We start from the raw sequence: 144179 nt of genomic DNA, 5'->3' as shown, positions 1-144179 counted from the left end.
ATGTGGAACACAACAAATTATAGTTAACCTTGTGAAGAAAGAGAATTCCAGAACACTTAGTTGTGCTCATGAAGAATATGCTTGGTATTAAACAAGCTCAAAGAACTGAAAAGAAAATTCAACCCTCAAATTGTAATATTGAAGGATTCTACAGGGAAAATATTAAACAACACAGGAAGCATCAAAAGAAGATGGAAGGAATACACACAGTTACTGTATCAAAAATAATTGACTGACTGACATTCAACAGTTTCAGGAGGTAGCATATGATCAAGAACCGATGAGACTGAGAGAAGTCCAAACTTCACCGAGGGCACTGGTGAAAAGCAAAGCTCCAGGAATTGACGGAATACCAATTAAGGTGTGGCAACAAAAGGATGTAGCACTGGAAGTGCTCACTTGTCTATGCCAAGAAATTTGGAAGACAACTGCCAGGTCAACTGATTGGGAGAGATTCATATTTATGCCTATTCTCAAGAAAGGTGATCCAACCAAATATGGAAATTATCAAACAATATCATTAATATCACAGGCAAGTAAAATTTTGCTGAAGATCATTCAAAAGTAGTTGCAGCATTTCATCAACAGGGAACTGCCAGAAATTTAAGCCAGGTACAGAAGAAGATGTGGAACAAGGGATACCATAGCTTATGTCAGATGGATCCTAGATGAAAGCAGACAATATCAGAACCATGTTTACCTGTGTTTTATTGACCATGAAAAGGCATTTGACTGTGTAGATCATAACAAATTATGAATAGCATTTTGAAGAATGAGAATTTCAGAACCCTTAATTGTGCTTATGTGAACATGTACATAGACCAAAAGGCAGTCATTTGAATGGAACAGGGGGATACCGTGTGTTTCAAAATCAAGCAAGTTGTGTGGAGAGGCACAGCCAAGATGCAGGAATAGTCAGATGCTTCCTGTGATCCCTCTTACAACAAAGATCCCCCCCTAAAAAACTAGTAAATAGATTATATATGATAATCTAGGAGCCCTGAACATCAAAGACAAAGTTGCGTTGGACTGAGTGGCAGGGGGAGGAAAAGACAGTTCAGAAGCATCAAGGAAGTGCCAGACCCAATGTGGCCAGCACCTGCAGGCTGGATCATTTGGCACACGTGGGCTGAGGAAAGAAGTAGCACTCGGGACCCATATTTCATGTCAGGAGAAACTGAGCAGTGGAGTCTGCATAAGCCTCTGGAGCCAGGAGGAAGCAGCTCTGGAACTGCAAAAGTTAAGCTCAAGAGTCTAACCTTGGTTCAAAATAGCCCTTTTTCCTAAGGGAAGTGCCTCTCTTCCCCTCACTCTCTCCCTCCTTGCTCTGCTCTAGCCCTGGCCCAGCTGCATTCAGCTCTTGCTAAGTCCCCTAAGCTGGAAGTGGAATCCATCACACACCCAAGCCACTCTCTCAGCTTTGGGGAAGGAACAAATGAACAAATGAACAAACAAAAAGAAACTTCCAGCTCCCCCAAGCCAGGAATTCAGGCAGACATTGCCCCTTTGCCTAGGCACAAGCACAACGGATCCACAGACTTCAGATGCCTCTTACCCTTACTTAGACCTATATGGGCACATTCAATAGCATAGACCCTCTTTAGCAAAGTACAACAAGGTACTATTTTCAGCTGCACCTGAAGCCTATTTTCAACTGCAACTGCTAAGGGAGAGTAGCAGATACATGATATTTGAAACCACCCAGGTGTCAAATATCCCATTAAGCAGGGTCCTCACCTATCCACATCAGAGGCCTGAGGGCTGGTGTCTTCACCCACTACACCTAGCCACCCATAACAGGGGTCTGAGAATAATTAGTGCATCCCAGTCCTTAAAGTCAACAGAATTGGGTGCCCAAAGTCCAGTAGCAAAACCTACCCACCAACATGTTGTAGGGGACAGGGACATGCTTTCCCACTAGGCATTCATGGGAAGCCATCAGCCCCCTACCTTGCTCAGCACATAATACCCTACTGGAACCAGATACCTGTGCCTGTTCCAATCACCCCTACCGTAGCCCTGGCTGTCTGGGACTGTAGGTGAGAGCCTGCTCCACACACTCAGTGACCGACAACCTGGACACTTCAGCATAATCCACACAAGAAAAGCAAACAGGCCCTTGGGCTCACGTAAGTACTAGCTGATCTAAACACCTGGTGACAGGACATGAGAGCTTCAAAAATGCCAGTAATGAAAGTAGCTCACATACCCAGACTATCTGGGCATATCAAAAAAACAAGAAGCTAGGGCACAGTAAGCAAACATAAAATAAGTATAATAAATCGTTGATGGCTCAGAGACAACAGTCAATATTGAATCACATAAAAAAGCAGACAATGATGGCTCCAGCAAGCAACCAAAACAAAGAATCAGAATCCCAGAGGAAGAGAAAGTCTTGGAATAACCAGAGGTAGCATTCAAAAGATTAATATACAGAACTCTACAAGAGATCAGGAAAGGAGATAAGGCAAAACTCACACCAAGCCAAGAAATACACAGACAAAGCAATAGCTGAATTTAGAAGAGCTATACAAGAGTAAAATGACAAATTTTACAGGCTGCTAGAATCCAAAGAGAGACAGCAAATAGAAATCCAAAAAGTTAACAATAAAATTTCAGAACTAGACAATTGAATAGAAAGTCATAAGAACAGAATTGAGGCAATGGAAGTCAAAATTAGTGAGATTGAAGATAAAGCACTTGACACCAATTTATTCTAGGAAAAAAATCATATAAAATAATTAAAAAAAATGAAGAGACAATAAGAATTACGTGGGACTCTATCAAGAGGAATAACCTACAAGTGATTGGAGTACCAGCATTGGGGTGGGGGGCGATGATAATAGAAAATACAGAGAGAATTGTTGAAGATTTGTTGACAGAGAACTTCCCTGATTTCATGAAAGATAAGAAGATATCTATCCAAGAAGTTCATTGAGCCCCACACGGGGTAGATCCCAAAAGAAAGACACCAATACATATTATAGTCAAACTTTCCAAAACCAAAGATAAAGAGGGGATTTCAAGAGTTGTTAGGGTTAAACAAAAAGTCACCTACAAAGGAGAGTCAGTAAGACTAAACTCTGACTACTCAGCAGAAACCACGCAGGCAAGAAGGCAGTGGGATAACATATATAAAGGCTTGAAGGAAGAAAAAAAAATGCTAGCCAAGAATTATTTATCGAGCAAAACTGTTTCTCAAATATGAAGGTGATATTAGGACATTTCCAGATAAAGACAAGTTAGGGGAATTTGTAAAAAAACACACACACAAAAAAAATACAAGTAATACTAAAGGGAGCCCTTTGGGTGAAGAATCAATAATATTAGATCACAAGCCAAGACTAGAACACTGGACAGAACAACTAGATCAACCCAGATAGCGAAGTCACAAAAATAAGTCAAACCCAAAACACTGAACATAAGAAAACAGAGACATCAGTATGTAAAAAAAAAAAAAGGGGGGGGGGGCTAAATAGTGTAGTTATAGAAATTTCTTATGGAGAGAAAGTTAGTGTGATATCAAGAAATAAAAGATTGGTTTAAACATAGAAAAATTGTTATAAGTTTTAAGGTAACCACAAATGAAACTAACAAATTTACATATCAAAATTAAAATGGATAAAAACATAGACTCAGCAAACATAAAATCAACAACAATGAAAAAGATGAAAAGAGAATACATTAAAGAAAAAATCACTCAGTACAGAACATTAAGTGAAACAAGGAAACTGTCAACACCACAAAAAAAAGTGCCTCAAAATGACAACACTAAACTCATACCTATCAATAACTACACTGAATGTAAATGGACTAAATGCACCAATAAAGAGACAGAGAGTGGCAGAATGGATTAAAAAACAAAAAACAATTCATCTATGTGCTTCCTAAAAGAGACACACCTTAGACTCAAGGATACAAACTAAAACTCAAAGGATGGAAAAAAAAATGTCAAGCAAACAACAATAAAAAAGATAAAGAGTGACAATATTAAGCTCTGAAAAAAATAGACTCTAAATCAAAACCCATCACAAAGGATAAGGAAGGGCACTATATAATGATTGAAGGGTCAACACACCAGGAGGACATAACCATAATGAACCAAACATAACACAACAACAGGGCTCCAAAATATGTAAAACAAGCTCTAATAAAACAAGCACTAAAAAGAGAAATCGTTCCACAACAATAGTAGAAGACTTCAACACATCACCTTTGATTAAGCACAGAAAATCTGCAAAGAAGTTCAGTAAAGACACAGAAGATCTAAATGCCACAATCAACCAACTTGATCTCATAGACATATACAGATCACTACCCAACGACAGCCAAATATATTTTCTTTTCCGAAGCACATGGAACATTCTCCAGAATAGACCACATATTAGGCCACAAAGCAAACCTTAACAGAATCCAAAACATTGAGATTATACAAAGCATCTTTCCTGACCATATGGCCATAAAAGTAGAAATCAATAACAGAAAAAGCAAGGAAAAAAAGTCAAATACGTGGAAAATGAACAACACCTTGCTCGAGAACTACTGGGTTATAGAAGAAATCAAGGACAGAATAAAGAAATTAAAAGAATAAAATAAGAATGAAAACACATCCCACAAAAACCTTTGGGAAGCAGCAAAAGCTATGCTCAGATGCCAATTTATAGCAATAAATGCACACATCCAAAAAGAACATGACAAAATCAAAACATTAACCCTACAACATGAAAAAATAAAAAGCAAAAACAAACAAAAAAAACTCTTCGGGCACAAGAAGAAAGGGAATAATAAAGACTAGAGCAAAAATTCCTTTTGACAATGAATACAATGCCATTCCTCTTCAAGTTGCCATTTCCGGCATAGTAGGCCATATAATTGTCCCATTCAAAATGACCAATACCAGTCCATTTCAGCTCACTAATGCCTAGGCTATCAATGTTTATGTGTTCCATTTTGTTTTTGATGATTTCCAATTATGTTGTTAGTGATAGGATAATATTCATATGCCTACAAGGAAGACCAGTTAATATGACCATTATTCAAATTTATGCACCCACTACTAAGGCCAAAGATGAAGAAATTAAAGATATTTACCAGCTTCTGCAGTCTGATATTTTTCCAACATACAAGGATGCATTGATAATAACTGGCTATTGGAATGAGATAGTTAGAAATAAAGATGGATTTTTAGTTGGAAAATATGTCTTGGTGATAGAAATAATGCCAGAGATCACATGATAGAATTTTGCAAGACCAATGACTTCTTCATTGCAAATACCTTTTTTCAACAACATAAACGGCAGCTATTTTTTTTATACACATTTTTTTTTATACACATAGACCTCACCAGATGGATACATAGGAATCAAATCTACTACATCTGTGGAAAGAGATGATGGAAAAACTCAGTATCTTCAGTCACAACAAGGCCAGTGTCCACCTGTGGAACAGACCATCAATTTCTCATATGCAAGCTCTAGATGGAACTGAAGAAAATTAGAACGAGTCCACAAGGGACAAAACACAGCTTTGAGCATATTCCACCTGAATCTAGAGACCATCTCAAGAATAGATTTGACGCATTGAATACTAATGATTGAAGATCAGACAAGTTGTGGAATGACGTCAAGGACATCATACATGAAGAAAGCAAGAGGTCATTAAAAAGACAGGAAAGAAAGAAAAGACTAAAATGGATGTTAGAAGAGACATTGAAACTTGCTCTTGAATGTCAAATAGCTAAAGCAAAAGGAAGAAATAATGAAGTAAAAGAACTGAACTGAATATTTCAAAGGGCCTCTCGAGAAGACAAAGTATTATAATGACATGTGCAAAGAGCTGGAGTTAGAAAACCAAAAGGGAAGAACAACAGGGCATTTCTCAAGCTGAAAGAACTGAAGAAAAAATCGAAGCCTTGAGTTGCAGTAGTAAAGGATTCTACAGGGAAAATACTAAAGGACGCAGTAAGCATCAAAAGAAGATGGAAGTAATACACAGAGTCATTATAACAAAAAGAATTGGTCAACCTTCAAGGAAGGAATATCAGTTGAGATGTTTCAACAAATGAATGCAGCACTGGAAGTGCTCACTCATCTATGCCAAGAAATTTGGAAGACAGCTACCTGGTCAACCACTCAGAAGAGATCCATATTTATACCTATTCCCAAGAAAGGTGATCCAACTGAATGTGGAGATTATCAAAAAATGTCATTAATATCACATGCAAGTAAAATTTTGCTGAAGATCATTCAAAAACGGCTGCAGCAGTGTATCGACAGGGAACTGCCAGAAATTCAGGATGGTTTCAGTAAAAGAGCTGAATAGAAGATTTCAAAGGGTGGCTGGAGAAGACTAAGTAAAGTATGATAATGAAATGTGCAAAGACCTGGAGGCAAAAAATCAAAAGGGAAGAACAACTCAGCATTTTTCAAGCACAAAAAAGTGAAGAAAAAAATCAAACCTCGAGTAGCAATATTGAAGGATTCTATGGGGAAAATATTGAGCAATGCAGGAAACATCAAAAGAAAATGGAAGGAATAAACCCCAAAAGAATTGGTTGACATTCATGCATTTCAGGAGGTAGCAACTGATCAATAATCAATGGTACTGAGAGAAGAATTCCAAGCTGCAACTGAAAAGAATGACTAAAAATAAGGCTCCAGGAATTGATGGAATACCAATTGAGATGTTGCAGCAAACACAGATAGTACTGTAGATGCACACATGTCTACATCTAGAAATTTGGAGGACAGCTTCCTGGCCAACTGACCTGAAAAGCTCTCTATCTGTGCCTATTTCAAAGAAAGGCAATTCAACAGAATGTGCAAATTATTGAGCAATATGATTAAGATCACACACAAGTAAAATTTTGCTTAAGGTCATTCTAAAGTGGTTGGGGCAGAACATCGACATGTAACTGCCAGAAGTTCAAGCCAGATTCTGAAGAGGACACAGAAACAAGGATATCATTGCTGATGTCAGATGGATCTTCTCCTAAGCAGGCAATACCAGAAGGATGTTACCCAGCGTTTTATTGAATATGAAACGGCATTTGACAGTGTGAATTGTAACAATTTACAATCATTGGGAAGAATGGGATTTCCTGAACACTTAATTGTGCTCATGTGGAATCTGTATATAGACCAAGAGGTAGTAGTTTAAACAAAACAAGGGGATACTCGGTGTTTTAAAGTTAGGAAAGGTGTTCATCGGGGTTGTATCCTATCATCATAATTATTCAAACTGTATGCTGAGTAAATAACCCGAGGAACTGGACTGTATGAAGAAGGATGAGACATCAGCTTTGGAGGAAGACTCATTAACAATCTGCAATATGCAGATGACACAATCTTGTTTGCTGAAAGTGAAGAGGACTTAAAGTACTTCCTTATGAAGATCAAAGACCACAGCCTTCAGTATGGATTACATCTCAACTTAAAGAAAACAAAAATCCTCATAACTGGACCAATAAACAACATGATGAAAAATGGAGACAAGTTTGAAGTTGTCAAGGATTTTATTTTACTTGGATATACAATCAACTCCCATGGATGCAGCAGTCAAGAAATCAAAGCATGTATTACACTGGGCAAATTTACAGCGAAAGTCCCCTTTAAAGGGTTAAAAATAAAAAATGTTACCTTGAGGACTAAGGTGTGCCTGACTCAAGTCATGGTGTTTTCAATTGCCTCATATGCATGTAAAAGTTAGACGATGAAAAAGGAAGACCAAAGAAGAATTGATGCTTTTATATTATGGTGTTGGCACAGAATATTGAATATACCATGGACTGTCAGAATAGCTAACAAATCTGTCTTGTAAGACATATAGCCAGAACGTTCCTCTAAAGCTAGAATAGTGAGACTTAGTCTCAAGCACTTTGGACAAGTTATTAGAAGGGGCCAGTCCCTGGAGAAGGACATCATATTTGCTAAAGGAGAGGGTCATCAAAAGAGAGGAAGACCCTCAATGAGATGGATTGACATAATGGCTGCAACAAGGGGGTCAAGCATAGCAAGGATTGTGCATATGACACAGGACTGGGCAGCATTTTGTTCTGTTGTACTTAGGGCAGCCGTTACCAACAACAAATGATGCTAATGATGACAGATATCAATAAAATATATGATTTAAAAAAAAAAAAAAAACACCAAAGAAGATTTAAGATACAGGGAAGAGAAACGCTCCTAAATAAAGATGAGAACCTTTCAATAGTTTTTTTTTTTTTTTTAAAGAATTGTAACATTATTGAAGAGAACAGTAAGAAAAAAGTGGTCCTGAGATTATCGATCACATAGAAATTTAAAATGTGATAATTTTTGAAATAAATATTTTTTTTGTCTAAAGTAAAAAATCTTTACAAGGCTTCCCTCACAGGAGCCCTAAGTATATCTGTGGACAATAATACATCGGTTAATAGTATAAGCTGCATTTATTTCTTTCTACTCTGGAGGATATGTTCCATTCTGTCTTTATCTAATGATCATACTGTGACTACTTCCAATCTCCTCTCAAATAATGTACTTTTTCTTTGTATCTTTCACTATTTTATCACCATACTTATTTTCTAGGCTTTAATGACGTGCTATTAACTCCAGCTGAGGCAATCTGTGACTCTATCTCTTCCTCATTTCCACATCCTATTTACTTTATGTATGGCTCCTGATTTGTTTGCAAATCACGATTTCAAAAAAGACAAAGCAAAATTATTCTTAAAAAAAAAAAAAAGGATCGTCTGTCCCATCAGCAGTGTTGAGCTGTGAAAACAGCCTGCAAACATGTATTTCTTTGTGTTTCATATTAGGTAGTTCTTGTAGCTTCACAATTATTGACAAGCTGCTTGTCTGCTCTCTAATTATACTATTTAATGTTTTATTACTATGTCACCACACTTTTGCCTGAAACTCTAGGATTCTCTACTTGGATATCAGTTGTAAAAAGACAGAACAAAGTGTAGGCAGATTTATACAAGTGAAATAACTCTATGTTAATATAATTTTCTGAAAACAGAAGAACATGCCATATCAATATATGAAAGCCACGAAAAAGTTTTTCTACTAAGGGACATGCAAAGCTATTTGCATTCCTGATCATTATTTTAATTTTTTTCCAAATTGCACAAAAAAATGGTCTAAATATTAAATAAATATGAAAACGTTGTCCCCCTAAGATCACTTAATCAGTTTTCCCCAATGTAGCATGACGGTAACAACGGTAGCCATATCATACAGTTGAAATAAGAATCAAGTAGAATAATGGGTGTAAATCGCTTAGAATGCCATTCAGTACACTGTAAAACTTAATAATTTTTAATTAATGTTTTCTAGGAGTTGTGATGATTGAGGTTGTGTGCCAGCTTGGCTGGGCCAAGGTCCATGCTAGACAATAGGTCAGCAGTTCTAATCCACAAGCTGCTTCTTGGAGACTCTTTGGGGCATTTCTATTTCTACTCTGTCCTACAGGGTTGCTATGCGTCAGATTCTACCTGACGGCAATAGGTTTTTATTTTTTTAATTCACTGCACTGGTTTTGCTTCTCTAGAGAACCCAGCATAAGATAGGAGTTTTATCATTGATAACTGGAGCTGAAGTCTTTTTTGTATAGGAAATAATTTTTGAATATTCAGTATGTCTTAGAGAGAATATTAATGTAAAATAAGAATTGCTTCTTGTAGGCAGAGCCCACTGAAAGCTGGAATTCCATATCCATTGCTATAGAGTTGATTCCGACTCATAGCTATCCTATAGGAGAGAGTGGAACTGAACTGCGTCATAAGGTTTCCCAGAAGCAGATGGTGGATTCCAACTGCAGACCTTTTGGTTAGCAGCTATATCTCTTAACCACTGTGACACCAGGGCTCGAAAGGAATTATATGTAGAGATATATAAAGATGCACACACACAATTGCATTTAATTGACTATATTAAAATATATTTTAATAATTTAAATATATTAAAATATAAATTTAAACTTAAAAAGGAATCCATATTGCAACGGATGCTGTAGTATTCTTCCCAAATCCCACAAGACTGAGGGCCAGGCCTTGTTTTTCCTGTTTCTGGAAGGTTGGTGGCTGATAATTTTAATCTAAGTCCCTCTCTAGGAACTATCTTCAGATGAAGCCAGCTGCCTTGCCCATGGTAACATCCCCTCATTGGGGGCTGCCAGCATCCCATAACTGATTAAACCCAATATTTTGCTTTTATACAAATAATAAAACATAATTTATCTCCTCCCATCTACATTTGACTAATTTTAAAACTGGTAATAGTGAAGGACAAAATAAGTCTTAAGATGGTAAACATGTTTCTGTTGTTGTTAGTTGTCCTCCACTGGGCTCCAACTCACGATGACCTATTACATAACAGAAGGAAGTAGTACCCTGTCCTGTGCCATCTTCATGATCACTGCTATATTTCAGTCCATTGTTTTGGCTATTGTGTCAATCCATCTCATTGTTTCTCTATTTTTTTGGCTGTTTGCATTACCAAGCAAGATCTCCTTTTTCTAGCAATTTATCTTTCCTGATAACTTGTCCAAAGTAAGCACGTTAAAGTTTCAACATTCTTGCTTCTAAAAAACACTGCAATGGTATTTCTTTTAAAACTGATTGTTCCTTCGTTTCGCAGTCCATTATGTATTCAATATTCTTCACCAATGCCACAGGTCAAATGCATCAATTCTTCTTCTATATCTTCCCTTTTCACTGTCCAGGTTTCACATGCACATGAAGCAATTGAGAAGACCATGCTTACGTAAGAAGAACCTTAGTCATCAAAGTCATCCTTTTTTTTTTTTTTAACTTTAAAGATATACTTTGCAGCAGGTTTGCTCAGTGTAATGCATTGTTTGATTTCCTGAGTGATGCTTCCGTGGACTTTGATTGTTTATCCAAATAGAATAAAATAATTGACAACTTAAATTCTTTCTCCATTCATCCTGATGTTGTTTAACAGTCCAGTTGTGAAGGTCTTAATGTTTTTCACATTAAAGTGTAATCCGTACTGAAGGCTGCAGTCTTTCACCCACATCAGTAAATGCTTCAAGCCGTGTTCATTGTCAGCACGCTGGGTTATGTCATTTGCGTGTACTATATGTATAAAACAGAATATTGAAAACCCTATGGTAGAGCTAGAAATATATATAAAATATACAAGGCAAAACTTGGATTCAGTTATACCACTGGGAAAACCTAAAAATAACCATTCTAAAAAATGGCACGTATGAAAATGCCTGGGTGGCACAAATGGATGGCTACTCAGCTACTAACCAAAAAGTTGGAGGTTAAAATCTACCCAAAGGTGCCTTGGAAGGAAGTCCTGATGATCTGCTTCCAAAATATCACAGCCTTTCAAAACCAAATGGAGTGCACGTCTATTCTGAAGCTTAAGGGTTGCTGTGAGCTGGAATAGTCGTATCCACTGGTCTTCCTTATAGGCCTATGGATTTTCAATCGCATCACATGCATGTGAAAGCTGGACAGTGAATAAGGAAGACCGAAGAAGAACTGATGCCTTCAAATTGTGGTGTTGGCGAAGAATATTCAATATACCATGGACTGCCAGAAGCAAGGATGGCGAGACTGTGTCTTACATACTTTGGACATGTTCTCAGGAGGGATCAGTCTCTGGAGAAGAACATCATGTTTGGCAAAGCGCAGGGTCAGCGGAAAAGAGGAAGACCCTCGACGAGGTGGATTGACAGTGGCTGCAACAATGGACTCAAGCATAACAACGATTGTGAGCATGGCGCAGAACAGGGCAATGTTTTGTTCTGTGGCACACGGGGTCTCTATAAGTCGAAATCGACTCCAAGACACCTAAAAACAGCATGAGTTGGAATTGACTCAACAACAACTGGTTTGGCTTTATATGTAAGAACAGATGTTTTGATAATAGTTTTGAAAAGACTTTATGTTTGTAGTGCACAAAAGTATTGACTGCCACAACGTGAAAAGAAAGTATGAAATAGTTCCTAATGCTTAAATAATAAATACAGAAATATTTACAGTCCCTTAACCCTAGACTTTGTATGCTGCTTGCTCCCTGCTTTAATGGACATGAAGATCTCAAATCTGAAACCTCCTGCCAGCAAATCCTTCAACCCCATAACAGATTATGAAAACCTAAAAAGCTTAATTACAGGACAGTTTCTATGCAAATTGTGAATTAATGAACAATTCAATATGTATTTATCACCTTTAATAAAGTCTGTTTTGATATATTGAAAATACAAAGAAAGAACTTTAGTGACATGTTATAAATCACATCACTTACAGAATCTCTCTCATAATTAGTTGCCAATAGCATTACTTTTCCAGGGAGAATTAAGAATTAAATGTGTGTTATTAAGGTCAAGTTGCAATCTTTTCTGTAATTTTGTACAGGGAAAGAGAGAATCTCACAGGACTTTAAATGATTTTAATCTGTTATTCTTTATGGCGTGAAGCCACTGGTTTTTTTTTTTTTTTTTTTGATTTTTCCCTGTTCTCACATAGCTCAATTATTTAACAGTATTTAACAGCTTTATCTTACCAATTTCTCAAATACAAGTTCACATATCAGCCTTGGGAAATTAATATGAAACTAAATTTAAACTAAATTTGTTAAGGAGATAAGTGATCTGCCTCAGGGGTAAATATTAGCTTGATTGAAGTGAATACTTCTGTAAGGCTTCAGAGTTGCCTGTACTCTTAATGAAGCATAATAAAACTGCGTCAGTGAACTATTGTTGCATAAAACCAACCTGCATCCTGTGGCTTGTAACAATATTTGTTTATTATTTATAATGTGTCTGCTTATCACTAGTGGCTAGCAGTCATAGGCTGGTCTTGGCTGCGGCAGCTAAGCTCCGGAGGTTCTGCTGGCCATGTCTCTCCTTCTCCTCCTGGGACAATAATCTATCCTTGGCAATATCAGACGTGCAAGAAAGCTAACGGAAACACTTGAGACCTTTCAGGCCTAGGCTTGAGATTGGTGTACTGGCAACTGAAATGCTCGTATATGCCAATGTCCTTAGCAAGTCATGGTGGGGCAGTAGTAAAAGTTAAGAGTTTGGCTGCTAACCAAAAGGTCAGCAGTTGGACTCTACCAGCTGCTCCTTGGAAACCCTACAGGGCAGTTCTACTTTGTCCTATAGGGTCGCTGTGAGTTGGATTCGACTCAATGGCAATGGATTTGTCTGTTTGTTTTTATTTTTTCAGCAAGTCATGAGGTCAAGCCCAATGCCAAGTGACAGTGTCCATGTTGAGGCTACGGCAAAGGTAAAGTTGCTGGGAGAAGTGAAAAATCAAAGTCAAGAACTAACCAACCACCAAAACCAAAAAAACTAAACCAGCTGCTGTTGAGTTGATTCCAACTCATGGTGGCCACACACAAAAACAGTAACAGCTATTCTTACCTCACTTATTTTTATGCTATGGAGAATACAGGTAGCTTTCATTGCACGGTGGTTAGTTACACCTTTTAGAATTATAAAAGTGCAGGGCTCTTTATAAACTAATTTAGTCCCTTCTTCTCCTTAAGAATTTGAATTGGATAAATTCAAGATAATACGAATTTATCTTAGTTTTGAGGATCAAGGCAGATTTCTCCAATTATTTTATTGTAAAAAATTATACTGGAGTTCATTCTTTGTTCATTCAAAACACAGTTATTGGAACCCTTTATGTAATCAGCATTCAATGAAATATGTTAATGCAACAGTACACATAGTAGATATTGTTGCCTTCATGCATGGAATAGTCCAGGGAGCTTCATATGACATAAGTGGTGTGGGGAGTATAGGCACAGGGAAGAAGGACAAGTATGTGATACTTTAAGAATAAAATAGGTTTAAGAAAGTTTTATCTGCAGGAAATTCAATCTGAATTGCAATCAGAAAGATAAGCAAAATATTTATCTTATTTAGGTTTTAGGAAATATTTTAAAATATTCTAATATCACTAATATTTTGATGCAAACCTAAAGGAAGACTGACAATACCAGGTTATTAGAGTAATCAAGGTGAGAATTCATAATGGCATGATCCATAGGAGTAGGACTGGAGTCCCTGGGTGTTATAACTGGTTAAGCACTCAACTTCTAGGTAAAAGGTTGGAGGTTTAACCCTACCCAGAGACACCTCGGAAGACAGCCCTGACGATCTACTTTCAAAAGGTCACAGCCTTGAAAACCCAAAGGAGCAGTTGTACTCTACACACTTGGGGTCACCGTGAGTCAGCATCAACTCAATGGCAACTAACAACAACAACAGGAGTGGAATTGAGGAGACAAATGGACAGATTTGGGTCATATAAGAGACGGGATAAACGTGAGTTTGTTACAGGTGAGCTAAGAGGCATGGAGGTCTGGAAGTCAAAGATGATGCTCTGGTTTAAACTCAGATTTAAAATTTACTTGCTGGAAAATCAATTAGAACTTTTTTTTTTTCTAATTTACCTTTTGAATATTTCTAACTTCCATAAGCTTCCATTGTTTGATAGATAATTATTAGGATATAAATCCCAATTTTGGAGATATATCAGAATATCATTTTTTCAGTCTTAAAATTATGAACTATTGCTACATATACTCTGCTAGCCCATAGCATGGGATTTGGAGCGGGTAGTGATTTTCATTGCCTTTGGGCATTAACACCCCACATTTTGCTCAGGACAAATCCAAAGCTTTGAAAGACAATTTATTTCCACAGAAAATTAGAAGGTTATTACTGTAAAGGACACATGTCTGGAAGTCCCCCATATGTCAGTTTCCCTTACTGTTGTTAGGTGCAGTCAAGTCTGTTCCAACTCATAATGACCTCATGTATAACAGAAGGAAATGTTTCTCAGTCCTCTGCAATCCTTACAATAGTAGGTTTATTTGAGTCCGCTGTTGCAGCCACTGTGTCAGTCCGTCTCATTGAGGGTATTCCTCTTTTTTGCTGACCCCCTACTTTACCAATCATGATATCTTTCTCCAGAGACTGATCCCTCCTGATAAGATGTCCAAAATACATGAAATGAAGTCTTGCCATCCTCTCTTCTAAGAAGCATTCTGCCTGTACTTCTTCCAAGACAGATTTGTTTGTTCCTCTGGCAGTCCGTGGATATTCTTCTCCAACACCATAATTCAAAGGCATCAATTCTCCTTTAGTTTTCCTTATTCACTGTCCAGCTTTCACACGCATATGAGGCGATTGAAAATACCAACACTTGGGTTGGGTGCACCGTGGTTCTCAAAGTGACATCTTTGCTTTTTAACACTTGAAAGAAATCTTTTGCAGTGAATTTGCCCAGTGCAATACATTGTATAATTTCTTGACTGCAGCTTCTCTGGGCATTGATTCTGGATTCAAGTAGAAGGAAATCCTTGACGACATCAATATTTTCTCCTTTTATCGTGATGTTGCTTATTGGTCCAGTTGTAAGGATTTTTTTTCTAAGTTCTGTTTACTCTTTCAGTTATATTTAAGGTGCTGTTCTGATTCTGGCTACACATTCTATTTCACTCTGATAAATGATGAGATTTGTTCCAAGCTTTTGCGTCTACATCATTCTTGGCATGTTGTGTACTGATATCATTTCATCTGAGAATATGTCTGGCTACTCGCCAAACCCCAAAACTAAGGCTGGAACTGTGTCTATTGCCAGATCCTTCATTACGAGAGAAAAATTGTGTTAAAATATCTACTAGATCAATTTAGCCACTCAGAATTAAATTAGCTTTGGTTTTGCAAAAAGATAATAAAATAACAATAATATTTTAAAATGATATACAATTTTTCAGGGTATAAAGATTGTCTGAGGCATGCCTGGCAAATTTTGATTATTGATGGCCACATCTGCCTATCTTTTCTTTACTGCCCCAGTTCACCCATGGTTTTCACTGCCACTAGTCTCAAAGACAGATCTGGGAAAATTGGTTAAAAATCAGTATTTTTCATCCCCACTTGAAGTTGCCATATATTTGCACTACCAGATCCCAGAGCTCTGCCCTGGTCTTGGCTATTCTGTGGTCCCCTTACTCCACCACACTGAATACCCCCAAACAAACAAAACAGGAACCTGCTTATTTAAATGTCTCAAATAACAGCATTTTTATACTTCATTTCTCTTTGCTGTATTTCTTCTACCTACCTTGCTGGAATTTGACTTTTTCATTTTATATTCTATAATTTTTCTCTTCTGTCTTAGTCATCTATTCCTGCTATAACAGAAATACCACAAGTGGATGGCTTTACCAAAGAGAAATTTATTTTCTCACTGCCTAGTAGGTTAGAAATCCAAATTCAGGGCGTCAGCTGCAGGGGAAGGCTTTCTCTCTCAGTTGGCTCTGGAGGAAGGTCCTTGTCTTTAGTCTTCCCTTGGTCTGGAAGCACCTCAGTGCAGGAACCTCAGGTCCAAAGCACGCACTCTGCTCCCGGCACTGCTTTTTTGGTGGTATGAGGTTCCCATGTCTCTCTGTTCTCTTCTGTCTTTTATATATCAAAAAAACTACCAAATCTTGTAGATCTCATCAATATAATTGACGTTAATCTGTCTTATGACATCATAGTGATAGGATTTACAAACATATAAGAAAATCACATAACATGGTGGACAATCACACAATGCTGAGAATCTTGGCCCAGCTAAGTTGACAGATATTTTTTTTGGGGGGGGGCAAAATTCAATCCATGACACCTTCCTTAACTAGTATACTTGCATCAAGTTGGTATTTGAAGAGTTCTTTCAAATATTCCAACATCCATCCCAATGGAAGTAATTGTATCTGGTTTTCCGTTCACAGACATAACATAAATAAAAATTACCTGCTGTCTTGCAAATTTCAACCACTGCCTGAATTTTTCTAACAATAAGGGATATTTAAACAAATGCTTTCTATTTCCAGACACTGTTCGTATTATTTTGTATACACTAACCAATTATATTCACACAATAACTATATGTTTGGCACTGTCTTTCTTCCATCTTTACAGAAGAAATCCCAAGGCACAGAAAAATTGGGTCACTTAAAAGACAATGAAGTTAATAGCAGAGCCAGAACTTGAAACACATTTCACCATCTTAAGTATCATATAATGTTGCCTTTTAAAAAATTTTGGTGTCAATTATATCAAGATATGGAAAAAATTACACCTATCAGAGTGTAAGCCAGGACCTCCTCTCTATCACTGTAAATTGGGCCACTAACCCGTAGCCAAAACTGTTTCTAACGAGTTGATTCTGACTCATAGCAACCCTATAGGACAGAGAAGAACTGCCTTATAGAGTTTCCAACGAGTGCCTGGTGGGTTCAAACCACTGGCCTCTTGGTTAACAGCCATAGCACTTAATCACTACACCACCAGGGTTTCCAACTGGGCCACTACTCAGTTTTAATTAATGCAACTTATATCTCCTCTAGATATATATATTTTTTAATTTTTAGCAAATAATTGAGATATATATTTGATATTTTCCAATTTGTTGAGCTAAGTTCACTTTAGCAAATCTTTCAAATGCAGGTCATAACTTGGATCAATTCAGAATTTATACACCACATACACATACAGCATTCAATTACGCAAATGTTAAAAGAAGGTTCACATTGTATTCCTGATTTAATACCAACTCAATATCATAGGAAACCTAAAAAAAAAAAAAAAAATGATCTTGGTTCCCAAAGAACCATATAGCACTATTGTAGTACCTCTTCAGGATGGAGATGAATAGGTAAAATGTCAGAACATTTACTTTTCCCTTGCTAGCAAATATTTTGCTCAGTTTATCAAATACACTCTCAGCACTTATCCTACTTACCTGACTGTCACTGTGCTTCAGTGAGGAACCACAGAAGTGACAGCATAATAAGGTGATGATCAAGGTGGCGGTATGTTTTGTTCCTGTGTGAAAAGCCAATTTATTACACATTATGTTTACCAAATACTTTTCCGAACACAGCTTTGAAAACATCTTCTGCCTGAGAAGAAGGTCACAAGGTTTCCCAATGACATTTTGCAATTATTTCTCCTAATTATATATAACCCATTATTATCTTTCAATGTTTCAAGAGCAATGTGATTCATTTTGTGAACCAAACAGCAGTACAAATAAAAAATTAGGCAATTATATGAGCATGAAGAAGGCCATAAACCAGTTATTTAGCCTGGAGTGCAAAAGGGTAGGGAGAGGAGAATAGGGTAGAAAGAGAGAAGTGAAAATAAAGAGGAAACAAAGCAGAAATATTCGAACTCTATTAAGATAACATTGTCATGCTTATTATGATCCCATTCTTTTAAAATTTGAAGAAAAAGTAACACAATTCAAATTTATTCAAAATTATAAGCACACAGCTAATGGCTACATTTTCAAAGTAAATTCTAGAGAAATGTAAGGATAACATTTTCGTAAAAATAAAAAGAAAATTAAAAAAAATGGAATGATAAAATGTATAAATGCAAAGTATGCCATAGACTCTGCAGTCAACATATATTTATAAGATACTAATTTTTATAATCTGACCTCTAGTACCTTTTGTTCTTATTAGAAATTTATATACACTTTTTAAGATCTTAAAAAAGTCATCTCATGAGAATACAGGAGCTGGTTGAATGGACATGGGGAATATGGGGTGGAGAGGAGGAGTGTGCTGTCTCATTGGGGGAGAGAAAATAGGAGTACATAGCAAGGTGTGTATAAGCTTTTGTATGAGAGACTGACTTGATTTGTGAACTTTCACTTAAAGCACAATAAAAAAAAAGAAATCATCTCATTCAGATAAGTTAGCTCCTAGAAAATTAGTATAAGTGTGTCTCACATCTACTGGATAAGTAAATGGAGTGGTCAGTGTTGTTGTTTTTAGGTGCCGTTGAGTCAATTCTGAGTCATAGAGGCCCTGTGTACTACAGAACGAAACACTGTCTGGTCCTGTGCCAACCTCACAGTCATTGTTATGTTTGAGCCCATTGTTGCAGCCACTGTGTCAATCCACCTCATTAATGGTCTTCCTATTTTCCACTGACCCTGTACTTTACCAAGCATGATGCCCTTCTCCAGGGACTGATCCCTCCTGAGAACATGTCCAAAGTATGTAAGATTCAGTCTGACTATCCTTGCTTCTAAGGAGCATTTTGGTGGTACTTCTTCCAAGACAGATTTGTTCCTTCTCTTGGCAGTCCATAGTATATTCAATATTCTTGGCCAATACCACAATTCAAAGGTGTCGATTCCTCTTCAGTCTTCCTTACTCATTGACCAGCTTTTTGCATGCATGTGATGTGACTGAAATATACCTTGGCTTGAGTCAGGTGCACCTTACTCCTTAAAATGACATCTTTGTTTTTCAACACACTAAAGAGGTCCTTTAAAATAGATTTGCTCAATGCAATGGGTCTCTTGATTTCTTGACTGCTGCTTCCATTGGTGTTGAATTATCGATCAATGTAAAATGAAATCCTTGGCAACTTCAATCTTTCCTCTGTTTGTCATGATGTGGCTTATTGGTCCAGTTGTGAGGATTTTAGTTTTCTTTATATCGAGGTATAATCCATACTGAAGTCTGTGATCTTTGATCTTCATCAGTAAGAGCTTCAAGTCCTCTTCACTTTCAGCAAGCAAGGTTGTGTCATCTGCATAACACAGGTTGTTAAAGATTCTTCCTGCAATCCTGATGCCCTGTTCTTCATATAGTTCAGCTTCTCAGATTATTTGCTCTGAATACAGATTGAATAGGTTTGGTGAAATGATACAACCCTGATGCACACCCTTCCTGACTTTAAGCCATGCAATATCCCCTTGTTCTATCCAAACGACTGCCTCTTGATCTACGTATAGATTCCTCATGGGCACAATTAAGCGTCCTGGAATTCCCATTCTTCCCAAAGCTATCCATAGTTTGTTATGATCCACACAGTCAAATGCCTTTGCATGGTCAATATAACACAGGTAAACATCCTTCTGGTATTCTCTGCTTTCAGCCAGGACCCATCTGACATTAGCAATGATATCCCTGGTTCTATGTCCTCTTCTGAATCCAGCCTGAATTTCTGGCAGTTCCCTGTCCATATACTGCTGCAGCTGCTTTTGAATGATCTTCAGCAACATTTTACTTGCATGTGATATTAATGATATTTTCGATAATTCCTGCATTCAGTTGGATCACCTTTCTTGGGAATAGGTATAAATATGGATCTCTTCCAGTCAGTTAGTTGGCCAGGTAGCTGTATTTCAAATTTCTTGGCATAGACAAGCCATCACTTCCAGTGCTGCATCCATTTATTGAAACATCTCAATAGATATGCCGCCAATTCCTGCAGCCTTGTTTTTCACCTAGGCCTTAAGAGCATCTTGGACTTCTTCCTTCAGTACCATCCTTTCCTGATCATATGTTACCTCTTGAAATAGTTGAATGTTGTCCAATTCTTTTTGGTATAATGACTGTGTGTTTTTCTTCCATCTTCTTTTGATTCTTCCTGCATTGTTTAATATTTTCCCCATAGAATCCTTCACTATGGTAACTCTAGGCTTCAATTTTTTCTTAAGTTATTTCAGCTTGAGAAATGCCCAGCGTGTTCTTGTGTTTTGGGGAAGCTCTTTGCACATGTCACTATAATGCTTTGTCTTCTCAAGCCGCCCTTTGCAATCTTCTGTTTAGCTCTTTTACTTCATCTTTTCTTCTTTTTGCTTAGCTGCTCAACATTTAAGAGAAAGCTTCACAGTCTCTTCTAAAATCCATTTTGGTCTTTTCTTTCTTTCCAGTCTTTTTTATGACCTTTTGCTTTCTTCATGTATGATGTCCTTGATGTCATTCCACAACTCATTTGCTCTTCTGTCATTAGTGTTCAGTGAGCCAAATCTATTCTTGAGATGGTCTCTAAATTCATGTAGGATATACTCAAGATCATACTTTGGTTCTCCCGGACTTCTGATTTTCTTACAGTTTCAACTTGAACTTATATATGATCAATTGATGGTCTGCTCCACAATCAGCCCTTGGCCTTGTTCTGACTGATGATATTGAGCTTTTCCATCATCTTTTTCCACAGATGTAGGGGATTTGATTCCTGTGTATTCTATCTGATGAGGTCCATGAGTATAGTCACCTTTTATGTTGATGAAAAAGATATTTGCAATGAAGAAGTCCTTGGACTTGCAATATTTTATCATGAGATCTCCAGCATCATTTCTATCATATGGCATCATTTCTATCATTTGGCCATATTTTCCAACTACCAATCCTTCTTCTTTGTTCCCAGCTTTCCCATTCCAATAACCACTAATTATCAATACATCCTGATGTCATGTTTGATCAATTTCAGGCTGCAGAAATTGGTAAAAACCTTCAGTTTCTTCATTTTTGGCCTAAGTGGTTGGTGAGTAAGTTTGAATAGTAGTCACATTGTAGCCCTTGTAGATGTATGGATATTATAGTGGAAACCCTGGTGGCACAGTGGTTAAGTGCTATGGCTGCTAACCAAAGGGTTGGCAGTTCGAATCCCCCAAGTGCTCCTTGGAAACTTTGTGGGGCAGTTCTACTCTGTCCTATAGGGTTGCTATGAGTCGAAATCTACTCAACGGCACTGGGTTTTTTTTTTTTTTTTTTTGGTGTGACAATGTAGTACTTCAGGATAGAACATGACATGCTCTTTTTGACAATGAATGTGAAGCCATTCTTCTTCAAGTTGTCATTCCTGGCATAGCAGAGCATTTGTCCAATTCAAAATGGCCAATATCAGTCCATTTCAGCTCACTAATGCCTAGGATATTGATGTTTATGCATTCTATTTCATGTTTGACTATTTTCAGTTTTCCTAGATTCATACTTGGTAGATTCCAGGTTCTGATTATTAGTGGATTTTTGCAGCTGATTCTTCTCATTTTGGGTTGTGCCACACCAGCAAATGAAGGTTCTGAAAGTTTGACTCCATCTGTGTCATTAAGGTTGACTCCATTTTGAGGAGGCAACTCTTCTCTAGTTGTCTTTTGGGTGCCTTCCAACCTGGGGGAAGCTCATCCTCTGGCACTCAGATATAAATGTATGTAAATTGTTATTAAGATAATGGGATTATTCCTCTCTGCTAATCCACATTAAACAAAATAATACAATTAATTTTTTTTTCTGGAAATAAGACATTTGTCAGCTAATTTACAACTGTTTTTCTGGAGAAAAAATCACAAAGGCAAACACTGGATTAATGAAATTTGAATAATTAGCATTAAACTTTAAAAGGATAAGAGATTATTATTACTAATACATAAAAAAGTGGTGGCAAGCTATTTTTAGTTTTAGTTTTCTTACACATAAAAAAAAAAAAAAAAACACACACACATAAGATGCCTCCAAATACTACTTTCCTCGAATTCAAGTTTACCTAATATCTGTAGGAGTAAGTCTTTCAGTCTTAATTACTATCTCTGTATCACCAAGGAAACCCTGGTAGCATGGTGGTTAAGAGCTATGGCTGCTAATCAAAAGATGGGAAGTTTGAATCCACCAGGAGCTCCTTGGAAACCTTATGTGGCTGTTATACTCTGCCCAATAGATTCCTGTGAGTCAGAATCAACTTGTTGGCAGGGTTTTTTTTTTTTTTTTCATTTTTTTGATTCTATCGCCAAATCATACCTAGCCTATGATACAGTTTTGACTGCTTTACTATGCTTTATTGTGTTATAACTACAAGAAAATTTAGCAAAAAAAAAAAAAAGTGATAGCTTCACTTTATTATCAAGAGCAAATTTTACAAAGTATTTTATAATATCATCACTGCAACTATTCCAGGACTATATTTCCAGAACTCACCTACTTATTAGCATTTATAGTAAATCTAATATATATCCTTTTACTATGCAAGCTCATTTCAAATCATACTAATGTTTATATACTTAAAATTAAATACTTAAAAATGCATAAATATCATAGTGTATTTTGTACTAAGTCAATCATTTAAGAAAATGGAATCTCCTATTTAAAAATCAAAAGTTATTCCTTCAGTGACATTGCTTTTTTATCAATTCAATATTAATATAAACAATTTTTAATAAAAGGGACAATGGGAATTTTTTTTTTTATTTAAAAAACACTGGTAAGGTTTTATTACAAAAAGCATATAAGAAAGCCAAACTCATTCTCCACCAACATGGTTAATACAGGAGCCCTAGTAGTGCAGTTGTTAAGTGCTCAGCTGCTAACTAAAAGGTTCACAGTTTGAAACCACCAGCTGCTCTGTGGGAGAAAGATGTGGCAGTCTGCCTCCATAAAGATTACAGCCTTGGAAGCCCTGTGCATCTGAATTATGGTGTTGATAAAGAATATTAAATATACCATGGACTGCCAGAAGAATAAACAAATCTTTCTTGGAAGAAGTACAGCCAGAATGGTCCTCGGAAGTGAGGGTGCCAAGACTTTGTCACACATACTCTAAGCATGTTATCAGGTGGATTAGTCCCTGGAGAAGGTAATCATGGTTGGTAAAATAGAGGGTGAGGAAGACCCTCAGCAAGATGGATTGACACAGTGGCTGCAACAATGGGCTCAAACATACCAACAATTGTGAGGATGACACAGGACTGAGCAGTGTTTCATTCTGTTGTACATAGGGTTGTTATGAGTTGGAACCAACTGGATGGCACCTAACAACAACAACATTGGCACTTATTTTTCTGTTGCTAAATGTTATCCCAACCAGAGAATTAGATAGTAAAAAAAAAAAAAAAAAAAACTCGGGTGGATATTAAATAAATATCAAACAAATTTAGCACAAATTAGTAATTACCATAAATGCTTTCATTGGAGGAATAAGAAATAAATACACCATGAGGTTTGGAGATTAACTGGTTATCTGTTAATCTTATTTATTTCAGGCACCCAATTAGCTAAATAATAAAGAATTGTTTAAGCTAAATTATACACGTTTAAAAGTGAAAGTACTGTTGAGATCATTTAGTCCAAATCTCCACACTTGCAGTTGAAGAAAATGCAATTTAGAGAAGTTTCAAGTGGGTTATTCAAAACTACGTGACGGTTAGTCATCTCATAAAGATTCCTAATTCATAGTATAGAATTTCTCTCCCATTTAGTACTACACAGCTGGGAATTTTCTAGAATTAGGGGTAATAGCATTTATAGAATCATCTATCATTTTGGAGCTGTTCTTTGTTCTTCAGTTTGTGTCCTTTTAATCCATTTTGCCTTAAAATATATTTATCTGTAGTAGTAGCCCTCTTTAGGTAAAGGCTTTCCTGTCATGGAATGTCTGCATTGATTTATTTCCCACCTTTCTGTGGAGTTATGTTTTGTTTCTTAAAAAGACAAAGAGCTAGATTGTGTGGTCATGTTATTCCAATCTGGAAAAAACACTTTTTTTTTTTTTTCTAACTGCTACATTTAATTTATTCCTATTTATTGTGATAACAGATTATTTGAATTATTTTTATTACCTAATTTAAACGAAACCAGACCATTTGCTGTGGAGTGGAGTCTATTCCGACTCATGGCATCCCCATGTGTATCAGAGCAGAACTGCACTTCATAAGATTTTCTTGGCTTGGACCTTTTAAAAGCAGATCACTAGTCCTTTCTTCTGAGGTGTCTCTAAAAATAACAATAAAACAAACCTGTTGCTATCAAGTCAATTCCAACTCACAGTAACCCTATAGGACAGAGTAGACATACCCCACACAGTTTCCAAGGAGCAGCTAGTAGATTTGAACTGCCGACCTTTTAGTTAGCTGCCATAACTCATCAGAGCCCTTAACCACTGTGCCACCAGGGCTAGGTGGGGTCAAACCACCAAACGTTCCATTAGTAATCTAGTGTTTAATTGTTTGTACAACCCAATTTTGTGGTGTTTATTTTGTTTTGTTTTCCCATTCGTTAGATCACTTCCTTTTTCTTGATTCTGTCTTCTTTTACTGTACTAGTTTGGAATAATACATTCTAGTTCTATAATGTATGCTTTTGTTTTTGTCTTCATACCCTTTCAATTTACAAGTTATGGTAGACACTCAAATTAGAACTTTATAATTTCATTTTACTCTTCATAGTGGAAAATGACCTAACCCTGGAGGGGCAGTAGTTAAGAGCTGTGGTGAGATACAGCTGTTAACCAAAAGGTTGGCAGTTCAAATCCACCAACTTCTTCTTGGAAACCCTTTTCATCATTGTTGTTGGGTGCCATCGAGTTGGTTCCAACTCACAGAGACACTATGTACAACAGAACAAAACACTGCCTGGTCCTGAGCCATCCTCACAATCATTGTTATGCTTGAACCCATTGTTGCAGTCACTGTGTCAATCCACCTTGTTGAGGGTCTTCCTCTTTTTTGCTGGCCCTCTCCTTTACAAGTGTGATGTCCTTCTCCAGGGACTGATTCCTCCTGATAACACTTCCAAAGTATGTGAGACATAGTCTCGCCATCCTTGCTTCTAAGGAGCATTCTGCTTGTACTTCTTCCAAGACAGATTTGTTCCTTCTTTTGGCAGTCCATGGTATACTCGATATTCTTCACTAACACCACAATTCAATGGAATCAATTCTTCTTTGATCTTCCTTATTCGTCACTCAACTTTCAAACGTGTATGAAGCAATTGAAAACACCATGACTTGGGTCAGGCACACCTGGCCCCAATGGGGTGCTTCTGTTCTATCCTCTTGGGTCTCCATGAGTCAGAATCGACACAAAGACAACTGATTCACTAGAATATGCATTTTTGATTGACCCACATATATACCAGTTTACTATTTCACCATTGATTTTACTCTTTTTTGTGAACTTTAATTGCATCTTAATGAAGAATATCTTAAAGTTATCTTTTCAGGGGAAAAAATTTTTTTTGAACAGTAAGTTCTCTGGTATCATAAGTATGTTTTATTTATTTATTTTTGGCTGTTGTTTTAAGTCACTTGGTCTTTATTTTTTCTCCTCAGCATTCTTTCTGTAATGCTTATTAGGCATACAGTTAGGATTTTATGTCTAATCTTCTTGGTCTCTTCAACTGTCTTTCAGATATTCTTCATTTTCACCTATCTGTGCCACATCAGTGAAATTCTCAGTCATGGCAGACTGTGTTTTTGTAGCATTTACATGCGGTGAAGAAATTGAAGTGGTCAAGGATTCTACTTGGATCAACAATCAATGCCCAACTAAGCAGAATATTTTGGGCTCATATTTGGTAGGCTCAGTTTTCTGTGAATCTCCCTTCTAGTATGCAAATCTGGAGATTCACTGGACAGGAGTAAACTTTATATTAATATAATCAAGTTTGGGAAGGAAACATGGATATGAACCATGTAAATTCAAACCCAAACCCCATGAATCCCAGGGTTTTCAAATGATCAGGGAGTTCAGAGTCTAGGGAGAGAAAGATAATTGTCATATAGTAGAGAGAATGTTTTTGTTTTCATTTTGTTTTTATTAGTCTAGTGTGTCATTAGGTGGAGCCCTGGTGGTGCAGTAGTGCAGTGGTTAAGAGCTATGACTGCTAACCAAAATGTTGGCAGTTCGAATCCACCAGCTTGCTCCTTGGAAACCCTATGGGGCTGTTCTACTCTGTCCTATAGGGTCACTATGAGTTGGACTCAACTTCATGGCAATTGGTAGCACTAGAAGAATAGCTATTTGAGAGTGAACGTTTAGTGGTAATTCTCTACAATATAAGGACCCAAAAATTTCTCAGCTTTTACAGGTTTTTATTTTTTTTTTATTTTTTTTATGAATATGGTCTCTCAAATTCCCAGAATTGAAGATTAACCTGGTCAGTCTGTTAAATCAATATTAATATAACTTTAATGAAGTTAATAAAAGATTATTAGAAACCTCATCTTATCCTACATGTAGCTGTACTGATATAGAACTGTACTTTGAAATAAATTACTTTTTTTTAGAAGTTGAAAATATTATAAAGTTAATCTGTATAATTAATTCACAATAAAGTTTCTTTTTTGTCTGGAAGATTAAGCTATATTCTGATTTTTATTACTGCATAAGAATTTACTGTCTGTTTAAAATTTGTAAAATTTTATACTCATTGCTTTTGCAGCAATAACTTTTTCAAAAATGCTATGGATTTTATATCATAGAGAAATAAATTTTCTTGAATCAGCTTTAGGTTATAATGATTTCTGTGTGCATTATTGCCTTGTGTGAGTGTGTTAGAGAATTAATGAAACGTTAGAGTGGTCGTAGGTCCAATCCGAGTACTAATACTCACACAACTGACATATTGAGCAATTACTGTGTTGTCAGGGATTATGTACTGCATTGAAGACACTTATGCTAGTAATCCACACCCAGGCCCTGATCTCCTGGAATTAAAAAAAAAAGAAAAATGATATTATGAACAATGTTAATTCCCCCAAATCAAGGTGGGAATACTGCTATTTCTTAAATAATATGTGTAGCTTCATCAATGAGAACTTATTCTGCCTAATGACTCACAGAGAAACTGTGCCTAGAACTGATAAACATTCTCTTTGCGGTGAAATAAGAATGCTATTTGAAAGATCATGTTACTACTGGAATGCAAACAGAATTGGAATTTTACAAGTGTTCTTCTCGGACCTCTCTTTGCCAGACTGAAGAAAGGTATTGACATTGTATTCAATTAATTGCCTATATTTATTTTTGATGCCTGTGCCAGGAAGGAGCCCTGATGGCACAGTGAGTTAAGTACTTGGGTGCTAATCAAAAGGTCAGTGGTTCGAACCCACCACCAGCTTCATTGGAGAAAGATGGGATAGTCTGCTTTTGTAAAGATTTCAGCCTTGAAAACCATATGGGAAACTTCTACTATGTTCTATAAGGTCACTATGAATCAGAATCCACTTGACAGCAATGGGTTTTGGTTGCAATAAGGAAAGAATGAATGGATATACGAAAGAAAGTAGGTAGGAGGGAAGGGAGAAAAGAAGGAAGCGGAAAGGGGGTCAGTAACTTAGTGAACTGGATGCTCTACTCAAGATAGAGTAACTTAGTTGGTTAAATATAGTTAAAGAATAATGAGCCTAGGTGTCTGGAAAAACATGCTATTTAATACAGGCATAAACTATCTTGAAGTCTGTAGAAAGGAGTGAATCTTATTTACTATCTCCTTTAAATATATACAATTCTTTGTTTTACAGCTAGCAGTCCCAAAAGAAAAAAAAAATCTACTTAATTACTACGGCAGATTAATTTTCCAAAGTATCATTCCATCCATACATCATCATCTTGAAACATAAATGGAATGATTATAAGCACATTGATACCTGCCATTTTCCAACACTTTTGAAACAACTATATTCCACTGCTATATTTGTAACAAGCAGCAGAGGGCTCTAGTAGCATTGATGATAAAAGTGAGCATTATATTAATAGCTTGAGCAGGATACAGGAGGCATTATTAAATACAGTATTGGAAAATCAGGACAAATGAGAAAATAAAAGGCAGTTATCATGTGGATCTTTGACTTTGTGCAAATGCACTCATGCTATTTTTTTGCTTTTGTTTTTTGGTTTGTTTTTTAGAATTCTATTATGCCTGCTCGTGTTTGCTTCTTTACCAATATCACTATATGAGCATTACATATTTCTGGAAGTTAATAATGAGAAAGGCTGTTGATTCCTTCATAAATCATTTCATCAATAACACCATTAATAATATCTCTGCAATAGTAAAATTTTAAAATAAAAGGAAAAATAATAAGCAACATTTCTTTTAAATTGTAACTACAGTTCATAAATAAAGCATAATTATTAATAATTGATATGTATAAGGTACTGGACTAACTACTGAAGTGAGACAATTATGAGTAAAGCACAGTGTCTTCTCTCTTTGAGTATAAACAGTACTGAAAGAAAAATAATTATACGATACAGCATAAAGCAAGTATCATAAAAGAGGATAAAATTAAAGCAAAGTGCTAGAAGAGTTAAAGTGAGAACAGTCATGTATACTGGTTACATAGGTGGATAAATAGAGACAAGGAGGGCAGGAAGATTAAGGGGCAGAGCATAAAGTACAAGTACACACAACATCAGCGGTAATGGGGGAATGAATACTCAAGGAATTACACGCACTGAATTTGATACAGAAGATAGCTTTCTGAATTTCAGTGGATATATTTCATCAGGAACATGCAAATAAGCTGATGAACAGTTTTACTTAGGAAAGTTTCAATAAATCCTTACTAAAAGAATAAGGCTCCTATGGAAGAAGACTCATAATCCTACACATGTCAAATACCTTAAAATCATCAGGTGACCATGAATTCAAATATCCGCATACCTATTAAGTGATGCTGGAAGTTTTGCAACCAGTATTCAAATACCAGCATACAGGTGTCAGCTAAGCTTCTAGACTACGACAGACTAGGAAGAAGGACCTGAAAGTCTACTTCTGAAAAGAATTAGCCAGTGAAAACCTTATGAATAACATGGGAGCCTTGTCTAATATGTTGCTGGATGACAAACCCCTCAGGTTAGAAGGCACTAAAAAGACAACTGCGGAAGAGCTGGCTACTCAGAGTAGAGTCGACCTTAATGATGTGGGTGGAGTCAAGTTTTCGGGATCTTCATTTGCTGATGTGGCATGACTCAAAATCAGAAGAAACAGCTGAAAAAATCCATTAATAATCGGAAGCTGGAATGTATGAAGTAAGAATTGGAAATTGTCAAAAATTAAATGGAACCCATAAAAGTCGATATCCTAGGCATTAGTGAGCTGAAATGGACTGGTATTGGCCATTTTGAATCAAACAATTGTATGGTTTACTATGCTGGGAATGAAAACTTGAAGAGGAATGGCTTTGCTTTCACCACCCAAAAGAATATTTCAAGATCTGTCCTGAAGTACAAAGCTGTCAGAGACAGGATAAAATCCACATGCCTACAAGGAAGACCAGTAAATACAACTATTATTTAAATTTATGCACCAAGCACTAAGTCCAAAGATGAAGAAATTGAAGACTATTACCAACTTTTACAGTCTGAATTTGATCAAACATGCAATCAGGATGCATTGATAATTCCTGGTGATTGGAATGGAAAAGTTGGATAAAAAGAAGAATTGGTAGTGGGAAAATATGGCCTTGGAGATAGAAACAATACCTGAGATCGCACAATAGAATTTGGCAAGACCAATGACTTCTTCATTGCAAATACCTTTTTTCACGAACATAAATGGTGACTATACACTTGGACCTCACCAGATGGAGTACACAGGAATAAAATTGACTACATCTGTGGAAAGAGACAATGGAAAAGCTCAATATCATCAGTCAGAACAAGACCAGGGGCCAACTGCAGAAGACCATCAACTACTCATATTCAAGTTAAAATTGAAGAAAATTAGAACAAGCCCAAGAGAGTCAAAGTACAACCCTAAGTATATCCCACCTGAATTTGGAGACCATCTCAAGAATAGATTTGACACACTGAACACTAATGACCAAACACCAGACCAGTTGTGGAATGATATCAAGGACATCATACAGAAAAAAAGCAAGAGGTCATTAAGAAGACAGTAAAGAAAGAAAAGACCAAAATGGATGCTGGAAGAGACTCTGAAACTTGTTCTTGAAAATGGAGTAGCTAAAGCTAAAGGAAAAAAATGATGAAGTGAAAGAACTGAACAGAAGATTTCAAAGGGCAGCTCGAGAAGTCAAAGTATTATAATGACATGTGCAAAGACCTGGAGATAGAAAACCAAAAGGGAAGAACACGCTCAACATGCTCTTAATTCCAAGAAGGATGAGCCAAAAGAATGCGGAAATTATGAAAAATATCATTAATATCACAGGCCAGTAGATTTTCCTGAATATCATTCAAAATCAGCTGTAGCAGTATTTAAACAGGGAACTACCAGAAATTGAAGCCAGATTCAGAAGAGGACATGGCAGCAGGGATATCATTGCTGATGTTTGATGGATCCTGGCTGAAAGCAGAGAATACCAGAAAGATGTTTATCTGTGTTTTATTGACTCTGCAAAGCCATTCAACTGTAAGGATCATAACATATTACGGATAACATTGCAAATACTGGAAATTCCAGAATACTTAATCGTTCTCATGAGGAACCTGTCTGTAGATCAAGTGGCAGTCATTCAGATAGAACAATGTGATACTGCGTCATTTAAAGTCAGGAAAGGTGTGCATCAGGGTTGTATCCTATCACCATGTCTATTCAATCTGTATGCTAAGCAAATAATATGAGAAGATTCAATCATTTCTCCATTTATCTTGATATTGTTTTTTTGGTCCATTTGTGAGGATTTTTGTTTGCTTTATGTTGAAGTATAATCCATACTACAGGCTCTCGTCTTTGATCTTATTCAATAAGTGGTTCAAGTCCTCTTTACTTTCAGCAAGCAAGGTTGTGTAGGAATCTTCCTCCAATCCTGATGCCCCATTTTTCCTTATTCTGTTTTGCTCTATATAGGATCACTATGAGTTGAAACTGACTCAATAGCACCTAACAAAAACAACAAGTTTGAACAGAACAAAATGCTGCCTGGGCCTGTGCCATTCTCACAATTGTTGCTATACTTGAGTCCGTTGTTGCTGCCACTGTGTCAATCCATCTCCTTAAGTCACATTTTCACTAAAAAATTCCTTAAAAACTTTAATCCATTTAAATTTAATATAATTACCTATATATTTTATTTTAGATATATCATTTTTTTTTCCAGCAGCATATATAATGTTTCTTTCTTCACCTAGTCTAGACTACCTTGTTGTTGTTAGGTGCCATTGAGTTGGTTCTGTCTCATAGAGATCCTATGTATGACAGAACTAAACACTACCCTATCCAACACCATCCCCATGATTGACATTATGCTCAAGGTCATTGTTGCAGCAACTGTGTCAATCTATCTCCTTGATGGTCTTCCTCTTTTTCACTGAAAAATTTCTTAAAAACTTTAGTCCATTTAAATTTAATGTAATTACCTATATATTTTGTTTTAGATATATATTTTTTTTCTAGTAGTATATGTAATATGATATCCCTGGTTCCATGTCCTCTTCTGAAAATGGCCTGAATTTCTGAGAGTTCCCTGTCGATATACTGCTGCAGCCGTTTTTGAAAGATCTTCAGCAAAATTTTGCTTGCATGTGATATTAATGATATTGTTCTATAGTTTCCACATTCTGTTGGATCACCTTTTTTGGGAATAGGCATAAATATGGATCTCTTCCAGTCAGTTGGCCAGGAAGCTGTCTTCCATATTTCTTGGCATAGACGAGTGAGCACCTCCAGCGCTGCATATGTTTGTTGAAACATCTCAATTGATATTCCATCAATTCCTGGAGCCTTGTTTTTTGCCAATGCCTTCAGAGCAGCTTGGACTTCTTCCTTCAGTACTATCGGTTCCTGATCATATGCCACCTCTTGAAATGGTTGAATATCAACTAATTCTTTTTGGTATAATGACTCTGTGTATTCCTTCCATCTTCTTTTGATGCTTCCTGCATCGTTTAATATTTTTCCCATGGAATCCTTTACTATTGCAACTCAAGGCTTGAATTTTTTCTTCAGTTCTTTCACCTTGAGAAATGCCGGGTGTATTCTTCCCTTTTGGTTTTCCATCTCCAGCTCTTTGCACATGTCATTATGATACTTTACTTTGTCTTCTCGAGAGGCCCTTTGAAATCTTCTGTTCAGTTCTTTTACTTCATCAATTCTTCCTTTTGCTTTAGCTGCTCGATGCTCAAGAGCAAGTTTCAGAGTCTCCTCTGAAATCCACCTTGGTCTTTTCTTTCTTTCCTATCTTTTCAGTGATATCATTGCTGATATCAGACGGATCCTGGCTGAAAGCAGAGAATACCAGAAGAGCATTTACCTGTGTTTTATTGACTATGCAAAGGCATTTAACTGTTTGGATCATAACAAATTATGGATTACACTGCAAAGAATAGGAATTCCAGAACACTTAATTTTGCTCATGAGGAAACTTTACATAGATCAAGAGGCAGTAGTTCAGACAGAACAAGGGGATACTGATTGGTTTAAATTCAGGAAAGGTGTGTGCCAGGGTTGTATTCTTTCACCACACCTATTTAATCTGCATGCTGAACAAATAATACAAGAAGCTGGACTATATGAAGAAGAACCGGGAATCAGGATTGGAGGAAGGTTCATTAACAACCTGCATTATGCAGATGACACAACCTTGCTTACTGAAAGTGAAGAGGACTTGAAACACTTACTAATGAAGATCAAAGACCACAGCCTTCAGTATGGATTACACCTCAACATAAAGAAAAGAAAAATTCTCAGAACTGGACCAATGAGCAAAATCGTGATAAATGGAGAAAAGATTGAAGTTATCAAGGATTTCATTTTACTTGGATCCACAATCAACAGCCATGGAAGCAGCAGTCAAGAAATCAGAAGATGCATTGCATTGGGCAAATCTGCTGCAAAGGACCTCTTTAAAGTGTTGAAGAGCAAAGATGTCACCTTGAAGACTAAGGTGTGCCTGACCAAAGCCATGGTATTTTCAATCACATCATATGCATGTGAAAGCTGGACAATGAATAAGGAAGACCAAAGGAGAGTTTACGCCTTTGAATTGTAGTGCTGGCGAAGAATATTGAATATACCATGGACTGCCAAAGAATGAACAAATCTGTCTTGGAAGAAGTGCGGCCAGAATGCTCCTTAGAGGCAAGGATGGCGAGACTGCATCTTACATACTTTGGACATGTTGTCAGGAGGAATCAGTTCCTGGAGAAGGACATCATGCTTGGCAAAGTACAGGATCAGCAGAAAAGAGGGAGACCCTCAATGAGGTGGATTGACACAGTGGCTGCAACAATGAGCTCAAACATAACAGCGATTGTAAGGATGGTGCAGGACTGGGCAGTGTTTCGTTCTGTTGGGCATAGGTTTGCTATGTGTCGAAACTGGCTCGACAGCACCTAACAACAACAACATATATAATATTCCTTGATGTGTCACCTGGTCTAGACTGCCTGGGTGTTGTTAGGTGCCATCAAGTTAGTTCTGACTTATAAAGATCCTAAGAACAACAGAACAAAACACTACCCTATGCATCTGCACCCCCATAATCGATGTTATGCTCGAGGTCATTGTTGTAGCGATTTGTGTCAATTCATCTCCTTGAGGGTCTTTCTCTTTTTTGACTGACCCTTTATTTTACTAAGTGTCTTAAGTTAAGTTCTCTAGAGAACAAAACCAGTAATACGAATACATATATATAGAGAGAGAGATTTATATCAAGGAAATGGTTCACTTGGTTGTGGAGGCTGAAATGCCCCAAGTCTGTGGTCCAGAATAGAGGCTTCTCCTGGTTCACATAGCCAGAGTAGCTGGCAAACACAAGCTCAGCAGGACGGAGAGCAGGGCTCTTGCTCACAGGCTGCAAAGATTGATGAACCCCAAGATCGACAGGTAAGATTGCAGGTAAGCTGCCAGCTCAAGTCCCAAAAGCCAGAGGTCAGACCAACAGGAGCCAGCTGCAGGATCCAGCGTGAGCAAAAAGCTCACAAACCTTGCCAGCATGTGCACTTATATTCGATGCAGGCCTCATGCCCAAGGAAACACCCTTTCAACTGTTTGGCTACTCACAGTAGATTTCATCATGTAGGAGATCACATTATATCAAATCTCATCATGGAAGTGACCACAACATCATACAGCTGTCAAACCTCTGAGAATCATGGCCCAGCCAAGTTGAGACACGGCCTTAACCATCACAGCAAGCATGATGTTCTTCTTCAGGAACTGGCCCCTACTGATTGTTGTTGTTGTTGTTAGGTGCCCTAGAGTCAATTCGAACTCATAGCGACCTTATGCACAACAGAACTAAACACTGCCACTTCTGCACCATCCTCACCTGTTTCCTTGATATAAATCTCTCTAATATGTACTTATACACTTTACTGATTTTGCTTCTCTAGAGAACCCAGCCTAAGACACTAGTATTACCTGGAATGTGGGAAAAATCTGCTTCTCATTATATCCACACATCTGCTTTATCAACATGTTACTTAATTCACAGGAGCCCAATGTGCAAGTGCTCGTGTTTCAATAGCCTTTGCCCAGCCTTTGACCGAAGGGCAATATTTCTGTGTACTCGATCAAAAACCAAACTAGTAAACACATTCCCAATGTTTTAAGCACAGTTAGGGAATGCAATAACACCTTTTAAATCCAAATCTTTCAGGTGGAGTCTTTAGGCAGAGCATTTCAGTAAGCAGTGGTCCAGTTTCTCTTTTCTGGAAAAGAAGTTTAGAAAGCTTCTTCGGTATCAGTCATTTTTTTCAGTACTAAAACTGAGAAAATTAGCTAAGTTTATTATTCTGTTTCTCTGAGTAAATCTTGTGAGTCTTCTTATTTACCACAATCTACATTTGCTTCCATTTATTATCTCATTTACCCTATCCTAGTAGAGTAAATGCGTAGCCTGCTGGGGAGTGCTGTTTACCCATAGAATAGTTGATCACAGTAACATTGGCATGGTTTGTCCTTTGCCACCTCCTTTTGGAAGATTCCATAGGATTTGACAGGTAAAGAACTGCACAACTATCTTTCCATTTGCTAATGTAGCCACAGATAATTTTAACTACATGGGAAGGCATTATGATCCACCCCATTCCCTTAGGAATGTACAAGCCAAATTCACTGGTTTGAGTTCATGTCTTTTTTGGTGGTATCTTTTCCTGCTGGCACATGTAAGGGTAGCTTTGATCTTTAGACAACCAAATCAGTCAAATATATATATATATATACCTCAATTCTTGACAATTTTCCAGTATATTTCCCCTCATATTCAATCAAAGAACACATTTACACTATCACTGTATCCAGCCTTTCAAGAATTTTCTCCCCTTCTGAATTAAACACTTGTCCATTCAAACTTCCCATGAGAACGCTGTGTGGAAGGTAATAAGGAATAGACTATGTCCATATAATATAACATTTCTTTGCCCATTTCTGTACATTAGTAGTGTAAAGTTTGTAGCTTGATAATAGGAAATATACCCAGGTGGGCCAGACTAATAGATTATTCTCTACTCTCAACCTTTAAATGTTGTTTTCTCAGTTCATTGTCCTACAGGATAAGTGAAGCCTAGAGAAGAATAACTGTCCATTCCAATCATACTCATGTGCAACTCTTCTAAAACTACTGGTATGGGTTTATCATATTCCACTTCCCAGATATTCTCAGATTTATAATATTATAAAATATTTTAAGTTAAATAAAATTGCTAGATATATTGATTATAAGCTATCTACTTATTCTTAATAGAGTTCCTGGGTGGTGCTTATGGTTAAGCACCTCTTTATTAACCAAAAGTTTGGCGGTTCAAGCCCATGTATTTCTGGGGCAATAGATTGCCTTTCTAAGTACCCATAATTGGCGAAGTGTGAATATTATAAATTGTTATCTCATGATGTTAATCATCACATTTGTTATGTAATCCAAAAATTTATTTTATATCAAATTTTAAAATAATAATTCTTTTTTATTGAAACAAAACAGTGGTGGGACTGTTTGCAATACTTTATACAGGCTAAGCTCATTGGTTTCATATTACTCTATACATTTTACAAATTTGAAATCTAAGACACAGGTAGGCAACTTACTTACGGTAACTAAACTGAACATTTGTAAAGTCAATATCTGAACGTAGGTAGTTTGGCTAAATTACCTACTGGCATTACATAGTATGTTATTCTGGTTTAAGTGTGTAGAACTACTAAAAAATGATTTTCAGCCACATGTGGGATAATTTTCCTAATGCTTTATTACCAACTTTGTCACATGGGTCTCAAGTGTTTTTCTTCAAACATTTATTTAGTCCTCTTAACAGTGCTATAGACAAAGAAAATAATTACAGTATTGTAAATTATTTAATAGCATAATGTAACAGGATATTTTATAGTATACTTAAAAGAAAATATAAAACAAGAATGGCCTACTTCTAATCTGAGATTAGAAAGATAAAATATGAAGTTATTTTAAGGGGTCCTTAAGTTTCAAAATCAAAGTTGTGTTGATAAGTACATTATTACAATTTTAATTTGATTTAATTATAGTTTCTAAACTGAAATATTTGAGATAGGTAGAGAAAAGAAAGGGAAGTAAACAATGTGCTTGCCTTAGAATTTCTCAGGCTTGTTTGGCATTCCACTTTTAAAATGATTTAGAAAAAACTGTACAAGGACATGTGGTCTATAGACATGTTTCATCAACAGACGAGTAAGCATAGATTTTATAGTTGGAATGATGGCTACTTTAATAAGCTTTCTGAGTGATAGGCTTTTATAACCTTGAATGAAGTAAAACATTGTTCAGCAGTATGTTATGCAGCACAAGAAAACCTATAATAAGGTTATATCATTAGAGAAGGTGATACTGACTGAGAAAACATGGTAAGATCAATTTTGTGGTGATCGTGGAAATACACCACTTAGGTCTTCACATAATTGATTGACAGCCCCAGCTGTTGCATCTATGGATCCACTGCTTACCACAGGGATGCTCCCCAGGAAAATGCATACATCTTTATTTGCAAAGTCTTAGAATCAAGAAAGACAAATGGTAGTACAAATTTTACATGGTAGCAATAAAATTAGAAAAGTATTAACAAAAAGAGAAGGCAGAATTTTAAAACTCAATCAATTCCCTGTAAGCATATACTTTTTTGGGAATTAAAAAAAAATGAGAAAACATTTTTTATAAATGTTTTAAAATTTCTGTTGAATTGTTTTTGAGGAGTATAATTGAAAAAAAAATTAAACACAGTTAAGCTTAGGGGACATTGCATTCACATCAGTGTAGCAGAATGAATTGGAAAAGCCAGTGAGAATGAGTGCATGACTTGAACAATGTAATCAATGTCACTGAATTGGACTTGCAGAAATTTTTGAGTTTGCATATGTGTTTTGCCATGTATATTATCACTACATAAAAAAAAACAGTTAAGGTTCTGAATAAAATGGAAAAAAATGAAAGACATATTTTTGTCTTACATAAAAGTTTTTTAAAGTTTACTAATCAGTTGATGATAAGGTTGTCACAAATTTATTTTTTTGTTATAAGATAAAGTGAAAAATTTTCATCAACTTGCTTCATAAATCAAACACTTAGCATATCATTGTAGTGCACCTAAAAACAAGAGATGTTTTCTGTATTGATCACACATGTAATAGTTTCCTCATAAGCATAAATGACTGGAACACGGAGTTCTAGAATAATCCCAGGGAACATCAAATGTTTTACTTCCAATGTATACCTATATATACAGACCGGACCAGACAAAATAATGCACACTTTTTATTAAAATGACAGGGTTTGTCTTCAAATTCCTTCTAGTCCTCGTACCAGAGCAGTATATTACAGTAACCTCAGATAACTTTTCACCAGTCTCCCGTACAGCCTAGAGGGTCAGCTTAGTGCCCCACAGGTGTTTCTCCCAGGAGGCTTTTCTCAGCTCTGGGAAATAATATATCAATCTGAAGTGAAATTAGAATGGAATTTAAGTCAAAACTAGGAAAATACCAAACCCTTTACTCATTCCACATATTGCAGTGCTGGAATTCTGTCCATCTTTGGTCTTTTGATTCTGGAATCAATAAAATTCCCACGGAGAGATGAAGTAAGGAGTGAGACCTTGCTGTCTTCAAGATATTAGAGTCTGAAAAGTAGGATGTGTAATCTGTAATAACTATAGATTAATTTACTAATATTGGCCTCCTTATTTGGGACAAGAACAACAACAACAAAAAAGGTTCATCTTTGTATGTAAAACATTTTAATGCCATTAATGTTGTTGTTGTTGTTAGGTGCTGTCGAATCAGTTCTGCCTCATAGCAACCCTATACACAACATCATTACAATCATTGTTATGCTTGAGCCCATTTTTGCAGCCACTGTGTCAATCCACCTCGTTGAAGGTCTTCCTCTTTTCCACTGACCCTGTACTTTGCCAAGCATAATATCCTTCTCCAGAGACTGATCCCTCCTGAGAACATGTCCAAAGTATGTAAGATGCAGTCTCACCATTCTTGCTTCTAAGGAGCATTCTGGCTGTACTTCTTCCAAGACAGATTTGTTCATTCTTTTGGCAGTCTATGGTATATTCAATATTCTTCCCCAACACCACAATTCAAAGGCATCAAGTCTTCTTTGGTCTTCCTTATTCATTGTCCAGCTTTCGCATGCATACGATGTGACTGAAAATACCATGGCTTGGGTCAGGCACACCTTAGTCTTCAAGGTGACATCTTTGCTCTTCAACGCTTTAAAGAGGTCCTTTGCAGCAGATCTACCCGATGCAACGGGTCTTTTGATTTCTTGACTGCTGCTTCCATGGCTGTTGATTGTGGATCCAAGTAAAATGAAATCTTTGACAACTTCAATCTTTTCTCCGTTTATCATGATGTTGCTCATTGGTCCGGTTGTGAGGATTTTTGTTTTCTTTATGTTGGGGTGTAATCCATACTGAAGGCTGTGGTCTTTGATCTTCATCAGTAAGTGTTTTAAGTCCCATTCACTTTCAGTAAGCAAGGTTGTGTAATCTGCATAATGCACGTTGTTAATGAGTCTTCCTCCAATCCTAATGCCCTGTTCTTCTTCACATAGTCCAGCTTCTTGGATTATTTGCTAAGCATACAGATTGAATAAGTATGGTGAAAGAATACAACCCTGGCGCACACCTTTCCTGACTTTAAACCATGCAGTATCCCCTTGTTCTGTCTGAACAACTGCCTCTTGACCTATGCAAAGGTTCCTCTTGAGAACAATTAAGTGTTCTGGAATTTCCATTCTTCACAATGTTATACATAATTTGTTACGATCCACACTGTCAAACGCCTTTGCATAGTCAATAAAACACAGGTAAACATCCTCCTGGTATTCTCTGCTTTCAGCCAGGATCCATCTGACATTAGCAATGATATCCCTGGTTCTACGACCTCTTCTGAAACCAGCCTGAATTTCTGGCAGTTCCCTGTTGATATACTGCTGCAGCCATTTTTGAATGATCTTCAGCGAAATTTTGCTTGCATGTGACATTAATGATATTGTTCTGTAACTTCCACATTTGGTTGGATCAGGTTGGATCACCTTTCTTGGAAATAGGCATAAATATGGCTCTCTTCCAGTCAGTTGGCCAGGAAGCTGTCTTCTATATTTCTTGAAATAGACGAGTGAGCACCTTCAGTGCTGCATCTGTTTGTTGAAACATCTCAATTGAAATTCCATCAGTTCCTGGAGCCTTGTTTTTTGCTGATGCCTTCAGAGCAGCTGGGACTTCTTCCTTCAGTACCATCGGTTCCTGATCATATGTTACCTCTTGAAATGGTTGAACATTGACTAATTCTTTTTGGTAAAATGACTCTGTGTATTCATTCCCTATTCTTTTGATGCTTCCTGTGTCATTTAGTATTTTCCCCATGGAATCCTTCACTACTGCAACTTGAGGCTTGAATTTTTTCTTCAGTTCTTACAGCTTGAGAAACACTGAGCATGTTCTTCCCTTTTGGTTTTCCATCTCCAGCTCTTTGCACATGTCATTATAATAGTTTACTTTGTCTTCTCAAGAGGCCCTTTGAAATGATCTGTTCAGTTCTTTTACTTCATCAATTCTTCCTTTTACTTTAGCTGCTCAACGTTCAAGAACAAGTTTCAGAGTCTCCTCTGACATCCATCTTGTTCTTTTCTTTCTTTCCTGCCTTTTCAATGATCTCTTGCTTTCTTCATGGGTGATGTCCTTGATGTCATTCCACAACTTGTTCAGTCTTCGGTCACCAGTGCTCAATGCATCAAATCTATTCTTCAGATGGTCTCTAAATTCAGGTGGGATATACTCAAGGTCATATTTTGGCTCTTGTGGACTTGCTCTGATTTTCTTCAGTTTCAGATTGAATTTGCATTTGAGCAATTGATAATCTGTTCCACAGTCGGCCCCTGGCCTTGTTCTGACTGATGATATTGAGCTTTTCCATCATCTCTTTCCACAGATGTAGTCAATTTCATTTCTATGTGTTCTACCTGGCGAGGTCTGTGTGTATAATCGCCGTTTATGTTGGTGAAAGAAGGCATTTGCAGTGAGGAAGTCATTGGTCTTGCAAAAGTCTATGTTCAGTCTCCATCATTGTTTCTATTACCAAGGGCATAGTTTCCAACTACTGATCCTTCTTCTTTATTTTCAACTTTCACATTAAAATCACCAGTAATTATCAATGCATCTTGATTGCATGTTCAATAAATTTCAGACTGCAGCATCTCATAAAAATCTTCTATTTCTTCACCTTTGGCCCTAGTAGTTGGTGTGTAAATTTGAGTAATAGTCGTATTAACTGGTCTTCCTTGTAGGCATATGGATATTATCCTCTCATGGACAGCATTGTACTTCAGGATAGATCTTGAAATGTTCTTTTGACAATGAATGCAACACCATTCATCTTCAAGTTGTCATTCCCGGCATAGTAGACTATATGATTGTCTGATTCAAAATGGCCAATACTGGTCCATTTCAGGTCACTAATGCCTAGGATATTGATGTTTATGTGTTCCATTTCATTTCTGATGATTTCTAATTTTCCTAGATCCATACTTCATACATTCCAGGTTCTGATTATTAATGGATGCTTGCAGCTGTTTCTTCTCATTTTGAGTCATGCCACATCAGTGAATGAAGGTCCCGAAAGCTTTACTCCACCCATGTCATTAAGGTAGACTCTACTTTGAGGAGGCAGCTCTTCCCCAGTCATCTTTTGAGTGCCTTCCAACCTGGGAGGCTCATCTTCCAGCACTATATCAGACAATGTCCTGCTGCTGTTCATAAGGTTTTCACTGGCTAATGTTTTTCAGAAGTAGACTGCCGTGACCTTCTTCCTAGTCTGTCTTAGTCTGGAAGCTCAGCTGAAACCTTTCCTCCATGGGTGGCCCTGCTGGTATCTAAATACCAGTGGCATAGCTTCCAGCATCACAGCAACACACAAGCCCCCACAGTACAACAAACTAACAGACACATGGGGAAATGCCGTTAGTAGTTATGTTTAAGTTTATTTATTTATTCATTTATTTTTGGAAAAGGCAATTCATTAATATGTTTGAACACAAAATCATAATACAATGTTCACATTGAGAATTTTTTTTATTTACTCATTTTCCCATATACTCCATTGCCCTCCTCAACCACTTTTATTTAATAACCAACTTTCTTTAATCTATTAGCATTTTTTAATATGCAGATGTAATTAAAAGAGACAGAAATAAGATAGAAAGAGAAATATATTCTTTTTATTACAGCTGGAGTCCCTGTGTAGTGCAAATGGTTGAGCGCTCAACTCTGAACCAAAAGCAAATGCCAATCCCAAGGTACCTTGGAAGAAAAGCGTGGTGATCTGCTTCCAAAAGGTCATAGCTTTGAAAACTGTATACAGCAGTTCTATTCAACACACATGGGGTTGCCCTAAGTCAGAAGTGACTCAATGGGTGACTGTTTTTTTTTTTTTTTTTTATTTATTTACCTTTTTTTTTTTTGTTTTAATAGTACAAGCGATATAACAAATTAGATGGAATCCTAACTGGTTCTATCACTTAAGGACTATCAGGAATAGGCTATATTGCCACAGGGTGACAAAAGACTGTTTAATGGAAAGAGTGTTTTAAAGATTTTGACACTGGTAAGACAAGCCACAAGTTATGGAAAAATATCCAAAGTTAGCAACATTGATAAGCCATTACCACTGCTAGATCTGAAGGGCCAAAGGAAGGAAACAAGATCCAGAACCCAGAAAGAGCTATTGGTATAGGAACTACGGTCTTTGGTAGGAACCCAGCACTATAAAATGTGGGCCTTGAAGGGAGACCAGGAGAATAAATACCCTTACTTCCCTCTCTCATCCCACTCCCAGTATCCTGCTTGTACCTTAAATTAGTTAATCTCAGAGGTAAAACAGAGGGGATAGGATCAGAGTAGATGCAGTTCACATAAGAATTCACTCAGAAAGTTATGCCATTAACTTGTCTTTCATAGAATAAATTTTTGGTAGCTTCAGGGTATAGTAGTCTTGTTAAGAATATGTTTTGGAGACAGACAAATCTCAGTTTAAATTTGATCTTTGTCACTTAGAAACTGCAGATCTTGAGCAAGGTATTTAAGCTCCTTAATATATTTATATTGTATTGAAAATGAGTTAAATGAAATTAAAAAATTGAGAAAATCACAAATATTAGTTTGGATATGTAAGGTTGCAGTAAATATTTAACATTAATATATGTATGTTTGGACATTTAACATTAATATATATATTTCAGCACTTAATATTTAAATACACACACACACATACGGAAACCCTGGTGGCATAATAGTTAAGAGCTATGGCTGCTAATCAAAAAGGTCAGCAGTGAAAATCCGTCAGGCGCTCTTTGGAAACTCTACGTAGCAGTTATACTCTGTCCTGTAAGGTCACTATGAGTCAGGATCAACTCAGCTGCAATGGATTTGGTTTTGGATACACATATACACACATACATACATATTGGAACAAAACAAGAAATTAGAGGGTATAATTTGCTGACATTGGTTTAGTAGTTTAACCTCAATGTTTATTTAATATCTCTTAGATCTGTGATTCTTTTTCTCTCATGGTCCTATCATGGCTGATACAATTATAACTACGGTGTGCACACCCCATGCACAAAGAAAATGACTGGGAAAATGCATGACTATAGTAGATTCTACTTTTACTTCATTCTGCATAACTGTATTGTAGGAACAACTCTACTATCCAAAGAAACTTGGGTGAGTAATTATTCCAGGTTCTTCAGGGTCTATAACTGAAACAGAGGTGGGAGTAGAGGGTCAGGAATGAATATCAGGTGAGCCAAACTACAGTGTATGTTAAAACACAAAATCCATTACCTCAGTATTTTAATACAAAGCTAAGCATCAATATATACCATCAAATATTATTATAATTATAGCTTTTACAAATAGTCCACAATTAATTTATCAGCCCCAGTAGTGCCATGGTTATGTGCTTGGCTGCTAACCAAAAGGCTGGTGGTTCAAACCCATTAGCCGCTTGGTGGGAGAAAGATGTGACAGTCTGCTTCCGTGAAGATTACAGCCTTGAGGTTGTGGAGAGACTGGAACACTTATACACTGCTGGTGGGTCTGTAAAATGGTACAACGACTTTGGAAATCTATTTGGCTCTTCCTTAAAAAACTAGAAATAGAACTACTATATGATCCTGCAATCCCAATCCTTGGAGTATATCCTAAAGAAATTAGAGGCTTTACATGAACAGATATATGCATACCCAGGTTCACTGCAGCACCGTTTACAAAAGCAAAAAGATGGAAGCAACCAAGGTGCCCATCAACGGATGAATGGATAAATAAATTACGGTATATTCACACAATGGAATATTACGCATTGATAAAGAACAATGATAAATCGATGAAACATTTCATAACATGGAGGAATCTGGAAGGCATCATGCTGAGTGAAATTAGTCAGCTGCAAAATGACAAATATTGTATAAGACCACTATTATAAGAACTCGAGAAATAGTTTAAACAGAGAAAAGAATATTATTTGATGGTTACTGGAGCGGGGAGGGAGGGAGAGAGGTTTTCACTAATTAGATAGTAGATAAGAACTATTTTAGGTGAAGGGAAAGACAACACACAATACAGGTGAGGTCAGCACAACTGGACTAAACCAAAAGCAAAGAAGTTTCCTGAATAAACTGAATGCTTCAAAGGCCAGCATAGCAGGGATGGTGGTATGGGGACCATGGTTTCAGGGGACATCTAAGTTAATTTGGATAATAAAATCTATTAAGAAAACATCCTGTATTCCACTTTGGAGAGTGGCATCTGGGGTCTAAAATGCTAGCAAGGGGCCATCTGAGATGTATCAGTTGGTCTCAACCCACCTGAAGCAAAGGAAAATGAAGAACACCAAAGACACAACGTAATTATGAGCCCAAGAAGCAGAAAGGACCACATAAGCCAGAGACTATATCATCCTGAGACCAGAAGAACTAGATCGTGCCCAGCTACAACCGATGACTGTCCTCACAGGAAACACAACAGAGAACCCCTGAAGGAGCAGGAGAGCAATGGGATGCAGACCCCAAATTCTCATAAAAAGACCAGACTTAATGGTCTAACTGAGACTAGAAGGATCCTGGAGGTCATGGTCCCCAGACCTCCTGTTAACCCAAAACAGGAACCATTCCCAAAGCCAACTCTTCAGACAGGGATTGGACTGTACTATGGGATAACAATGATACTGGTGAAGAATGATCTTCCTGGATCAAGTAGACTCATAAGGCTATGTTCTTATCTCCTGTTTGAAGGGGAGATGAGAGGGTAGAGGAGGTCAGAGGCTGGCTGAATGGACACAAAAAGGGAGAGTGGAGATAAGGAGTGTGTTGTCTCATTAGGGGGAGAGCAATTAGGAGTATATAGCAAAACCTGTTACCCGTTGCCGTTGAGTCAATTCATTGTTTATAAATTTTTGTATGAAAGTCCAACTTGATTTATAAACTTTCACTTAAAGCACAATAAAAATTTTTTAAAAAATTGTATATATTAAAAAAAAAAAAAACAAGATTACAGCCTTGGAAACCCTATGGGACAGTTTTACTCTATCCTATACAGTCACTGTGAGTCTGAATTGACTTGCCAGCAGTTGGTTTAGTTTTTGGTTATTTTTTTCACATTTAGTTTTTTAACTATAAAAATATCCTAGGAATAAATATTTATTACTGATTACGTTTAAGTCATTGGAATAAATTACAATATGAAATAATTTAGGTAGATTTACTTCTTATTGTTACCTTGAAGGCAAAGGTGCACCTGACTCAAACCACCTAATATGCACACAAAAGCTGGACAATGAATAAGGAAGACTGAAGAAGAACTGAAGTATTTGAATTATGGTGTTGGTGAAGTATATTGAATATATCATGGTCTACCAGAAGAAAGAGCAAATGTTTCTTAGAAGAAGTACAGCCAGAATGCTCCTTAAAAGAGAGGGTGTTGAGCCTTCATCTCATATACTCCAGCTCCAGGAGAAGGCTTTCTGTCTCTGTCAGTTCTGAGGAAAAGTCAATGTTATCAATCTTCCCCAGGTCTAGTAATTTCTCAGCACAGGGACTGAGTCCAAAGGAAGTACTCCACCCCTGGCTCTTCTTTCTTGGTGGTAGGAGGTTCCTTTCATCCCTGTTCACTTTGCTCTTTTCCATCTCAAAAGCGATTGACTGAAGATATAATCTAATCCTGTAGATCCTGTCCTGCTTCATTAGCATAACTACCTCTAATCCTGCCTCCTTAACATCATAGAGGTTAGGATTTACAACACATAGGATAATTACATCAGATCATGAAATGAAGGACAGTCACACAGTACTGAGAATCATCACCTAGCCAAGTTGACACACATTTTGAGAGAGACATAATTCAATCCATAACACTTGGTAAAGTAGCGGGTCAGTGAAAAAGAGGAAGATCCTCAACAAGGGGCTTGACAGTTGCTGCAACAATGGGTTCAAACAGAACAAGGATTGTGAGGAGGGCACAGGACCAGGCAATATTTTGCTCAGTTGTACTCAGGGTCACTATGAGTCAGAACTGACTCAATAGCACCTAACAACTTTTAATTTTTTTGTTGTTGTTGTTCCCAGTTATACCAAATTCTCATATTTTCATTATATACAAGTCTGCCTACTCTATTCGTTGCCTTGAACGAATACATGTAATTGATGTAAGATTAAGGCGTTTTAACCAGACTTCTATTAACCTAAACCTGTAGTAATACTTCCTCACCCTACCCTTATTCCAAGGATAGGAATACATAAACAGATTCATCTGGTGTTATAAGAAGATTCTAATACATCAACTTGATTGTATTAATGTGCAACAACTGATGCCTATATCATCCCTAAAAAACCCAAGAGAATTCAATTAATTAATTATATATGAGGAAAGTATCAGTTAGAATCAAGATTCTTTATTATGTAACTTAAATTCCTTTTGAGAAATTTCTCATTTTTAGGTGAGAGGAAGTTTGTATTCATGTTTAATACCTCAGCATTGGCTAAAGAAACTTCTATTTTTAGAAACCCAATTTTTTGGTCAGAGATTGGTGTCTGAGTTGTAGGTTACTACTTCCCTATGATCTTTACACTCTGAAATATGTAGAAATTTTAATACATTTATTGGAAGAAATTTAGAAGCATCTTTATGAGGTATGGAAACCCTGGCCTCATAGTGGTTAACTGCCATGGCTGCTAACCAAAATGTGGCAGTTCGAATCCATCAGGCGCTCCTTGGAAACTCTATGGGGCAGCTCTATTCTGTCCTATAGGGTTGCTATGTGTTGGAATCGACTTGATGGCAATGTTTTTTTTTTTTTTTTAATTTTTTATGAGGTTTGTAAAACAACCTTTTGAACTACATATTAGAACAAAATAAAATATTAATGTAGATACTAAATATTGAATACAGATATAAATTAAAATAAATCATTAAATTAACAAAAAGAGTGTGCTTTGATAACACACATTTATCAAATATGGTTTTGACCATGGATTTTAAAAAATCTCTTCAAATTTTGGATATAGACACAACTATCAACAAAAATTTTACATAAGTAGGTAAAAAACTGAAAATTCGCCTTTTCTCATCCTTAATATTATTTGTAGTTTTAATTCCTTTCTTTTCCTTTTACAAACAATTGTAATATTTAACTTTATTTGCAAATTTAAATGATTTTCAAATCCATTTCAACTTCTTCATAATGAGAATTTCAAAATAATTTGGAAATATAATTTGTAGCACATGCATATCTTGGTGGAACAATAACACTGGAGATGTGTTTGGATAATATTAAAAGGGACATATGCTGCAAAAAGACAAGGCTGCTGCCTAGGACTGAACCAACTAGGAGACCACATCAGTGGCCCCCATTTCTTGCATGGTGTGTCACTCTGCATGGCTCCTGGAATGTGAACCCATTCATTAATTTTTGTGTTCTTTTGTCCAGGAGGTAGGGAGTTCCTTGGCTGAATTCAACATGTAGTGGCAAAGCCCTGAGTGCCAAATCTAAATCATATGCTTTCTAATTTCTGGTCTCACAGGGCACTTCGTCAGACCACATTCTGATGGAACAACAGATTGAGTATCTCCATAATGCTGCTTGTGCCTGGAAGCAACATACTACGTACATCGTGAATTGTTGGTGGGGACCAGTACCTGCTCAGCTCGCCTGAGATAACACAGATTTGTAGTCTTTGTAACAGACTGCCATACAAATAAAAAGGAAGGATAATTTATTATTGAAAAGTTGTTGATTTTTTGAAGAGACAATATACATATTTTTTAAAAACTCTCACTACTTGCCTGGAATGACAACATGTATTTTTTATGCAGAAACTCATCCAATCTCACATATATCTGTAAGTTAGGTATTCTTAGCAATTCCATTTTACAAAGGGGACAATCAAGCCCTAGAGAATCTAAGGAATTTATCCAAAGCAACTGAGCTAGAAAACTACTTCAGTCAAGCTGGTGCCAGACTCTATGTTCCATTTCCTAAAATCTATTGCCTCGTAATTCTTATTAGAACCAAATAGCAAAGGGAGACAATTTGCCTAACCTGGAGGAATCTGGGTGCTCCACAAAGACAGGCAGAATAGGAGACATACTCAACACCTTCTGATAATTATCACAGCCCAATCTCGACCGAAGGTTTATAAGAAGTGTATATAGCAATAAATATTCACATTTTATAATATTTTGCTTAGAAATACTTTGAACCATTCTCCCATCTTGCCTTTCCATCAGTCCATCTTTCTCAAACTTTAGTCTTGGCTCAGCTAGGTTGCTTCTCTCCCCAAGGTCAACTAATAGTCCAATTAAAGTGTATTTTATCTACTCATGTCCGTAATTGTGAATCGACCTGTTGGATAGTTAAACTACGTATCCTCTGCAAAGAAGTATATTGAAGAGAAGTTAAGTGAATCACTGACAGAGAATCTCTTGTCTCTCTCATTCACTGCATAACAAATATGTATAGGAGTAAAGCATATCACATGTAGTTATGTGTCAATAATTTGCTAGATGATCCATTTGCACTTTCTTTTCATTCTCCGTTATTACTGGTAGTTTAGTGATTTAGCTCAAAAAGTTTTAGAGTTGACAAGTTAAGTGAATGATATATTAAATGAAACTTCCTTATAGCTCGAATGATCTGCTAAATGTGCAAACACACAGTGTTTCCTAGACTAGGAAGTGATCCTACTTAATCTATCAAAATTACATATTTTGCACTCTGTTCTGATTAACTGTCTCTTTTCTAACAAGGAGATTAAAGATCGTTCTGATGCTTTCTGTTGAATAATGTCATGGTTATAAATGAGAAGAACGCCCCTGCCTTCTGGATTCTTATTTCAATTGCAAGATAACATCAGAAAGATGAAAATATATTGATTATATTAGAAACTACTTTCAAAAAGTAAATAAATTACATGAGTGAATGTGACTATTTCTTATTTTTAATCTCAAATTTAAAAATAAATAACTCTCCATTAACAAAATGTTTAAATCACAGCATCAGAAAAGAAACATAAAAATAAATTTAAATTTCATATATAGTAAAGCTAATGTGATTACTAGAAATTAACAAATATCTCATCCAGTTAGTTATCTTATACATACACATAAAACAAAACAAAGCAAAAAAAAAAAAGAAAAGAAAACCCACTGCTGTCAAGTAGATTCCAACTTATCACGACCTTATATTCCAGGAAGTGCCTGGTAGATTTGAACTGCTGACCTTCTGGTTAGCACCCATAGCTCTTAACCACTACTCCACCAGGGTTTCCAATACACATACATGCATGTAAATATCATAAATACCCATTTCTGAATACATTATAAATAGAAAACATTTAAAAATCTTAATATTATTGAGAAACAAATACCCATCTTTATTAATAATAAGAAAATAGTAAGGAGTCCTGGTTAAGTGCTTGACAGCTAACGAAAAGGTCGGCGGTTCAAACCCTGCAGCCGCTCCACAGATATGGCAGTCTTGTCCTATAAAGGTTGTTGTTGTTGTTAGGTGCCTTGGAGTCAGTTCCAACTCACAGCAACCCTACATACAATGGAAGGAAACACTGCCCCGTCCTGCTGCATCCTCACAATTGTTATCCTTGAGATTGTTGTTGTAGCCACTGTGTCAATACATCCCTTTGAGGGTCTTTTCTTTTTCTCTGACCTTCTACTTCACCAAGCATGATGTCCTTCTACAGAGACTGATACCTCGTGATAATATGTCCAATGTATGTGAGACTTACTTTTGCCATCCTTGCTTCTAATGAGTATTCTGGCTGTACTTCTTCCAAGACAGATTTGTTCATTCTTTTGGAGTCCATGGTATACTCGATATTCTTTGTCAACACCATAATTCAAAGGTATCAGTTCTTTGGTCTTCCTTATTCCTTGCTCAGCTTTCGCATGCTCATGAGGCAATTGAAAACACCATGGCTTGGATCAGGTTTACCTTAATCCTTAAAGTGACATCTTTGCTTTTTAACACTTTAAAGAAGTCTTTTGCAGCAGATTTGCCCAGTGGAATGCACCCTTTGATTTCTTGACTGCTGTTTCCATGGGTGTTGATTGTGGATTCAAGTAAAATGAAAGCCTTGACTTCAAACTTTTCTCCATTTATCATGATGTTGATTATCGGTCCAGTTGTGAGGATTTTTGTTTTCTTTATGTTGAGACCTGCTGAAGGCTGTAGTCTTTGATCTTTATCAGTAAGCGCTTCGAGTCCTCTTCACTTTCAGCAATTAAGGCTGTGTCATCTGTATAACACAGACAGTTAATGAGTTTTCCAGTAAATATTATAACCTTGTAAATCCCATGGGGCAGTTCTACTCTGTCCTATGGGTTTCTATGAGTCAGAATCAACTCCATGGCAATGGATCTAGTTCTTCGGCAACCTATATGGAAGCAGACTGCCACATTTTTCTCCAGCAGAGAGGGCCGGTAGATTCCATCCTCAGGTCTTTAGGGTAGCAGCAGAGCCCTTAATTATTGCACCTCCAGGGAAAGCTTGGGCTTGCCCATATATGGGACTCTCAGTGAAGCCTTCCCTTACCAGCTGATTTAAAGTTGAAATCTACTCCCAGAACTTTTTATTCTGCCCCCCGCCGCTTTATTTTTCTCTATTCTATGTGTTACCATTTTAATGTTATAAATATATGTATGTATATATTTTACAAATTTTATCTCTACCTCTCTCCTCCAAAAAGGTAAGCAGAATTTTTTACCCTCCTCCAATGTCTTATCCCTAGTTTCTAGAAGAATTCCAAGAATATAATACTGTGTGCTAATCACTAAACCTCTCATACTTACTAGCTCATAGTAGCGTTGGTTGTATTGAGTCCAAAATATAAGGATAAGCAGCAGTCAGAGAATTTATAATTCAAATTATTGAATTTATAAAGCTGTGAATAGAACGTAAATTTGTTCCCTTTAACCCCTACAAGTGAGGCATTACTTTTTTTGAGATAAGGCAAGAATTAAGGCTAAAAGAACAAAAGGAACACTTGAGACTAGCCTTAATGACTTGGAGACACTGACATTTCTTTGGAAGACAGGAAATAACCATTTTTGCCATCAGCCCAGCTAGAAATGTTTCTTATTGTATTTACAAATATTACATATACCCTCTTTATTCTCATCAAATCTTGTTTCTTAAGGAACTTCTTCCAGAAGAGAAATACACAGAGCCAGGACAGTGAAATAATAGACATAATTATTTTTCTAAGCATTTATTCTTAGTTTTATTATCTTGCCTTTATTTTCATTTAGTTGGAATCAAATTATTAGGACAATGATGCTTATTGCTCGTATTTTATAGTGTTTGCCGATTGATACTCTATGTTTTCACAGATCCAAATTTCACTGTTCTGTAAAGTCAGGAACAAAAGTTTTTAAGACATAGAGGAAGAAATACTGAGCAATATAGACAACGTGTTCATATCACTTTGACTTCATTACATTGTAATGAAGAAATAACAGTTCCAACTTGGATTAGTGCGATTACCTTTGGATTTTCAATGAAGTGCAAATGAAATTTGATAATCAGGTTCCCCATTCATTATCGAAATAGTCTCTTGGCATGCACGTTTCCATTATCTTAAGAGTAAGATCGTGAATGTCACTAGTAACAAAACTAATGCCTTTGCATTGTCCTACTTATAGGCATTAGAAGCTGAAGAACAAGTGTCTGAATGTTATGTGTGTGTTTCAAAGCAAATCTGGATTTAAATTCATTGAACTCCATAACATCTGTGGAATTTCCTGGGGCATTAGTTTATATTTCTGGACTTTTGAGTAGACTATCTATTTAAGAATTACATAGAGGAGCATACAAATGACTTAGAGCTTTTGCATCATATTGTAGAGGTATTGGCAGAAGAATGTATTGAAAAATGCATAGAACCTGCTTGAATTATCTTAAGTACAAGCAACTGTTACCTTCAAATATGACTCCTGAGTGTCTTAAATACATATGCAAATAAACCAAAACAAACAAACATAAAAACCATTGCTGTCCAGTCCATTCTGTCTCATAGAGACCCTATTGGACAGATTAGAAGAGCCTCACAAGGTTTTCAAGGCTGTAAACCTTTACCGAAGCAGACAGCCACATCTTTCTCCCAGAGCCGCTGGTGGATTAGAACAGCCCACCTTTAGGTTAGCAGCAAGGGCTGAACCACTGTGCCACCAGGGCTCCTTACATATGCAAATAATTTAGAAAAATATTTTGATATGAGAATTATTAACTACAAAAGCAATAATTTGGCTTTTTAAGACTATATGTTAACAACTTCTATGGATTCATTGTGATTTATATTGGAAGTCTGCGGACAGCATATGAAAGATGTTTTTGTGTTTATTTTCCATACTTAAATTTAAGCATATGAAAGTTGTTGTTGTGTTTATTTTCCATAACTAAATTTAGAAACTTCTATAATGTTTGCATAACCTTAAATTTTTTCCACATGTATTTGATTTGTAAAGAGACCCGTTCTGTTGTCATTAACTACTTTAGGTAATATACTTAAGACGGAAAAAATAAACAACAAAAAACCCACTGCCATCCAGTGGATTCTGACTCATAGCCACCTCACAGGCTTTCCAAGGCTGTAAGTCTCTACGCAAGCAGACTACTACAACTTCCTCCCTCGTTGCCCCTGGCGCTTTCAAACTGCCAACGTTTCCGCTAGCAGCTGACCATTCTAACTACTGCATCAGAGGATACCATGACAGGAGTCGGGGTGGAAAAACTCACATCATCTTTGAAATATACACTGAGTGGGTATTATATAGAAGGTTTCTTCTGTTACTTCAGGGAAATTTTAGTTACAATGACAAATTCCCATTTCAACACTCTTGTGGCCATTGATGACACACATTATAGTATGATTGACTCCATTTTCTATTTGCATAATTACCACAGTCACCTAAACATCTATTTACTGTATTTAAATAGTGCAAGTATATAACCAAATTCCAGCATTTAAAGGAATCAAAATTATATTTGTTTTTTGTGCAATAGTAATCCACTCCAAAATTCAAATATTTTCTGTGTATATGCAAATTTAAATTGATATTTAAAGTTTCTAAGATGTAAATGTATATTTCTACTAGAATAATTATGTGACTCTATCTTTAGGAGTGTCATTATTATTTGACAATGTGCAGTACGATTGATTATTTTTGTATGTGGCTTTTCTAGGTGTGGTCTTGTAATTTCCACCCAGGGCTTCCAGATCCATGGGGAGAGAAAGCTGAGTGCCTTTGGCGAGAGGTCTAGGGCCAAGGAGAGGCATACCTGCAAGCACAGTTAGGAAGAGGCTATCCTAATGGAAAAACTATATACTGAGTGTTCATGAGCCTGAAATGTAACTGTTACTTCCATAATAAACCCCCAAATTGTGCGTATGGTCTGTGAGTTCTGCATGACATCGCAGTGAATTATCGAACCCAGTAGAGAGTATTGTGGAAGGGATGGTTGGTGTCAGATTTGGTAAAAACAGGGGAGAGAGGAGGCTTGTCTGGCCTTCACCTCATGGGAGTCAGCCTTGTGCTGTTGGTCATGGTTCTCCTTCCCCCTTGTGGGGTTGGAGGAGATCAGACACTGCCCCCATGCCATTTTTATACAATATCAGTAAATTAATTAGAATCTTTTGGTTTTAAATGCAATTACTTTCAACTCATCATGGTTTTCAAACCACTGGCTCTCTCCCTCTGCTCCTGAATTTGTCTGAATGGAGTTTGTCTTTTTCTTTCTTTCTTTTTTTTTTTTTTATCTCATATGTCCCAATACTGTTCTCTATGTATTTGATTATCTATGAATTGTGTAATAGATGTTCTTAGCCATTATACTTTAATGTATTTATGTTTGCTAGAAATATTTTTATTAAACATATTAGATAATTAAAATATAGTTATTTTGCAGGCATGATGGGGACTTTTTTTTTAATAAAGGTTTTTCTGTGTAGGAAAGAATAACTCCTTATTTGGGTAATTCTTCGTGGATAGCTCAGGAATAGGTAAAGTTGATTACCTAAGTAATCAAAGTCAGTCTTTCATCTTTGTTAGTAACCACTGTTTCCCCAATAGTCTCTGGAAAAACAAAACAAAACAAAACTGATGTCATTAGGTGGGTGGGTGGGGGGAGGGAAGCCGAAGCAGAGCTTTTGGATTTATCTCAAAGTAAAACAAAAGAAAGTCTTTTAGTTTTTGTGTAATAATAAACCAAAAAACACACCCATTGCCCCTGAGTTGATTCCAACTCATAGCCACCCTATAGGACAGAGTAGAACTGCCTCATAGCTTTTTCAAGGAGCAGCTGGTGGATTTGAACTGCCCAACCTTTTGGTTAGCAGCCAGGCTCTTAAGCACTCCACCACCAGGGCTCCATTGTATAAGACTAAGATGGGTATATAATGGTGTTTATAGGAAGCAATGAAGGTAAGACAGTTCTTGTCACTTAAATGAAGATAAAAAAAAGGTGGCTAAAAAAAATGGTTAAACTCTTTCCCTGCAAATAGAAAAGGAAATTCCTTTAGAAGATGGTAATTTTATTTATTTTATTAAAGTAAAGCTATTTTCTGTCTATTGTTATTTTGGAAAAAAAAAAAAACTAGGAAAAATGGCCATTTTAAAGTGTTTTTTATTTAAATTTTCATTCTTATAATGTTTCTTTTATTAGTGAAAACATTTTCTCTGCATATAGTATATGCAGAGTTGGACAAACACATAAAACAATAGAAATGCAGCCCACTGTACCTACTCAGAAATATACAAGAGTCTTATATCTTGGTTTCAAAGTTTAATCTGTTCCTATAAAATTCCAAAATCTACCTAATGTCAATGATAGCTATGCCTTAATTTACATGATAATAAATAATATATGGGAAATATCTTTAAAGAATTGTCTTTTTCAGTAAGATTTAAGATTACTATGGGATTAAAACTGGCCCCTTTATATTTCATTTGTTTTCTAGAATGTTAGAGATAAGAAATCAGAGAATATTAGTTTAATCATGAAGTTAAATCTAAAATTATGCTGCTCGTTGTACCCTGGTTAGCATGAACAAGGTTACTAGCCAATAAGAAATGTGATTTCACGTTTAGTTTCTTTGTTTCCCATTTTTGTCAACCCACTTAGGTCCTCAACATTGGGCAACAACACACCCAGATCTGAGGCCCCCACTCCTAACTCTTATCTACGGTTCTGACTGATGCTAAAGAATACACATAAGGCATATGGAAATAATGTACTTTTAATTAAAAAAAAAAAAAATCTGGGAACAAACTATAATCTCTAAACTTCAAGAATTCTGGACAAGTGTCTTGAAGAGTATGTTAGGTGAGTATATGATTAGATATTAATAAGAGAAAGATAATTGAATAATTTGAAAATATTTAGAAATTTAACAATACTTGTCTAAGTAACCCATGGTTGGAATAAAGAATAATAATAAATAATAGTTAACATTTTAAAGAAAACGAAACATAGATTACCAAAATGTGTGGGATGAAGCTAAAGAAGTATTTTAAGAGAAAAATTTATCCTCCAAAACTTGTATTAGGAAACAAAAGCATCTCAAACTAGTTATTTAAACTTCTACCTTAGAAAACCAGAAATGGAAGAGAGTATTAATTCAAAGTGAGTAGAAGGAATAAAAACAAAGTACAAAAATCAGTGAAACAGAAAAAGAAAAACATATGGAAAAAGAAAAAAAAACTTTATTTAAATAACATATTTTGTTGTTAAATTATTAGGAAAGAGAAAGGGAGCACATAAATTACCTACAAATATGAATGAGAAAAGAGATCACTCTAAATGCTATGCCATTAAAATGATAATAAGGAAATAGGATGAACAACTTCATGCTAATATATTGGAAAACACAGATTAAATGGGAAAGTTCCTTGAAAAATACAAACTATAAACCTCACACAAGAAGTAATAAGCATAATAACATTGCATCTACTACTTTGAATATATAATCCAAAAATTTCCCACAGGAAAATCTAGGACGAGGTGTCTCTCTGGTGAATTCTACACAAACTTTTATGGAGACAATAAAAAATCATTTTATACAAACTTTTTCTGAAAATAAAAGTGAACATTTTCCAAATATATATATATATATATAGTCTTAATAAACGTATTCACTCATTCATCTGCTAAGATCCAGAAGTTTCTCTGCAAGGATGAGAAGACTTCATCTCACATACTTTGCACATGTTATCAGAAGGGACCAGTCCCTGGAGAAGGATGTTATAGTTGGTAAAATAGAGGGTCAGCATAAAGGAGGAAGCACCTCAATGAGATGGATTGACACAGTGGCTGTAACAATGGGCTTAAACACAGCAACAATTGTGAGCATGAAGGACAGGGCAGTATTTAGGTCTGTTGTACATAGGGCCACTATGAGTTGGAGCTAACTCGATAGCACTTAAAAACAACAACAACCCTCAGATTTTGCATTATAAAATTCAATAAACTAGTCTAACCAAGACAAACTGTTTTGGGAGGGCATGTATAAGGCAGGGATAAAATTATTTATTTATTTACTTCTACTTACAGTCTGTTTTATGCTATGACATGTGTTCAAATAAAATGTCATTTAAATTTCAGTCATGATTTCTGGATTTATTACTTGAAGCTAGATAAAGATGCTTAAAGGTCTATAATAAATAGGTCTAACAATGATCGTATACATGTAGTTTCATTGAAAAAGAAAGAACCATTAACCAAAGATGGCAGGAATGATGGTTCTGTGTTATTCCTGCTGGGTTATTATCAACTACTAGTAAAGCCCCAGAAACCCTGGTGGCATAGTGGTTAAGTGCTACGGCTGCTAACCAAAGGGTTGGCAGTTCGAATCCACCAGGCGCTCCTTGGAAACTCTATGGGGCAGTTCTACTCTGTCCGATAGGGTTGCTATGAGTTGGAATCGACTTAACAGCACTGAGTTTGGTTTTTTTGGTTTAGTAAAGCCCCCATGGGCATACTGATAATGACACTAAGAAAATCTTAGAAGACAGCTTTAGTTTTCTAATGTGTGTTCTTCTCTTCAAAGGAAATTATACACTGAGAGTGGCCAGAAGACAAAAGTTTCAACTCGATTGAAAATTAAAAAGAGGGATAAAGTGTTTTAACATCTGGATGATAATCTATTTCTGAGCAATAAACAGCAGAAGTAAAGCATAAATCATAGCAGGCCAATATAATTGCCTCTTTTACAAAACTCTAAGCTTAAGTGTTTACTTTAGTACTTTCATTAACTATTCTGTCATAGTACTTAATTTAGTGTGAATATGATCCCTTCTATACTGAATAAACAGCAATTTATTTTTAAAAATAAGCATATTACTCTCAATGAACTATATATATATATATATACACACACACACACATGCACATGTACAAATATGTAATGTTTGGCAAAGTAGACAGTCATTTAAAAGAAGAGAAACCCTCAGTGAGATGGACTGACAAATAGAACCAATAATGGATTTACACATATGAACATTCACGAAGATAGCACAGAACCAGGCAACATTTCACTTTATTATACACAAGGTCACCATGATTTAAAGCCAATTCAATGGCAACTAACAATAACAACATAGTTATATATGTAAGGATACAACCAAATTATTTAATAATGGACTGTGGCAATGAATGTCATGTGATAAGAGTTAAGAGTTTTGTATTAGTAGTAGAAACCAAAATCTCACTAATGCAGCAGGATAATATGGATTTTTCTAAATGACATTACAATCATAAGTGTTCCTACTAAATTTTGGTCGGTGTTTCTGTTCAACTTTAAAATTCTCATGAACATAAAACCTGTTAGACCTGCACTGAGACATATGCTCTCACATCTTGTTAGGAGTTTGGGATGTGTTGGCAGAAAAATGTAACAGGAAAATCATCATTTCAGACAAATGGTAAAGTTACTGAATTATATTAAGAAATATAAAGAATGATAAAATCATATCTGTAATAATAAGAAATATCATCATCATCTTGGAAAGAAACAGAAATCCATGCAAACACCAATTATAATTATATGTGTCTTTAGAAACATAAGCTCATGAATGCGGAGTCATTCGAAACCACGTGACAATGTTGACCTGCTTAAATAACTTTTTCTTTGGGTCCCCTGACAGTATATGTGTCTCATTTTTCTTCCCACCTGTTTGGAAATCCATCTGAGTAGTTTAGTAGTTCATTTTCCTCCCCTTCAATTTAACGAGAGACATTCTTTATACGTTAATTCAGGACTGGTTTTCTCACTATAAAAACTTAAACCCACTGCCATCAAGACAATTCCAACTCATAGTGACCCTATAGGACAGAGTAGAGCTTCCTCATAGAGATTTCAAGGCTGTAAATCTTTATGGAAGCAGATTGCCACATCTTTCTCTCACAGAGGCCCTACTGAATTTGAACTGCCAACCTGTCTATTAGCAGCCTTGCATTTAACCACTGTGCCACCAAGTCTCTAAAAATGACTTCGGTCACTTATCTTCATGGTTCTCAATTCATATAATTAATGCAGACTTTTCATAAACCTTTATTTCCATACACCTAACAGTGTAATAAAATATCTGCTTGGCTTGTTCAAAATAATCACTAATTTAAACTGACATTTTTTTTTAAATCATTTGCCACGTATAAAAGATTTTTAACAGGTGCAAGTGATGGCAGTTGGGGGAAATGCATGCATACACACAAACACAAACAGAAACCAAAAAATCAAATCTGTTGCCGTTGAGTCAATTTCAACTCACATGGGCCCTATAAGACAGAATACAACTGCCCCATAGGGTTGCCAAGAAGCAGCTGGAAGATTCAAACTGCTGACCACTGAGCCATGAGGGCTCCAATACACATTTATATACACAAAGCCAAATAAGAAAATTATCTCACATAGTTGCATAGTCAGGGGAGATTTGGGGGTCGTTGAGTGAATTGAAGAAATAAGATCTTAAGATACGAAGTAAGAACAATTTTTGGAGTGTCTAATTTCTCTTCATTTATGTCTTGTCTCTTGTTCCTTCAAGAGAACGAACAAATCTGTCTCAGAAGAAGTACAACCAGAATGCTCCCTAGAAGCAGGGATGGTAGACTACTTCTGACATGCTTTGGATGTGTTATCAGGAGGGATCAGTCCCTGGAGAAGGATATCATGCTTGGTAGAGGGTCATTGAAAAAGAGGAAGATCCTCATAGAGAAGGATTGATACAGAGGCTGCAACAAAGGGTTCAAGCATAACAACGATTGTGAGGATGGCGCAGGACCAGACAGTGGTTTGTTCTGTTGCACATGCAGTTGCTATGAATCGGAACTGACATGACAGCACCTAACAACAACAATGTGGCTTGTCTCTATTTGCGTCCATTTGGCTTCACAATGTAGACAAGCTTGCTCTATTTGTTCTATATGGAGAGATACACACCCACATACTCTTTTTTTTTTTAATAAATTATTTAATTTTTGTTGTTGAGAATATGCACTGCAGAAACATACATCAATTCAACTGTCTCTATACATAAAATGGACTTTGGTTACATTATTCAAACTGTGCAACGTTTCTCTGTTTTCTGAGTTGTTCCTCCCCATTAACATAAACTCACTGCACCCTAATGTTCCTATCTTATCTTCCAAGTTGCTGTTATCAGTTTGCCCCCATATGTTGTTGCTGTTCAGTTGGTTCCAACTCATAACGACCGTATGTACAACAGAATGTAACATTGCCCAGTCCTGCGCCATTCTCGCAATCGTTATGTTTGAGCCCGTTGTTGCAGTCACTGTGTCAATCCATCTCTTCGAGGGTCTCCCTATTATTTGCTGACCCTCTATTTACCAAGCATGATGTCCTCCAGGGATTGGTCCCTCCTGATAACGTGTTCAAAATACAAGAGATGAAGTCCTGCCATTCAAGGAGCATTCCGTCTGTATTTGTTCCAAAACAGACTTGTTTGTTCTTCTGGCAGTCCACGGTATATTCAATATTCTTAGTTAACATCGTAATTCAAAGGCATCAAATCTTCAGTCTTCCTTATTCATTGTACAGCTTTTGCATGTATATGAGGCAATAGAAAATATCAAGGGTTGGGTCAGGCACACCCTAGTCCTCAAGGTGGCATCCTTGCCTTTTAACACTTTGAAGAGGTCTTTTTCAGCAGCTTTGCAAAAAGCAGTATGTCGTTTTGATTTCCTGACTGTTGCTTTCACGGTCACTATGAGTCTGAATTGACTCGCAGGCAATGGGTTTGTGTTTTTGGTTTGGGCTTCCATAGACATTGATTATGGATCAATGTAAAATGAAATATTTGACAATGTTAATCTTTTCTCCATTTATTGTGAAGTTGCTTATTGGTCCAGTTGGGAGGATTTTTGTTTTCTTTTTTTTATGTGGAGGTGTAATTCATACTGAAGGCTGTAGTCATTGATATTCCTCTTCCCTTTCAGCAAGCAAGGTTGTGTCATCTGTATATCTCAGATGTCACATTCTTCTTCATATAGCCCACACTCTTGAATTATTTGCTCTGCATTACAGATTGAATAACTATGCTTATCCAATTATTGAATTGGGCTTGAGCCCAATGTTTGAGCCCATTGTTGAAGCCACTGTGTGAAAGAACGCAACTCTGACGTACATCTTCCTTGATTTTAAACCATGCAATATCCCTTTGCTCTGTTCAAATGACTGCCTCTTGATCTATGTACAGATTCCTCATGAGCACAATTAAGTGTTCTGGAAGTCCCATTCTTCACGATGGTATCCATAATTTGTTATGATCAGCACAGTCAAATGCTTTTGCATAGCCAATGAAACACAGGTAAACATCTTTCTGGTGATCTCTGCTTTCAACCGTGATCCATCTGACATCAGCCATGATATCTCTCACTCCCCACCCTCTTCTGAATCTGGCTCAAATTTCTGGCAGTTCCCCGTCGATGCACTGCTGCAACCACTTTTGAATGATCTTCAGCACAATTTTACTTGAGTGTGATATTAATGATATTGTTGTATAATTCCCACATTTTCTTGAGTCTCCTTTCTTTGGAATGGACAGAAGTATGGATCTCTGCTAGTCAGTTGGCCAAGTAGCTATCTTCCAAATTTCTTGGCATAGTCAAGTGAGAACCTCTAGCACTGAATCCATTTGTTGAAACATCTCAGTTGGTATTCTCTTACTTCCTGGAGCTTTGTTTTTTGCCAATGCCTTCAGTGCAGCTTGGACTTCTTCAGTACTATTGGTTCTTGATCATATGATTGGTACCCCCTGAAGTGGTTGAACCTTGGCCAATTCTTTTAGGTACCGTGGCTCTTCTTATTCCTTCCATCTTCTTTTGATGCTTCATAGGTTATTCAATATTTTGCTCATAGAATTCTTCAAAATTGAAAGTCTAAGCTAGAATTTTTTCTTCAGTTTTTTCAACTTGCTCACATAAAGATAGCTCTTAAATAGCATAATTCTCAAGGCAGATATTCATTACTAGTTAATCTAAATGAATTGGATTTAAGAAGATTTCAGAGGATATTTTTGGTTTAAAATTTAAAGATTACTTTAGGGCAATAGTTTCATGGATTCAGCCAGCATCCATTGCTCCAAAAGGTATGCATTCAATAGACTCTCATCCTCTTATTTAATACTGTCTAAATACTAGTTCTTGTGGAAGATTTTTACTGGTACTTTGTATACCACATTTATTTCCCCCCAAAGAATATTTCTATTGTGCAAGACTGGATCCTATTTCAAAAAGAGATGCATTTCCTTCCCAGTAGAAGATGACAAAAAATTATCTTTTCATATGTATAAAAATATATACCCTGATGATACCAAGTGTTGATAAGAATGCAAGGCAATTAAACTCTCGGACACTTGTGGTGAAAATATACATTGGTAAAACTACATTAGAAACTTATTTGAGATACACACAAATGAGAAATTCCTACGTGTACATTAAAAGGCAGAAAATCCACATATTTTTTATATACACAAAAATGAAAATCCCACATACATACAGCATAGCAACATAATAGCCCTCAACCAAACACAAGAAACATGCCCATGTACCAAAATAATTCAGGAAGATCTCATGTATCTTTCAAGCAGTTTCTCCCCAGTAGTTACATTTACATAAAGGTAGTATAATATCCAAGCAAGGATTTTGACATTGATATAAAACGTTCATATAGATTTATGTCATATTATTACATGTATGTAATTGTGGAAACATCAGTGAAAAAAGGTTTTAGAACTACTGGATCACCACAAAGCTCTTCCTCTGGCTACCCATTATAGTCACAATCTAATCTCTCCTCACCATCCCTAACTTCTGGCAGCCACTAATCTGTTTTCCATCTCTATAATTTTGCCATATTAAGAAAGTTATATAAATGGATATATATATATATATATATACAAATGAACCACTATGCATATGTCAGTTTTTCTTACTCAGGTGGCTGCATGTTGCTGTAATATTGGAAGCTATGCCATTGGTATTTCAAATACCAGCAGGGTCACCCATGGTGGATGGACAGATTTCAGCAGAGCTTCCAGACTAAGATAGACTAGGAAGAAGGACCCTGCAGTCTATTTCTGAAAAAAATTGACCAGTGAAAACCTCATGGACAGCAGCGGAACATTGTCTGATATAGTGTCGGCAGATGAGCCCCTCGGGATGGAAGGCACTTGAAATACGACTGAGAAAATGCTGCCTCTTCAAAGTAGATTTGATGTTAATGACATGGATGGAGTCAAGTTTTCAGGACCCTCATTTGCTGATGTGGCACAACTCAAAATGAGAAGAAACAGCTTCAAGCATCTATCAATAATCAGAATGTAGAATATACAGAGCATAAATCTAGAAAACTGAAAGTCATCAAAAATGAAATGGAATGTGTAAAGATAGATATCCTAGGCATTAGTGAGCTAAAATATACTGATACTGCCTATTTTGAATCAGACAACCATATCTACCATGCTGAGAATGATATATTGAAGAGGAATGGCATCACAGTCATTGTCAAAAAAGAACATTTCAAGATCTACCATGACATACGACTATGTCAGTAACAGGATAATATCCATATGCTATATTTTTTTTATAGGAAAGACCAGTTAATACGATGATTATTCAAATTTACACACAAACCACTAATGCCAAAGATAAGGAAACTGAAGATTTGTTCTAACTTTTACAGTCTGAAATTGATAAAACATACAATCAAGATGTATTGAAAATTACTGGTAATTGGAATACAAAATTTGGAAACAAAGAAAAAGGAACAGTAGTTGGAAAATATGGCTTTGGTCATAGAAACTATGCCAGAGATAGAATTTTGCAAGTCCAAAACCAAAAACCAAACTCAGTGCTGTCGAGTCAATTCCGACTCATAGCAACCCTATAGGACAGAATAGAACTTCCCCACAGAGTTTCCAAGGAGCGCCTGGCAGACTCAAATTGCCGACCCTTTGGCTAGCAGCTGTAGCACTTAACTACTATGCCACCAGGGTTTCCTTTGCAAGTCCAGGGACTTATTATTTGCAAATACCCTTTTAAAACAACCTAGATGGCAATTATACACATGAAACTCACCAGATGGAAAACCCAGGAATCAAATAGACTACATGCATGGAAAGACATCATGGAAAACCTCAATATCATCAGTCATAACAAGATCAGGGGCAGACTGTGGAACAGATCAATTGTTCATATGAAAGTTTAAGTTGAAGGTGAAGAAAATTAAAACAAGTCAGCAAAATTTCATTTGCATATGATAAATAATGATAGTGTTTGATCATTCCTGCATTCCATTGGATCACCATTCTTTGAATGGGCACAAATATGAATCTCTCCCTCTTGAGTGGCCAGGTAGCAATCTTGCAAATTTCTTGGCAGAGATAAGTGAACACTTCCTGCCTTCCAACCATTTGTTGAAACATCTCAATTGGTATTCCATTAATTCTTGGAGCCCTGTTTTTTGCCAATGCCTTCAGTGCAGCTTGGAATTCTTCCTTCGTACCATTGGTTCTTGGTCGTATTCTACCACCTGAAATCATTGTACATTGACCAGTTCTTTTTGGTATTCTAAGTATTCCTTCCATCTTTTTTGAAGTTGCCTGCCATGTTTAATATTTTGCCAATTGTTGTTTGCTGAAGCAGAGTCGGTTCCAACTCATTGTGACTCTACCTGCAAAAGAACTAAACACTCACAAACATTGCCTTTTTTTTTTTTTTAAACCCATTTTTGCAGCCACTCTGTCAATCCATCTCTTTGAGGGTTTTCTTTTTATGACCCTCTCCTTTACCAACCGTGATGTCGTTCTTGAGGGACTTGTCCCTCCTAATAACATGTCCAAAGTATGTGAAACTAAGTCTTGCCATCCTTGCTTCTAAGGAGCATTCTGGTTGTAGTTCATTCTTCTGACATTCCATGGTATATTCAATATTCTTCTCCAATACCATAATTCAAATGCATCAGTTCTTCTTTGGTCTGTCTTATTAGTTGTCCAGCTTTTACATGTATATGAGTCATTTGAAAATACTGTGCCTTGAGTCAGGCACACCTTAGTCCTCAAAGTGAGGTATTTGCTTTTAAACACTTTAAAGAGTTCTTTTGCAGAAGATTTTCCTGAAGAATGTGTCCTTTGTTTTTTTGACTGCCTCTTCCATGAGTGTTGATCGTGGCCCCAAGTAAAATGAAATTCTTGATAACTTCGATAGTTTATCCGTTTATCATAATGTGGCTTATTGGTCCAGTTGTGAGGGTTTTTGTTTTCTTTATGTTGAGGTGTAATCCATGCTGACAGCTGTAGTCTTTGATCTTCATCAGTATGTGCTTCAAGTCCTCTTCTTTTCAGGGGGCAAGTTTGTGTCATCCTTGTATTGAAGGTTGTTAATTAATTTTCCTCTAATCCTGATGCCAGGTTCTTCTTCATATAGTCCAGCTTCTTTGATTATTTGCTCAGCATACAGACTGAATAACTATGGTGAAATGATAAAACTCTGATGTTCACTTTTCCTGATTTTAAACTGCTCAGTATTCCATTGTTCTGTTCGTATGACTGCTTCCTCATCTTGGTAGAGTTTCCTCATCCTTTTTACAGTTTCTTTGTTAACACAGTTAAGGGGTCTGGAGTTCCCATTCTTCACAATATTATACATAATTTATCATATTCGAAATAATGGAATATCTTTCCATGGTCAATAAAACACTGGTAAACATCTTTCACAAAAAAAAAAAAAAAATTTTTTTTTTTTCTATATTTTCAGCCAAGATCTGTCTGACATCACCAATGTTATCCCTTGTCCTCTTCAGAATCCAGCTTGAATTTCTGGCAGTTCCTTGTCAATGTACTACTGCAACCATATTTGAATTATCTTCAGAAAAAATTTTACTTGATAATATTCATATGTTCAATGACTTGTGCATTCTGTTTGTTCTCATTTCTTTGAAATGGATACCAATATGAATCTCTTCTATTTGGTTGGTCAGGTAACTGTCTTCCAAGTTTCTTGGCATATACAAGTGAGAGTTTACAGTGTTGCATCTGTTTATTGAATTATCTCAGCTGATATTCTGTCAATTCCCCACTCATATATCTGTTTTTCATAAGGTGGTGGTTTGCACGTTGCTGTGATGCTGGAGAAATTCCATCTGTATTTCAAATACTGATAGGGTTACTCATGATGGGCAGGTATTAGAAGAGCTTCCAGACTAAGTCAGACTAGGAAGAAGAACCTGATAATCTATTTCTGAAAAAATTGTCTAGTGAAAACCTTATGATTATCAATGAAGCATTGTCTGATGTACAGCCAGAAGATGAGACCCTCAGGTTGGAAGGCATTCAAAACACACCTGGGAAAGAGCTGCCTCCTCAAAGTAGAGTTGACCTTAATGATGTGGATGATGTGAAGCTTTCAGGACCTTCTGTTGCTAATGTGGCATGACACAAAATGAGAATAAACTGCAACAGGTACCCATTAACAATCAGAACTTGGAATGTATGAAGTATGAATCTAAGAAAATTGGAATTTTTTAAAAATAAAATTGAACACATGAAAATAGATATCCTAGGCATTAGTGAGCTGAAATGAACTGGTATTGACATTTAAATTGGAAAATCAAGTGGTCTATTATGCTAGGAATGACTAATTGAAGAGGAGTGACTTTGCATTCATGATCACAAAGAGCATTTCAAGATTTATCCCGAAGTACAAAGCTGTCATGACAGGATAATATCCCTATGCCTACAATGTAGACCAGTTAGACGGCTATTATTCAAAGTTATGTACCAACCAGTAAGGCCAGAGATTAAGAAATTAAACATTTTTATCAACTTCTGCAGTCTGAAATTGATCAAATATGCCATCAAGTTACATTGATAATTACCAGTAATTTTCCCATAGAATCCTTCGATATTGCAATTTGAGGCTTGAATTTTTTTCTTCAGTTCTTTCAGCTTGAGAAATATTGAGTGTGTTATTCTTTTTTTTGGTTTTCTAATTCCTTTTCTTTATAATACTTTACTTTGTCTCCTTGTGCTGCCTTTTGAAGTCTTTTTTTCTGTCCAGCTTTTACTTTATCACTTCTTACATTTGCTTTAGCTATTCCAAGTTCAAGAGCAAGTATCAGAGTGTCTTCTGACACCCATTTTGGTCTTCTCTCTTTTTTTTTTTTTCCTTTCTTTCTAATGATATTTTGCTTTCTTCATGTATGATGTCATCGCACAGCTAGTCTGGTCTTTGGTCATTAGTGTTCAACACATCAAATCTATAATTGAGATGGTCTCTAAATTCAGGTGGGATATACTCAAAGTCATATTTTGTCCTTCACGGACAAGATCTAGTTCTCTTCAGCTTTGACTTGAACTTGCATAGGAGCAATTTATATTTCCTGCTGCTGGATCTTGACCTTTTTCTTACTGATGATATTGTGCTTCCCTATTGTCTCTTTCCATAGATGTAGTCAATTTGATTCCTGTGTATTCCATCCAGTGGGGTCCATGTGTATAGTCACCACTTTTTTCGTTGTTAAAAAATGATATTTCCAATGAATAAATCGTTAATCTTACAAAATTCTATCATGTGATCTCCCTTGTTTCTATCATCAAGTCTGTATTTTACAACTACTGATCCTTCTCTTTTGTTTCCTACTTTTGCATTCCAATCTCAAGTAATTATCCAGGAATCTTGATTGCATGTTTGATCAATTTCAGACTTCAGAAGTTGGTAAAAATCTTCAGTTTCTTAATCTTTGACATTTGTGAATATTGTAAACTTTTGTAGTTGTTGTATTATCTGTTCTTCTTTTTGTTATTGTTGTTAGTTTCTCTCAGTTCTGACTCATAGCAGCCCTATGCACAACAGAACAAAACATTGACCAGTCCTGTGCCATCCTCATAATTGTTGTTATGCTTGAGCCCATGTTGCAGCCAATGTGCCAATCCGTCTCCTCAAGGGTCTTCTTCTTTTTCACTGACCCTCCACTTTACCAAGCCTCATGTCCCTCTCCAGGGATTGATCTCTCCTGATAACATGGCCAGAGTATGTGAGACATAGTCTTGCCATCCTTGCTTCTAAGGAGCATTCTGGTTGTACTTCTTCCAAGATAGATTTGTTCATTCTTTTGACAGTCCATGGCATATTCAATATTCTTCATCATTACCATAATTCAAAGGCATCAATTCTTCTTTGGCCTTCCTTATTCACTGTCCAGCTTTCACATACATATGATACTACTGAAAACACCATAGCTTGGGTCAGGCACATCTTAGTCTTTAAAGTGACATCTTTGCTTTTCAACGCTTTGAAGAGGTCTTTTGCAGCAGATTTGCCCAATGCAACGTGACCTTTGATTTCTTGCCTGCTACTACCATAGATGTTGATTGTAGATCCAAGTAAATAAAATTCTTGTCAACTTCAGTCTTTCCTCTGTTTATTGTGATATTGCTTATTGATCCATTTGTGAGGATTTTTGTTTTCTTTATGTTGAGGTGTAATCTGTACTTAAGGCTGTGGTCTTTGATCTTCATCAGTAAGTCCTTCAACTCCTCCTTACTTTCAGCAAGCAAGGTCGTGTCACCTGCCTAACGAAGGTTGTAAATGAGTCTTCCTCTCATCCTGATACCCCGTTCTTCTTCATATAGTCCAGTTTCTCAGGTTATTGCTCAGCATACAGGTTAAATAGGTATGGTGAATGGATACAACCCTGATGCACACCTTTCCTGACTTTAAACCAGGCAGTATCCCCTTGTTCTGTTTGAATGACTGCCTCTTGATCTATGTGCAGGTTCCTCATGAGCACAATTAAGTGTTCTGGATTTCCCATTCTTCCCACTGTTACCCATAATTTGTTGTGATCCACACAGTTGAATGCCTTTGGATAGTCAATAAAACACAAGTGAACATTTTTCTGGTATTCTCTACTTTCAGCCAGGGTCCATCTGACATCAGCAAAGATATACCACATCCTTTTCTGAACCCCGGTTGAATTTCTTGTAGTTCCTTATAGATTTATTGCTACAACTGCTTTTGAATGATCTTCAGCAAAATTTTACTTGTGTGTGAAATTAATGATATTGTTTGATAATGTCCCCATTTGTTTGGATCGCCTTACTTTGGAATAGGCATAAATATGGTTCTCTTCCAGTTAGTTGGCCAGATAACTATTTTCCAAATTTCTTGGCATAGATGAGTGAGCATTTCCAGTGCTGCATCCATTTTTTGAAACATCTCAATTGGTATTTTGTCAACTCCTGGATCCTTGTTTTTCATCAATGCCTTCAGTGCAGCTTGAACTTCTTCTTTCTGTGTCATCGTTTCCTCATCATATGCTACCTCCTGAAATGGTTGAACGTGGACCAATTCTTTTTGTTAAGGTGACTCTGCGTAAATTATATATTAATAATAATATTTATAAGTTAAAATGTAAAGCATTTTGGTGATATACATAAAGATTGTCTTGCATATATTGACTTCTATTAACATTTCGATTGATTTTAAGCATTGCCTTTGAGAATATTTATTATTAAAATTTCATAACTTATGTAGTATACTAACTAGAATACATAAATAAAGTATGGCTGGGGTAGTATGCATTCTGCCCTGATGGTGCAGTGGTTAAGAGCTCAGACAGCTAACCAAGAGCTTGGCAGTTGGAATCCATCAGCTGCTCCCTAGAAACTCTATGGGGCAGTTTTTCTCTGTCCTGTGGGTCACTATAAGTCGGAATCAACTTGAAGACAATGAGTAATGAGTTAAGCATTATCTCTGAGAATATTTATGACTAAAATTCAATAATTTGTATAGTATACTAATTAGAATACATAGAAAAGTACATCTGGGGGAGTTTGTAATCTATCCTTTAATATTAATAAAATAAATAAAATGCTTTCTAAACATGTTATTGAAAATATGTTAGTAAAAATAAAATCTGTGGAAGAAATAATATGCATATGTCCTATTCTTATTGTTTTACTTACCTTCTTATTTATCATTTTTTTTCTTTTTTCTGAACTAATTCTCTATGTGAGTTTTAGCACATTTATTTGGATTTTCATATCAGTGTTTTATGTTTCTAAGAGATGAATTGTCTAGAAAAAATTCTGTATAGATGCCTAGCTCTAGTAAGTTGGGAGTTAGGATGGATGACTAATAACCTACAATAAATTTTACTCTTTCTTCCTAAAGTGGAGACTATAAACAGATTTCTATGATGCTTTCCATTAAGCCCGCATTTTACTCGTGTGTCTTGAGATGAGATTATTGATTGCAAAGGGTGAAAGGGAAAAGAATACACAGAGGAAGGGTAGCAATTCACTCCATGAATCCTTTTATTTGCTTAATTCAAATCTATTTTTCTTTCAATGGAAGTTTCATTACAAAAATGTATCAAAATATTTTTATTAAAATATTTCCAATAACTTTTTTGTGGAAAGGGAAATTGAAATTCATTTTTTTTCAAAATCAACTATTATATTAACTGGCAAATGGTGGCAAATATTTCTGCAATCAACATTACTGTATGCCATAACTAAAAAGGGGAACAATACTACTATCAACTAATATGTATTTAAATGTATAATTAAGAGTTAATCAATAAATAAAATCAGCCATTCTATTGCTGAAATGCATGCCATATACAAGTATTATATATTTAAATGGTATTTGCTACAACTCCTCAAACTACTTTATGTTTCAAAAAGGAAAACAGAATTATCTATTAAAATGAAAGTCATGCTCATTCTTGTTAAAAAAAAATGAACTGCAAAAATAAAATTGAATCATAAGGCTCACTGAAAATTGATTGCAAGCTATGTGATCTCTCTTGTGGCATATTTTCTACAGAAACATGAAATCATCCAATCATAATTTTACTTAAAATGCTGAGTATAAGTTTTATACAGACTCGAAAATCTTATAATCAACAAAGTGTAAATTATATTTTCATTAACAAGACTACATTTTAAAATCTCAGAGTATAAGCAATGGCCACAGTATTTTTTTAAATAAATTATGCATTATCTTTTGTATTATTTAAGAACATTATTGCACATATTGCAAAGGCATTAATTGTCTGCTTGACTAGAAACATTTTAATTAATATATCAAATTTGGTACCATTTTTGTTTGCCTTCAGGCTAGCATCTTTCTATTCTCTGGAAACAGGCCAGAGTTTTCACCCTCAATATTAATGTCTTTCATGCCAGGAAGTTTCCATTGTGAAATGTCATTATACTGGATGCATCAGTGAAGCTGATAAATAATTAAATGGTAGATATCTTTTCCCAGGATAACTGGATGTGGTCAGTGTGTTAAATATACATAGTTATACATTTATATGTATATACATTTTTTTTTTACACACACACACACTGATGTGCATAATCTAAATGTAAATTTAAAAATATATGACAAAAATAACTATGATTTATTGATCATTTGAAATAATAATAAAAAAATAAAGACTTGCAACATAATATTTTATTTCCAGTTTTGAAATGTGGTGCCTGAGTAGAAAAGAATACTCTTTTTAGTTTTCTACGGCTGCCGTTACAAATAGCCAAAAACTTAACAGCTTAAAACAACACAAATATGTCAATTCTTGTATTCGACTCCATTTATTTCTCTGGTTTGGTTTCACACGGCCAAAACTAAGGTTCCAGTCAATTGGGCTATGAGAATATATGTTGTTGGAAGAATCCACTTTGTTGAGGATGTAGCTCTGAGATTCTGTTTCCTATTCATGTTTGGAATATCTGATTTCTTCTGTCACTCTTGTTTGCTCCAGCCAGAGAAAATTCTCTGCTTTTAAGGGCTCATGTGATTACAAAAGCTCACCTGGACAATCCAGGATAATCTTTTTATCTCAATGCCCATCACCTTAATTACACTTGTAAAGTTCATTTATATTATGTAAAGTAACATAGTCACAGTTTCCTGGAGTTTGGCCATGCCATGTTTTGAGGCCATTATTCTGCCTATGCTGAGAAAATAATCCAAGAAGCCGTGCTATATGAAGAAGAATGGGGCATCAGGCTTGGAGGAAGACTCATTGTCAACTTGGAGAATGTAGGTGACACAGCCTTGCTTGCTGAAAATGAAGAGGACTTCCAGCACTTATTGATAAAGATCAAAGACTACAGCTTTCAGTATGAATAACACCTTAACATACAGAAAAGAAATATCCTCACAACTGGACCAATAGGCAACACCAAGTTAAATGGAGAAAAGATTGAAGTTGTCAGAAATTTCATTTTACTTGGATCCATAATCAACACCCATGAAAGCGGCAGTCAGGAAATCAAACAACACATTGCATTGGGCAAATCTGCTGCAAAAGATCTCCTTAAAGTGTTAAAAAGCAAAGATGCCACTTTAAGGACTAAGGTGTGCCTGACACAAGCCATGGTGTTTAAAGGGCCTCATATGCATGTGAAAGCTGGACAATGAATAAGGAAGACCAAAGGAGAATTGATGCCTTTGAAATATGGTGATGGCAAAGAAGATTGAACATAGCATGGAATGCCAGAAGAACAAAAAAATCTGTCTTGGAAGATGTACAGTCAGAATGCTCCTTAGAAGCAAGGGTGGTGAGACTACGCCTCACATACTTCGGAGATCGTATCAGGAGGGATGAGTTCCTGGAAAAGGACATCATTCTTGGTAAAGTAGATAGTCAGTAAAAAAGAGGAAGACCCTCAGTGAGATGGATTGACACAGTGGCTGCAACAATGGGTGCAAGCATAACAACTGTGAGGATGGGGCAGGACCTGACAGTGTTTCTTTCTGTTGTACGTAGGGTCGCTATGAGTCAAAAGTGACTCTACAGGACCTAACAACAACATCCTACCTACCGCAAAAATAAACCACTTCAATGACACAAAATTAGGGGTGAGTAGAAGCAGGATTTAAGTAAGGCTCTTTCTAGGGATCTTCAACTACATCCATACTAATATCTAATTTTCCTAAACCCTTATTTAGTAAAGCAAACCAAAAACCCACTGCAGTCAATTCCAACTCATAGCGACCCTATAGGACAGAGTAGAACCACCCCATAGAGTTTCCAAGGAGCGCCTGGTGGATTTGAACTGCCGGCCTTCTGGTTAGCTGCCATAGCACTTAACCACTACACCATCAGGGTTTCCTTAGTAAAGCAAAGTTTTAATATTTTAAGTAGACACAGAGATATGGACACAATCAAAAGAGATTGGCAAACTAGAATTAGGATTCATATTTGAGTCAAGATTTAGAAAACTAGTTATAGTCATGAAATCAGTATCAATATATATTTGAATGTCTGTGTGTGTGTGTGTGTGTGTGTGTGTGTGTATATATAATGTGATATGCAGCGAAACCTGAGAGCTGGGGCCTGATGGGACTGCCTTGTTTTTCTGGCCCTAACAAGTTTTCTGCCTTCGACAGGGTGTAGTCTTACCACTTCTCTAAACCTCATTTTAGTAGAAAATATTTGAGTTTTCCTTCTCCATATGTTTCTGCCTCACATAGGTTTCAGCTTTTGCACTTTTTACTGTATACGAATACATATGTATATAGATATATAAACATACACCACGTACACACATATACACACATATAGTCAGCATATCTGGGGGCAAGGATCAATAGTGCTATAAAGCCTCATGGTATCCAAAGTGTGTGTGTGTGTGTGCGTGTGTGTGCGCCTAGGTATTTTTTAATTGAATTACATCTGCGCATCTGAAAAGAGTAGCAGCCATCTGAAGGTATCAAACTGAGACAAACGCTGTGAGAAATGAAGTCTAATTAGACAGTAAAAAAAAAGTATCAGCCTTTGGATACTATGTTTTTGAGCAGTTTTATTTCATAGTAGCATATTACTCTTTATGGAGCACATGTTGTATTTCTTTTTCTGAAGGAAAAAATAATAATACTATAGAATATTTGAAAAAATACAATTACAATCTTGATCTACACCCCATCCCCACTTTTAAGGAAAACACATTTGTCATAAGCACACAGGGATTCATCTCAATATGTTGCATTCAAAGCACCATATCAAGATTGTGTTTAACATAATATGAAAAAATTTTATAAAAATTATAGCAAAATTATACCAATTCTTGGAAATTACAAAAAAAAAAGCCTTTACTATTGTGATGGTTCAGAGAAATATTTATAATATAAATTAAACCAATCTTCTATCTTAATGACCATAAAAACCCACATTTGAAAATGGTGTCTTGCCACTAATTTTGTACCCATGTGGCAAATTTTAACAGTATGTTTTTACATAAATAAAGAAGAAAGGATAAAAGTGGAATTAAACTTATGAACTATCAAGTTTGGAAGATAATAGAATTAAAGAGAAAAAATACATGAACATAAATTTATGAAATAGTGTGTTGACAAAAGTAAAAATGATTAGTTGAAAATAGTAAGAAAATAGATAATCTCTTGGGAAAACAATAAAGAAAATACAGAGGGTAGAGGTAATTAGTAGGAACAGAAAAGATAACAAACATAATGGTTGCTTTTTCTCTGTGTGTTCTCAGAAAAACACTTTCATGAAAGTGGGAATTTAATTTGTTTTATGCCTTACTTGTGGTAGACAGAATAATGACACCCACTTTCTAGTCCCCAGAGGCAAAATATGCTACTTCCCATGGCAAAGGAGACTTTCTAAATGTAATTATGCTAAGGATCTTGAGAAGGAGAAAGAAATCATTCTGAATTATTCACGTGGGCTCATTGAAATCACATTGATACTTTTAAGTGAAGGAGAGAGATTTGAAGGTCGATGAAGGGGCCGTGATTGAAAGAATGAAGGTGTCTTCTAGTAACTAGGAAAGGCAAGGGTATAGATTTTCCTCTAGAGCTTCTAGAAGCTTCCTTTATTTTCTTCCAGTAAAACCCATTGTGGACTTGTGACCCCCAGAATGGTAAGAAAGTAAACTTAAGTAGTTTTTAGCCACTAACTGGTAATTTGTCACAGCAGCAATAGAAAACTAATGCACTGCTGTGTCCTCAGCACCTAAAACAGACCCTGGCACAATTTAGTTAGTAGCAAGAATTTGTTGCTGTTGAACAAATGACTGGGGTCAGGAAATACTATATATGAATATGGGGCTATATAAATATATATATATATATATGTCATTATTGTCATTAAGCTTTTTCTTAAACCCAAATCTGGGAAGAGCTCTAAAAAAAGCTCATTCTTCCCTCTCATCAGTCTTTATTCAGTATTAGAAACATCCATCATTACATGCAATCTAGCGTTCACGAGAATTTACTTCATATTTACCAATCATAAATGATTTTTGAAAAGGCATTACCAATTGTTTTCAACGTTTAGCAAACCTGAGCCAAATCTTTATCCTAAAGAAGATATAACTCTACTCTACTTTGAGAAAGAGAAGAGAGGACAAAATTCATTTAAGTAACATAATGTTATTATAAAATGGTAATACAAAAATTAGGTGAACCACTAAACAGCAGGACCATATAGTTTTCTAACAAACCCTCTTTGACTAAGAAAGCGAAAGTATGTTTTAATGTTTGACAAAGGCTTGAGGCCTTGTGATACATGTAAAAATCGTAGCTGTTCTTTGTAGATGAAAGATAATGATCTCATATTACTGAAGTATAAGTTGCTTCAAATACGTTAGAAACAACATTCTCTATTTCCCATTTTGAAATCTAGAATTGCACACAAATTACATACCTAACATGAGAACCATACTATAGTCATAAAAAAAAAAAAAAGTTAAACGAGATTTCAGGAAATAAAGAATCCTGAAACCTTGAAATGAAGAATTGGGTGTGTGTTTGTGTTTCAATGTAAAAGAAAATAGTACTTTTTTTTATTATTATTGTTTTACTTATTGGAAAAAAAAAAAAAAAAGCACTGCATTGCGTCTTTGCCCACATGTGGGCAAACTTAAAATTTGCTTCATGTTCACTTGCAGGTTGAAATATTAAATTAAGTTTCATTAGTCCTCTGGACTAATCTTTACCTCGAGTTTTTGTTTTTCTTCACTGTTTCTTGCTCCTGATGGGATGATACCACTGGAGTATCTTAGATGGCCACTCACAAACTTTTAAGACCCCGGATGTACTCACCAAAGTAGAATATAGAATATTTTCCGTATAAACTATGTTATGCCAATTGAGCTAGATGTTCCCTGAGGTCATAGATGACAAATACCTCCATCAGACTTAGTCCAGCACAACTAGATGGTGCTCGGCTACCACCACTGACTGCTCTGGCAGGGATCACAATAGAGGGTTCCAGGCAGAGCTAGAGAAAAATGTAGAACAGAATTCTAACTCACAAAAAAAGACCAGAATTACTGGCCTGACAGAGACTGGAGAAACCTCAAGGGTATGGCCCCTGGACACCCTTTTATCACAGTAACAAAGTCACTCCTGACGTTCACCCTCCCACCAAAGATTAGACAGGCCCATAAAACAAAATGAGACTAAAGGGGCACACTAGCCCAGAGTCAAGGACTAGAAGACGGGAGGGGACAGGAAAGCTGGCGATTGGGAACCCAAGGTTAAGAAGAGAGAGTGTTGACATGTCTTGGGGTTGTTAATGTCACAAAACAATATGTGCACTAATTGTGTAATGAGAAGCTAGTTTATTCTATAAACCTTCATCTAAACTACAACATTTTTAAACTACAATAATAAAAAAAAATCACATTGAAATGTTACTACGTAATAAATGACCCTTTTTAAATGTGCTAATTTTTTTTTAATATTCCAAAATATTAAAGTTGCTATATTGATGTCAGCTTATTAACCAACAGCTGAGTCTCAACCGCACTTTGGGCACAAACAATCAACAAACATGGTGCTAATGGACATGCTTAATTAACACCAGTGCTTTTTTTGTAGGAGTAATAGGAATGAAAATGTTGCAACTATAAACAGTTCAAATTTCAGATTTCAAAGAAAGCGGCCTCAATAGCTTCCAGCCAAAGCACTTAATTCCCGTATATGCCCAGGAGTCAGCAGAGACAACTGCAAAAACATGGCGGTTCTCAGAAGTCACTGCAAAAAAAAAAAAAAAAAAGGCATTGCCGTCGAGACGGTTCCAACTCAAAGCAATAGAGCTGCCCTACTGGGTTCCCAGGGAGCAGCTGGTTGATTTAACTGCCGTTTTGGTTAGCAGTCAAACACTTAACCACTGTGCCACCAGGGCTCCAAAACTACAGAAATGATTGGAACTTGTATCTAAATAGAGGAAGGAAGCTCAGAACTGTAAATATTAGCTGACTCAGTTCACATATTTCACACACAAATATAATAGGATTGGGTTGCGTGACTCCTAAGTTCCATTCCAAGCAGGACGTTGCTCTAACAAAAGGTCAAGAAATATTTGTCATAGGCAGCATTTTCAACATTGTTATCTGTTTCTGGGAAAGGGTAAATTCTTGCTTAATGAAAATCTATAGGTCCATATAAAAAATAATTTACAGACTAGAAGGATAATTAGGGATAGAAGATTTACAAAATTAAATTAAGTTTGAAAGTCTTATAGCCTCTATTTTAAGATTCAGTATTTTATGATGCTCTTTTAAAAGAGTTTACATAATTTAAAAACTTTATAGACTATGGCAAGCATTCACTTATTTATCCGTTCATCCATTCGCTCATCAAATATTAACTGAATACTTAAAATGTGCCAATCAGTACGCTAGTTGTATGAAAACAAAAAACAAAAGCTGGTACTTGGAAAGGCAAAATCCATTAGTGCCGAGATGGGCAATCTGGTATATTAGGATAGTGCTCATCTGAGAAAATACATGTTAATTATAATCTCATTTGACTGAGTTAGGTCCTACGGAAATTATCACATAATCTAGACTACCTATGTCCATGCAATTATAAAAGGTTACAAAAAGATTGATGATAATGGCTAGCAAATCTTTTGAAAAGACTGAAGCTTTTTAAAAAATGGTTAACTATGAAGTAAGAATAATTTCTTAAAATATATTCCTTTAATGGAAAGGGTAAATGTATGGGTTTTATAATTTGGACACACTTGATTAAAATTTTATTTTACTTCTTATGGACAAACAGTGTTGTTAGGTGCTATTGAGTAGATTCCATAGTGACCCCATGTGACAGAGCAGTTAAACACTTAACTGCTAGCTCAAAAGCTGGCTGTTTAAACCCACCAGCTGCTCCTGGGGAGAAAATTCCTAGTAATCTATTCCTATAATGATTTAAAAAAAACAAACAGCCTGGTAAACCCTATGAGTCAGTTCTACTCTGTTGTATAGGGTTTTTATGAGCTGGAGTTGACTGGGCAGCACACAACAACACAACAAATCTTTACAGGAGCAGATCAGCAGGCCGTTTTGCCTGTACAGCTGCTAGGTGGATTTGAATCACCAACCTTTCAGTTAGGAGCTGAGCACTTATCTCTTATCTCACCAGGGCTTCTTCCTTATGAATCTTATAGTTTTCCTGAAATTTCTTTGAAAACTAAAGCCAACTTCCAGTCATTCCAAAATAGGCAGATAATTCTTTCAAATATTTTCTTGATACATTTAAAGCCGGTTTCACTGTCTTAGTACGCACTAAAAGCAATCTTAAAAAAAAAAAAAAAAATCAACTCATCAAAATAAGAAACTCGGTTTTCTGAGAATGCTTAAGTCTGTATATTTATTCCTCAGCCAACATAAAAATGCAAAGTGTTGCTGACAGATTCCTTGCTGTGAAAGTTATTTTATGGTTCCATCAAAAGATTAATCATACAGATAGAAAGATACGTTTCATGCAAAATCTTATAAAAAAGGATGGAAGATTATATGTTACGTAAGCATATTTTTGTTAAACATAATAATCCTCAAAGTTTCTGATTAGGTGTCAGCATTTCTTGAAAAAGTAAACAGATTAGAATTGCTAGACTAAGCCTCAATTCAGCTCTTTGCTTCTTTTCATTAGCTGGACCTTCTAAACTATAATTTCTGCTTAGGGCTGTAGTTGACCTCATTGTATTAAAAAGATGATTTCTTTTCTTCAGACATATTTTCTTATTAAGGCTCCTAGTTAAATATGATCTCCAGTTTTAAATCCTATTTTCCTACAAATCACCCACCCTCAAATTGACCAAATATAAACCTGTTGATTTGGAATAAAAATGCGTAGACATCATAGAAACCAATAAAATTGGTGATATACTTACAATTTGGTGGATGGGTTAGTTTTTTTTAGCATATTATGGAATTATTAAAAATTTCCCAAAGAATACATTGTTACAACATTTCCACTTATGTCTCATTCTTTCATACTTGTCATCTTGGGTAGCCTGGAACTAAGTTTTCAGGAATTCCCTTCCCTACACATTTCTCATTTAGAGTTTAAAAGACAGAAAGAGAGAGAGAGAAAATTGCATGAAATTTGCAAGGCAGAAGTGAAGCAGTATTCTCTAGTTTCTGAAGGTCATTGTGGTTATATGAGGCCAGAGAGAAATTAAAAGGTATTGTTGGATTTCAGCTTTGCTCCACTCCAGTGGTGAGATACAGACAAATAGATAACCAGCAGGTTCTGGTTGGTTGTTACTGGTTGTGCATCCAGCTTTTACTCCTAACCACTGACCCGTCTGACCAGACCTGCCACCAGACGTAGAAGCAAAGTTGTTCTATTTATCTGATTCAATGCTGTGTAAGAGTTATTGATGCCAGAAATAATTCCAAGAAACTAAAAATTAAGAAGGATACTTTGGAATTGTCTCTCTTATTTGATTAATTTTAAAGGGAACCAAGTTCTATTGCCAGTGTTAAAAAAGGGGCACTAAATGTACATGGTAAAAAGCAAAAAACAGTTACTTCAATAATCACCTGTAAACATCTGTAATCAAGTGTATACCTAAAATATTAACTTATTAAGTAGTTTCTGGCATAAAAGAATAGATAAAATAAGAAGTATGTGGGAGCAAAGGAGTTGCTTCTAAATTTACTGGGCAACTTTGGAAAAGAAAATCATTAGGTCAGAGCAAATTCTCAGGCAGAGGTCCACATTAAGGAACAGAAAACTACCATGACTCTCTTGAAAGAAATCTTTATCTTATTAGGCCACATGACTGAGATTTCTAAATATCAAAGGCAAAAACTAAAACATGGTAGTTGAATTACAATGCAAATTGAATTAAAAAACACACAGTGATACAATGCTATGTTTAAGCATTGATTAGGAAGGCTGGGGCCCGTAAAAATTGGAAAGGTTACACGTGGGATTGCCAAAAGAATGAACAAATCTGTCTTGGAAGAAGTACAACCAGAACGCTCCTTAGAAGCAAGACTGGCGAGGCTATGTCTCACATACTTTGGACATGTTATCAGAAGGGATCAGCCCCTGGAGTAGGACATTCTTCTTGGAAAAGTAGACAGTCAGGGAAAAAGAGGAAGACCCTCAATGAGATGGACTGACACAGTGGCTGCAGCAATGGGTTTAAAAATAGCAATGATTATGAGGATGGTGCAGAACCAGGCAATGTTTCATTGTCTTGTACTTGGGGTCTCCATGAGTTGAAATCAACTTGATAGCACCTAACAACAGCACATATGGGAAGATGGTAATAACTTGACCTTGAAAGACATATTCCTTCTAAATAATATTAATTATTTCGCATGTATGTTGTTTTTAGGGTTCATCAAGTCCAAGGAGCATTCTGGCTGCACTTCTTCTGAGACAGATTTGTTAGCTCTTCTGGCAGCACATGGCATACTAATATTCTTTGTTGACACCGTAATTCAAAGGCATCAATTCTTCTTCGATCTACCTTATTCATTGTCCAGCTTTTGCATGCAAAATGCAATTGAAAATATCATGGCTAGGGTCAGGCTCACCTGAGTCCTCTAAGTGACATCTTTGCTTCTCAACACTTTAAAGAGGTCTTTTGCAGCAGATTTGCCCGATGCAATGTGTTATTTGATTTCTTGACTGCTCCTTCCATGGGCATTGATTGTGGTTCCAAGTAAAATGAAATCCTTGACTACTTCAATTTTTTCTTTGTTTATCATGATGTTGCTTATTGGTCTAGCCGTGAGGATTTTTGTTTTATGTTGAAGTGTAATCTATACTGAAGGTAGTCTTTGATCTTCATCAATAAGTGTTTCAAATCCTCTTAAATTTCAGGAAGCAAGGTGGTATCATCTGCATGTCAAAGGTTGCTTATGAATCTTCCTCCAATCCCAGTGCTTTGTTAGTCTTCATATAGTTAAGCTTCTCTGATTACTTGCTCAGCATACAGATTGAATAAGTATGGTGAAAGTATACAGCCCTGACACACAACCTTCCTGACTTCAGTCTATGACATATCCCCTTGTTCTGTCCAAACGACTGCCTCTTGGTCTATGTATAGGTTCCTCATGAGCACAATGAAGTGTTCTGGAATTCCTATTCTTTGCAATGTTATCCATCATTTGTTATGATCTACACAGTCAAATGTCTTTGCATATTCAATAAAACATGGGTAAACCTCTTTATGGTTTTCTTTGCTTTCAGGCAAGATCCATTTGACATTAGCAGTGATATTCCTTAGTGGACACCCTATTCCGAATCTGGCTTGATTTTCGAGCCATTCCTATTGATGTACTGCTACAACCGCTTTTGAATGATTTTTGGAATATTACTTGTGTGTAATATTAATGATATTGTTTGATGATTTTCCCATTCTTTTGGGTTAGCTTTCTTTGAAATGGGCATAGATGTGGATCTTTTTCAGTCAGTTGGCCAGGCAGCTCTCATCCACATTTCTTGACATAGACGAGTGAGCACATTTAGCTCTGCATCTGTTCATTGAAACATCTCAATAGGTATTCCGTCAATTCCTGGAGCCTTGTTTTTCACCAGTGTTCATTGCAACTTGGACTCCTTCCTTCAGTACCTTCAGTTCTTGATCGTATGCTAACTCCTGTAATGGTTGAATATTGATGGGTTATTTTTGGTACATTGACTCTATATTCCTTCCATTTTACTTTGATGCTTCCTGTTCCATTAAATATTTTCCACTTCAATCCTTCATTACTGTGACTCAAAGCTTGAATTTTCTCCTCAGTTATTTCAACTTAAGAACTGCTGAACATGTTCTTCCCTTTTGATTTTCTAATTCCATGTTTTTGCGCATTTCATTATAATACTTCATTTTGTCTTCTTCAAGTACCTTTTGAAATCTTCTCTTCAGCTTTTTTACTTCATCATTTCTTCCACAGGCTTTTGTTATTCTACATTCAGGAGTAACTTTCAGAGTCTCTTCTGACATCCATTTTGGTCTTTTCTTCCTTTCCTGTTTTTTTTTTTGTTTTAATGACCTCTTGCTTTCTTCATGTATTCTGGCCTTGATGACAAACTACAGCTCATCTAGTCTTCAGTCATTACTGTTCAATGCTTCAAATATATTCCTGAGGTTGTCTCTAAATTCAGGTGGGATATACTCAAGGTCGTACTTTGGTTCTCTTGGACTTGCTCTAATTTTCTTCAGCTTCTATTTGATCTTGCTGTTGTTGTTAGATGCCACTGAGTTGGTTCTGACTCATAGTGACACTATGTACAACAGAACAAAACATTGCCTGGTCCTGTCACATCCTCATAATTGTTGTTATGCTTCAGCCAGTTGTTGCAGACATTGTGTCATTCCATCTCTTCTTCTCCGGCCCTCTGCTTTACCAAGTATGCTGTCCTTCTCCAGGGACTGATCCCATCTGATCACATATCTAAAGTATGTGAGAGGTAGTATAGCCATCTTTCCTTCTAAGGAGCATTACAGTTTTTTTTTTTTTCCAAGATAGATTTGTTCCTTCGTTTGGCAATCTGTGGTATATTCAATATTCTTCTCCAACACCACAATGCAAAGGCATCAATTCTTCTTTGATCTTACTTATTCATTGCCCAGCTTTCGAATGCATATAAAGTGACTGAAAACACCATAGCTTGGGTCAGGCACACCTTAGACTTCAAGGTGACATCTTTGCTTTTCAACACCTTAAAAAGGCCTTTTAAAGCATTTGCCCAATTCGACATGACCTTTGATTTCTTGACTGTTACTTTTATGGGTGTTAATTGTACATCCAAGTAAAATTAAATCCTTGACCACTTCAATCTTTTTTTCTTTTTATCATGATGTTGCTTATTGAACCAGTTGTGAGGATTTTTGTTTTCTTTATGTTAATGTGTAATCCATACCAAAGGCTGTGGTCTTTGATCTTCATTAGTAAGTGCTTCAAGTCTTCTTAAATTCCAGCAAGTAAGGTTGTGTCATAAGCATATTGCAGGTCGTTAGTGACTCTTCCTCCGATCCTGATGCCCAGTTCTTCTTCCTATAGTCCAGCTTCTCGAATTATTTCCTCAGCATACAGATTGAATAGATATGTGGGAAGGATACAACCCTGATGGGCATATTTCCTGACTTTAAGCCACACAGTATCCCCGTATTGTTTTAGAAGGATTTCTCTTGATCTGTGTACAGGTTCCTCATAAGCACAATTAAGTGTTCTGGAATTCCTACTCTTCCCAATGTTATCCATCATTTGTTATGATCCACACAGTTGAATGTCTTTGCATAGTCAATAAAACACAGGTAAATATATTTCTGGTATTCTCTGCTTTAATTCAGTGTCCATCTGACATCAGCAATGATATCCCTGGTTCCATGTCCTCTTCTAAATCCTGCTTGAATTTCTGACAGTTCCCTGTCAATATAGTGCTGCAGCTGCTTTTGAATGATTTTCAGCAAAATTTTACTTTTGTGTGATAATAATAATGTTGTTTGATAACTTCCACATTCAGTTTGATCACCTTTCTTGGGAATGGGTATAATTATGTATTTCTTCTAGTCTTCTGCATGGGTAGTTTTCTTCCAAACTTCTTGGCATAGATAAGTGAGCACTTCCAGGGCTGCATCTGTTTGTTGAAACATCTCAGTTGGTATTCTGTCAATTGCTGGAGCCTCGTTTTTGGCCAATGCCTTCAGTGCAGCTTGGACTTCTTTCGGTACCATCGGTTCATGATCATGTACTACCTCCTGAAATGGTTGAATTTCGACCAATTCTTTTTAGTGTAATTACACTGTGCTTTCCTTCAATCTTCTTTTGATGCTTCCTGAGTCATTTAACATTTTCTTCATTTAATACTTCAATATTATTACTTGAGTCTTGAATTTTGTCTTCAGTTCTTTCACCTTTAAAAGTGTTGAGCGTGCTCCTCCCTTTTGGTTTTCTATCTCCAGGTTTCATGTCAAAATAATACTTCGCTTTGTCTTCTGGAGCCACCCTTTGAAAAGAAATCTTCTGTTCACCTCTTTTACTCCATCATTCCTTCCTTTTGCTTTAGCTACTTGACGTTCAAGAATAAGTTTCAGGGTCTCTTCTGAAGTCCATTTTGGTCTTTTCTTTCCTGTCTTTTTAATGACCTCTCGCCTTCTTCGTGTATGATGTCCCTAATGTCTCTCTGTAACACGTCTGGTCTTCAGTCATTGGTATTCAATGCATCAAATCTATTCTAGAGGTGGTCTCTAAATTCAGGTGGGATATGCACAAGGTTGTACATTGGCTCTCATGGACTTCTTCTAATATTCTTTAGTTTCAACTTGAACTTGCATATGAGCAACTGATGATTTGTTCCACAGTTGGCCCCTGACCCTGTTTTGACTGATGATATTGAGCTCTTCCATTGTCTCTTTCCATAGATGTAGTCCATTTGATTCCTGTGTATTCCGTCTGGCTAGGCCCATGTGTATAGCCAACATTTATATTGGTGAAAGAAGGTATTTGCAGTGAAGAAGTCACCGGACTTGCAAAATTCTGTCGCGTGGTCTCTGGCATCGTTTTTATCACCAAGGTCATATTTTTCAGCTACTGATGCTTCTTCTTCATTTCCAACTTTCACATTCAAAACACCAGTAATTATCAATGCATCCTGATTGCATGTTTGGTCAATTTTAGCCTGCAGAAGTTGATAAAGCCTTCAACTTCTTTATCTTTGGCCTTAGGGGTTTATGTATAAATTTGAATAATAGTTGTATTAATTGGTCTTCCTTGTAAACTTATGGATATTATCTTATCGCTGACAGTTTTGTACTTCAGGATAGATCTTGAAATGTTTTTTGACAATGAATACCACACTATTCCTCTTTAAATTATCTTTCCCAGCATAGCAAACCATATGATTGATTCCAAGCGGCCAATACTAGTCCATGTCAGCTCACTAATGCCTTGGATATTGATCTTTATGCATTTCATTTCATTTTTGATGATTTCCAGTTTTCCTAGTTTCATACTTTGCACATTACACATTCCTATTATTAATTGATGTTAGCATCTTTTTCTTCTTGTTTTGAAACATGCCACATCAGCAAATGAAGGTCCTGAAAACTAGACTTTCTCCAGGATATTAAGATCAACTTTGCTTTTAGAAAGCATTGAAATTTATAAATATTTTATGTTGTTTTCATACATATGCTTGAGTCTTAGTTATCCAGTGCTGCTATAACAGAAATACCACAAGTGAATGGCTTTAACAAAGAGAAGTTTATTTTCTCACAGTAAAGTAGGCTAAAAATCCAAATCCAGGGTGTCAGCTCTAGAAGATTTTCTCTGTCAGAGTTCTCATTAATCTTCCCCTAGACTAGGAGCATCTCTTCACAGGGATCCCAGGTCCAAAGCATATGCTCTGTTCCCAGCACTGCTTTCTTGGTGGTATGAAGTTCCCCATCTCTCTGCTCACTTCTCTCTTTTATATCTCAAGAGAGTGTCTCAAGACATAATCCAATCTTGTAGATTCAGTCCTGCCTCACTAACACAACTGTCATCCATCCTCCCTTATTAACATCCTAGAGGCAGGATTTACAATATATAGGAAAATCACACAATACCGGGAATCATGGCCCAGCCAAACTGATGTACATGTTTTTTGGGGGACGCAATTCAATCCATCACAGCTTGTGAAATGATGTTAAGTGAGATATTTCTTTCATCCAGTTATTGGCATTGGCACCTATCAAAAATCAAAAAGTGCTAAAAATCCATGTTCTAAAAGAGCAACTATTTATTTTACCTTGACATCTTTCTTCCAGGCTTAAATAAAATGCTAAATGATCATCTGTCTTTTTACCACATTTTTTCCCCCAATCCATGTAAGACTTTTGGAGAGCAGATTACAATATTTATGCCAAGAAATGTATTCTCTACTTGTTTATTGGGGTAGAATTCAATACCCCACAGATATTGCATTGCCTCCCATAAGGGACAAGAATCCATTTTCCAGATGAGTATTGGACTGGACAATAGACTTGGTGATACTAACCAATGCCTTCCTGAATAAGGAAGCCGAAAACACTGGAGAGGTGACAGGGACAAAAGAGGTAGCAGAAGCACAGTGGCCTATTTTGTAATTGTTTGACAACAATGCACAGTCCATGAATTTCGAATTGATCAGGTAGACAATGTGGAAGAATAAGCTGGACCTATGCATAAGGATCTCTTTTGAGAAAGCAAAAAGTAAATGTTTTGTGAAGTAATATGCATGAATATCATCAAAAAAAACAACAGGAATTGGGGTATAGGAGAAGTCAAGCTTGAGCCACAAAACTATAAACAAAGGGGATTCCTTAGGATCCTCAGAATCCTTTAGAGATTTGGCATTATATGTCTGTTTCATCCATCCCAAAAAACCCATTGCTGTCGAGTCAATTCCGACTCATAGTGACCCTATAGGACAGAGTAGAACTGCCGCATATGGTTTCCAAGGAGCGCCTGATGGATTCAAACTGCTGACCTTTTGGTTAGCAGCCGTAGCTCTTAACCACTATGCTACCAGGGTTTCTCAGGTAACATCAAAGGCTATGACAATTGAAGGTGTGTGAAGATTACATTGAAGTCAATCCTGTGAAGGAGGAAGAAAAATAGAGAAAAGATGCATCAAATATGACTTGGTCTAAAATAATCCAATTAAAAAATGAGCAAAGGAAATGAGCAGACACTTCACCAAAGAAGACATTCGAGCGGCCAACCAACACATGAGGAAATGCTCTCAATTACTAGGCATTAGAGAAATGCAAGTCAAAACCACAATGAGATACCATCTCACCCTGACATTTCTTACACAACAAATTAAACAGGGAATAACAAATGTTGGAGAGGCTGTGTAAAGACTGGAACTCTTCTGTACTGCTGGTAGGAATGCAAGATGATACAACATTTTTGGAAAATGATATGGGGCTTCCTTAGCAAGTTAGAAGTATAAATACCATATAATCCAGCAATCCGACGCCTAGGAATACATCTTAGAGAAATAAGAGCCATCACACAAATAGGCATATGTACACCCATGTCCATTGCATTATTGTTCACAATAGCAAAAAGATGGAAACAACCTAGATTCCCATCAACAGATGAATGGATAAACAAACTATGGTACATACACACAATAGAGTACTACACAAAAATAAAGAACAAAGATGAATCTGCAAAGAATCTCATAACGTAGATGAATCTGGAGGGCATTATGCTGAGTGAAATGAGTCAATCACAAAAGAACAAATATTGTATGAGACCACAACTGTAGCAACTCATGGAAAAGTTTACACACAGAAACAAACCTTTGAACTTTACAAGAGAGAGCAGGGGTGGGGATGGAAAAACACTAAATAGACAATAGATAAGTGGTAACTTGGTGAAAGGTAAGACAGCACACAATACTGAGGAAGCCAGAACAGCTTTCCAAGGCAAGGTCATGGAAGCTCTACTGACACCTCTGACTTGGAAGAAGTACAACGAGAATGCTCCTTAGAAGCAAAGATGGTGAGACTGCGTCTCACATACTTTGGACATGTTGTCAGGCAGTATCAGTCCCTGGAGAGGGACATCATGCTTAGTGAAGTAGAGGGTCAGCAACAAAGAGGAAGACCCTCTACAAGATGGATTGACACAGTGGCTACAAAAATGGGCTTAAGCATAATAACAGTTGTGAGGGTGGCACTGAACCAGGTAGTGTTTCATTCTGCTGTATGTAGTCACTCTGAGTTGGAACCAACTCGGTGACAACTAACAACAACAACAACAACATATGTATATATATTTGTTGTTGTGTGCCATTGAGTCCATTCTCATAGAGACCCTATATGACAGAGTATAACTCTCCTTGGCTATAATCTTTACTGGAGCAGATTGCCAGGTCTTTTCCTCTGTGGAGCCGCTGGTGGGTTTGGACTGCCAACCTTTTGGTTAGCAGCCTAGTTCTTAATCATTGGGCCACCAGTGTCCCTTGTATGCATGCATATGTGTATATATAAATATAAACATACATACATTTGTATGCATATATATATTTTTTAAATATTGCCAGCATGTATATAAATGTTTCTGCCCAAGAATATAAGAAAGAATGCCTAGATACTGGATATAACTGGTTGCCACACTCTTCTTTACATATAATTATTCTCTATATTCTTGGCTCAAGTCTCTGTATTTTTTAGTTGTGAATGCCTGTCCTTCAATTAGGATGCTTTAATGAGGCTATACTATCCCTGACAATCACCAAATATGGGACTAATCCTTCAGGCATTAACAACATTGAGACATCTGTACCTAAATTAAGGGACTGACACACTTGAAATTCTAAGGAATATACAAATAGATTATATGGCATATGGAACATGATTCAAACTTACAAAAAAAAAAAAAATCCTAAAGTTAAATGTGTCTCTTTGTTGAATTTGCCAAATGTGTGATCACCAGTCTTAAATGGTGCTGCCCAGCTATTTTTCACATCAACATGCAACAAAAGAAAACTTGCAGACCTAATTTTGTCCAACTGCTTACAATATTCTCTGAAAAACATTCTGATTAGTGCAATGGAACAACTCTAGGCTATCCGTGTCCCCAAAAGATAATAGTGTATCCTTTATTTTATGTTGAAAAAATGCCTGGGAGGGAGGGGTACTGATACGTTAAATAAATGGCTGTACTGAGATGCACCCTGTGAGGGAGTACTGAGATTTGAAAGCAAGCCTTTCCAGACAGATTGTGTGACAATTATTCATAAAACTGACCATCTGTGCCTGAACAAGTCATGCTGTGCTTGAACTCTTAATCCCCACTCATTCAGATCCACGTATTTGAAGACCAAAGCAAACTGTAACTCCATATGTATTTATGTGTTTTAAGGAAAAGACTATTAAACTTTCCAGCAACTCTGTAGTTTCCAATTTCAAATTAATTCCTACCAAGACCATTCTAGGACTAACTCCGGCACTGAAACCCTATAAGCAGATTCCTAACTCCAACTTTTGAGATAATCCATAATTGCCTTAGTATTTTCTCTTTTGATGAAGCAGGCCAAGAAACATACATTTGTTTGACTACAACATGTTTCCAGTGTTTTTAAAATTACATAAATAAATGGAAATAAAAAGCTTTTTTTTAAAGCAATGGCATTAATTATTTGAAAATTTCCCTAGTTGTGTGCCAATAACATTTTATCATGAAAATTATATTTAATGTTCTATTAACTGATCACTTACTTAGAGACTTTTTTGACAGCAAAGAAATGGAAATCTTCATGCTTGAAAGAGATACTTTTACTCTGCCATTTACTTTTTCAAATCAGATATCAGAAGTTTTTATACCTGGGGGTGAAAATGGGATGCAGTATGACTATATCTGGGAAATATTAGAGATTTTTCTTTCTTTGTGATGGTTGGAGAAGTCCATTAACAAAGAAATGTTAGGGATGTAGAATCATTGCACAATTTTTCTGAGAACAGGAGTATTCTCAGGCAGTATGATGTTAGGAGGGAGTGTGGATGGACGTTGTGCTCTAAAAACAGAATTGTTTAAAACTGTCTTTATACGTGTCATCCAAAAAAAGTCTTCTGGTTCTCATAGAAGGATGCACACCATAGTCTGAGGACCCCCAGCCCAGAGGACAAGAGTTTTATCAGTGATTGCAGTGCTAAAACTCTTGGACTAAATCCAGCAGTGAAACCTGGTTGGAATTTTTGCCCAAATTTTAATAGAGTTAATGTTGCTGTAGCTGTCCTTTTTTTTTCTATACAGATTTTTTTTTTGTTTGTGTTAATGTACCTATTAGCATTTTTAACCCAGAATTCACGATGCTAAGTGAATGCTTCTGTATAGATTTTTTTCAAACAAATGACGTATTATTGTTGTCATTAGTTTCCATTAGGTTGGCTCTGACTCATGGTGGCCTTCAGCGTAACAGAACAAAATGTTGCCCAGTCCTGCACCATCTGCTTAAATTTTGGTATGTTTGAGTCCACTGTTGTAGCTGTTGTATCAATTCATCCATTGTATTGAGGTTTTCCTTATTTTTTGCTGACCCTCTACTTTACCAAACATGATACCCTTTTCAATTGATTGGTCTTTCCTGAGGATATGTCCAAGATAAATGAGCTGGATGAAGTCTCACCATTCTCACTTCTGTGGTGCAATCTGGCTGTATTTCTTCTAAGACTAGTTTGTTTATTCTTCTGGAAGTCCATGATATATTCAATATTCTTTAATATAAGTGGTGAAAAATAATAAAAGGAAAGTTATTTGGAAAAATCAAGAAAAGAAATTAAAAAATCAACAAAATAAGATTAAGACTTCAAACTAAATAAATAAGACAGCAATAACTTAGAGTTATGGTTTAAGGATAAATAACTAGTACCTTTCTTGATTTCTCCAGGATGAAGAACAAAGAAAAAAGGTTACTGGTAGAAAATAAAACTACCCATGATATTACAAACAAAGTGACTTGAGGTGGAATGAATACAAAGGGAATGGAGTGATGATGGCATAATTAAACCTCCTAGCTAAAGCTCAATGAAACACACATGACATGATCTGGGGCTCACTGTGACAATTTTTTTATATGTCTAAGAAGCATATGGGATCCTGAAAGGATGTGTCCACATATGTTGTTGTATAATGAGTTTTCTTACTGTGCTTAAGCAGATTATTCAAGTGTAGCATAGAGCACAATACCACCTGTCACCTTTCTAAATGTGATACGGACTGTAAAATTAGCATAGTGCACATTTATTCAGGGAAGGTGGTGATTACGACACCAAATATTTTACATTGGAAATGACATTTTATTAAATTGTGCATAATCCACATATTTATTGTATTTCTAGAAGAATATTAAAAGTAAAATGTAAGTGTATCTGAAAGACCACAGCCTTCAGTATGGATTACACCTCAACATAAAGAAAACAAAAATCCTCACGAGTGGACCAAGAAGCCACATCATGATAAATGGAGAAAAGATTAAAGTTGCCAAGGATTTCATTTTACTTGGATTCACAATCAACACCCGTGGAAGCAGCAGTCAGGAAATCAAAAGACATATTACATTGGGCAAATCTGCTGCAAAGGACCTCTTTAAAGTGTGGAAAAGCAAAGATGTCACCTTGAAGACTAAGTTGAGCCTGACCCAAGCCATAGTATTTTCAGTAGCCTTATATGCATGTGAAATCTAGACGATGAATAAGGAAGGCTGAGGAAGAATTGACAGCTTTGAATACTGAACATACAATGAACTGCCAAAAAAATGAACAAATCTCAGCATATGCATGTGAAAGCTGGACATTGAATAAGGAAGGCCGAAGTAGAATTGATACTTTTGAATTGTGGTGTTGGCGAAGAGGTACTTTGGACATGTTGTCGGGGGTATCAGTCCCTGGAGAAGGACATCATGCTTGGTAAAGTACAGAGTCAGAGGAAAAGAGGAAGACCCTCAATGAGATGGATTGACACTGGCTGCAACAATGGGCTCAACATTTGTAAGGATGGTGCAGGACAGGGCAGTGTTTTGTTCTGTGGTACATAGGGTCGTTATGAGTCAGAACTGACTCAATGGCAGCTAACATACATAAATTTTGAGCTCTTAGTGTTTTCCTCAGGAAGCCCTGGTGGCACACTGGTTAAGCACTCAGCAATAATCAAAAGATCAATGTTTTGAACCCAACACTCACTTTGTGGGAGAAAGATGTGGCACTCTGGAAATCAGCTCTTGTAGACCCACAAACTCTAGATTTATAGGGACAGAGAGTCTACATTCCCCAAATGAGTTATTTAGACTGATGGTAGTTTTCCACAAAGATTATAGTCTTGGAAACCATATGTGGCAGTTCTACTCTGCCCTATACAGTCACTGAGTTGAAATCAGCTTGAAGGCAACAGATTTGGTTTAGTGTATATCTCAGTTGGTGAAAAATCAGATATTTGCCATTGCCAATAGCTAATAGAGCTTTGGGAGATTGGAGACCATCCTGGCTGGCCTATCTATAACCCCCATATTTGTCACCACAGGTACGCCATTCATGAGCCTGTTGTACAAATATTTGGGTAGTTAATAACAGAAACTAGCTCACATCAACTGCCTGGGTCATTTTGTCCAATTGTTGGTTCAGTGTTTCTTTTATGCTGGTATTCTCTGGAGGGTGTTAACATGTTAAATAACTAACTTCTTAGTTCATGCTCACTTTCAGGGGTTCTTTCGTTACTCTCTCTCAAACATGCTTGTCCATAATCCTTCATTACTTCTGCTAGAGGATCTCATAAAAAAAAAAAAAAAAGGGCAAGCCATTTGCAACTGTGCATCTTATATGTACATTGTAACCTCATATCTCTTTCAACAAGAAGTGAATGGACAGGACCAGAACATGAAACTCTGTTTAATGGAAGAATTTTTTCTCAGCTCTATCTTTCAGGACCATCTATAAGTGGAGCTACAGACCATTTTCATCTTGTACTTATATATTGAATAGACCCATAAACATGAACCACACTTGGCCTTTTTCAATCTCCACTTTCTTGTGAAAAAGGACCTTTCTTATAGTTATAGATATGATGAAGAGACAATGTTCCAGTAATGGTGGATTTCATGGCCTGAGTCACTTGCTCATGCAGCTTTTTTTGTGGATTTTTCATGTTCATGTCCAATCTTGGATACATCAATTCCATATTTCAATTGTTTTCTACTGAGTCTGCTCCATCTTATGACTCTTTCAGTCTGACAAAACCCGCTTCTGAGCACATCACCATTTCATGGTCTAATACTCCATCATAATTGGTTCCAACAGCACGCCAGAAGCAATTTTCAAATGGTCTATTATTCTCTTTTGTAAAGACATGGATGTGTGCCAGAACCCTACTGGACTTCCTTGTTTTTCTTCTACTGGAGCTTGCCATATACTCCATTTAGAGTGAAGACATATTTCTAAGTCTATAAAGTCCTCTCAGCTGGTAAATAGGAAGAAGAATGGGGCATCAGGTTTGGAGGAAGACTCATTAACAACCTGCATTATGCAGATGACACAACCTTGCTTGCTGAAAGTGAAAAGGACTTGAAGCACTTATAGATGAAGGTCAAAGACCACAGCCTTCAGTATGGATTACACCTCAACATAAAGGAAAGAAAGTCCTCACAACTGGACCAATAAGAAACATCATGATAAATGGAGAAAAGATTGAGGTTGCCAAGGGTTTCATTTTACTTGGATCCACAATCAATGCCTATATGAGGATGCGGCAGGATCGGGCAGTGTTTTGTTCTGCTGTGCATATGGTCGCTATGAGCCGGAAGTGACTATATGGCATCTAACAACAACAACGAAGTCTTCTCACTCGCATAGCTCGATGGATAAGACTGTTTTCACTACAGTTTGTAGCTAAGAACTGTGTCTTGCACTGGGCTCTACTCAAACCTAGTAGCCTTGCTTCTCACTCAGTAAATGGGTTGGGGCAGTATTTCAAAGTTTTGAATATAATGCCTCCAAAATATGCAGTTACCTAATTTGTGTTCTTCTTGGTAGTCCAGTGCAAAATGCAATAATTTGTCCTTTTCTTTTGAGAGACTATTACTGCATTCCCACTTGCACTACCCACTAAAAATGTCAGTGATGTGTTGGGCCTCTGAATCATTGCAGTGTTTATTTGCAACCATCTGTAGTATTTTCTGGAAACCCTGGTGGCATAGTGGTTAAGAGCTACGGCTTCTAATCAAAAGATGGCAGTTTGAATCCACCAGGCACTCCTTGGAAACCCTATGGGGCAGTTCTACTCTGTCCTTTAGGGTCGCTATGAGTCAGAATTGACTCGACAGCAATGGGTAGTAGTAGTGGGTATAGCATTTTCTGTTTGTTTGTTTTAACAAGTTCTCCAATGCACTACTCATCTAAAGTCCTATTTTAAATCCTACCAAGTTGGGAGGAATTGGTCGAAGAAAGATCCAGACCAGACTCTTGAATATTGGATTTTGGAAGCCACAGGGAGGCATAATTAGGCCTGGAGAAAAATAAATTAAAAAAAAATAATACTACTTATTATTGAGAGGTAGCATTATGAGTGAATTTGCATGTCCTTTTTTTTCCTTTAGTTTTCTGTGTCTTTCATGTTGTGTGTTATGAAGTAGATTCCTAGGTGTCAAAAACAATCTGCATTAAACTACTAACCAAAAAGTTAGCGGTCCAAACCCACCCAGCAGCACCATGAAAGAAAGGTCTAGGGATCTGCTTCTGTAAGATTACAGCCCAAAAAAAAAATCCTTTGGAGCTCAGTTCTACTCTCTAACACTTGGGGTCACCATGAGTCGGAATCAGCTTAATGGCCATGGGTATGTTCTGAAGATGTATGTATTTTACCATAAGAAAAAGAGCTAAACTTATGAACAACACCACCAAATGGAGACTTGTGTAAAACTAAACCCATTTTTAAGACGTTTAATTATACACAGAAACAATTTGGAGTTACTCTCTTTGGTTTTAACATGGGAGCAACACAATCACTGTGAGAATATTTTTACAATATGGCGTTCTACACCTTACGTGAATGTTGAATTATAAGCTTCGTTGAATATTGCAATATAGTGACAGCAGTGTTTGCCTTACCAGTAGTATAATGCTAATTTTCTCATTAAACAGAGTGAAAAAGCATAGCAGTGAGAATTCATTCTCTTACACGACTATTTTTGTTGTTTTAGTTATTAAAAAAAAAAAATAGAGGAATTCACTTGAGTTGGGCAAATAAAGCTTTTAAAAACCACTCAAATTAAGTGCTCTCTGAGGTCTGTAATCATAGCGTGGAGTGGCACAGCAGGGGATACTGGCCATGAAGAAAAAGATGAAGGGAAACATTATCAATTAAAAAGCACTTTTTGATTATTTTAAAACGTTAATGAAATATTCCCAAAGAAGTATAGTAATCAGAAGAATGCAAACTACTGATTACACTTCAGTTAGCAATGAATTTGCAACATATGGAGCAATTAAATCTTTATGGATCAAGGAAAACTTAACGAAGGTGATTTCCAAAGTCAGTGGTGAGATCACTCTTGGAGTTAGAGAAACATGAAGGTCTTTTGAGTTATAGAAGCATTTATAAATCCATTGAAAAGTGATTACTTCCAAAAAATCATTTTCCTTCCAAATGTCTTGCAAATCAGTGCAATTTCCTCACAAAATTGATAGATTATAGAAAATAGAATAGTAATGAAGTAACTAATGATTATTTAAAAAATCTCAGATAAGTGAAAAAATTAATTTATTTAAAAACTTCCTGAATCACACTTTTCTTTCATATATCAGTCCACTCTCTATTACTTAGTTTCACAGAAAATAACATTATATGCAAGCACAAACAGATGGAACCAGGTAGAAAAATTTTGAACCACACATACTATATTCCTATTTTGTACCCAGAGGAAGCATTTGATGGTTCATTAGGAAATCTCTGCCTTGATAGAGCATGCTGTTTGTTACATTTTATTTTATAGGTTTGTTTTTCAGTTTTCTAAGAATTCAGACCTAAGAAATGTTTTGAAACTAAACAGTATTACTGATTGCATTGTAAATATAACCTACTTTACTAAATGATTTCTTCAAATACATGTTCGTATTAACTGGATTTTAGAAACAGCATAAACTGGAAGTATTATATTGAATTTTTAATAATTACTGTTGTCTGTATATGAAAAGAAAATGAATATTATTTCCTCTCTAAACTTAGTATCATTGCAATACAAAGACACTTGATCAATAATTTTAATTAAAACAAAGAGTCACTAACATCATTTTAAAGACTAAGTTCTACTAAGAGATTAATTTAACTTATATGGAGATTATCTTTTAAAGAAAGAAAGAAATTTCTAACCTTAGGGAAGTTCATTAAATTTTTAGACAACTAGATAAAAAAACAATGGGCTCAAACATAGCAACAATTGTGAGGATGGTGCAGGGTCAGGCAGTGTTTCATTCTGTTGTACACAGGGTCACCATGAGTTGGAAGTGACTTGATGGCACCTAACAACAACAGCTTGTCTGGCAATCTGCTTTCATAAAGATTACAGCCAAGAAAATCCTACGGAGCTCAGTTCTACAAAGTCTGTCATAGAGCAAAAGGTTTTAATTTTAATGAAGTCTAATTTGTTTATTATTATTATATGAATTTTTCATTTGGTGTCATGCCTAAAAATTTTCATGAAATGATAGGTCCTAAAGATTTTCTCTCTGCTATATTCTAAAAATTTTATAATTTTACATTTAAATCCATGATAAAGTTGAGTTTATTTTTGTAAAAGATACAAGGTTTAAGTTAAGATTCAAGATTTTTTTTTGGGGGGGGAGGGGTATAGATATCCAATTGATCCAGCTCCATTTGCTGAAAAGGCTATTCTTTCTCCACTGAAATGACATCTTTACCATGTCAAGTCTTTAAATCCATGAACATAGACTATTTCTTCTTTTATTTAGATAGTTTTTAGCTTATTAATTCAATGTTTTGTAGTTTTTGGCATTCAAGTTACATACATGTTTTTTAAGGTTTACACCCACATATTTCATGTTTTGAAATGATTATAAACTATATTTTTATTTTACTTTCCTTGTGTTTGTTACAAGTATATAGAAATACAATTGGTTATACATTGATCTTGTATCCTGCAGTCTTGATGAGCTCACTTATTAGTTCTAGAAGATTGTTTTTGTTTGGGATGTTTTTACATAGACAATCATGTCATCTGCCAGTAGGGCTAGTTTTCTTTTTTCCTTTACAATTCTTATACCTTTTACTTCTTTTCTTTGCCTTATAACATTGACTAGAAATTTCAATACAATTTGAATAGAAGTGGTGAGAGTGGACATCCTTGCCTGATTTCGGATCTCAGTTATTCAGTCTTTCAACCTTAAGTATGATGTTAGCTGTCGGCTTTTTGCAGATGTTTTTAATTAAGCTAAAGAAGTTTCCATTCCTAGTTTCTGAGAATTTTTTTTTTTTAATAATAAATGGGTGTTTAATTTTGTCAAATGCTTTTTTCATCATCTGTTTGTATGTTCATGTGATTTTTCTTCTTTAGTCTATGAAGACTGTAAGAATACATTGATTTTTGAATATTTGTATCCTGGAATAGATCACATTTGCTTTCATAGTTTCATATATTTAAAATGTCTGTGCTTTTTTGGAGGGGATTTAACCATACATATCTTTCTTCTGATTTTTCATAGTATATTTGGAAGGAACATGCACATACAAAAATCTGTTTTCATAAACTGAATACACATGGGTAGTCAGAATTCCACGCACTCACACACAGATCCTCACACTACAGCATGTTGGAAGCCATCTGTTTTTTGTAGGAAATTAAAAAAAAAAAAAAAACTGTACTGACAATTTGGATTTACAAGTTAATTTAGTGAGGCTATTATTATTCAAAAATCAGTTGTATTTCCCTAGAAAATAGCAACAAACCATTTAAAAAGGCTGTATGAAATCAGTCAACAATCTAATACAAAAAGAAATACCTTCCATTTACAACAGCATCAGCAACCATGAAACACCTAGGAATAAGTGAATTTATGCTTGATTTCTTTTGTGGATTCCTCCAAAGTCTCAATATTTCTTCAACATATTAACCATAGGTATTTTAGGGTCTTTTCTCACTGTCTCATAATGGCTTTACTTAAAATTCCTATAAGTTTGTTTCCATGTTCTTTTTAATTCCTTGGGTTTAGCTGTGTTTTTAAGCATGGTTTTCTTTTTTTAAACCAGATTTTGTGTTTAAAAAGCCCTGGAGGTTGTAATCTTATTGAATGAGTTAAGGTTGTTTGTGTCTAGCAGCTTGACTACTAGTAATTCCCTGTAATCTTACAGAGGATTGATTTTAGGCATTGATAAGGCTGCTCTCTTTCACTTTTGGCTTGGTCCCAAGATGTGACCCACTGGAATTACTGACTGAAATTCCAGGTGGTTTGTCAGGGTCATCGCTTCTGGATTGAGCTAGCATCTTCATTCTTGCTGTATCTTGCCAAGTTTGAAATCACTGCTCAGTTCTTTAGCCTCCAAGTATTACTTTCTGTTGGGCTTCTTGGCATCTTCTCCTTTGTATTCATAATGGAAAATTTGGCAAATGACTCATGGTGAATGCATATTTTCGGAGGCTACCATTACTCCATTTTTTTTTTTCTCGATTTAGAGTCACTTTGACCTACCTGAACTTCAACAGTGTCTGCAGACCCAATGGACTGTTGCTTTCTGTTAGGACTGTACAACCCTGTGCTCCAAGAGGCCTCGGATGCTCACTTTCTGTCCCTCAAGTCTAACCAGCTCTCTAAAGCCTAAGCACCATCCTTACTCCCCCAGCTTCTACAGCTGCTTTCAGTGAGTACATTAGGATCATTTAGGGTGCTCTGTTCTACCTAGGTGGTGCTAACAGTTAAACACTTGACTACTTACTCACCAAAAGTTTGTCAGTTCAAAACCACCAAGAGGTGGCTTGGGAGAAATTTCTGGTGATCTGTTTTCAAAAGATCACAGCCATTGACAAATCCATGGAGCCCAGTTCTGCTTGGAAACACATGGGGTCACCATGAGCTGGGATTGACTAGATGGCAGGTGGTGTTTTGGTCTTTGAAGCACATGGGGTCACCACGAGCTGGGACTGGCTAGATGGCAGGTGGTGTTTTGGTCTTTGAAACACATGGTGTCACTATGAGCTGGGATTGACTAGATGGCAGGTGGTGTTTTGGTCTTTGAAGCACATGGGGTCACCACAAGCTGGGATTGACTAGATGGCAGGTGGTGTTTTGGTCTTTGAAGCACATGGGGTCACCACGAGCTGGGATTGACTAGATGGCAGGTTGTGTTTTGGTCCTAGGTAGAATTAGAATTCCTTTTGATGAGATTGTAAACATTACTGTAACCCAGTGAGGGTGAGTCCTGCCCAGCTCAACCCCTCCAGTCAACTGAGAGGTACCAGGCCTCTCAGAAAGAGAAACAGACTCTGTTGCAAGCCAGTCAAGCAAGGAGCTTTGAGAATAAGTCTTAAATCAAGCTCCTCGAGGTTAGGGATTCTAGGACAGTTATAGGATTTGGTAGAGGGAAGTTATGCATAATTCACGAAGCTTCTGAGACTAGGTGGGCAATTGAAGAAACTAATTAACATGTGACGGGGTGCAGTGGAGGGTGCAATATGGCGGCTGCGTGTGGGTGTGTTTTTTTCAGAGTGTGATGCATGAGGTTCATCTAAGGACAGCTTTGCAACATATTGCGAATTCCGAATGGAGCGGGGCAGTGAAGGTGCCTTGGCAGAGAAGTAGTGAAGCGATCTTGGGCTGCTCCACAAGATGTCTTATCAGGAACTCACAGACCCAGGGGGGATGGAAGGAGGAGGAGGAGCAGCAGTTTACCGCTGTTGGTTATGTAACTACTTTTAAGTCTTTCCAGGTGCTCTTTTTTTTTTTTTTTTTTCTATTTACTGAACTTTAAAAGGTCCAACTTGTTTCTCTTTTTTGACCCTTTTCATGCCTGTGTATGTTTTAAGCAGTTTTTATGAGCTGATTTTCACTAGGGGTTATTTCCCCGGTGGAAGTAAACACATTCCTCCTAATGGTTGCCCATGTTACAGCCCCCACTTTTTAAACACTTTTGACTCTCTTTTTACATAAGTGTATTTGTTTAGAGTGCTCACAACACATGCATAATGCGTTTCTGGAACAAAATTGGATGCTTTGCAAAGAATGGAGTTTTACAGTGTTTTTACAGCTTGGTTGGCATAATGGTTAAATACTCTGCTGCTAACCAAACAGTCAGGGGTTCAAACCCAGCAGCCACTCTGTGGGAGAAAGATGTGGCAGTCAGCTTGCATAAAGATTTCTGCCTTGTGAACCCTATGGGGAAGTTATACTCTGTCCCGTAGAGTCCCTATGAGTAGGAATCGACTTGATGGCAATGCATTTGTCTTGCTTTTGGGTTTGGCCCATAAAACACAGTTTTGGTCAGATCAGAAACATTAAGATTTCTCTCTGCATCTGATACCCACAGGGTGTTTTGGCATCAATACTTTCTTCATAACCTGACATTGAATTCCCTTTAGTGTTTCAGAAACCCCGGAATTATTTCTCTTGATGATAAATCCAATAACATATGGAGATATTAAGTTTTTGTATTTTATGTAGTAAATTTATGTTTATAAAGTAGCATCAGGTTGCACCGTATTCTGTTTACTGTTTAATTAACCCGATTACCTAGAAGCCCTGATTAAAAAAAAAAAATCTGGATTGAAGTACCTACCCTCAACTATGTTTCTTTAAAAATATTGACATAAAAATTTAAAATAGTTATCAATCTATCATTCTTAAGATATATATTAAGAAGCAGGCAAATCATTAATTACATCATTAGCTTAATATATATTAAACTAAAGACTTAAAAATTATTTATTATTTTATTTACTTTTAAAGGTGAGAAGAATTCATAAATATGTTTTGATTAACATCTAGCCATGCTCTTGCTCTTTTGCTCCTGGAATTTCTTCAAACTCTGAATTGAATACCTTGAATGACAAGTTATTATTATCTTTATTATTCAAAGCATATTTGTTAGTCATTTTCTGTTACTACACTTATTATTCACTAGTTTAAAAAATTGTTTTTCCATCGTGAAGGATATGTTAAACCGGAAAACAAAAAACAAAAAATAATGATATAAACATAAAATATAAAAGAATGTTAAAATGAGGCTCTCACAGTTTTAGTTAAGTATATATATTTGGTTGCTAAATTGAGGAGTAGTGAAATCTAGTCAGATCACACAAAGAAACGGTAAAAACTGATACTGGATGAATCAAGTTGGTTAAACAAGAATCCTCTATTGGGATTTTTATATGTTGGAACTAGTGGTGAAGGACTCTTTTTCATAATGAAGTGGAAATTTTGTGGTTGTCCTGTCAGTGAGGATGTTTACTGCATGAAGAAAGATTACTTGCAAAAAGGAGAACTGAGATTAACAAACACAGAGATAGAAATAGAAACAGGACCTAGAAAAGGAAAAGAAAGAGTTCTTAGGATCTTCGTGCCACTGAAATATAAGCTGCATGAACATTTCCATTTGTTGTATTTTATACATATATATTTATTTAAGTTCGTGCTTTTTTAATCTGAAATAATAAAAATTAATATTTAAGAGGGATGAGGGTTTGATTAAAATTAAAAGGAAAAGCCAAGTATGATCTTTTAAGTGTAATCTGCAGTATGAAATATCAAGGTTGGAATAACTCTTCTTTCTAAAAGAGACTAGAAATTTTTCCTTGGACAAATAAATAACAGAGAGTGAAAATGTAATATTCCAAGCATATACTGAAATAAAGAGTCCATAATTTCCTGCATCTCACATTGGCTAACCTTATTTTCTTGGTAATGTTAAAGGCAAAATAAGTTCTAAAAGCAAGACTTTGTGGCTTCAGCAAAATTGCAATATATATATATATAAAGACATTACTTTCAAACACAGTTATATATCATATTTTCTGTAATGTGTGTGTGTGTTTTGAATACAAATGTCTGGAATAAATTCTAGCAATCATAATAATTTGTAGGAGTTTTGTTGTAGTTAGGGGCCATCGAGTAGTTTCCGACTCATAGTGACCGTATGTGCAATAGAACGAAGAAGCGCTGCCCAGTCCTGCACCATCCTCTCAATCATTGTTATGCTTGAGTCCATTGGTGTAGCCACTGTGTCAGTCCATCTCATTGAGGTTCTTCCTCTTTTTCCCTGACCCTCTTCTTTACCAAGCATGATGTCATTCTCCAGGTACTGATCCCTCCTGATAATATGTCCAAAGTATGTGAGACGTAGCCTTTCCATCTTTACTTCAAAGGAGCATTCTGGCTGTACTTCTTCCAAGACAGATTTGTTCATTCTTTTGGAAGTTCGTGGTATATTTAATATTCTTCGCCAACAGGACAGTTCAAAGGCATCAATTCTTCTTTGGTCTTCCTTATTCATTGTCCAGCTTTCATATGCATATGAGGTGAATGAAAACATCGTGGCTTGGGTCAGGCACACCTTAGTCTTCAAAGTGACATCTTTGCTTTTTAATACTTTAAAGAGGTCTTACCGAAGTAAAATGAAATCCTTGACAACATCAATCTTTTTTCCATTTACTGCGATGTTGCTTATTGGTCCGGTTGTAAGGATTTCTGTGTTCTTTATGTAAAGTTTTTTTTTTTTTTTTTTTTTTTATGTTGAGATGTAATACATACTGAAGGCTGTGGTCTTTGATCTTCATAGTAAGTGCTTCAAATCCTCTTCACTCTCAGCAAGCAAGGCTGTGTCATCTGCATAATGCAGGCTGTTCATGCATCTTAGTCCAATCTTGATGTCCCATTCTTCGTATAGTCCAGCTTCTCCGATTATTTGCTGAGCATATAGATTGAATAAGTATGGTGAAAGGATACAACCCTGACACGCACCTTTCCTGACTTTAAACCACTTGTTCTGTTAGAATGACTGCCTCTTGATCTTTGTACAGGTTCCTCATGAGCACAGTCAAGCGTTCTGGAACTCCCATTCTTCTCAATGTTATCTGTAATTTGTTATGATCCACACAGTGGAATGCCTTGGCATTGTCAATAAAACATAGGAGAAAGATTAGGTAACCCTCACTCAGACACATACACAGAAACACAGACATACACATTTTTTTGTACTTTTTGAAATTGTTGGTATATTTTGGCACAGTGGTTAAACACTCAGATGCTAATCGAATGTCAGTAGTTCAAACCCATTAGTCATTTTGTGGGAGAAATGACCTGGCAACTGGCTCCCATAAAGGTTTCAGTGTACAAAACTCTATAGAGCAGTTCTACTCTGTTCTATAGGGTTTCTATGAGTCAGAATCAACTCGACAGCAATGGGTTTCTTTCTTTTTTTTTTTTAGACAAATATGTTTAAATAATTATTTCATTTACCAATTTTCAACAAATAATTTTCCTTTCCTCATAAAGACCCAAGTTAAAAGATCTCTCAATCAGGAAATAATGAAATAGAAATAAGCCAGCACACCTAAACCAATTAAAAAAAAAAAAACAAACAATATCTGTAGTCAATATGTTGGTTCTTAATTGGGTAGACCAACTGACACAGCTTTTAAAAATAGCTTATGCTTGGGGAAATAACTCGTTTTGTGTATGTTATTCCCCATTCTTTAGAAGAAATCCTCAATGACACAACAGAGTTCTAAAAGTTAGTGAAATGTGGCATACCTTCTGGTAAAACAAAGAATACTAGAATTAGAAAATATCTTTTGTGTATTTTTGAGTCTACATTTGGAAGATATTATGGTCAGAGTACAAAGAGGACATTATAGTAGTTAAGATAACACCAATTGTCCCAGTCAATCAAGGTTGCTATTTTAAACATGTGGCTTCGGAGGTTTCTTTGGGAATCAACACAATTAGCACGTAAGAATGTGTGGAGAAAACAGACTAAAATCCAAACCCTTCTAATTAGAAATATCTCACCTTATTTTCATCATGTTCCTTTGGAAAGAATAGTTGTATGAGTCACATCCATGCAAGACTGAGGGGGGAAGGGCTTGGGAAATGTTGCCTGCCTTCTCTATAATTTTCTGATTCTCATATGGGCTAGCTTTAATATCTGGTGAAGTTAAAAGCTAAATCAGGTTCCAGGGATGGGAACTGGGGGCTGAATACAATCTATGGTATGGACTGGAACATTAAAATTGTAATACTGATTTTTTATAATTCAATTAGCTATAATCTTCAGGACAGATAGAGCCACTCTTTCATTTTATGCTTTTAAAATGTTGAGAGATACTAAAGGATTTGCTATTATATTTTGATAATGATATCAATTATTTTAAAGTTAATATGACAAATACTTTTTGAGACTAAATTATAAAAACACTGTAGTGTCATCTGTTTAAAGAGACAATAAAACTTTAATTTCTTGTTTGAAAAATAACACAACACATCAAATAAGAAGTAAATAAAAAGACCTAATTAGGTGATAAGACCAATTTTTATAGAAATCGTAGTAATAGAATATTAAAATGAAAGCTTAAAAAGTTAAACCATGAATATGTTTACATTTTCAAATCAAATATATTAAAAATAAATTGGCCCTTTGTTTTGAGTTATTAAATGTAAGATTTGATAATGTAAGCATCAAAAATTTTTTCTAAAAATATTTTTAAGGTACATGTATCTTCAAAGAAATTCCAAAATCTTATAAGCATATGCCTTGAAAAATATTTTTAATATTCACATAAAGAAAAAGTATTTGGTGCCTTAAACATAAAACTTGAGTAACACATTTGTGCAATTGCTATATATATATATATATTTTTTTTTTAATTTCTTTGACGAACTTACAATATAAAAATAGAAGTAAAATTTTTCTATAATGCCATTGTCCAATGATAATCATGGAAACCCTGGTAGCGTAGTGGTGAAGTGGCAGCTTGAATCTACCAGGCAATCCATGGAAATTCTATGGGGCAGTTTTGCTCTGTCCATACGGTCGCTCTGAGTCAGATTCAACTCCATAGCAATAGGTTTGGAGTTTTGGTTTTTAGACTTACACGTGTATGTATATAGTTTTGTGTATATAGGTATTTGTGTGTGTACTATCTATCTTTCTCCCTAAGGATTAAAAATAGAAATTATTCAACTTAGTCCAGTTCTTAGAGTATAATTTTCACAAGGAATCAGAGTTTGAGAAATATTTCCAAAAAACTATTAAACCAGTCAGAGATTTAATCCTTTAACTTAAGATTTCAGGACGGGGTGGAGGGAAATTGGATAAATTCTTTTCACAGTAAAAACTTGGGAATGCTATGGACCATAAAGATAGCACATTATCTGTAAAGATGAGTATAGTGAGGAGACTTAATTCAGTTGCTGCCTTTGAAATTAGTAGTCATATCCAATGGCTATGAGCCCTGGTGGTACAGTGTTTAAGCACTCATCTGCTAACTGAAAGGTTGGCAGTTCAAATTAGCTGGCTCTCAAGAGAAAGATGTACGATGTGCTTCCATAAAATTATGGCCTTGGAAACCCTTTGGGGCAGTTCTACCTTGTCGTATAGTGTGGCTATGAGTAGGAATCCACTGCCTGTCAACGTTTTTTTTTCTTTTAATCCAATGGTGAAATGACTAATCAGATGTAAAATATGAAGATTACATGCCCACTGCCTACAAATCAGCAAGCTAGTGAGTAAATTGCTTTGAAAATCTTAAATAAGTATATGAATCCAAGAATTATATAAGAGATAAATTTCCTCAATATATTTTTCCCTATGATGGCTTTCAGTGTATCTGATTTTTTTTTCATTTTATATAAAATTACTTTAATTTTTATACATTAGATAACATACGTAATGATGTTTAAAAACAATCTGAAGGATCTTAGGGCCACTAGTTCCACTGATATTGTATTTATGTTGCTTCAACATACGTTATTCATTTGTTTACTTATTTATTAATTCTCACTGAACCAAATCATTTCCTCTTCACTGATAACTTTAAATTTTGGAAATCACAGTGAGAGAAACCATAAAGGTTAATCTATATATTTCCTCACAAATGACAAGTCTGTATGCTATCGGATTTCTAAAGAACAAGAAAGCATAATATATAGTCAACCAACAATGCTATCTAGCTATGCTGTCTCATAGACACTGTGGCTACAAACTATATGTGGCTATTTAAATTAAAATTAGTTAAAAAACAATAAAATTATAAATTCAGTTTCTCCATCACACTACCCACGCCCCAAGTGTTCATTAGTCACATGTGGCTTGTGACTGTGATGTAGGAAAAAAAAAAAAATGGTGTAGGGCAGTGTAAATATAAGACATTTCCATCATCACTAAACTGTGATGATGCAATGTTTAAGCACTTGAAAAGGTCAGCAGTTCGAACCTACTAGCAACTCCGCAGGAGAGAAGACCTGGTGATCTGCTCCTGTAAAGATAACAACCTAGGAAACCCTATGGCGAGGTTCTACTCTGTCACATGAGATTACTGCAAATCGGAATTGACTCCATGGCACACAAACAGAACAACATTACGGAGCATAATTAGAACTGGATTTCAACATTTTTCAATGATATTAAACATTCATTGTAATATTTCCTGAAGTTTCTGAAATATCATAAAAATCTATAATCAGAATTAAAAACAGGTGAATTAAAAAGCTCGAGGATTCAGTGATTATGTGCTGATTTAGAAATTGTTTGTAAAATATATGCAGATTTAGTCAGCATTCTCTTTCCACGTGGAGTTTTACTGATTAAAATTGCATTAACAGTTTTATCCGTGAGAGTGTTAACATTAAGTGAGCGTTCAGTTAAACACACCTCAGTCTAATCAAATCTCCAGCTAGTTGGTTTTCGTACAGTAGGCGGCAGTCCTTTCTGCCAGACAATAAAAGACAGTTTGTTTCAGGGTCAGCAGTCGCTCTTAAAACTCGGCTTGGCAACTATAGCTCTGGGTTAGTTAAATTAAAATGGCTCCTAATTAGTCAGGATTATCAGGTATCAATTTAGAGTGTCACTCTTCTATTAAATGTTGGTTCTGATTCAGAAAATGCAAAAATACTGATTATTATATGTAAGTCTAATGTTTTCAACTGAATACTTTCCCAGTGAAAAATTGTTACTTGCAAGCTCTTATAATTAAAATTCAGACATTTTACATTATGTACACAATCCATACTATTTTATTTTGACATTTCATGTGCCAGTTATTTAATGTGGTGACACATAGATAGCTAAAGCTTCAGATCGCATACCATTTAATAGCCATAAATAAGAAATTAAACATAGTAGAATTAACTTTTATTGGCTAGTTTCAATAAATTTCAGGGAAAATGCCCAAAAAAGAGTAGGTTTAGAGGGTTATTAAATACACTTTTTATAATGCTGGTTTAGTCAGTCATTTGCAGTGTGAACCAAGGATTCCTTTCTCTGGCAGGTGAATTCAGTCCTGGAAATGCTAGATGGAGTATGGATTGAATACAGAGAATTTTAGTTAATACCTCTGAGAACTGTAACTGTAAACCTGCCGACAAAATTCTATAAAATTATTTAATTCACTGTTAGCTTCCAATCAAGTCAAAGAATAGATTTCAGAAACCCCTGCTTTTTGACTTATTAGCATAGAGTTCTCTTCTGTCACGATTTCCATTTTTGTTCAAATCGTGCTGAAAAACTCACTGTTTCACTAGGAGAGCAAAGTAAATTGCTACAGAATTCAATTTGGGAGTCTATGAAGCAATTAAACACTAAAACAGACAAGCAGTAGGGGACTCTCAGCTCAGGAGAATAAATTCAGAATGATGTTAACACGGTTAGCTTCAAGAGAAATTTTGATGGTTAGGCACAGATGGAGAGTTTGGGGAGCCCAACAAAACATCAGAATGAATGTATTATAGAATTATATTTAAAAATCTAATTAGATCTCAGATATAATATTATGAACACATTTGCACTATTTAAGTAGAATCTTTCTAGCATTTGGTTATATAATCTCACTTGCTCTTTCACACAAGTTAAATTGTAATAAAATTACCCTTGTTTCATGTGTAATTTAAAAGACTGAAGTTACAAATATTATGATATACATAATATATACATAATAATAGACAATATACAATAATATGCAATATACATAATAAATAATCTGTGTGTGCACATATGTGCATGCATGTAAATGAAAAAAAAACAAAATGAACACAGACATAAATAAAAATAACAAGGAAGAAATACACATATATTTATATGCATATATATTGGAGCCCTCATGGTGGAGTGGTTAAGAGCTTGGCTGCTAAGCAAGAGGTCAGCAGTTCAAATTCACCATTCACCAGCTGCTCCTTGGGAACTTTATGGGACAGTTCTACTCTGTCCTATAGGGTTGCTATGAGTCAAAACCAACTCAACGGCACCTAATAACAGCAACTATATATAATATATGTATATGTTTATATATACACATATATACATATATATATCACTCACTTATATTCAATGGCAATGGATATGGGTGTGGTAAGGTTATATATAGAGAGAGAGAGATAAATTCTTAGAGCCTATTTTTAAATTCAGCAAATATCTATTGAATGCTTACTATATAGCTTCATCTAGTTTTTAGGAAAAGGCAAGACAGTATTCCTGATATCTATCATTGCTAAGATGACAGTATCCTTGGGGAGACAGCCATTTATATAGAAATGTTGCAGTGCAAATATTGTAATCTAGGCACAAAGATAGTTTTCCTGAAACACCGAAGAAGCTACTAATTATTAATTTGGTTACAGAGTATTATCTTTACTCTTTATGTCTAATATTTGAGAATGATACCTCCCATTAAAAAAAATTATCAAGTCTTAATTCTATGATTCAACCTCGATGGCTCACATGAAGGCTTGTAATTAAACATCAAGCTTCCAGCCTTGCTTCCAATTCAAATAGTCATGAATGGCAAGTTAATCTTTCTGAAATCTTTCACCTTAAAAATGCTTTAATGGTGACTTATGGCACAGAAGACCGTATGTAATCCTTGGCTAGTACTCAACGCCATGTGAGTTTTCTTTAAAAAATTACGTATTCCCATACCCAAAGCTCTGGAGTCAAAATCTCGCAGAAGGAGTGCTGGGAACTTCACATTGAACTATAGCTATGTCTGAGATATGTGATTTCCTAGTTTCAAAAGCATTGGTTGTTCCAGACAGAAGGTAATCAGAGTCAGAGACTGCGACATTTATTTGAAAAGAGAACATTGCATATAATAGATAGCTATGTAGATGACATTTAATATAAGTAATCAACAGTGGGCAGTGTTTTGTTCCGTTGTGCATTACGTCATTATGAGTGGAATCAATTCAACAGCGATTTTTTTTTTTTTTTAAGAAGGAGCAATTGAACAAAGCAGCTACTACTACTAGTGTTTAGGGAACAAAAGGAGGAAATTGTCAGTACTTGAATTTCTAGAACAGGTCCCTGCAATTCAGACCTCTAAAACATAGGCAGACCCCGGGCGGTACAGCGGTTAAGCCCTTGGCTGCTAACCAAAAGGTTGGAAGTTCAAACTCACTGGTATCTCCACGGGGGAAAGATATGGCAGTCTGCTTTCATTAAGATTGCAGTGTTGGAAACCCTGTGGAGCAGTTCTACTCCATCCTACGGCATCGCTATGACTTCACGGCAACTGGCTAAAACCTAGGCCCTGCTTGGCTGGGACTGCTGTCTCTGAGCACAGCTGACGGGGCCCGTGACACGCAGGTCTCCTAGGAGAGCTGACAGAGAAGTGCTGCTGTATCTGGGTGAGATGGTTGTCAATGAAGCTGGCTGTGCAAACATCACCCATCATCAGGAAAACTGAAATTTGATTTAGCAGCAGTTATGGAAACAACCTACCACTACTGAGGGAAGGAAGTATCGCTGGAGTTCTGTCTATAGAAACAGAAAACCCACAACAATCCCAGAGAAAGCAGATAAGTGAGTGTAAGTCCAATTTTTCTCTTCCAACTTACAGTCTAGTCCAATAGCACCTATCGGCACAGGAAATGAAGAAACATAGTTTGCAGAACCCAGCGTCAGCATTTCAAACCAGAGTATAGAAGAGTGGCTCTGGAGCTGAGAGACAATTGCTTAATAACGAGCACACAGTCTAGCTAATGAAACGTAAAGTCTTCTCTGGAGTCCAGAAGAGCCTACAAGATGTACGTGATCTGTCCATTGTGGACTTCAAATATGGCTCCCATCAAATGTCATCGTACATCATCTATTCTAAATGATTTGCCCACTTATTCCTTTAATTAGATATAAAAAATAGTTTCAAATTCTACTCTCTTTGTTCTCCTTGAATTATCTGCCCACAATCAACTTTCTCCTTTTATCCACCTGGATTTAAAAAAAAAAAAAAAAAAAACCTGTAGCTGCTGCATTGATTTTGACTTGTAGCAACCCTCGAGGACAGACTAGAGCAGCTCCATAGGGTTTCCAAGGCTGTAATCTTTACAGAAGCAGGCAGCCACATCTTTCTCCCTCCGAGGGGCTGGCGGGTTCAAACTGCTGACCTTTCGGTTAGCAGCTGAGGGCTTAACCTCTGCACCACCAGGGCTCTGATCTACCTGGACAATATCTTCATATTGTCCAAGATTCTTTCCAATAATCGACTCTTCCTTCATCAAGGATAATCTGACCCTCACTATGCAACACCGCTAATGTTATATATCTCTCTTTCATGACACATAACATTTTGTATAGCTTTTTTTTTTACTCTGTTGCAAGATTTCAATCCCTGTAAATACCGCACTACTATTAAATTATATAACATTTTTGAAAACAAGCCATGCTGTGTCTTCTATTTCAAGGTCTAGCAAAGAACCTGACATATGGTAGATAATCAAGTTACATTTTTATCATTAAACAATTAAAATAAAAATTAAGATATCAAAGAGAAATCTTCATTGAAGAATCTGCAATATTAAACAGGTTTGGGAGAATGACAAATACTGGCCAGTAGCATTTTTTGTAGAAAGAATGCCATGTGCAAAAGTAGCCATAAATTGACATGACTCAATCAAAATTTACAGATTATATGTAATATATCCCATGAAAAATGTGCCGTTTTATTGCAAACATAAATCTATATTAAAAGTATTCAAAACAAAATCCATGTAAGCAGAAATAAGCAGAACAAAAAATCATGATAACTACAAAAAAAAAAAAAAAAACTTCCCAAAATGCATTACTTTAATTTAGTAATTGAAAACAAAACAATCCTTCAAGTTGATTCCAACTCATAGTGACCCAGTAGGACTGAGTAGAACTGCCCATAGGATTTCCAAAAAGTTGCTGGTGAATACAAACTGTTGATCTTTTGGTTAGCAACCAAGCTCTTAGCCACTGCACCATCAGAAATCCATTTTAGTAATTGTTGTTGTTGTTGTTGTTAGGTGCCTTCAAGTGGATTCCGACTCATAGCAACCCTAGGCACAACAGAACGAAACACTGCCCCGTTCTGAGCCATCCTTACAATCGTTGTTGTGCTTGAGCTCATTGTTGCAGCCACTGTGTCAATCCACCTCATTGAGGGTCTCCCTCTTTTCCACTGACCCTGTACTCTGCCCAACATGATGTCCTTCTTCAGGGACTGATCTCTCCTGACAACATCCTTGCCTCTAAGGAGCTTCTGGCCGCACTTATTCCACGACAGATTTGTTCGTTCTTTTGGCAGTCCATGGTATATTCGATATTCTTCACCAACACCACAATTCAAAGGCGTCAACTCTTCTTCAGTCTTCCTTATTCATTGTCCAGCTTTCACATGCATATGATGTAATTGAAAATACCATGGCTCGGGTGAGGTGCACCTTAGTCTTCAGGGTGACGTCTTTGCTCTTCAACACTTTGAAGAGGTCCTTTGCAGCAGATTTGCCCAATGCAACGCGTCTTCTGATTTCTTGACTGCTGCTTCCATGGCCGTTGATTGTGGATCCAAGTAAAATGAAATCCTTGACAACTTCAATCATTCCTCTGTTTGTCACGATGTTGCTTATTTGTCCAGTTGTGAGGATTTTTGTTTTCTTTATGTTGAGGTGTAATCGATACTGAAAGCTGTGGTCTTTGATCTTCGTTAGTAAGTGCTTCAAGTCCTCTTCACTTTCAGCAAGCAAGGTTGTGCCATCTGCATAACGCAGGTTGTTAATGAGTCTTCCTCCAATCCTGATGCCTCATTCTTCTTCATATAGTCCAGCTTTCCATATTATTTGTTGAGCATACAGATTGAATAGGTATGGTGAAAGAATACAACCCAGACGCACACCTCTCCTGACTTTAAACCAATCAGTATCCCTTTGTTCTGTCCGAACAACCGCCTCCTAATCTACGTAAAGGTTCCTCATGAGCACAATTAAGTGTTCCAGAATTCCCATTCTTTGCAGTGTTAGTAATTAGAATCACATAAAAATCAATCATTCATAATGAAACATGTAATTTTTTTTCTGATTAATCTGTGGTAAACTTTATATTTCATGCTGAGTAGACAAGGCAGTCTACAAAATGCAGAAAGTAAGGTTCAGTTTGACAGGAATTGGAAGGCAAAAATTCTAGATGTATGGGATCTCTTTGTTTAAGCTAAGCTTTGAATAATTACTATTACAGCTTTTAAAATCAATTTAATGTTAGTGATACAATTCTCTAATGTGTGAAAAGCAGTTCAGGAAACTCTTCCCCCGTGTGAAGGGAAAAATAACCAACAATTATTTTTGACGGCTTAATTCTTCAATAGATTTTGCATAACTTATTTCAGGTAATCTTGACAATAACCTTACATGGTTCTTATTAGAAAACAAACAAACAAAAAAAACAAACCCACTGCCATCAAGTTGATTCCAACTCATAGTGGTCCTATAGGACAGAGTAGAACTGCCCCACAGAACTCCAAGGAACACCTGGCATATTTGAACTGCTGACCCCTTGGTTAGCAGCTGTAGCACTTAACCACTACGCCACCAGGGTTTCCAGTTCTTTTAAGGATTTTATTTTCAGGAAGCTAAAAAATGGCACAGAGTCATTAAGACATTTGCCAGAGCAATGGTTCACCTAAATTAGCAGAATTTATTAGATCCCATGAACTCTTATGGAACAACACTATTTTTTAGTCAGAAAAGAAAGTTGTTATAAATACAAGGCCACATTCTACATAATTCGTTGGGACTAAGAAACTGTGATGAAAACCTAAAGATAATTCATGGTGAGAAAATATTTCTGTTCTTTCTCTTTCTTCTTCTGCTACCCCCAAATTCATATAAACAAAATACTGAAATGAAGCACTGAAAATGATCTCGAAAAAGGTACACATTTCAGAGCCTAATTCATGCAAAAACAACTCAAGTGGAAGACTCACACATCCAGATTCTCAAAAATCTTTCCATGCTCTGAAGTGAAATGTCTTGTTGGAATTTGTTGAATGTTATAAAAACCCTTGGGTTATTACACTAGCCAAGTTTATTAAAATGAATCCTAAGCATACTGAAAAGCTAAAGCTAAGTATGATAATTAAGGAGAATAAAAATAGCTTCCATAGAGGATAATGAGGAAAGAAAGTCAAGAACAGATACACGTGGATGATATTGGTAAATAATGAAAAGTTAGTGAGGTGGACATTTATTTTCTATGGAAATTCAATAGAGAAAATTTTACAGCAAAAAGAGTGAGGTCACATTGATAGTCAAAAGCTGTATCATTTAAAAAATGTATTAACAATATAGAATGAAGAAAAGTAATAGTCACTATCTAGAAACAAAGTCTATGGAAACTTTAAAATAAAGAACACATTTAAAAAATAAAAGGAGAAAATTTATTATCAAGTTAGATTTCTCTTTTAAATAATTTGGCTTTAAAAATAATAAAACTAGCATTTTGATGTTTAAATGTAATTAACACTGAATGGTAAAACTGGTCTTTACTGACAAAGCAGAGGGAAAAAATTTGTGAAGAATTGTGTCTCTGCAAGAATATAAACAAAATTATTTTAGAAATAAGTAAAGCTATTTTAAGGTTTATTCCTAAGTTCCACAAATGCATCAAAGTTTTGTAAATGATCGTTTTTCTTTTATAAACTTCTGCTTGAAAAATTAAAATGCACATGTTTAATTCTCCTTTGCCTTAAGTTATTGTTCAAATTGTGACACAGGAACACTCATGCAGACACACACACACACACACACACACACACAAAAACACACACAAGCATGTGAAAATAAGAGTTGAAGACAGTGGAAAGAAATTCAAATGGAAAAAAAATCCATTTTAAAGAGTGTCCTTGAAATATATTACTAAGGTTTTAAAAAGAATAAATAAATAAAAAGAATAAGCTGGGGTGTGGCTTTCATCCAGGAAATAGTGGCTTGCTATAGGGAAAGGAATGGTGGAAAATGGACAAATTGGAGAATTTTTACAAAGAAAACAATCAATATGACTAATTGTCTAAATATTTTGAATAAGTACAAAGCAGTAATTAAGACTCGGACAATTGTGCAGAGGTTGTTGACATATATAGAGACAGGAAACACAAAATCAATAAAAGTTTGTAAAGGAGATAGTTGCGTACACGCTGTGTCTGAATTATCTGTGTCCCATCCAGGTAGTTTCTTGTAGGTTGCTAGATGTAGTAGTCTAAAATTAATGGGAAAAAAAGGTCAGGACCATAGGTGCACATTTTGTAAAGCATAGTAATTGATGGACTTACCTATAGTAGACATATAGAAAGAGAAAACAACAGTCTAGGACAGAATCAAGAGAAGCAAATTGGGATATGTTAACTATTGATGTCCTCCAATGCCGTTGGTTTAAACTACATTATTTATATTTAACCTCTCTGGGCAAAGAAAACCATGATGGGAAATGGTAAAATCTATCACTAATATTTGATACTGACAAAAAAAAAACATGAAAAGTGGTATGTCAATTAAGATTTCCTGGAGCTAAATGTGAAATGTAGGTTTACTGTCAAAATCTACACACAAGCTATTTGAAGGTGTATTAGAATTAATTTTCAAACCAAGCTACATATCTGTTTGTGTGCATGTGATCTTTCACTCATAAGGCAATGGCATCCACAAACATCTTTTGATAAAACTATTTCACAGCTAAATAGGATATGTCACAAGTTATTTTGTTCTGTGTACATGAAGTAAATGACAAGGTGATGTATTTTAAATATTTTCTTTAATAATGACATATATAAATATCACTGACAAACCTACACAAATTTGCTTCAGGGCATAGAGCAACTCTAGCATAATCAACCCAAAATTATTTATGTTAAAATAAAAGTGGCAGGGCAAAATGCCTCAGGGCAAAACTTTTCCTTCTACCTGATCTGTGGGAAATAAAAAGGGCAATTGACTCCAGAAAATGTGCTTATGTTCCAATATACAGGAGGTTGATAGGCATTCTAAATACTTTGTAATCTGATTTTGTTTGTAAAATAACTTCAAGGTCAAAAGCATTGAATGTACAGAAAGCAAATTTTTGACGATCGATTCTTCCTGTGACTATACTGTTATTTATCTCCTGTTTTTATTTGAGATTTTGCTCCCTATGTTTTCTTACTCTAATTATTTATGTATTTTTGAACTAGTTATTAAGATTTAAATTACATGCATGTTATTGAGAAGCTGGAAGAAGGTGTATCCTTATTATGTGTTGGCAGAACGCTTAGCAGTTATGTGGAAGGTGAAACTTGTAAATGATTAATTTTTACACATAGTTATGGAGATTTCCAACCGACGTGCTGAAGGTGCTGCCTTGTTCTTGCTGCTTACAGCAAAATGTGAGAGGAAAGAGGTAAACTGAGAGAAGAATTGTTAAACATAAAGGAACCAGGACTGGATGACTTCGAAAATTCTCAGCCTATTCAGATGGCAAAAAATGTTAAAATATGTAAATGGTTGCCAAAATATGGCATAGAGAACAGACTAAGTGCGTGACTGTACAATCTTTTTCTAAAACCTCAGAAAGGTCAAAGTGCCAGTATACGGTGTCACCAGGGGGACTTTGAAGAGCTTAAAGTGTGCATTACAGAACCTCTCAAATAAACCAGAAGATCTCTAGGAAGTTCAAGGGCATTGTCTCTCAGTCATCTCAGAAGAAACCAAAGATAGAGCAGATTATCTCAAATAGATTTGTGGTTATGGTTTTCATCTCATGAATTAAATTCCTTTGAAATTCACGAAAACTCACAGAATAAATATGAAAATTGTTTCAGCAGAACCAATGTCAGCTAGGACTGAAAGTAACCACAAGCTTATGGAAGAAAATAAGGCTGTGAGGTTTATAAAATTCTATTGGCAGGGAACTGCTTCATAAAACCACTCAGCTGAAAACACGTAATACCTGTATCAGTTTCCTACTGCTGCTGTAGAAAAGCACCACAAAGTGTGTGGCTTATAGAAACAGAAAAATATTTATTTAATTTACTCCTTATACTGGGATCTTATGTAAGAAGCAGGACCCAAGAATTAAAGAAAGACAAAGAGAGAAAAAGAGAAAGAGAATTAAAGACCAGAGGAGAAAAATTTACTGCTGGATGCATTATTTAAATATTAGAACTTTCAGGTGCTAGTGAGATACAGAACTGAAGGCTTTTGAACGAAGTCAAAGACTAGCGAAGGCAGTGCATGCTTTGGAAAAAGAAGACTAAGTACGCTTTTACAATTTACCATGGAGCCTTATATTATTTCAATTTTTGAAAACATTTTGAAACTAAGAGCAACATAAGACTATGTATGAAAAATTATTGCATGATTAAAACACATGTTTTAATCTTACAAAGACTGTGCTTATAAGGTAAATTCAAAACCATTTCCAAGAAGTCATGATAGCATTTCTATGCATTATTAACCAAAAATCCATTGCCATCAAGTTGATTCTGACTCATAGCGACCCTAAAGTACCCTATAGGACAGAATAGAACTGCCCCGTAGGATTCCCAAGGAGCAGTGGTGGATTTCAAATGCTGATCTTCTGGTTTGGCAGCCAGGCTCTTAACCACAGGACAACACTATAAACCCAAAAAACCCAGTGCCATTGAGTCGATTCTGACTCATAACAGCACTGGGACAACACTACATGCGTTATAAAACCAAACCCACTGCCATGGAGTCGATTCCGACTCATAACGACTCTATAGAACAGAGTAGAACTGCCCCATAGGGTTTCCAGGGAGTGCCTGGTGATTCGAACTGCTGACCTTTTGGTTAGCAGCTGTAGCTCTTAACCACTATGCCACAAGGTTTTCCATATAAGTGTTATTAGACCATTAAAAATACAGAAATGGCACAGTGTCACAGTCTTCTGAATATTGATCAGCCAGAATGAGAGCGATGTTCATTGTACTGGGTAATTTACAAAGAATAAAATTCTCTCTCCTGACACACATATGAGTTTTCTTGACTAATGAACCACGATGCTTTGTAAATTTTTCTTGATTCTTGATCATCTACTAAAGCCCATATAACAGTAATCCAATTATATTCAGACTGGAAAAATAAACACAATCATCTTTTACATAAATGCCATCAATTGAAACACTTTACATTAACAAATTTGATTCTATTATCTACCCCTACCACATTTTACATTAAAGTGCAATTAAAAATCACACTTCTTCAGTGTTAAAGATTTTTGTAAATTTTATTTCTCATATACACCACTCTAGCTCTTTCAGCAGTTAAATGTTGATTAACGTTTAACTAAAAAAATTTACTAAATGTCAAAAAGTAACTGATAAAAATCACTGATATACAGAGGTCAAAAAGGTACTAAGCAAGTCTACATTTCCAAGTATGTTTAATTTCCCACTCTTGTTGACTACTGTCAGTAAAAAAAAAAACTCCTCTCTAGATAATCACACTCCTCTACACCACTTTCAAATATCAATTTCTCTCAATTTTTATCTGTTAAAAAATAAAAAGCAGCTATTAGAGGGAACATCCATACCTTTCTACTATTCGGAGTATTTTGTGTTTCTGCATTTCTCTTCCACATCTTCCATCTTGATTCAATTAAGATGTTTCTCTTCCTACTATCACAGTTTGATGCCTCCATTTTTTACTTGAATCCACTTTGTTTAAATTTCTCAAGGACTTTATTTATATTGCTGTTTTCTTTCAGTTCAAAGTTATTAATTTCATCTTTAATACTGTATACTTACTTCCTGGGAGGGGCATATGAGTGCTAAAAAACAAAAACCCATTGCTGCCAAGTCGATTCTGACTCGTAATGACCCTACAGGACAGAGCTGAACTGTCCCATAGGGTTTTCAAGGAGTACCTGGTGGATTCAAACTGCCAACCTTTTGGTTAGCAGCCATAGCTCTTAACCACTACATCATCAGGGTTTCTGGTGGTGCAGTTACACAGCTAAAAATACACGTAATATTTCATCAAGCTGTACACTTAAAATTAAGAAAGCAATGACTCAAAAAAAAAATACTCAAAAGAAGCACAAGTAATATCTTTCTTAAATGAAATGAAAATTGCAAAAATTGTAAATACAAATAGACTCATTTCTTTTTTAATCAACTTTACTGCATACAAATCCTGCTCTTTCCATTGATAGACTATCCTGCTTTCTTTTAGGGGTACCCCTTTGTGCTAACCTCATTCTTTTGGGTTCTTAAATAATTAATTCTGAATGTCTCCACTGAGCATTTTTATCATAAGAGCTCCGTTGGTGCACTTTGAATTTGGAGATTTCCGCTACTTATCTAAGAAGTCAGTTTCTAGACAAGGGCTGCTGGGTTTCATAATCACAGCATGTTGTTGTTGCTTTTAGGTGCTGCGGAGTCAGTTCCGACTCACTGCAACCCTATGTACAACAGAATGAACAACTGTGTCATACTCACATCCTTGTTATGCTTGAGCCCATTGTTTCAGCCTCTGTGTCTTTGAAGCTGACACTCTACCAAGCATGATGTTCTACTCCAGGAACTGATCCCTCCTAACAACATGTCCAAAGTATGTGAGATGTAGTCCTGCCATTCTTGCTTCTAAGAAACATTCTGGTTGTACTTCTTCCAAGACAGATCTATTTGTTCTTTTGGCAATACATGATATATTCAATATTCTTCTGCAACAACACAATTCAAAAGCTTCAGTTCTTCTTCAGCCTTCCTTATCCTTTGCCCAGCTTTCACATGCATATCAGACAATTGAAAAAACCATGCCTTGGGTCAGGCTCACCTTCGTCTTCAAAGTGACATCTTTGTTTGTAACACTGTAAAGAGATCCTCTACGGCAGATTTGCCCATTGCAATGCATCTTTTGATTTCTTGACTGTTGCTTTGACAACGTCAATATTTTCTCCATTGATCATGATGTTATTTATTGGTCCAGTTGTGAGGACTTATGTTTTATTTCTTTTGAGGTGTAATTCATACCAAAGGCAGTAGTCTTTGACCTTCATCAATAAAGTGCTTCAAGTCCTCTTCACTTTCAGCAAGTAAGGTTGTGTCATCTGCATATGGCAGGTTGTTAATGATTCTTCCTCCAATCCTGGTGACCCATTTTTCTTCATATACTCCGGTTTCTCAGATTATTTCCACAACATGCAGATTTAATAAGTATGGTGAAAGGATACAACCTTGATACACACCTTTCCTGACTTTAAACCATGAAGTATCCCCTTGTTCTGTTCAAATGACTGCCTCTTGATCTATGTACAGGTTTCTCATGAGTACAATTAAGTGTTCTAAAATTCCTATTCTTTGTAACGTTACCCATAATTTGTTATGATCCACACTGTCAAATGCCTTTGCATAGTCAATAAAACACAGGTAAACTTTTCTCTGATATTCTCTGCTTTCATCCAGGGTCAATCTGACATCAGCAATGATATCCCTGGTTCCACATCCTCTCCTGAGGCCAACCTGAATTTCTGGCAGTTCCCCGTCCATATACTGCTGCAGCTGTTTTTGAATGATCTGCAGTGAAATTTTACTTGCATGTGACATAAATAATATTTGTTTGACAATTTCCACATTCGGTTTGATCACCTTTCTTGAGAATAGGCATAAATATGGATCTCTTCCAGTTGGTTGGCCAGGTAGCTGTTTTCCAAATTTCTTGACATAGATGAGTGAGCATTTCTAGCACTGCATTCATTTGTTGAAACATCTCAATTGGTATTCTGTCAGTTCCTGGTGCCTTGTTTTTTTGCCAATGCCTTCAGTGCAGCTTGGGTCTCTTCCTTCTGTGAAATCAGTTCCTGATCATAGGCTACCTCTTGAAATGGTTGAACATCCATCAATTCTTTTTGGTATAGTGACTCTGCGTTTTCCTTCCATCTTCTTTTAATGCTTCCTGTGTTAACATTTTCCCTGTAGAATCCTTGAATGTTGCAACTTGAAGATTCAATTTTTTCTTCAGTTCTTTCAACTTGAGAAATGCAGAGCATGTTCTTCCCTTTTGGTCTTCTATCTCCACCTCTTTGCACATGTCATTATAATACTTAACTTTGTCTTCTCAAGCCACCCTTTGAATTCTTCTGTTCAGCTCTTTTACTACATTTCTTCTTTTTGCTTTAGCTACTCTACATTCAAGAGCAAGTTTCATAGTCCCTTCCAACACCCATTTTGGTCTTTTCTTTCTTTCCTGTCTTTTTAATGACTTCTTGCTTTCTTCATGTATGATGTCATTCCACAACTTGTCTGGTCTTTGGTCATTAGTGTTCAAGGCATCAAGTCTGTTCTTGAGATGGTCTCTAAAGTCAGGTAGGATATACTCAAGGTAGTACCACCACCCCATACTGTGGGGATTTGTGTGTTGCTGTGATGCTGGAAGCTATGCCACCAGTATTCAAATCCTAGTAAGGTCACCCATGTTGAACGGGTTTCAGCTGAGCTTGCAAACTAAGATAGACTATGAAGTAGGACCCAGTGGTCTACTTCTGAGAAGAATTAGCCAGCTGGAACCTTACAAATAGCCATGAATTATTGTCTGATATCGTGCCAGACGATGAGACCCTCAGGTTGGAAGGCACTCATAAGACAGCTGGGAAAGAGCTGCCTCATCAAAGTAGAATTGACCTTAATGATGTGAATGGAGTCAAGCTTTCTAGACCTTCATTTGCTGTTGTGGCATGACTCCAAATGAGGAGAAACAACTGCAAATAATAGGAACCTGGAATGTAAAAAGTATGAATCTAGAAAACTGGAAATTGTCAAAAATGAAATGGAAGGTATTAGTGAGCTGAAGTGAACTGGTATGGGCCATTTTGAATTGGACAATCATATGGTTTACTATGCTGGCAATGAAAAATTGAAGAGGAATGACATTGTATTCATTATCAAAAAGAACATTTCAAGATCTATCCTGAAGTACAACACTGTCAGTGATAGGATAATATTCATATGCCTACAAGGAAGACCAGTTAACAGGACTATTATTCAAATATATAAAAATTGAAGATATTTACCAACTTCTGCAGTATGAAATTGATTGAACATGCAATCAGAATGCATTAATAATTACTGGTGATTGGAGTGTGAAAGTTGAAAACAAAGAAGAAAGATCAGTAGTTAGAAAATATGGTCTTCATGATAGAAACAATATCATAGATAAAGTGAAAGAATTTTGCAAGACCAATGGACTTCTTCATTGCAAATACCTTTTTCACCAATATAAAAGGCAACGACACACATGAACCTCACCAGACGGAATACACAGGAATCAAATCAACTACATCTGTGGAAAGGGATGATGGAAAAGTTTAATATCATCAGTCAGAACAAGGTGAGGGGCTGACTGTGGAACTGACCATCTGTTGCTCATATGCAAGTTCAAGTTGATAATGAAGAAAATTAGAACAAGTCAACAAGAGCCAAAGAATGACCTTGAGTATATCCTACCTGAATTTAGAGACCATCTCAAGAATCGTCACACCAAAGATTCACTATATACTCAAAAGAAATTTGGAGAAATACTCTTCTTTCCACCTCAAATATCATTCAGGAAATACCAAGCATGTGTTCAGATAATCACCACCACCATAACCTAAGTGAATCCCAGATTTTAGATTCTGGAATACACTTGCTACTGTCATGACTACATGGTATAGGAGTTGTGCACACATTGTTTCAGTAAGTAGGATGCTCCTGTCCACTGCTTTTACAAAAAGTAGTACTTTTCCAAAAGCAGCTTCTCAGGGTACAGATCGGGAAAATGAGAAAAGATGTCTGAACACAATTTGATGATCAGTGATAATTATCCTTCTCTACAGTCAATCTGGTCTCACATCATATTTATTCCTTTCTAATTTACCCTGATTCACATAGCCCCCATATTAAACTTGTGCTGCTACGTTAGCTGAAGTTGTTTCCTGCCACAACCACGTATTCTCGTTATAATCAACCAACATCTACATCAAATAGGTCCTTGATTCAAATCTTGATCACCTGTCCAATGCAGTCCATGTAATTCCTCAAGGCACAACTTCTCTTGGGTCTCGATGCCTTATATTATCTACTGAAGCATCCGGGAAAAGGCCAGTTATCAGATACAACCTCATAACATTAAATCTCAAAAGGAAATGGAGGCAAGTTCTCTCTTAGAAATCTACTGGGGCCTTTTGCAGATTTACCCAGGTCTTTCTAGTAAAATATGGAAACCAAAGAATATACGAGGAAGAGTCAATGTTTATGCTACAAATATAAAGTATTTTAATGTGCCCTTACAATATATAATTTTTCCTCATTAACTTTGAAATTTGATACAAGATAATTTACAATCTCCACTATTAATATATTACTCAATTTATTATAGGGCTCAGAGGTCCTTTTTAGGTCTTTGTAACAGTTTTATAAGTGAAATAGATTTTGGGGTGTATCACATCACGTCTTAGGCTTTAACACTTATATGGAGTCATCTAGTATGACTAACATGATTAATCACATTGGGTCATTTTAATCATGTATTATCTCAGTACTTTTATAACAAACCACATTTTTCACTATGATTAAACTAATTTTTAGAAAACAGCTCATTTTGTTTTCTTTTAATGTTGTGGGGAACTGTGATAGATGTATTATTAACTACATTTATGTGTTTAACTGATAAGACACGTTTATGTGTCTAACTCCCAAAAATGGGAATACTAATATCTAACTTAGGGGCTCTTGGACTTCAGTGAAGTGTAGGACTAACTTTGTGCTTTAGTTTCCACATTTGGAAATGGAATTAATGATAGAACCCACCTCCTTGAACTCATGTGAGCCTTAAGTGTGTTAATGTGCGTAACTTCATTTAGTAGTTCTTCATTAATGCTGCAGCTGCATGCCTTTTGAAGCTGACACAAGGTAAGGCCTCAGAAAGTCATAGGGTATGTTACTTTTGCATTTCAAAGACTTATATTTGATCTCTATTTTATAGTACACTTTGAGTTCTTAACGTAGCTCTGCTGCTTACAATGTGGTTCATGAAACAGAAGTATCAGCTTTACCCAGAAGCTTGTTAGAAATGCAGAAACTTGGGTACAACCCCAGGCCCACTGATTCAGTATTTGAATTTTAAAAATAATTCAGGTGATTATTATGCATATTAAACTTTTTGAAACATCAACATAGGTGCTATTTTAGCTATTCTCTGTATCATAGCATCTGCGTATTCCTATGCCATTCTATTATTGCCCTATACTAGTTGACTTTGAACGCATAATGATCCTTTTCAATTTTCCTCATTTTTAAAAATACAGTCACAAACTAATATCCAAATCAAGACAAACTAAATATTTCTAAATGAAAATTTAAAAACTAGAAAAAACAAAAACCAGAAGTAGTAGAAGAGGAGATGAAGAAGGAAGGAAGAAAGAAAAAGAAAGTGTATATAATACTCAAATTACATCTAAAGGCACATTAGTTACTTGAAAATGTATTAACATAAAAAGCATATATTTTTTTTACTGTTTTGGGGAATTTCTTTTTGATTTGTGTATATGACCAGCAGTTTAATCAGACGAGACGGAAAACATATAATGAAACTGTACGATCTGTGAATGATGTTCTCTGCAACAGCGGAGCTATAGAGACCATTGCAAAGCATTCTCAGCACTTTCAGGCTTTAAAGTAAATTTAAAAAATAGAAAATATGAAATATTGCAGACTTTCCTAGAGCAAAATGCATTAGAGTACAACATAAGTAAACCAAGGTTCAATGACTTCCATTCTGCAGACAGAGATTTAGATCGTGGTATATGTGAAATAAAATACCATAGATATATACTGAACTCATGAAGTCACCCATGGGGTATCATAGAGAGAATCAAGTGAGGGGTCAAAGACAATGAGCTACTCAGGCCCTGGCTGGTAGATTCCTGGATATTGCAGGCCTGACTGCAAAAAGGGTTTGAGGTTGTGCTGAGAAAGAATTTTCAACACCAATGTAGGTGTAGACTTCCATGTGTTTCTTAAGTAATTTGTTTGAAAGAATTCTAACATGTATTGGCATTTTCCCTAGCAACATTCATATAACTCTCTGCTCTATGGAACTCTTCATATATCATATACCATCCACCCTCCCATCTTTAGTAATTCATATAAGGGCATAGATTTTACTAAAAGATTATATAGTAAATATGCTTTGCAAATAGGGTTTTTCAATAAAATATTCTAGGTTTCCTGGCAAGCAAGAAGAACCACCAGAGTCTTTAGCAGAATTTCAAACAAAATATTGTATAAGTAATCATAAAATTGCATTTCCTTTAATCATTGCTTAGAAGCCCTGGTGGATCAGAGTTTAAAACTGTCATCTACTAACTGAGAAGTTGGCAGTTCAAACCCATGAGCCACTGCATGGGAGAAAGATGTGACAGTATGTGTCTATAAAGATTATAGCATTGGAAACACTACGGGCAGTTCTACCCTATCCTATAGAGTTAGCCTGAGTAGAAATTGATTTGGAAGCAAAGGGTTTGGTTTTTCGTTTTTGTTTTTTAAATAATGATTATGATTTTAAATATATATTAGGTATATATATGTATGTATGTATATGTATATATGTAATCTGTTAGTGTGTCATACTGTGGCGGTTGTCATGTTGCTGTGATGCTGGAAACTATGCCATTGGTATTTCATATACCAGCAGGGAGGGTCACATGTGGTGGGGAGATTTCAACTAAGTTTCCAGACAAACACAGGACTTGGCTGTCTGCTTCTGAAAAATTGAGCAGTGAAAACCTTACAAATAGCAGACATTGTCTGGTATACTGCCAGAGGATGAGCTCCTCAGGATAAATGGCACTCAAAATATGACAGGGGAAGAGCTTCCGCCTCAAAGTACAGTTGACCTGAATAACTGTGGAGTAAATCTTTTGGAATATTCATTTGCTGAAGCTGCACAGCTCAAAATGAGAAGAGCCGAAAACACCCATTAAAAATTGGAATATGGAATGTATGAAGTATGAATCTAGGGAAATTGTACATTGTCAAACATGAAATGGGACATATAAACATCAATGTCCTAGGCATTGCCAATTGTATTTCAAATACAAGTAGCATCATCCTTGGTGGACAGGTTTCAACTGATATTTCAGACTAAGACGGATTAGGAAGAAGGATTTAGCATTCTACTTCTGAAAAACCTGGCCAGTGAAAATCTTGTGTGTAGCAGCAGAACATTTTCTGATTCAGTGCCAGAAGATGAGCCTTCAGGTTGGAAGGCACTCAGAATAAGACAGGAACAGCTGCCTTTTTAAAGTAGAGTTGACCTTAATGATGAGGATGGAATCAAGTTTTTGTAACCTTCATTTGCTATTGTGTCATGGTTGAAAATGAGAAGAAATAGCTACAAACATCCATTAATAATCAGAATGTGGAATGTATGAAGTATGAATCTAGGAAAATTGGAAGTCATCAAGGATGAAATGGGACACATAAAGATCAACATTCTAGGCATTAGTGAGCTGAAATAGACTAGTATTGGGCATTTTGAAACAATCATATGAGCTACTATGCTGGGGATAAAAATTTGAAGAAGAATGGCATTGCATTCATCGTCAAAAAAGACATTTCATAACCTACCCTGAATTACAACTCTGTCAGTAACAGGGTCATATCCATACACCTGCAAGGAAGACCAGTTAATACAACAATTAGTCAAATTTATACACCAACCACTAAGGCCAAAGATGAAGAAATTGAAGAATTTTTACAAACTCCTATAATCTGAAATTGATCAAACATGCACTCAAGATACATTGAAAATCACTGGTGATTGGAATGCAAAAGTTGGAAACAAAGAAGAAGGATCGGTAGTCAAAAAACACCATGTGGTGGTAGAAATGATGGTAAAAATGGTATGACAGACTTTTACAAAAGTGATGACATCTTCATGTCAAATATAGCTATTCAACAACATAAATGGCCACTATACACTTGAACCTAGCCAGGGAATGCACAGCAGTCAAATGGACTATATCCTTGGAGAGATATGATGGAAAAACTCAATACCGTTAGCCAGAACAAGGTCAGGGGCCGACTTCAGAACAGAACATCAAATACTCAAATGCAATTTCAAGTTGAAGTTGAAGGAAATTAAAACAAGTTCATGAAAGCCAAAGTACCACTTTAAGTACATTGTTAGGTGCCATAGAATAATGGTTCCAACTCATAGCAACCCTGTATGCAACAGAATGAAATACTGCTCTCGGTCCTGTGCCATCCTCACAATCATTGATATGCTTGAACCCATTGTTGCAGCCACTGCATCAGTCAATCTTGCTGAGGGTCTTCCTCTTTTTCCCTGACTTTCTACTTTACCAGTTCATGATATCATTCCCCAGGGACTGGTCTCTCTTGATAACATGTCCAAAGTATGTGAGATGTAGTTTTGCCATTCTTGCTTCTAATGACCATTCTGACTATACTTCTTCCAAGACAAATTTGTTCATTCTACTGGCAGTCCATGGTATATTGAATATTCTTTTCCAACACCGTAATTCCAATGTGTCAATTCTTCTTTGGACTTCCCTATTCATTGTCCAGTTTTCACATGCAATTGAAAACACCATGGCTTGGGTCAGTCGCACCTTAGTCCTTAAAGTGACATCTTTGCTTTTTAACACTTTAAAGAAATATTTTGCAGCAGAATTATCCTATATAACGGGTCTTCTGATTTCTTGACTGCTGCTTCTATGGGAGTTGATTGTAAATTCAAGTAAGACATAGTACTTGACAACTTCAATTTTTTCTCTGTTTATCATGATGTTGCTTATTGATCCACTTGTGAGGATTTTTGTTTTCTTTATGTAGAGGTATAATCCATACTGAAGGGTGTGTCCTTGATCTTCGTCAGTAAGTGCTTCAAGTCCTCTTTACTTTCTGCAAGCAAGGTTGTGTCCTCTGTATATTGCAGGTTGTTAATGAGTCTTCCTCCAAGGCTGGTGCCAAGTTCTTTTTCATATAGTCGTGCTTCTGGGATTATTTGATCAGCATACAGATTGAATAAGTATGTTGAAAGGATACAACCCTGACACACACAGTTCTTGACTTTAAGTCTCGCGGTATATCCCTATTCCGTCCTCTTGGTCTAAGTACAGGTTCCTTACGTGCACATCTTGATTGAAAATTAAGTGTCCTGGAATTCCTATTCTTCACAATGTTATCTGTAATTAATTATGAGCCACACAGTCAAATGCAATTACATAGTCCATAAAACACAGGTAAACATTTTTCTGGTATTCTCTACTTTCAGCCAGGACTCATCTGACATTAGAAATGATATCCTTCATTCCACGTCCTCTACCGAATCCCACTTGAACTTCTGGCAGTTCCCTGTCGATGTACTGTTGCAACTGCTTTTGAATGCTGCCCAGTAAAATTTTACTAGTGTGCAATATGAATAATATTGTTCAATAATTTCCACATTCTGTTGGGTCACCTTTCTTTGGAATGGGTACAGGTATGAATCTCTTCCAGTCTGTTGGGCAAGTAGCTATCTTCTAAATTTCTTGGCATAAATAAGTGAACACCTCAAGCGCTGCATCTATTTCTTAAAACATCTCAGTTGGTATTTTTTCAATTTCTGTAGTTTTGTTTTTCGTAAATGCCTCCAGTGCAGCTTCGACCTCTACCTTTAGTACGATCGGTTCTTCATCGTATGCTAACCTCCCCAAATGGTTGAACGTCATCCAATTCTTTGTGATAGTGACTCTGTGCATCCCTTCCATCTTCTTTTGATGCTATCTGTGTTTCAATACCTTTCCACAGAACCCTTCAATATTGTAAATCTCGGCTTGAATTTTTTCTTCAGTTCTTGCAGCTTGAGGAATGCTGAGTGTGTTCTTCCCTTTTGTTTTTCTGTCTCCAGGTCTTTGCACATTTCATTATAATGCTTTATTTTGTCTTCTAAAGCCACCGTTTAAAATCTTTTGTTCAGCTATTTTACTTCATCATTTATTATGTTCACTTTGGCTGCTCTACCTTCAAGATCATGTTTCAGAGTCTCTTCTGACATCCGTTTTGGTCTTTTCTTTGTTTCCTGTCTGTTTAATGACTTGCTTTCTTAATATGTGTTGCCCTATTGTCATTCCACAACTTATCTGGTTGGTCATTAGTGTTCAACACATCAAATCTATTCTTGAGATGGTCTCTAATTTTAGGTGGAAAATATTCAAGATCTTACTTTGGCTCCTGTGGAGTTGTTCTAATTTTCTTCAACTTCACCTTGAATTTGCATATGTGCAACTGCAGGTATGTTCCACAGTTGGCCTCTGGCCTTGTTCTGAGCGTTGATATTGAGTTTTTCCATCTTCTCTTTCTACAGATGGAGTTGATTGGATACCTGCGTTTTCTTTTTGATGAGGTCCATGGGCATAGCTACTGTTTTTCTTGGGGGAAAAAAAGGTATTTGCAGTGAAGAATCTGTTGGTTTGGCAAAATTCTATCATGTGGTCTCTGGCATTGATTCTATCAGTAAGGCCATGTTTTCCAACTACTATTCCTCCTCCTATGTTTCCAACTTTTGCATGCCAATCACCAGTAATTATTAATGCATCTTGATTGCATGTCTGATCAATTTTAGACTGCAGAAGTTGGTGAAAATCTTCAATTTCTTCATCTTTGGCCTTCGTGGTTGGTGCATAAATTTGAATAATAGTCATATTAACTGGTCTTCCTTGTTGGCATATGGATATTACCCTATCACTGACAGCATTTTAATTCAGGATTGATCCTGAAATTTCCTTTTTGAGGATGAAGGCAACACTATTCTTCTTCAAGTTTTCATTCATGACATATTATACCATATGATTTTCTGATTCAAAATGGACAATACCAGTCCATTTCAGCTCACTAATGTCTAGGCTATCCATATTTATGCATTCTATTTCATTTTTGACAACTTCCAATTTTCCTAGTTTCATGCTTCGTACATTCAATGTTCCAATTATTAATGGGTATTTACAGCCGTTTCTTCACATTTTGAGTCACGACACATCAGCCAATGAATGTTACAGAAGCTTGATTCCATCCACATCACTATGGTTGACTCTATTTTGAGGAAGCAGCTCTTCCCCAGTCTTATTTTGAGTGCCTTCCAAGGCTAGAGCTCACCTTCTGGGACTATATGACATAATGTTCCATTGCTATTCATAAGATATCACATACCAATTTTTTCAGAAGTAGACTGCCAGGTCCTTTTCCTAGTTTGACTTAGTTTGGAAGCTCACCTGAAAACTGCCGAGCCTTCTGGTCTTTGAAATTCCATTGGCATAGCTTCTAGTATCACAGCAACACTAAGCCACCACAGTAGGACAAACTGACAGACTCATGGACCTTGAGTATACCCCACCTGAGTTTAGAGACCGTCTCAAGAATAGATTTGACACACTGAACACTAATGACTGAATAACAGACAAGTTGTAGGATGACACAAAGACATCACACACAAAGGAAGCAAGAGGTCATGAAAAAGACAGGAAAGAAGGAAAAGAGAAAAATGGATATCAGTGTGGATTCTGACACACACCTGTCTGTCAGTTTGCTCTTGGACATAGAACATTAAAGCAAATGAAGAATGATGAAGTAAAAGAGCTCAACAGAAAAATCTCAAAGGATTGCTCCAGAAGACAAAGTGAAGTATTATAACAAAATGTGTAAATACTTGGAGTTACAAAAGCCAAAGGAAGAACACACTCAGCATTTCTCAAGCTGAAACAACTGAAGAAAAAATTCAAGACTGGAGGTGACAAACTGAAGAATTTCTTTGAGCAAAATACTAAAGGACTGCAAAAGCATCAAAATAAGACGGAAAAATATACAGAATCACTATACCAAAAAGAATTGGTCTATGTTCAACTATTTTAGGAGGTAGCATGTGATCAAGAACTGATGGTTTTGAATGGAGAATTCCAAGCTGTATTGAAGATATTGGTGAAAAAGAAAGATACAGAAATTGATTGAATACCAATTGAGATATTTCAACAGACAGATACAATGCTGAAAGCACTCATTCACCTATGCTAAGAAATTTGAAAGAAAAGGGGAGGTGATGATGTCAGAATAATCAGACTCTTCCTGTCATCCCTCTTACAAAAAAGACCTGAAAAAACAAGTGAATCAATTATGTATGACAATCTAGGAGCCCTGATTATCAAAGACAAAGCTGAGAAGTCTGACTGAGCAGCAGGGGGAAGGAAAAACAGTTCAGAAGCAGTGAAGAAGTGCCAGTGGTGAAGTTGCCAGCATCCTCCTGGCTAGGCCGGCTGGCTCATGAGGGCTGAGGTGAGCAGTAATGTTTGGGACGGGTCTCACCATGTTGGGATAGGCCAGGTGGTGGAGAGTCTGCACAAGCCCCTGGAGGTGGTTCGAAGTGGTGCTGAACTACTGAAAGTTAACTGCAAGTGTCTAACCAACTACATGGGGTCAAAATAACACTTCCCCAACTGGAACTGTTACAGTGGAGGAATGACTCTTTCCCCTCACCCACACGTGACTCCACTCCACTCCAATACCATTCTGGCAATATTCAACAACTGCCAGGCCCCCTAAGCCAGAACTCAGGGCTGTCTGCACCCAAACCAGTCTCACAGCTTAAAAAAAATAAAAAGCCCAATTCCTTAATTCAGGGACTCAGGGCAGGCACTGCCCCCTTACCTAGGCACTGGCATAAGGAGTCCATGTACTTGTGGTACCCTTCACCCCTGCCTACACCTGTGTAGGCTGAAGCAATATCACATGCCCTCATTAGCATAAAATAACAGGGCATATACCTGAAGCCTATTTTCAACTGCAGCAGCCAAGGGGAGTTGCAGATTCATGACATTTTTGACATTGCCCTGACCATTAAACAGGGACCTCACCTGTACACATCAGGGGCCTGAGGGCTGCCAGTATCATCCACTCCATCTAGATACACATGACAGGGGTCTGAGAATAAATGGTGCCTCCCAGGCCCTACAGCACTGGGTGCCCAAGGAACTGGTGAAAAACTCACTCCCCCAAGTGCTCTAGGGGATAGGGACAAACCCTCTACCCAGGCACCCAGAAGCAGCCATCAGCCCCCTGCCTTCCTCAGCACATAGCCCCCTACAGCAGCCAGATACCTGCACCTGCTCTGAACACCCCTGCATAGCCCTGCTTGTGTAGGACTGTAGGTGAGAGTTTGCAACACATACTTGATTACTGACAACTTGGACACCTGAGATGCATCCAGACAAGAAAAGTGAACAGAATCCTGGGCTCACACACTTAGTAGCTGCTCTAACCACCTGGAGGCAGGAATGAGAGTTTCAAAGACTTCAATAAACAAAATAGCTAATATCCTCGGCCTACTTTGGGCACATCAAAGAAAAAAAAAAAAAAGCTAGGACATAGTAAACAATCATACAATAAGTAAATATAACTTATTGATGGCTCGGAGACAACAGTCAATATCAAAGCACATAAAGAAGGAGGTCAAGATGGCTCTAGGAATTGACCAAAATGAACCAGGAAACCTTCCAGAGGAAGATAAGGTCTTGGAATTACAAGAGACATAATTAAAAAAAATATTAAGACACAGAGCTCTTCAAGGGATCAGGTACAAGATTAGCAAAACTCAGACCAAGGCAAGGAACATCCAGAGAAAGCAATAGAGGAATTCAAGAAAAGGATACAAGAACAGAACTACATGTTTAACAAACTGCTAGAAACAACGGAGAAACATGACAGGGGTCTGAGAATAAGAATAAGAATAAGAATAAGAATAAGAATAAGAATAAGAATAAGAATAAGAATAAGAATAAGAATAAGAATAAGAATAAGAATAAGAATAAGAATAAGAATAAGAATAAGAATAAGAATAAGAATAAGAATAAGAATAAGAATAAGAATAAGAATAAGAATAAGAATAAGAATAAGAATAAGAATAAGAATAAGAATAAGAATAAAAGAATAAGAATAAGAATAAGAATAAGAATAAGAATAATTCAAAAGATTAACAACAAAATTTCAGAATTAGACAACTCAGCAGAAGGTGATAGGATCAGAATAGAGGCAATGGAAGTCAGAATTAGTGAGACTGAAGATAAAACACTTGACACCCATTTATTTGAGGAAAAATCAGAAAAAAAGAACTAAAAAAAAAAAAAAAGGAAAAACTCTAATATCTATGTGGAACATTATCAAGAAGAAAAACTTGTGAGTGTTGGGAATACCAGAACAGGGAGGGATAACAGAAAAATACAGAGAGAATTGCTGAAGATTTGTTGGCAGAAAACTTCCCTGATATTATGAAAGGTAAGAAGATATCTATCTAAGAAGCTCAATGAACCACACAGGGTAGATCTCAAAAGAAAGATAGGAGGCATATTATAATCAAACTTGCCAAAGCCAAAGATAAAGGTAGAATATCGAGAGAGATGGGCGACATCACAACAGACCCAACTGAAATAAAAAGTATCATAACGGAACACTATGAAAAATTGTACTCCAACAAATTTGGAAACCTATAGTAAATGGACAAAATTCTAGAAACACACTACCTACCTAAACTAACACAAACAGAAATAGAACCAGTAACTAAACCCATAACAAGAGATTGAAGAAGTAATTAAAAAAATAAAAATAAAAACTCCCACCAACAACAAAAAAACCAGACCTAGACAGCTTTACTGGAGAATTGTACCAAATATTCAGAGAAAAGTTAAAGTCAAGACTACTAAAGGTATTTCAGAGCATAGAAAAGGAAGCATACTCCCGAACTTATCCTATGAAGTCAACATAACCCTGATACTAAAGTCAGGTAAAGATACCACAAAAAAAGAAAATTACAGGCCGATACCCATCATGAACACACATGAAAAAATCCTCAACAAAATTCAGGCCAATAGAATTCAACAGCATATCAAAAAAAGAAAAAAAAAAAAAAAGAAAGAAAAGATTTATCATGACCAAATGGGATTCATATCAGGCATGTAGGGATGATTCAACATTAGAAAGCCAATCAATGTAATCCATCACAAAAATAAAACAAAAGATAAGAACAACATGATCTTATCAGTATATATAGAAGAGGCATTTGACAAAGTCCAACACCCATTCATGATAAAAGCACTCAGGAAAATAGGAATAGAAGGGAAATTTCTCAAAATAATAAAAGAGATTTGTACAAAGCCAATAGCAACACCATCCTAAATGGAGAGAGTATGAAAGTATTCCCCCTGAGAATGGGAACTAGACAAGGATGCCCTTTATCACCACTCTTATTCAACATTGTGCTGGAGGTCCTAGCCAGAGCAGTAAGGCAAGAAGAGAAAAAGGGCATCCAAATTGGTAAGGAAGAAGAAAACGTATACCTATTTGCAGATTACATGATCTTATACACAGAAAACTCCAAAGAATCCACAAGAAAACTACTGGAACTAATAGAAGATTTCAGCAAACTATCAGTACACAAGATAAGCATACAAAAATCAGTTAGATTCCTCTACACCTACAAATAGAACTTCAAAAAGGAAATCACCAAATCAATATGATTTACAAAAGCCCCCAAGAAGTTAAAGTACTTAGGAATAAACCTAACCAGAGATATAAAAGACTTATACAAAAAAGACTACGAGACACTACCTCAAGAAATCAAAAGCAACCCACATAAGTGGAAAAACACACCTCGCTCATGAATAGCAAGGCTCAACATTGTGATAATGTCAATTCTACCCAAAGCAATCTACAGATACAATGCAATCCTTGTCTAAATTCCAACGGCATTTTTAAATGCGATAGGGAAACAAATCACAAACTTAATGTGAAAGGGAAGAGGTTCCAGACAAGCAAAGCATTATTGAAGAAGAGGAGCAAAATGCAGGGAGGCCTCGGAATCTCTGATTTTAGAACCTATTATATTACCACAGTAGTCAAAACAGCCTGGTGCTGGTAAAAAAAAAAAAAAAAATTAGTTTTTTTTTTATTCAAATAAAGCAATGGAACGGAATTGAAAACCCACACCTAAATTTATCCATCTATGAGCAGCAGACATTTGACAAAGGCCCAAAGTCCATCAAATGGGGAAAAGACAGTTTCTTTAAAAAATGGTGCTGGCATAACTGAATATCCATCTGCAAAAAAATGAAACAGGACTCATAACTCACACCACTTACAAAAACTAACCCGTATTGGATCAAAGGCCTAAATATATAATCTAAAATGATAAAGGTCATGGAAGAAAAAATAGGGACAATGTTAGGAGCCCTAATACATGGCGTAAACAGGATTCATACCATAACTAATAATGCACAAACACCAGAAGAGAAAATAGATAACTGGGAGCTCCTGAAAATCAATCACTTATGTTCATCAAAAGACTTCACCAAAGATTCAAAACAGAATCTACAGACTGAGAAAAAAATTTTGGCTATGACATATCCAATAAGGGTTTAATCTCTAAAATCTACAAGATACTGCAACACCTCAGCAACAAAAAGACAAATAACTCAATTAAAAAAAAATGGGCAAACGATATGAACAGACACTTCACCAAAGAAGACAATCAGTCTGCTAACAAATACATGAGGAAATGCTCACAGTCATTAGCCATTAGAGAAATGAGAATCAAAACTACGATGAGATACCATCTCCCCCAGCAAGGCTGACACTAATCCAAAAAACACAAAATAGTAAATGTTGGAGAGGTTGTGGAGAGAATGGAATACTTATGCACTGCTGGTGGGAATGTAAAATGGTACAACCATTTTGGAAAACAATTTGGCACTTCCTTAAAAAGCTAGAAATAGAAATACCATATGATCCAGCAATCCCACTCCTTGGAATATATCCTAGAGAAATAAGAGCCATTACACTAATAGACATATGCACACCTGTGTTCATTGCACCATTGTTCACAACAGCAAGAAGATGGAAACAACCCAGGTGCCCATCAACTGAAAATGGATAAACAAATTATGGTACATACACACAATGGAATACTATGCAATTATAAAGAACAATGATGAATCCACGAAACATCTCACAACATGGATGAATCTGGACTGTATTATTCTGAGTGAAATTAGTCAGTCAGAAAAGGACAAATATTGTTTGAGATCACTATTATAAGAACTCAAGAAAAGGTTTAAACATAGAAGAAAGCATTCTTTGATGATTACGGTGGGGGAGGAGGAGGGGAATTCACTAATTAGAAATTATACAAGAATCATCTTTAGTGAAGGGAAGGACAGCACACAATACAGGGAACTCAGCATAACTGGACCAAAGCAAAAGCTAAGACATTTCCTTTATATATCCAAACACTTTGAGGAGCAGAGTAGCTGGGGCTGGGGACTGGGGATAATAATTTCAGTGGATTGCTAGGTCAATTGGTATAACAAAGTTTATTAAGAAAATGTTCTGCATCCCACTTTGGCGAGTGGCATCTGGGGTCTTAAAAGCTTATGAGTGGCCATCTAAGGTGCATCAGTTGGTTCCAACCTACTTGGAGCAAATGAGAATGAAGCACACCAAAGAAACAAGGAAAGTATTAGCCCAACAGACTAAAGGTCCACATAAATCAGAGGCCCCACCAGCCTGAGACCAGAAGAACTAGATGGTGCCTGGCTACCACCAATGACCACCCTGACAGGGAACACAACAGAAAGTTCTGCACATTGCAGGAGAAAAATGCGGAGTAGAACTCAAATTCACGTAAACATACCAGACTTAATGGTCTTACAGAGTCTGGAGGAACCCCTGAAATTATGGCCTCCAGACTTTTTTTAACCCAGAACTCATAGCATTCCTGAAGTCCATTCTTCAGACAAAGATTAGACAGGAGTATAAGGCAATAATAATAATTATACACATGAGAAATGTGCTTCTTTGTTCAATCAGATACATGAGACCAGATGAGCGACCCCTGACCAGAGGCAGGATGAGAAGGCAGGAAGGGATAGGAACTGATTGAATGGACACAGGCAACCTGGGGTGGAAAGGAGGAGTATATTGCCACATTGTGAGGATTGCAACTAATGTCACAAAAATATGTGTATATATTTTTGCATGTGAAATTAACTTAAAGTGTAAACTTTCACCTAAAGCATAATAAGAAAAATAAACTTGGAAGATAGCTACCTGGTCAACTGACTAGAATAGATCCATATACATGTCCATTCCAAAGAAAGGTGAGCCAACAGAATGTGGAAATTATTGAACAACATCATTAATATGAGAAGTAAAATTCTTCTGAAAATAGTTAGAAAACTTTTGCAGCAGTACAATGACAGGAACTGCCAGAAATTCAACCCAGGTTCAGAAGAGGACTTGGAACAAGGGATAACATTGCTGATGTCAGATTGATCCTGGCTGAAAGTAGAGAATACAGAAAGGTGTTTACCTGTATTTTATGAACTATGTAAATGCATTTGACTGCGTGGATCGTAACATTGTGAAGAATGGGAATTCCAGAACTTACTTTGCATCAGGATTATATCCTTTCCCCATACTTATACAATCTGTATGTTGAGCAAATAATACGAGAAGATGGACTATATGAAGAACGGGGCATCAGAATTGGAGGAACACTCATTAACAACCTGCGTTATGCAGATGACACAACCTTGCTTGCCAAAAGTGAAGAGGACTTGAAGTACTTACTGATGAAGATCAAAGACTACAGCCTTCAGTATGGATTATAACTCAACATGAAGAAAACAAAAATCCCCACAATTGGACCAATAAGCAACATCGTGATAAACAGAAAAAAGATTGAAGTTGTGAAGTATTTCATTTTATTTGGATCCACAGTCAACATTCATGGAAACAGGAGTCAAGAAATCAAAGGACTGGGCAAAACCGCTGCAAAAACCTCTTTAAAGTGTTAAAAAGCAAAGACGTCATTTTACAGACTAAGGTGTGTCCTACCCAAGCCACAGTATTTTCAGTTGCCTCATATGCAACTGAAAAATTTTTCATATGCATGTAAAAGCTGGACCATGAATAAGAAAGACTGAAGAATTGACACCTTTGGACTATGGTGATGGTGAAGATACCATGGACTAACAGAAGAACAAACAATATTTCTTGGTTAAAGTACAGCCCTAAAGCTCCTTAGAAGCAAGATTGTGGGACTTTGGACTTGTTATCAAGAGGAACAAGTCCCTGGAGAAGGACATCATGCTTGGTAGAGGGTCAACAAAAAAAAGGATTTTCCTCAACTAGATGGATTGACACAGTGGCTGCAACAATAGGATCAAACATAGCAACGATTGTGAGGATGGTGCGGCACGGGGCAGTGTTTTATTCTGTTGTACACTGGGTTGCTATGAGCCAGAACCAACTCGACATCACCTACCGAAAACAACAACATATAAACTTTTAAGGAGCTATGGTGGTGCAATGGTTAATGACTGAGTTGCTAATCCAAAGGTTGGTTGATGAAACCCACCAGTTACTCCTGGAGAGAGACCTGGCAATCTTCCATAAAGGCATCAGCCTAGGAAAACCTATGGGGTATCTCTACTCTGTTGTATATTTTCAGTAAAAAACAACATGCTTACTTATGTTAGTGATTAAATATTGTACATAATTTCAAGTTACCAAATGCATGCAAAATGTAATATTTTTTACACTTAATCATAATAATTTTTTTTCAGTGGATTACTTTTTTTTAATTGTAGTCTAGGTGGAGGTTTACCGAGCAAACTAGTTTTTCATTAAACAATACACATATTGTTTTGTGACATCGTTTGCCAGTCCCATGACATGTCAATACTCTCCCTTTCTTGAATTTGGGTTCCCCATTACTAGCTTTTCTGTTCCCTCTTGCCTTCTCATCTTTGCCTCTGAACTAGTGTACCCACTTAGTCAGTGGATTCTTGAGCAAATAAAATAAAATAAAAATCCACATTTGGGGGCAGACTTCAACCTCCTGGTCAATGTATTCTGAACATAATAGGGATCTCCTCACATTCAACTTAATGTACTTATAGGAATATGTTTTTAAAGTTAAATTTATGATTGTTTGCATGTCATAAATTATATTACATGTTATGAAGATTATGATTTAAGAAATAAAGTAAAATATAAATATTTTTAAATTTTGACTCAAGGGTCAAGACAAAACACTTCAGCATTAGTAATGGTAATAAATTTCAAAACTTCTCAGAAATTATTGGTAAGTTCTTTCTCTTTCAGTCCTTTGGTCCTGTCTGATCTCAGCACTACCACGTAAGCATCGGTATGGATGCCCAGAATGCATACCTTCTTTCTTGACTTCTATGAGCTTCTGCCTTATATGTTTAAAAGCTTACCAAATACCTTCACTTAGATCCTTCAAAACCACCTCACACTCGGTATGGCAAAACAGAACTCATGTAATTCCTTATCCGTAATCTCCCTAATAATAAAATAAATATACTCATTTAAAGAGAGTCAGTAACTCAATGTCATCCTTCATACTTTAGTACCTCCCTTCCTTTTAATACCAGAATCAAGTGTTTCACCAAGTCCTCTCACTTTTTTCTTCAAGGTATCTTTTCTCAGTTATCTCCTTATTCACGGCTCTTTCCCTAAACAAATCTACCATAATCTCTTGCCTTACTTCTGCAACATTTTCTATCATTTCTCTCTATGTCAGTCTTGATCTTCCTTAAAATATCCTCCATGTTTCTGCCAAAATATTCACATGCAATGCAAACTTGATCGTGCTCTTCATCTCAACCCAAAATTAAATTAAATTATGCACCACTTTTATTAGCATGAAGATCAGGATATTTCATATGGCACATACAATTTACATATTCCAGCACCAGCCTACTTCTCAAAGCTTGCCTCACAGTATGTATTTGTCAAGGTTGAACAGAGAAGTCGAACTAGTAGAACACACACACATATTTTTTAAGAGTTTTGTTACAGAGAATTGGCTTATACAACTGTGAGGTTGGTTATATTGTTACAGAAAGACTTCTGTCTCCACATCTGATGCTGAATATTGAAGACCATATGGGAGGCAGTTAGGAAGGGAGATCACATGATGGTTGGAACTGATATGCATAAGCTGAAAAAGCTACAACAGTAAAATGAAAACTATGACAGTTTTTGTAGTCTCTGACCTTTGTGAAAAGTATATCCTGCAGAAGCCAGTGCCTTTCATCAAGAAACTGACCTAGACCCAGGAATCAGAGACAGTGACAGAGGATCCAGTGAAAATTAGGGTCAGATTCTGCTCTACACCAATGATGGAAGTCAGCTTATCAGAAGCCATGTGTGTCATCTATATAATGGCTACTGCCTCATTTTTACCCTTCAAATATCACAGGAACCTCCCTTGTGCCTCACCGTAATAAGGAATAGACATTAAATGGAATCGTTGGAAATGTAGTGGACACTGACCAAACTGACACATACAAACCCTTCCTAAGTATGCTTCATACTTATCCTTTTCTGATTTCTTTGCACACCAAGTGTTCTGTTCTGTCTCAGGGTTGCAGGTTATTTCACAGAATTTTAAGTTTGGGTGAAACAACCTGTCCCCTAGCCATCCCTAATACCAATCTTACTTTACCTTAATATTGTCACTTTGTTTTTTATCAATGTATTCTTAATGATGTTAGTTGCTGTGGGCTCCAAACCATGGCAATCTCATGTGTAACAGAAAAAAAAAAAAAAAAAATTTCCTTGTTCCATGCAGTCTTTAAGATCATTGTTATGTTTGAGTCCATTGGTGTGACTATTGTATCAATTCATCTCAATGAAGGTTTCCCTCATTTTTGCTGACCCTCTAGTTTACCAACTATGATGTCTTTTTCTAGCAATTGATCTTTCTTGATGACATATCTAAAGTAATGAGTGGAAGTCTCATCATCCTCTCTTCCAAGGAACATTCTGGTTGCACTTCTCAAACTGATTTGCTCATTCCTCTGGTGGTACACTGTATGTTAAACATCCTTCGCCCAAACCTGAATTCGAATGCACCAATTCTTCTTCTGTTTCCCGTTTTCGTTGTCTAGCTCCCACGTGCAAATGAAGCAATTGAAAAGATTATAACTTGAGTTTCCAAAATAACGTCATCCTTGTTTATGCTCTTACCCTGGTGGTGCAGCGATTAAGAGCTCAGCTACTAACCAAAAGGTCAGAAGTTCGAATCTACCAGCTGCTTCTTGGAAAACCTATGAACAGTTCTATTCTCTCCTATAGTGTTGCTATGAGTTGAAATCAACTAGACAAACTTTTTTTTTTTTTTTTTTTAATAATTCTACTACTACTATAATGTTTCTGTATTACTCCTATGGTGGATAATTATTCTACTGTATAATACTCTACATACTTACACTACTCATCAGTCAATAAGTCTCAAAGTAACATTTAGAATTACTAAGAAACCAAATGGCTTATGTACAGAGAGCTTAAAAACAAATGGATCTCATGTAGTCAGTTAGTTTGATAACCAATAACATTCTGAGTCACTTAAATGTGGAAATTATATATCAGCAAAGGGGATATATTTGTATTAAAAAAAAACAGTGTATTTAATCATTAAACTTCCAAACCGTTATTCTTGAAGGGAATGACTTTTACACAGTTGATGTAAACTTTATATTTGATCAAAATTCATTAAAATATTACAATTTGGCCTGTCTTCTGAAGTACCTCTGGATGGGTTTGAAGCATCAATCTTTCAGCTAGTAGTCAAGAACTTAACCCTTTGTGCCAACCAGGAACTCCATGGATTATGGTATAAACCAAAAATATCAAACCCGTTTGTTCTAGTCATCTAGTGCTGCCATAACAGAAATACCACAAGTGGATGTCTTTAACAAAGAGAAATTTATTTCCTTACAGTAAAGTGGGCTAAAAGCCCAAATTCAAGGCTTCAACTCCAAGGGAAGGCTTTCTGTCTCTGTTGGCTCTGGAAGAAGGTTCTTGTCCTCAGTCTTTCCATGGTCGAGGAGTTTCTCAGGCCTAGGGACCCCTGGTCCAGCAGACGCACTCTGCTCCTGGTGCTGCTTTCTTGGTGGTATGAGACCCTCCACTCTCTGCTTGCTTCCCTTCCCTTTTATCTCTTGAGAGATAAAAGGTGGTGCAGGCCACATCCCAGGGAAACTCCCTCTACCTTGGATCAAGGAGGTGACCTGAGTAGGGGTGGTGTTACAATCCCATCCTAATCCTCTCAACATAAAATCACAATCACAAAATGGAGGACAACTATGCAATACTGGGAATCCTGGTGTAACCAAGTTGATACACACATTTTTGGGGGGATGTAACCCATGACACCATTGCTATCAAGTTAATTCCAACTCATAGCAAAGCTACAGGACAGAGTAGAACTGCCCCAGAGGGTTTTCAAGGAGTGGCTGGTGGATTTGAACTGCGAATCTTTTGGTTAGTAGCTGAGCTCTTAACCACTACACCACCTGGGCCCCATATTACAGTATAGTACTTCATATTTAAGACATGTAATCTTCAAATATTTATCAATTGACTTAACTAGTCTGTTCTTTTAGGAACTATTTGATAAAATCAGCATAGCAGCATAGTTAGGAAAGTAGACTTTGCTTCTAGAAAAACAACTTTAAGCCAGTTTTCTTAATAGAGTTCTGGGTCCCAACCTTCTGTGTGGAGAATGGCACATTCAGATGTATGAAAATAAGCTCAGGAATAGAGACAAAACGTCGTAAGGTTTATTTCACTAACTTGTTGGTGAGTTATTTCTGCTTTTATCACCTTTAGTCACCGCCAGTTTTCATGGATGTTATTGTGTTATAAACCCTCAGGAATATCAAAATTCCTGCTAAAAATAAGGTGAAAACTAGTCAAATATGAAGCACTCATCTTTTAGCACTCTACGGCCATGAAATCTGAGCCAATATCAAGACTAGTTTTATGAGTTCACACCACATGGCACATAAAAGGTTCATATGCAGACTGTTATTTTGATTTCTTTATCAACACAAAAGCACCTGCTCTCAACACAATGAGGATGGGCCATATTGAAGATAATCAAAACAAATAATAAAAAAATGGTTTTGCTTGATTTGGAAAATAAGGCATAATGCCTAGTCAGGCATTGGCAAAGCTTTGAGAGTGATGCTATGTGGAATTAACATATTTAATGAAAATTGATTTTGTTTACGGACAGAGGTAATGGATATGTTTGTATAATTTCTGGGCACTGGCTTTTATATTAATTATTATTTTATAATTTCCCCAAGACAATTCAAGCCAGAGGTAGCATCTGTTTGGCACTGAGGTTATACTTAGATTTAATTTTTCGGTTCAAATGAAATAGCTACAGAGAGTCAAATAAAATATTCAAGGTCAGAAAAACAGTTATCTGCCTCTATTTGAGATCTATTATCTACTGCAGCCAAAGTAGTCAATTACCAGCATTGACCAGGAGAGTAAATGCCTGCCCATATGTTGCCAGGAGATGAATAAAGAAAAAAAGATAAAGAAATTGATTAAGAGTTGTCTTTTAAATAAAACATCCTTTTCCCTTTAAAAATTTTACATGTAGGTTCATAATTGCTTTGTTAATGTTTTCTTATAATGCACTATACCCTCATTATCTTTCTAGCTTTCCTCTGCTATCAAGGAGCGTGAATTTTGCAATGCATGTACTGTCAAATCGTAAAATATCCTTTGAGTTAGCGTCTAGATAGCCGAGTAATTTTACACATGTGACTAAAATTGAAATTAACTTTTAAAAATTTGGCTAACAAAAAAATTGGCCTCAAAACCACTCTTCAGAGTTGGTACGCTTTCTAAAATTAGCTAATGTATGCATTTGTGAGATTTGCATAGTGTTATACACCTAAAAATTTGCTATAGCATTTTTTTCTTTCTAAACAATAATCACAGTAGAAATTTTGTTAATAGTATTAAAAAAAAGTTCACGAAGTTGAGATTAAGACAGAATATCATCTTTATAGAATTTACAGATTGAATAAGTGGCATGGGAGGGGTCAATTCTGTTGGGTGTGAACCATGAAAGCCTGAGCTGTGTCTCCCTTGGTCACTACTGTCTAGTACAGAGTGGAGGCTTAATCATTACTGGGTAAATGAACTGTGTTGAAGCCTCCTTCTTCTTCTAGCAAACAGTGCTTCTCATTCAGAGGCAAAATGCTTTCTTACATAGTGTCATGATTCTAAGTGCAGTAACGAGTAGTGTTTGAGTCCTCAGTTTAGCTCGTCATTAAACGGATTGAAAAATGTGATAATAATAATAACGATAAAATTCTGTTACTTCAAAAAAATGATTACTATTGATAGGGGATGTTTGTCTTCCTACAGATGATTAAGACACATGACTAGCTAATAATAGAACATAGCATAGCATATTGTGAGAAAATCCATCTAATCATTTTTTTTTTTTGCCTATTGCAATATACAATTAAACTTATTAAACATTTTGTCTATATAATACTGCAGCATTAAAATATGACTAATCCTAATAATTATGTATTTTAAAAAAGTTCTCTTGCATGGCATATGTTATGGATTGAATTGTGTTCCCCAAAAATGTGTGTCAAATTGGCTAGTCCACGATTTCCAGTATTGTGTAATTGTCCACCATTTTATTATCTGATGTGATTTTCTTATGTGTTGTAAACCCTATCTCTATGATGTTAATGAAGTGGGATTATTGACAGTTATGTTAATGAGGCAGGACTCAATCTACAAGATCCAGGTTGTATTTTAAATCAATCTCTTTTGAAATATAAAAGAGAGAAGTCAGCAGAGAGACAGGGGAACCTCAAACCACCAAGAAAGCAGCATTGGGAGCTGAGTGTGTCCTTTGGATTGGGGTTCCTGTGTGAAGAAGCTTCTAGACCAGGCAGAGCAGAC

Source organism: Elephas maximus, chromosome 2, assembly GCF_024166365.1.
Source record: "Elephas maximus indicus isolate mEleMax1 chromosome 2, mEleMax1 primary haplotype, whole genome shotgun sequence".
Lineage (NCBI taxonomy): Eukaryota > Metazoa > Chordata > Mammalia > Proboscidea > Elephantidae > Elephas > Elephas maximus.
The sequence above is the reverse complement of the archived record's forward strand: the minus strand, read 5'-3'. Positions refer to the sequence as shown.